This window comes from Malus sylvestris, chromosome 16 (genome assembly GCF_916048215.2).
Source record: "Malus sylvestris chromosome 16, drMalSylv7.2, whole genome shotgun sequence".
NCBI classification, from domain to species: domain Eukaryota; kingdom Viridiplantae; phylum Streptophyta; class Magnoliopsida; order Rosales; family Rosaceae; genus Malus; species Malus sylvestris.
In genome coordinates this window covers 4421129-4540918 of record NC_062275.1, presented here as the reverse complement: position 1 = coordinate 4540918, position 119790 = coordinate 4421129, and the positions used below count along the sequence as shown (strand labels likewise).

Genomic DNA, 119790 nt, shown 5'->3' with positions numbered 1-119790 from the left:
TAAGAGATCAATGAGCAAGCATTTCACATATCGTATTCGATCAGCGGCTGAAAGAGATGAAAGAGAGAGAGAACAGAGGGAGATGCGGACGAGGAGGATCGCGCCGATGGGGATGACGGAGGAGAGGTAGAGGTCGCGGCCCGCGGGACATGGTGACGGGCTCGACGAGGAGGAAGGCGAGGGAGGAGCAGATGGAGACGCAGACGAGGAGGATCGCGCCGATGGGGACGACGGAGGAGAGTCTGTGTGTGTGTGTGGGAGAACTGGAGAAGGGAGAAGGGAAGGAAGAATGATCGAGAACTCAGAAGAGAGAGAATGAAGGATGGAGAACTCAGAAGAGAGAGAATGAAGGATCGAGAAACTGAGCTCAGTTTCTGTGCGTGTATGGTGTAAGGGGGAATCTCGATCTCTGGACTCTGTGTGCGTGTGTGGTGGCGTGTGAGTGTGACTCACTCACTGACTCTGTGTGTGTGGTGGAATGTGAGAAAAAAAAAGAATCCAATGATCCAAATAATTCAAAACCTATCTCTAGCTCTCTGATCCAATGATCCAAATAACTTTTTGCAATTTCAGACCATGGACAGCAAATAATAGTGCTTTCACTGTAAGTCCGTGATATTCTTTCACATGCAAAACAGTGTGCCATTTTCTGTTATATTCTTTCACCTTATCAGATGTGGAGTATTTTCGTTTCTTCTTCTTCCCTTACCATTTTCAAAGCCATTCCAGATCCATTCCAAAGCTTGAACACAAAGGGTTCCATATTTAAGGTAAGTTTACAAACTTATATTTATATTATTGTTATTTATACAACAACAAATAAATTTGTGTGGACTCGTATGTTAATTTTTTAAAGTAATTAATACTTGCATGTTAATTTTTGTAAGTAATTAAGTAATGTTAACAATTACATGTTAATTTTTTAAGTAATTAAGTAATGTTAACAATCACCATGTTTTATATTAGGATTATTTTTTTATCAAATTGGATTATTATTCATTAATATTAGGTTTTTTTTTATTATCAAATTGGATTATTATTCATTAAATTGGATTATTATCAAATTGGATTATTCATTAAATTGGATTATTATTCAGCACCATGCTTTATATTAGGATTATTTTTTTATGAAATTGGATTATTATTCATTAAATTGGATTATTATTAAATTGGATTATTATGAAATTGGATTATTATTCATTAAATTGGATTATTATCAAATTGGATTATTATTCATCACCATGTTTTATATTAGGATTATTTTTTTATCAAATTGGATTATTATTCATTAAATTGGATTATTATGAAATTGGATTATTATTCATTAAATTGGATTGTTATCAAATTGGATTATTATTCATCACCATGTTTTATATTAGGATTAATTTTTTATGAAATTGGATTATTATTCATTAAATTGGATTATTATGAAATTGGATTATTATTCATTAAATTGGATTATTATCAAATTGGATTATTATTCATCACCATGTTTTATATTAGGATTATTTTTTTATCAAATTGGATTATTATTCATTAAATTGGATTATTATCAAATTTGATTATTATTCATCACCATGTTTTATTTAGGATTATTTTTTTATCAAATTGGATTATTATTCATTAATATTAGGTTTTATTATTCCATATTATTTTTTTAATTACTTAAATTTTTACAATCATTTTCTTTACTTCGTATTTAATTCTTCTGTAGAATAACTTTATTATTTAGGTTCTCTTATATAACCGTCATCACTACTATATTTTTTGGCCAAAAAATATTTGTCTAATTTTCATGAAAAATAAATGTAGGTACGTTTACGATGTCCAGTGGAGCTACTAAACGTGATCCAGCTTGGGAACATGGAGACCCAATAGACGGAAACAAACATGGCACAATTTGCAAATATTGTGGTCGGGTAATGAAGAGTGGCGGAGTGACACGACTTAAGTACCATCTTAGTGGATTAGATCCATCAAAAAATGTCCAACGATGCGATAATGTCCCCCTATAAGTGAAGGCATTCATTAGCACATTATTAAAAATTAAAAAACAGTAGAAGGAAAAGATAACACAGGGAATGGAAAATATTCGAGCTGGGCTACGGGGAGAAGTCTATGGCCAAGCGGTTGACAATGATGATGATGACGATGAGGACGAATGTGATGATGACATGGGACCTGAAGAACGACGCAATTTGAAACAAGCATTACGTGTCTCCAAACAGTCAGCATGGGAAAGAGAACACCTTCATAAAATTCCTAATAGAGCACAAGGTTCCGGGACAAGTGGTGGTGCACAAATGAGACGAGGAGGCAGTCTTAGATAATCACAACCAACACCACCAATAGCCCCAAGTTTATATAAGCCATCCAAAGCACGTCAAAAGAGTGTTTGGTGTTATTTCACTGGAGGGAATGGGGCGTCTAATTAGCAAGTTCTTTATCTATGAAAATGTCCTTGCTGCAAAGGCATCATCACATCATTTCAAAAATATGGTAGTGGGATGTCAACAGGCCGGTGTTGGAGTACAACCTCCCACTCCCTATGAGATAAGAAACAAATATTTGGATATGGAGTATAAAGACATTGGCGAGTATGTTAACAAGTTGAGGTCAAAGTGGGAAACTAATGGTTGCATAATCATGTGTGACGGATTGACCGGCCCGACCAGATTGTCTATCATAAACTTCATGGTACACTCAAAGGGAAAGACAATTTTTTTTAAGTCTGTTGACGCTTCAGACCATATAAAGAACTACAAGTATATTTACAAATTATTGAGGGATGTAATCATGGAGGTGGGAGAGCATAATGTTGTCCAAGTCGTGACCGACAACGGTTCTGCATTTGTCAAAGCTGGAAAAAAAAGTTAATGAAACATCATAATGTGTTTTGGACATCATGTGCAGCACATTGTATTGATCTCATGTTTGAGGCAATGGGGAAGAGAGAGAATGTTGCTACTGTGGTCAAAAGAGCTAGAACGATTACAAATTATATTTACAATCACGGTTGGTTGTTGGCAAAGATGCGTGAATTTTGCAAAGGAGAAATTATTCGTCCAGCTACTACTCGATTCGCCACCAACTATATTGCATTAGACAGCCTACTCAAGAAGAAAGTAGGGTTGAAGCAACTATTCACTAGTGACGATTGGGCCAACCATAATTTGAGCCGCTCAAATACAGGTCGTATGGTGGAAAGTATAGTGCTTGATCATGCTTTTTGGACTCAATCAGAACATGTGTGCCAAGTGTTTGAACCTCTTTACAAAGTTTTACAGATCGTTGACACATAAGTGTATCCTACTATGGGGGCAGTATATGAGTTGATGCGTGTAGTGAAGGATGAATTGGAAAGAAAACATGGTGCAAGGTGGGTCATAAAGATAATTGAAGACCGATGGTATAAAACATTATACCACGATTTGCATGCAGCAAGTATAAATTATGTCATAATTTGCAATTCATTTCTTTAGTTGCATAAGTATTATTTCTCTTATTAGAGTATGTGTTTCTTTGAACAGCATATTATTTGAATCCCCGATACCAATACAGACCCGGTGTTGGAGATGATGGTAACCTTATACGTGCTGTACATAATGTATACTCTAAATTAGACCCTGCATCACCAGCAGTTGGCCAATTTGGAAATGAGATACACAATTACTTAAATTATAATAATTACTTTGTTGGATTAAACTAACACGATTTATTGAATTCAGCTAACATGGTTTAAAGATGCAAGAAGAACTTTTGGAGAACCAACATCAGTTGCTGCTCGAACAAATATGTTTCCTAGTGAGTATAAACATATTTCACTATAAGTTTATAATATAATTTGTTGGAGTTATTAGGCTTATCAACATTGTTTTTCATTGTAGCTAAATGGTGGATCATGTATGGGACCGATGCACCAACTGTGAGAAAGTTAGCAATCAAAGTATTATCATAAACAGCTTCCTCATATTCTTGTGAAAGAAATTAGAGCACATTTGCACTCATACACACAAAGCAAAGAAATAAGTTGGCTCATAGTAGCTTGGAAAAATTAGTTTATTGCTACTACAACATGAAGCTTCAAATTCGAGATAAGGAAGCATAAATAGATCATGTCGACCGTGGTGACCCACTAGATGTGTTTGATATTGTTGGTGAAGATGATGATACAGAGGGTAACCAACTTTTTCAATGGATTAGACCTCTTCATTTAGATGATGATGAAGGCAACCCAGCTCCCAGAGTTGCTGAAGAAGCACGTAATGAAGGGATAAATGTAGAAAGAGTATTAGAGGAAGAGGTGGGATCTAGCAGCGCTGACTCTTTGGAAGAACTTTTGCGCCCAAGACCAAGAAACACTGGAATTCCACCTTCTTCCAATCCTACACAACCACAACATCGTGCTGATACTAATGATAGCTCTAGTACAAGATCAGGAGACTCACCTACCACCGGAGGTGGGAATGATGAAGGACATAGTGGAGCTGGAGGTAGTGGTGGTGGATATGGAAACTATTATGGACCACCTCCCGGATTTATGAGCCCCTTCATTGGTGAGGCAAACTTCACGCATGCAACACAGGATGATGACCATGGCAGTAGGCAGGCAGGACCAGGAATTGGTGCCATAGGGAAGGACTATACTCGTAGAGAAAGAGGCAAGGGGATTTTGTCAAGTCAAGAAGATGACTCGTTATCTAGAACTTCGGACTCTGTTGGAGTGGGAAGTAGTTACTATGGTAATACTCATAACCAACCATTTCCCTACCCTTCATATCTCATTCCTGTTGGGATGGAATCGAGCGACTCATGGAAACAATCCGAGACTCAATCTTCAAATGATTTTGCTTATGGACAATGTTAACCAATCTCCGATCCATATGGGTGGCATGTTAACAATTACATGCAAAACTATTTTGGGGATTTATCATTTGATAACTACTCTTCGCAATACACTCACTCTACACATAGAGATGATGAAGATAGTGAAAATTTTGAACCTCATAGGAACTCTATGTGGTACTAAGTCACTCATATATCTTACCATGCAATGTATAAAGTGTAAAATATTGTACTAATTCATTATATATAAATGATTATGGTGTGTTTAGACTTCTTTCATTAATTACTACATATTTTTTACACTCACAATGTTTGTCAGCTCGCTATATAATCAACTTGATAATGTTAAATCCATCATGCAATGCATTTCTTTCCAATTTTTTGTGATAAACTAATAGATAATTGACTAAATAAACATCCTACAAAGTTTCAATAAAAATTTCCAAGTTTTTCTTACAATTTCCGTGGTTTCCATGTAATTTTTATCGATATCGATATTATCCCGATATTTCCATCGATATTTCCGTGTTTTCGAACTATCGATATTTCCGATATTTTCTTCCTTGAGATGCTCTCACACATTTATGTGGACTCGTGTGACAATGTAATTGGCGATTAGCATGAGAAGATCTTAATTAGTCGTGTCCTCGGTATTATTCGCACCAACACCCCCCAAAAGAGGCGGTAAAACACTATATATAAGAAATTCTCAGAATTATATGTTCTTACTCAATAACATGAATTAGTTATAGTGCAACACATATTCTCTTACAGTAACGTTTTTCAAAAGAAGAGAAAACGTGTAGTCCATGTCGAAAAAAGGGTTGAAAATGGATGATGATGTACCAGGTGGTATTAATTTCTGCTCCATCAAAGTAGCAAAGTTGAAAAAGAAAAAGGGATTATAATTGTCATGTCACGCCCATAACTATTTTCATCATTCTAGAGATACCCACCATGTGCAAAAGATTTTTATTCCATTGCAATGATCAATTCCGGCAACAACAACAGGAATTGCTTACCAAAAAAAGCTTATGGCCTCAATCTATCCTTCGTTGTGGATACATTTCAAATTTAAAATGCAATATCGATTAAAGCAGTTTAGAGTATTACTTAATCTAATGAGAATCATAACTATTTCTCTGCATTATTTTGCTTGACATCAACATGTCTATATAAGGGGTAGATCCGTGATACTACTTGTTTTACATAACTTTTGACACGTATTTTTGTAAAGCTTACTTTGTAATGTATTTTAACGATTTGAATCGTTTATCTTTCAGAACATCATTCATATATTATCTTTGCAAAAAAAAAAAAATAGACAAAATCAAAACCATTAAGACATTCATTTGTAGTGAAAAAATTGAACGAATATGGTTCTACAAAGAAACTCTAAACCCTTAATCCAACGATCATGTGGTTTTAGATTTGGGTAAGTTTATGTAGACATAATATTCAAGGCAAGACCTAAAAGATTAAATAATTCGGATCATTGAAATATATTACAAAGTAGGGTCCACAAAACCGTGTATTAAAAGTTGTGTAAAAAAATTGATACCATGAATCTGTCTCATATATATACGTATATAATTAAGTGAAAAGTTTCTAGTTCATGATGTGAGCTAGCAAGCACAACAGGCATTGTCATTTGCTCCTTCCCTCCCTTCTTCCAACCATCCCCGCAGAAGAGTGCAAGTATTGAATATTCATCTAAGTTCTTGCATGCAAACATGAGATAATAATACGTGCTGCAGCCAAGGATGACTTGCCGTCATCAACCAACTTCTCCTCCTCTTCGATCGGTATAACTTTTTTTTTATTTTTAATTTTATTACTAGAGAGAATAGGATTTGAAACTATTACAAAAATTTAAGAAAGATGAGTGTTTCAAATCCGAAACGCATGGGTGGTATCTGAACACTCTAAACCGTTATAACTTATTATGATGCAAGAAAATTAGTCCAAAGCATAGGTTAGGATTTGTTTTGCTACGATCGTTAGCTCTAAAAGCGTGGATTGGTGGCAATTAGGAAGAGGTAGGTGTATTTCGAGCAGAGATAACCGGCAAGTTGTCCGTGGCTACATGTCTATCTCATGTTTGCATGTTAGATCTCTACGATGATAAACGAAACGGCGAGGGAAGAGGCCAAGATTGATCCAACATGCCATGGCTTAAGTAAGTTTTCTCGATCTGTTTCGCTAATCCTCGTGCGATCAGGGTTGTAATTATTTAATTAGTACCATACTTTGATTAAATAAGCTAACTAGCTGACGTGCTTTGTATTTGTTATAGCATTTTCGGTTTGGTGGATTTGGATCTAGGACTAGACTTGTTTCTCACACGATAGATCTAAGTTAGGCCAGTTAATTAAGGTAAGGTGAACGTCCCCCTACATCTAAGTTGGACTCACCCTTCCAACAAGTTAGAATAATTTAAAATACCGCTTTGTCACCAAAAAGAAAAAGAAATATACATGTTTGGAACATAAGCACCAAACCCACTAAAACAGTGACAACATTCTCCACAGCATTTCCAGATGACTTCATGATCCTAGCTCATTGGCCATTTTCCTAGTACCTGGACATGTCACCAGAATCTCTAGAAACCTATGTCCCAAGATTTCATGGTATTATCTGTTCATTGTTGGAGTTGGAGAAATGATCCTCATGGTTCAGAATAATATATACACAGCAAGTGCAGCAGGTAAAAATAAAATAACATATCTTGTAGCCTATCAGAGGTTTGCACATGGCATGCTTAGACAAACATAGGTTGCACTCCGACATGCACATTAGCATATATAAGCATGCCTTCCCCCGTTTCTCCAGAGCAGAACCACCCACTGTAGAGCTCAGCTTCAAAGAATATAGCTGAGAAAAAAACATGAAGGCAGGAGGAGGACCAGTTGTTAAGTTTACTGAAGCCTCGAAACCGATCCCGAAAATCAAGGCGAGCAGAGTACTCGCTGTTCTAGACTTCACTCTTCGAGTCGTTGCAGTCCTCGGAACATTAGCTAGTGCCATAGCTATGGGAACTAGCAGGGAAACACTTCCCTTCGCCACGCGGTTTATTCGCTTCAGGGCTCGGTACAAGGATCTTCCCACGTTAACGTAAGGATATTTTGTTATTGCGAAAATAATTGAAGGTACTATTTTCTTTTTTCCAAAGCGAAATTGCTCAAACTTTGTGATTCATGTCACATACAGGTTCTTTGTGATGACCAATTCAATCGTATGTGCCTACCTTGTGCTTTCCCTTCCTGTATCTATTGTCCATATCATCTGGACTGCAGCAGTAAACAGTAGGATCATCTTGATCATCTCGGACACGGTAAAAGACGTTGAATTCATTGATATAACTAATGGAAAGTTATTTCCGCACTCACCATTTCTCTTTTTTTTCACCGAAAATAGATATGCGGAAATCACTTTCTCTAACTAACTAATATTTAAGCTTACCTTGGCTTTTTATTCACTCAATCGTATAGCCTTTGTCAAATGGTAAATGCTACTTTGTTTAATAAGTAAATACAAATGTTGTGAAGGTGATGATGGGGCTTGTTACTGCCGGAGCTTCAGCAGCTACAGCCATAGTGTACCTGGCGCACTACGGGAACCCCAGCACCAACTGGTTCGCATTCTGTCAGCAGTTCAACAGCTTCTGTGGGCGCATTTCGGGGTCTCTCATTGGCTCCTTCATTGCCATAACTGTACTTCTACTGCTAATCATCATGTCATCGGTGGCAATTTCTCGACGCTGATGTGCTGCAAGCAACTGTTGGCGATGAATGCCATCTATTCGTGGGAATACAAATATATGGATTTGCAAGTGTGTTACGTACCTTGTGTAAATTTAATTAAACTGTAAACCATATTTTCAATATCTAATTACAATTTCTTTTGCACTAAATAAAACCAACACTCACCGCAATGAATCTAAGCACAAACAGATCTCCTAAAATTGCAGATTAATCAATCATACGCAGCCAAACATATTTGGTTAATTATGTCACCCCACCTACTACTAGGCCAACAGTGCGACCAGATCATCCTTTGATCCGAAGCAAACATAGTCCATCAAAATGCGGCACAACCAAAGCTGTCTGAGAGCTTGTGTTCATAGAGTAATGTTGTGTGATGGTTTCGTCCTCTAAATTGTAAATAGCCATATCACATGGTTCATTTCCCATGCTTTTTACCTAAATCCGGTTCACAAGAGATCCGTCTTCACCATCAAACACGCACTTGTAAACCTCGAATCCCATAGTTTGCACTGCAACCTCATCGACATAGAGGCATCTTTTACCCACGCATAAAATTGTTGTGCGGAAGCGTCAAATATGAAACCAATAAGTTACAACGGCAAAATATGACAAGACAAATAATTCAAAACACAAGGATTTATACTGGTTCGGCGTAAGCCTACGTCCAGTTCCGCGACGGCGAGGAAATTCCACTAATATCAAAAGGAGATTACAAATAGAGTTTTAACTCTCAAACCCAAATCCCACATACAATCAATAGCTCTCACTCAAACTAAGAAACAAATGGAGAATAAGAAACACATATCAAAATCCTTCTCTCCCAAAAGCTACACAAGTAGCACCAACATCTTTGATTGAGTGATTACTAACAAAATGAGATTATTACAAATGGTGGGAAGGAGCAGCTCATATTCAAATGGGAGAGCCGAATGCTCTCCCTGGTTTCTCTCATCTGCCGCTCCCCCCTCATCCAAAGGCATAACCAAATGCCTTAATATAAACAAAAGGCCCCGCCTTCTCTCTCTCCTCTTCTCTCTTTCGGCTGCACTCATCACACAAGGCCACATATTCTTTGCCTTTGTAAAAGTCACAAATCAAGGGCTAGACATCATAATGATGTCCTCCTTTTCCTTATTCTATTTTATTAGCCGAAAGTGAATGCCAAGTTGGCCACTAATTTGGCCACTATCCAACAATCTCCACCTTGGCCAAATTCCGAAAACATCACAGAGAATCGAATCAACAATCACCATAAGCACCCAAAGTACAAACTAAAGACAACAGGAACTAAATCAAATTCCCCAAAATTTTGGTACTCATAATGATCTCCACCTCGACTCAAATTGTACCAAAGCCAACAAAAGTAGACCATTTCTTTACTATATTCTCCAAATTTGCAAACCATAAGTGCCTTGATCAAAACAAAAGGTGATTCAAACGAAGAACTGAAATTCTTCAATATCACCGACAAAAGATCAAGCACACCATACCAAAGTTGGACACACAACGAACTCCACCTGCTCACAAACACCATGGTCTTAAATTGCACCAATAGACTCATTCACATAGCATGACACATTCTCCAAGTCAAAACTGATTACAAATTTGGCAACAAGGTCTCACATACCACATACAAAAAATATGCCCTTCACTCAAGTTTACCATCATCACATGAGCACCAACAGGACAACCAAAATTTCAAATTCAAATAATCAGCAGGAGATCCAAAACCATACCTCAACTAAAGTCTTCAAGAAAACTAATTGCAGATGATGGAGACCAACAGACCAAATAGCAGTGGCAAACAAATCCAACCAAATGTCCATAGACCAAAGTTAGAAAGCATATAACTTGCATTCTACAAGAGGGTTCCACACAAATGTTCCGCATTAGGTGTCTCCAAAATAGTGTGGTGTCTCACTATCCAAACTTGCAGAACTTAACAAATTGGCCCTCACAAACTCCTCCAATGTTTCCATCAACTTGCTCCAAAGGTAACTAGTGGGAGTGAAGAAAAACTTCTCTACCGTTGAAAAAATGCCAAAGAGAAGAAAACTTAACCCTTTTTTTTCAGCCAACAACATCATTTGTCATCATGATGTCCTTCTGCCAAAACAAATGCCGAAAGAAAAGGAACCAACATTTTCTTTTCAATTCTCAACAACTTCTACTTTTTCTCCTTCCCACTCAACTCGTCGACAACAGCCCACAAACACCGTCGGTGCAGCGATGACCAACGGAGAATCTACCAAAACAGTACACTACACTTGCAGCCGTCGAACACCAACACTTCAACAACATCGACAACAACATTGCAGCAGACACGTTGTTTCCGAAACCATTCTCCAATCTGCGAGCTCAGTGACTACAGCATAGTCCCTTACTATCCTTCTTCAACGCCACGCATTTTGCAGCCAAACTCTGCATCTCCAATTGACCAAATGCCAAAGTCATTCCTCCTGTCCAATTTTTTCAAAAAAAACATATTTCACTGTCATTCGAAGATTTCATAGACATACTAATACAAAACCTCAAGTCGAAACCCAGAGCTCTGATACCACTTGTTGTGCGGAAGCGTCAAATATGAAACCAATAAGTTACAACGGCAAAATATGACAAGACAAATAATCCAAAACACAAGGATTTATACTGGTTCGGCGTAAGCTTACGTCCAGTTCCGAGACGGCGAGGAAATTCCACTAATATTAAAAGGAGATTACATATAGAGTTTTAACTCTCAAACCCAAATCCCACATACAATCAATAGCTCTCACTCAAACTAAGAAACAAATGGAGAAGAAGAAACACATATCAAAATCCTTCTCTCCCAAAAGCTATACAAGTAGCACCAACATCTTTGATTGAGTGATTACTAACAAAATGAGATTATTACAAATGGTGGGAAGGAGCAGCTCATATTCAAATGGGAGAGCCGAATGCTCTCCCTGGTTTCTCTCATCTGCCGCTCCCCCCTCATCCAAAGGCATAACCAAATGCCTTAATATAAACAAAAGGCCCCGCCTTCTCTCTCTCCTCTTCTCTCTTTTGGCTGCACTCATCACACAAGACCACATATTATTTGCCTTTGTAAAAGCCACAAATCAAGGGCTAGACATCATAATGATGTCCCCCTTTTCCTTATTCTATTTTATTAGCCGAAAGTGAATGCCAAGTTGGCCACTAATTTGGCCACTATCCAACAAAAATCTTAGGACGTGCAATAGGTCAGTCACCCTTAACTGATTCCACAAGATATGCATAATGACAACACTTTCTGGGAAGTCGTTTTCAGGTGTGAGTAGCTTCAGTTCAGGCGGCAGTGAATGGTCAATTTACTGCTATCAACATCCAGTGACCAAACACTTCTCAACCAGTTAGTAGCTTAGAGTTGGCTTTTATAAAATATAACGTCAACAAATATGTTATGTGAAAGATTGAAGTAAGTCCAAAACCTCTGACCTGCTTTGAAGAAAGCCAACCTCCGAAAAGTGCTACAACCACATAATTATCCGGATTCATTGAGGGATCAGCTGATAATCTTATGGACGTGATATGGTAGGGTGTGTTATGTCCAGGGATACTTTTATTCAAGGGAGGGTGGAGAACGAGCTGCAGTTTTTTGTTGAAAGGGTTCCTGAGTGCTATAAACAGACCTTGGTCCGTTCGATCTTCAATTGTCGCCAGCCAACCGTGGCTAGAGGCACTGCCACAACACCTCTTTGTAAAAGGCACTTGTAACTGAATTTGTTGTGGATTCTTCCTTCATAAGTGCTGTATAATATTAGTCTACAGTGGTTGTCGTGGTGGGGGTTGGGGATCAAGAGCATGGGAAATACCTTGTGCCGCCTACTGCGTTGCAAGATTATAGAATTTGGAAACAGAATGGGATCAGCTTACTGACGTAATGATCATTGCAGCTTTTCGAATCACAATCGTCTATCCACGCCTTCAATAGAGGGAGATGAATGGAATCACTTGGTCTTCTGAAAGGTCCCTGTGTGCTATTAACAGACCTTCCTTTGTATGATCTACTTTGGCCAACTAAGCATATCCACAGCCACAACACCTCTTAGTCCTAAAAGGCACATGGAACTGAATATCGTCGTTGATTCTTCCATCGGAAATGCTGTATAGCGCTCTTTGGTGGTCGCTTGGGAGGTCAGTTTTCGGGATCAAGAGCATGGGAAGTACCTTATGCTACCGTTGCATTAAAACATTAGAATTTAGAAAGAGAAGACAGTTCCCTGCAAACGCAGCAAAACGAACATGGTCAACGGGTTCGAATAACTTATCCAGAATCGGAAAGAATAGTACTGCTCAAGCTAACTGCAGCTCTGCGCTTCTTATTCGATTTAAAACTCGACATGATCGTAGTGAAATTCTTAAAGTTCAATAGCATGATGAAGAGAAGAATGCTTTGATGAGAGTATGTATATATACAATTAAAACAGAAGACCAGTGAAATTACTTGTGGTGTTGTTCAATCTAAGGAACCGCCTTCTTACTCTTAGGCTGACCATTCTTACTGAGCTTGGATCCAAAAGAGATGGATCATGTACCAAGCAACCATTGAGTCATAACTCCGCAACTCGCCTTGAGCCGAATTAATCTCCAACACAACACACTGCATCAAGGTCTCATCGGTTCCTTGACGATCATCTGAAAGATACGCTTGACTAAGTTCTTTTGAGAGATTGATAGTTAGGTTAAGTCATGATGGTGGATGATGAGGAATGATGGTCGAAGTGGTGTCATGTTCTTTCCCGTTATTATGGCAAAGTGCAACGTTTTACAAATCTAATAACAAATCTACAAAAATAGCAATAATTCTTAATTGACAATACACTTGTAGTTCTGTACATCAAGGTCTCATCGGTTCCTTGACGATCATCTGAAAGATACGCTTGACTAAGTTCTTTTGAGAGATTGATAGTTAGGTTAAGTCATGATGGTGGATGATGAGGAATGATGGTCGAAGTGGTGTCATGTTCTTTCCCGTTATTATGGCAAAGTGCAACGTTTTACAAATCTAATAACAAATCTACAAAAATAGCAATAATTCTTAATTGACAATACACTTGTAGTTCTGTACATACCCAAACATATTTGGTTCAATCCAGTTACAAACAAAAGATGTCCAACCATCTTAAAACTAGGCCAACAGCGCAACCAAATCATCCAACGATTTCAATGTCTTCTCGTAGTATAAGTACGATTCATACACTTTTGGCGTTCGAACATAATAGTCAAGCTGCAAGTGCAACAAAAAATATAAGTACATTGTAATACACATCAAATTGAACGCCAATTAATGCATGATAATTGATACTATATACGCGTAACATCACTTGAGGAGAAACATACCTCTGCCATGTTATCCACCAATTCATTGGCCGTCTTAGCATACTCGTTCCGGCGACCTTCTGGCACCAAGGTTACGGCATTTTTCAAATCTTGGGATAGATAGGCCGACTTCAGACGGATGTAAAATATGACGTACCTCCAAGCCATGGCCTCCAACATGTCCCTCATGCTATGTAGCCCTTCAGCTGTTTGCCTTATCCTAGCAACGGCATCTTCGGGCGAAAGTCCGGGCTCGAAAAAACGTTCCCTTATAAACGAACGAACACCCCAATTTTCAGCTAGCCCGAGCGGGGTGGCAACCCCGTGTTGATGCGCCCCAAGTGCCAATGTAGTGGCCAAGAATGTTGTCACAATTTTTCTTCGACTCGCGGCGTTATTTTCTTGATCGTTTTCTCCTGGAAATGAGGCTCTGATTACCGGGAGTGAGATTTTGTGACGGAAATTTTGGGGTTTGGCGACGATGTGGGATTGGAGGAAGGTTGTGGTGGTGTTAGTGAGGCTGCTCATGGCTTCGGGGAAAATATGAACAAGTTCGATTTTCTCATGAATGTGTATGGTGGTGATGGGCTGATGAGGATTGTTGTCGATGTGGATTCCTTGGGCAGGTTTTTGTGGCTGACCGTGTTGCCCGTTAATCCGACATGGACCTTACCTGCTTGCCGCCACGTGGCCTTCATTATCTTGCGAAATTTATTTAATAAGAAAAGGTTTGGAGAAATCTTTATACGGTGGTTTTCACTCTCTCATTCCCTACTACCACACTCGTCTCTTCTTTGTTTTATTAATAAAAGAGGAGAAGTTATTTGGTCCGGTGGTCAGACCACGTGGTTGTTTGGTTAAAACACACGACCAAAAATTTGGAGAGGCTCGGGCCGTAATGCAAAGGATGGTGAGATGTATTTGTGTGTAGGTTGAAGCAAAACTTCTTGGTAATCGGTCAAAATTAGAAGAAAAATTTAAGCAGTGACTTTTACACTATATATGCGTAACCTGACAGTTTCTGACACGATATGAAAATAACGGATTTTAGGTCAACACGATAACTTATCGGGTCATTATCGGGTGACCCGTTAAGAACCCGTTAATAACGGGTTCTTAATGGGTATACACGCAGGTAACACGTGAATAACCCGTTTCAACTCATTAAGAAAAATTTTATTTTGATAATTTTAAAGTTTAATTACTAAAAGATTTATTATAAAATACAATAGCCATATTAATATATACAATATATTCTATATTACATATATAGTTTTGTATTATTATTCTATATAAGTTTTAAAAAAAAAGTTTTTGTCATTATTTATTTTTATTATGAGAGTTTCTTATTATCATTACTAGAATAAATTTTACTTAAAATGTTGTTGTTCAAAATTAAAATGAACTAATATAGTATTTGTATAGGCAAGAACTAAGAAAACATACATACACAAATGAAAAATGTGAAAGAATATATAAACACTCGTGATTCATCATTATTCCTCCACGATTAGATAATGGTTACATTTGCATTATCGTTTAGATTTTTAAAATCCTCCAAACCTTCATGAATAATGCTTTTTTATTTGAGGGCAAAATTAATAATAATTATTGTAGAAGTGTCAAAAATGTAAATAAAATATACAATCACTCATAGTGACAAACTTTACAACTTTCATGAAGAGGTCAGCTTTGAAATCCAACACTATAATTCATAAACCTTAAATTTATATTTAACCGTCAATTGTCATTTACACTTTATTCTTCTTACTGAATTTCATTTTTAAAATTTTCTTTTTTGAAAACATGATCATCTGGCAGATGTAAGAAAATGAATGGTTCAAATCTTTGATATCACGTTTCGATATTTACGGTTAACTGAAATATGAGTCAATGTCATATAGTTTGTAGAAACTTTATAAAATCAAGCAATATTTTTACTAACAGTAAAACTCTGAATATAATATCAACGATCCAAACCGTTCATCTTCCTGCATCCTCTAATATATCAAGTTTTCAAAAAAGAAAATCTGAAAAAACAAAATTTGATGAGAACAATGAAGCATAAATGTAAACAACAATCAACGGTTAAATTTTGATCTATGATTTATATGATTATAGTAGCGAATTTCGAAGTTAAGCTTTTCATGAAAGTTGTAAAGTTTGTCATTACGAGCATTTATATATTACTTTTATATTTTTTACATTTCTACATTAATTAAAAAACTATTAAAGATTTTAGGTAAGTGAAAATATACTTAAAAGAAAAATGCGTTTTTATGTTTTGGATGTAACAATATAGTATGTATATACTTATTTAGTATTATGTTTTTCATTTGATTATTTATTGGTTTAAAATATATTTTCCTTAACGGGTAACAGGTTGGGTCATATTACCTGTTAATATTATCGGGTCGATTTTAGGTCGGGTCATTTTACCCGTTTATTTTAACGGATGTTACATGACACAACCCGTTAAAACATCGGATATGATACGAAAACGATACGAACAAGGAAAACACGACACGAATGCCAGGTAATACACATCAAATTTAAGTAGTGACTTTTACACGATCAGTTGTCACCATTTTTCTTCGACTCGCGGCGTTATTTTCTTGATCGTCTTCTCCTGGAAATGAGGCTCTGATTACCGGGAAGTGAGACTTTGTGACGGAAATTTTGGGGGTTGGCGACGATGTGGGATTGGAGGAAGGTTGTGGTGGTGTTAGTGAAGCTGCTCATGGCTTTGGGGAAAATATGAACAAGTTCGAATTTTTCATGAATGTGTATGGTGGTGATGGGCTGATGAGGATTGTTGTCGATGTGGATTCCTTGGGCAGGTTTTTGTGGCTGACCGTGTTGCCCGTTAATCCGACATGGACCTTACCTGCTTGCCACCACGTGGCCTTCATTATCTTGCGAAATTTATTTAATAAAAAAAGGTTTGGAGAAATCTTGGGACGGTGATTTTCACTCTCTCATTCCTTACTACCACGCTCATCTCTTCTCTGTTTTATTAGTGAAAGAGGATAAATTATTTGGTCCGGTGGTCGGACCACGTGGTTGTTTGGTTAAAACTTGCGGCCAAAAATTTGGAGAGGGTCGGGGCCATAATGCAAAGGATGGTGAGATGTATTTGTGTGTAGGTTGAAGTATTAAGGTGACACGATCATTTATATTTTAAAACTTCTTGGTAATCGGTCAAAATTAGAAGAAAATTTTAAGTAGTGACTTTTACACTTTTGCTTTTTAATTATGCACTCTCTTCTTACTTTTATCTCTTCTTCTCTTTTGATCATTCAATCTCTAAGCTCAGGGGGAGGAGCATTGATAGAAAATTAGAGCGAAAATCACATTTCAAAATTTTTCCAAGTGTAACAGTCACACTACTATGTTGAGTCATTTATTCACATTACTATCATACTATGAGTAGATGACATATGGTTGGTTTGGGATTGTGGTGCTTTCAGAAAAAAAAAAACAGTTTATTAAAAGGGGTGTGATATTCACACACCCCATTTTACTTCTCACACACCTTTTTAATTTTCGGCTGTCAGATCGGATGAATTGAAGAAGATCAACGGACATAAATTATCAAGGGGTGTGTGGATAGCACACCCCTATTAAAAAATATGGAACATTAAATGTGTTTGGTAAAATAAAAAATTTTTTTTTTTTTTTTAAATGTTGTCAATGAAAGTAGAAAAACATAGAAAAGCAGAAGCAGAGTCTATCATGCTTCTAAAAAAGTGTTTTTTTTAATGAAATCTTCAAATGGCAAGTATACCCCAACATGTTTAACAAAATTACAATCTTTACCCCATATTATTGTCTTTGATAATTATTATATCACATTAAATACTATATTTTGTTTAGTCATTTAACATATTCAAAGCAATTTTTACCAAACACTCAAACATTGCTTCTTACAACTGTTTATTCTTACAGCATAGCAAAAATAATTTTTTTTAAAAACACAGCAATACCAAACTAACTCATAATCCGTAACACAAAGCATCGATGTAACTGTTGGGTCAGTTTTAGCTAACAATATAAAAAGCCCAAACCCTTTTCTGTTGCAAACGCCCAATTCTCTGTACACTTATGGTGAACAAAAAACCCAAAACCTTGAAATTATTTTGGCTTTTCCGTGCGTTTTGACTGGAAAATGGAGCCCTCTAGCGACCGTGTTTGACAAATTCAAAGGTTTCTTCGTGAACAAAGCTAACCAGAAGCGAATTTATTAAGTTGGCGGTGAGCTTTCAGTTGTTAGTCGGTTGCGCACAGAAAAGCATCTTACTTTTCTTCTCAACGAGCCAAAGAAATCGCCATCACCCTTCACCCATAAAAAATTTATCGAGAAAAATCGCAACAGAGGATCCTAATTTTCTCGGAAAATTCTCAAATGGGGAAGACCGGACTGTTTGATCTCGAAAAGCACTTTGCTTTCTATGGAGCTTACCACAGCAACCCGGTCAACATAGCGATTCATATGCTCTTCGTCTGGCCTATCCTCTTCACCGCTCTGCTCATCCTTTACTTCACGCCCTCGCTGCTCAGTTTTGGGGTTTCGGTGTTTGGTAACGACGTCGCTCTGCCTTTCAACGTCGGCCTGCTGTTGACTATAATCTATTCGGCGTTTTACATCTGTTTGGACGCAAAAGCTGGCTCCTTGGGTGCTCTGCTCTGCGTACTTTGCTGGGTTGGTAGCTGTTTCCTTGGAACCCTACTCGGATTTTCCATCTCTTGGAAGGTACGTCTGGAGTTGCTATTAATTTTTGTGAAAAAAATCTGGGTTTTGATTATTTTTTCAGATTTTTGTTTAAAGTTCAGTAATTTCTGCAGTTATTCTTAGTTTTTAACTTTTTATCAAGAAATCTGTTCTGGGCTTCGTTTATTATGTCAAATTATATATATATATATATATGTATATATATTATTTTTTCAGATTTTTGTTTAAACTTCAGTAAATTGATTGCTTCTTTACTTTTTAGCTATAAATTTGACCTCAGTAAACCCATTTTTCAGGTTGTTCTGGTGGCTCAGATAGTGTGTTGGACTGGACAATTTATCGGCCATGGAGTCTTTGAGGTGTTAAATCTTTATTTTTTTACCTAATTATATTTGTGACTTCATATCTTTCTTGTTGTATTTATACTCTTGAAACGTGATGTAATCTGCAGAAAAGGGCACCAGCTTTGTTGGACAATCTTGCACAAGCCTTTATCATGGCTCCCTTCTTTGTTCTGTTAGAGGTAATTTTTTGATGGATTTTTAACTTCTGAGGTAATTTCCTGATTTGGCAATCATAATTTGTGTGTTCTCTTGCTGCTTCAGGCTCTGCAGATCTTCTTCGGGTACGAACCGTACCCCGGGTTTCAAGCAATTGTTCAAGCAAAGATTGATGCTGAAATCAGTGAATGGCAAGAGAATAAGAAGAAACTGATCTCCTAATCTGTAACTGGATTTACTTTTACTGTAATATCTGGGTGTGGTTAAAAGCAGTACCAAAGCTTTTATCTGTAAACATGTGACTTGGAAGCCTTGAAATAAATATAGCACATGAGCTTTTGAGAAGGACATGCAAAGCTATATGTATCCAAAAAGTTATCTCTTTTGGCTCTTGCCTGTTTAAAAAGGTTTGATATATATTAGTAGACACTTAATCTGCTTTTAATTATCTTTGACACAGATGATTAGCGCCTGGCTACAGTAAGCTTCAAGCCGTGCACCATTGACAGAATTGTCATCATCCGGTACTGAACTGGATGCCCATGGACCAAAGTGAATGTGTAAAATCTGCACAGAATGGCCAGTGTCATCTTCATTTGGAGGTAAGCAGAGTCCTTTCCTAGGCATATTCTTGGTCCTGCCTGTAAATCCGAGGTAATCGAGTTTCTGTGTTAATGACCTTTAAATTTTGTGGATGTATACGGTTAAGATTGCTCAGTTATCTACCCTGAAATGTGGTGAACTTGAACGGCGATGCATTTTGGAAGAAACCCTCCTCCATCCATCTCTCAGGCTTAAACGAGGCAGCATCAGGTCCCCAATTGTACTCCATTCTTCCCATTGAGTAGGGAACCTAAGTCACCATTCCTCCTGCTTTGACTTTGGTTCCATCCGGTAGAACATCATCCTCCAAAATGCCTTTAGGATCCTGGCGCCATATAGATTACTTAGGGGGACTGCAGGGTACAGACGAAGCGTCTCTGTAATAACGGCAGGCAAATAATACAGTTTCCCCAGCAAGTCGTAACTCAGCAGTCCTGCAAATTGTGCGACTCTTCGATTAAAGGAGTCGAGGTCCTTCGTGTCATACGGGAGCAACAAAACCTTCTCTTCTCTTGCTTGATCTTCTTCAAAAGTTTTCATCTCGGAATAGAGCTTATCAGCTACATGGGGATGAGTCATTGCCATGTATATGGCCCATGAGAGAGTAGTTGCCGTTGTGTCCCGGCCAGCTATTACGACGTTGAGAACAACGTCTCTGAGGCTTTTGTCCGTTAAATTGCTTTCCGAATCTTCATCTAACTTGATGAATCTCGACAGTAAGGTACCGTTTGGTAGGTGGGACGGGACAGAACGGAATGGGTCGAGGCGTTCCGTCCCACGTTTGTTGCGCCTAAAACAGGTGGAACGCGCTGTTCCACGGGATGAATTTTGGGTGAATTTTCATTCCGCCTCACCCTCTGGAACGACTCGTTCCACATCCGTGGAACACAAAATTATAACATTTCCGTCTCCTTCTTTTTCCTCCTTGTTTCCATCCGAGGGCATCTTTGCTCCCTCTCCATTCCGTCCTGTCCCGTCCCGTCTACATACCAAACAATACCTAAGTCGTGCTTCATCTGATCACAAAATTAGGTTACGTTTCAGATTATGAATCTGTTTCCGTCGTACTGCAAAAAATTTATGTTTCGTGTTACCTTGTTTTCGGAACTCTGCTGAGATTCTTTGATCTCTGCTTTCCTTCTTTGAATAACAGAATATGTAAAGTTATCAATGGTTTGAATGCTCTTGTCAAGCAAGGCTTCTGATCCCACATTCAAATATCTCTTTATTCTCCACAGCGGATCGATGAATCGAAGCGTCACGATGATGTTTGCAGTGTCAAAGGCCTCGGTGAAGTGGTTGTCCGGCAGATTGGGAGCCAGAGTTCCAATTTCCACACCAAATCCCACCTTGCATATGGAGTCCAAAGTCATCCTCATCAGCAGTTCCTGCACAAAGAAAACATATTCAAGCTCCATGCCAGGGAAAAAGTTGGTTCATCGGATATTCATGAATATCCAACGAAGTAAAACCGTCTTGATCAAGACGGCAGACAATGTGGATGCCATAACGAATGTGTTTCCACCTGCATATCGACTTGTTGGCCTTGGAAAGACGCTCGGCTCAGAATCGAATGGAGCTTGAGGCTGTAATCTCTGAAGACCACAGTGCTGAAATCCCTCAAATTCTTCGATGCAAATTCAAAGCTCGCAGTCTTTCTCTGTTTCCTCCAAAGCTCTCCGTCCACATTGAAGATCCCATCTCCGAGCAGGACCTCCATGTACGAACGGTACACTTCACCCTTCAATTAACAAAACACGCCAAAGATCAACGCAAAATTAAACAAAAACAAGCACCAAATTAACGCGCTTAGTAACACCGCCGGAAAAAAAAATCACCTTAGGGTAGTTTGCAAAGTTGGTCTTTAGGACATGTTCTACATTTGCAGGATCTGCAATGTAAGTGTAAGTTGTGAATGGCATTGGGACGACGACGGAGTTTGACTCCGAGAGGTACTTGACGAGCCAATCGTGCATCCTGTCGTAGTCGGTGAACTGTTCGATCGCCGCTCCCACGAGAGGCCATGTTTTGGGGCCCTTTTTGTGCCTCTGGCTCCATCTGTGGATGATTATCCATGACAAAACCCTGCAGACCACCATGAAAACACCATCTTGGGAAGAAAAGGCTAACAAAATGTTACTTTCTTGATCTTCCATTTGATCAGAGGATGAAAAATAAAGGGAAGAAGGAGGAAGTTATTAATTAACTGCCTCACATAGAAGGCAATGTTGATTTTGTAATGGCAAAGATGAAGTAGTTAAAAGGTTAATTAGCTAATTAGCTAGTTAAGTGGTTGGGACTTGGGGATTAGTGAGAAATTAGCTATGGCTTTGTTAACGAACAATCTTTACATGCTCTCATGTTGATAAAGATAAAAGAAAGAGCTTCACCTCTTTTGCGTTCTTACCCTAATTCTTTCCAACATATTTTTTAATTTGATTATTATTAAAGCTTGCTGAAATTCATGACTTGAGGTTGAGGTGAGATAGGAGAAATTTACTATTAACTCATACGTTATTGTGGCGGTTTTTCAAACCGATCAAGTAATGTTTCATGTAAAAGCTACACCTCATGGTACATGTATCTCGTGATATCATGCTTGATTGGGTTGGTATATTGCTATAGTGGCGTTCAGTTATGATTCTTATGAATAAAAATTTTTTATAATAAAGAGTCGAGACTTCCTGATCACTGACTTAAAATTTTGGAGCACTAAATTTTTAAACATCCTAAATATCTCTCTCTTGAATGTTTCAAATATCTCAAATAATCCCAAATTTATAAACATTCTAAATATCTCTCTCTTGAATGTTTCAAATATCTCAAATATCTCAAACATCTCAAATATCTCTCTCTTGAATATCTTAAATATCTTAAATATCTCTCTCTTGAATATCTCGAATATCTCAAATATCTCAAATATCTCAAATATCTTGTTCTTGAACGTTTCAAATATCCCAAATTTATAAACATTCTAAATATCTTTGTGTCGAACGTTTCAAATATAGGAAAACTAATGAAAATGGTTTGCAAACTTTGAGTTTTAATAATAAGGACAAAATAAAGGGTAAAGTGAATAGTACCAGGATTGACTTTTTAGTATAAAAATATGATTTTTCGTTAAAGTAAACAGTACCGGATGTTTTTCCTTAAAATTCCTTCAAATATCCGAATCCATCAATTCCGCCACAAAAAGCCGGCGAGCATCTTAAACACAAAGACAAAATCCAAAATAGAAACCTGAAACGTCATCAGCAGCCCCATCAACATTTCATTTTCAAGTTTCAACCCATGCACGCGCGACAAACGCAGTCCTTAGTATGCGCCACCTCTAGTTACAATTCTACCCGGTTTATTTGACCGATCTTATCCACTGTCATGTGAGATTTTTTTAGTTTACAGACATTAACATATACGTCATATGTATGAATGGACAAATATCTATAGGTTATAGGTAACTGCAGTTATCCGTCCATTTAAATTTTACGGTTACGGTTATAGATAACCGTTTAAATAAATAAACGGTTATAGGTATAATCATTTACTCATAAAATTTAAATGGGTGGTTATGAGTATTAACCGCGGTTATAAACGGGTAACCGTTTACTCATTTATTTTATATATGTAAAATTAATACAAACCATATTCCCTATCGCACAAAACTTAGATCAATGTTATTGACTATAATGCATGATTTTTGTAGCTAATACAATATAGTTTTCCTTAACCACTTTAAATTTCATGGTCCATTATATATATATATATATATATTATGTTAACACCTTACATTTTGAGTTAAATAACCCAATAATACTGTCTTTTAATAATTTTTGTAACCCAATAATACTTAGCAAATTTTATATTACCTTCATTGTTAACAATTAAAAATATCATCAATAAACTATTATTTTAATTATTTGAATGGTATAAGGACTTGAAAAATTAAAATGCGGAAATGTATGATGAATATACCTATAACGGTGTTTAATTGTTAGAAAAAGAAAATTATGACAAATTTTTTTTTTAAAATTTTCAAGTTATTAAAAAAACACGTAGACGGGTGAAAAATGAGTAAATAGTAAAAAAGAAAGGATAAAAAGGTTAAAAAATGATAAATTCGTAAACGGTTACAGTTAAATGGGTACACGGTTATGAGTATGTGTATAACCGTTTAGGCAATTACCCAACGGGTAAACGGTTATACGGGTATGAGAATAAACGATTATGGATAAATAACCACGGTTATCCGCCCACCATAATCATTGCCCATCCCTAATCATATGTCATTATATAAGTAAATAAACACTTAGAAAAAAAAACAAACATTCCTCTATTTTAAAACAAAAACCGCAATCATAATTAAACAACATGATATAACTGGATTCGGTACCTAAAATAATTGGATGTTTTCATTGTCTTTTAGTCATGAAGGTAATAATAATATTTTTTTAGACACAATGTGGATAATATCGATGACACATTCTGTAATAGAGGTGCGTCGTACAACTGTATGACAAGACTCATGTACAACGACTGCTAACGATAATGTAATTAGTTTTATGTGAGTAAATATCATTTTTGAAAACAATCGTCTTTAACATGTTTTAATTTATATTTTATTTATACGCGCGTGCACGAAGGATAGTTACTTATAATGTAAATACACGGTGCTAGTTTTAGAATACGGGTAAAAAAAAAAATTACCCAAATCATCTTCTTTGTAAAATTTCAAATTAAACAACTCAAATCCATTTCATATTTGTTTAAACTAATTCAACCCCTCCTCTCACAACCCACCATTTTACAACATCCTAATTTCCCAACCTAATTTCCCATCTAAAACACCCCAAATTCAATTGTTAATTACGGTCCAAACCACGGTTGGTGGTTCAAAACGTTAGTCTGAGCCATCGCCTGGAATTTCCCGGAGTCCGTCGTGGTTTGGTAATTAGGCATTTCACCGAACTGAAACATTTGCGCGTGGCCAGCTCCTGCGCCGGCCAAGCTGCTCTGGAAATCGTATCCAGAATTATTGTCACCCAAAAGTTGGGACATCGGGCCCAAGTAGTCCATGTCCAGTAAACTAGTTATCGAACAAGTCCGTGGAAATTTCAACATCATTTGTTCCTCATTGGCTTTCGCTGTTTCTGGTGTTGTCATCTCAATTTTTTCATCTTCTTCCACTTTTGGATCCAAATAAGCTTTGCCCGGTTGCCGCTTTTTGTAGATCCTGCAGAGGACCCAATCATCCAGCTAAAATCCAACAAATACATAGCAATTGTCAGATTGCAGCCCAACTGTTTGATAAAATGCCTGAAAGAAATGTAATGTCACGAATTGGCAAAGCGGCTTACCCTCATGGACCCGAGTTGCTTGTTGGCCTGTTGTTTTCGAGTGTCGCCTAAGCGATATTCGTGCATAATCCAATCGGATTTGACCCCCTTCGGCGGTCTGCCCTGGTAAAACACTAGAGCTTTCTTCACCCCCACGTACTTGGACTCGCTGTAAATCGCCTTGTCTGTTCCCGTGGCTTTCCAATAACCCGACACGGTTGCCCGATTCGGGCGTATCCCGTTCGGGTACTTCCTGTCCCTAGGGGTAAAGAAGTACCATTCGTTTTCTCCAAACTCTGCCTTTTCTGCACAACATAAACAATCCCAGTTTGTAACCAATACAAAATTATGGTAAGCAAGGCTTCTTTCAAAGCCCGCTTTTGCCGAGAGGACCTTACTTAGCGCACGGGTTGCCACTATAGCGGTATCTCAAGCCAATCACGACTTTCTCGCATGGTGGGGAGCGTGATTGGGATCGGATACTATCATTGTGACATCCCGAGCGTGTAGGTAAGTCCTTCTTGGCTTTGGACGTCTTAATTACGAATTTACGCTACTAACCAGGCAATTCCCACGGATCAAACTTGTAAATATCAACTTCCGGGATGATGGACACAGGGCAGGGCCTTGAGGTGGCTTGGTATTTGAGGTAAAACATGATGAGTTCCTCATCAGTTGGGTGGAACCTAAAACCAGGAGGAAGTTGAGAGCTTTGTTTTGCCTCCATCTTCGGAGCTCTCTCAGAAAAAAATAAAATAAAAAAATAAAAAAACAAGAAAAATATTAAGAATTCTGAAAACTGTTTAGCTGCTGCTTGGATTAGGTTCTGGGGTTGCAGAAGTAGAGGGGAAACGAGGGCATTTGAAATGTTTGAACGGAGAGGGTTGCTCCTTTTATGGTTGATTTGTTTTGTCGTTTTGTGTGCGTCACGTGTTTTTGATTGGCTGATCCCTTGACTTCGACACCTAGAATGAAGTGGAAAGCGTACTCGCGCAAGTAACCAAACTCGCTTTTGATATTTTCCAATAATTCGGCTTTTGTCCAAGGTTCCTTGCACTTGTCACAAACTTTATCCGGATAGCATCATTCATTGGGAATATCCTTTGCAATTGTCCACTCTTTCACACTACATATGAACCCAAAAAAGGGGTGTTCTTGCCCTCCATGGTAGGTTCGAATCCTATCGGTTTCCTAATATAACAAATCAATCGTTTGACAAAAAAAAAAAACCCAAAAGATGAAGATTGCTAAGTACTCTTAATAAATGGTGTGAAAATTTTCAACGGAAAATTTGTAGTATCTTGACTATAGGCTACTTTCAACTTAAATCCAATAAAACAGTAGGAATAAGGACATGAAATGTTAGAAATACCACATTTTTTAATTATCTGTCTTGGCAAGCGATGTGTATATGCTATGTCAATTAATGAATATATCTGACTGGATGTCGGTTGTATGCATCACTTGATACATGAGATGGTACACCAATGTGACTTTGATGAGGTCTTCTGAGCATTACTCTTTTCATAAAGAATCCGATGTACATGTATTCATAATGTGTTACTCATATGTAAACTCAATTTTGATTTGGTCTTTCCATATTAATTTGAACACTAATATCGCTTTAGTAAAAAGAAAACTATTTTATTAAATAATAAAACAGACACGTAATTAGAGCCTATATAAAATGAAATTAAAATCTTTGAATTGTACAGATTTGTACACATTAAATCATTGAATATTTTTAAATAATAAGTCAAGAAAAATTAAACTCTTGTAACTATACGTTAACGTACGTGTATTACTTAATATTTGATATAATTTAGTAACTATTTAAAGGGTACTATTTGAATTGACATGCAATAACATATGTCTATAATACTAAGTCAAATTTACAAAAAATTAAATAAATAAATAATACGTTATTAACATGTATAGCAATTCACATATTTTATACGATTATTCATCAATGTTTAGACAAATATTATAACAGTAACCCTTTGGCATATATGAACTACCAGCCAAAATTACTAACAATAAACACATGTTTAAAACAATATTTTTCTCTTAATACATACGTAATTGACTACACTTCGAATACAAAACAATCAAATTTATTTTTTATTCTATTCAACATTATTCAGCTTCAAGTAAATCACAACAATGTGGAAAATTGAGAATTGAGAAAGTTAGGTGGAGAGCGAGTAGGTTGGTTATTCCTACTCGAGGAATTACGGGAGCGTAGAATAATGACTAGTCTACCAGGTAGGCTGGGATAGATAGCCTTTCCATTTACTGGAGCTGACGCGTGTCCTTTCCAAGATGGGTCCGGAAGGATAAGCACAACGATAAAAATTGTGGGCGGGTTTACTTGTGGTGCTTATCTTGCCATGTTATCGGTGGGGCCCATGCTGAAGACTGCAGTGGATGGGCGTTAGCCGTTTGATTCGATTATTATTTTTTAAATGTCACGTGTGCAGCATGTTTTTTGTTTTTTTTAATATTATCTAAGCTATATCAACTAAAATAAACTAAAATAAAAAATGTTAATGAGTATTTCAACGAAAAAAGATTCTCGTCGGATTCTATTTCTGAGGATCCGGGGAATTCCGTTATCATGATCGTTAATCGTATATCTTGCGGTCAGATTTCATTAGATATTAAAAATTTAAAATTAAATATAAATAATACTTAACGAAAATTAATTATATGATGTACAATAAACAGTGATGATCACGAAATACCCCGAATTCCAAACAAATAGATCCAGCGAGGATCCTTTTCCCATTTCAACGAGATAAACTAACAGTCTATATTTCGGCTGCCTACTTTGTACTCTACTGGGGCCCGTTCCCATTATAGCATGAACGGGAGTGCTAGGTGGCTTAACTTCATTGACGTTTGATATATATAATATATTAGTGTTTCTATAATTGGGATTAATAGTTACTATGAGAACTTGTTAATCCTAATCATGATTAGTTGGCATCATAATCCTCTTTGTATAATTTTTGTTTTGATAATATTAGAGCCAAATCATGTTTTATGAAAACCCAAACAGGGGTTTCATAAATCGAGAACAAAAAAAGGATAGGTGTATATACTCAATGGAAGATCAACAAATGGAGTTTGATGCATGTCAATTAAGATATTTTTGAAAATGACAGGTTAAGGATCCAAAATCGGTATTGTCCTTAACTTAAGAGTACTTCCAGTGCAGTAAAAGCCCCTGACAATAGGTAACTCAATATCTTTAAATGAACAGTAAATATCTGCACTGAATGGTAATTACCCGAGTAAATCTCCCCCCCCCTTAACTGAATATCCAGGCAATTCGTATTAAAATATTAGTATTTTTATGTTATAAATAATAAAAGATAACTTTATTTTTAATTTTGAATAATAATGAAAAATTAGTTGAAAGTATTTGAAAATATTGAAATATAGTGTAAAGTGGAAGAATATGGTTAGGTGTTTATAGAAATGAATTATAGTTTTTTTATTTATATTTTAATTAGTTTTTTTTATAAATTTTTTAATAATTTAAATTGTGGCTGACATCGAGATGACATCAGCCTTGCATCACATAGGCAGGGTGTTGAGCTAGGTGATTTTTGCCTAACTTCTTTATCGGGCTCACCTTGAACCCAATTACCCGAGTGAATTGGAGTGTTTTGAGGAGAGGGAGGAGTGGATTGAGTTACCTATTCCCAAGACAATAAACAACGATGAAGTTGCTCTAAGATGTTAGTTTCATTCCAAAAGGTTTGCAACAATCATTGCAAAAAAAAGTAACGTCGTATATACTGAGTTTTTGGCAATCTAATAATTATTAGTGAAGAGGATATGAAGAATTTAATCTCGAAACATCTTTACATTGAAAATATAAATACCAATAAAATAAGGGAATTGTTATTAGTATTCCAAAAATTTCATTCTACATTCTTCACAAGTCTATTTTTTTTATAATTATATAAAGTGTGGAGCGACAAATTAGAATTTTGGAGTGCTAATAATAATTTCCTAAAATACAAGCTACCTTGTAAATAACTTTAAATAAATTAAATTATGGCAGGGTACATATAATATAACATATAGTAAACGCTTGTGTTGTGGGTCCTAGAATCTTAGGGTTGATGAGGTAAGTTATGGCATGTGCATGGCATATGCAAATGAAACTGGAATAAAATATGTATTCATTTGTATAATTGGTCTTTTGATTAGTTTTCTTAGAGAATGGCTATCCAATAATTAAGATTATGTTAAGCTGTAGAAGTTATGGGAGATAGGTAATCCAAAAATCAAGATTATGTTAAGCATTTTGTAACACGTCAAGAGTAGTCATTCGACTTAGAGAATGATTAAGGTTCGCTCGTTTGCTCTAAATTTAAAAAGTTATCTTGAAGTATTTGAACTAGTAGTATTAATCACATTGACACTGTCACTTACGTAATAAATAACTATATACAAAAAAATAAAAATTTATGCAAACAATATTGAAAAAAGAAGAGTTCGGCTATAGAACTTCAAGTGCATGCATGTAGTAAATGCTTTTTTGAGGTTTTCTAATTTAAAAAAAAAAAAAAATGCAGTGAATTCTTTTTCTTAGAGAATGGCTATCCAATAATTAAGATTATGTTAAGCTCCAGAAGTTATGGGAGATAGGTTATCCAAAAATCAAGATTATGTTAAGCATTTTGTAACACGTCAAAAGTAGTCATTCGATTTAGAGAATGGCTAATATTTGCTCGCGTTTGCTCTAAATTAAAAATGTTATCTTGAAGTATTCCGACTAGTAGTATTAATCACATTGATACTATCACTTACGTAATAAATGACTATATACAATTTTTTTTATACAAACAATATTGAAACAAGAAGAGTTCGTCTATAGAACTTCAAGTGCATGCATGTAGTAAATGCTTTTTCGAGGTTTTCTATTTTTTTTTTATTTTTAAGAAAAAATTAGTGAATGTGTTTTAACTACTTGAGTGAGTTAAAATGGTCACTGAGATTGGTCATTGACATTGAAAATCGATAGAGTGGTCCATGAATTTGTCCACCATCTGTGAAAAATTTCCGTTAAATGTTTATAAGACAAAAATACTCTCAATTTAACAGAGATTTTTCACAAATGGATCAAAATGATTAAGGAAATACAAATTTGAAGACCACTTCTATCGATTTTCAATCTTGAGACTAAAATGAGGAGTTATGCCAATCTTATAAACTATTCTAGCTACAAACCTAAAGAAAACTTATTTCTGCACATTTTTATTATTCTTATTATGGATATGTCTATGTATATCTATTATATGATTTTATTTATTTATTTACATAAATAATTTTTTTTATGTGTAAAGATAGAAAAATGAAACATGGAAATGTTGCTACGAGAGAAATGAAGTGGTTGCCTAGAAGGGGTCAAATGACATTGTAGTCCTTGAAATTTTTCCAAATTTTCACTTTAGTCCAACCATAAAAAAAACATTTGAAGCCGGTCGAGAAATGAGAGACAAATGGGACCCAGAAATGAATGGCCCGCCCGCCTTCTCTTTCACCCGCCAGTAAGATGCCGAGTGCACGAAAAGCTCCATGGACCAAAGACACCGGAGTCCACCTCACACACATAGGTAGCATCGCGAAAAGATGAAAAGTTGAAAACTTTGTTGCGGAATGGCAAATTCCCAGCTCCAAAAGTTGCACGCAGAAAAGCAAAAATACAGAAAGTAAAACAACGGAAAAGCAAACCCTTTGCTTTTTGCTTTTTGCTTTTCTTTTTTCCGAATAATTATTTGGAGTCATCGTATTTTTGTTGTTAGATTTGGAGGAAGAAGAAGGAGAAGAAGAAAATAAACAGCTTGTCTCTGTAAGTTATCGCTTTTAACAATCAAAGCTTTCACATTTTGTCGAGAATACATATGGGTTTTTTGTTCTATGTTTTTTTCTTGTATTTTTTGGATTGATTGATTGAATTCCTTTTTTTTTTTTCCCTTTTCTGGGTTGTTTTTATCTTGGTTTTTCTTACTGATGTTTCGATTTTTCACCTTTTTAGGCTGTGATTGCGTGATTAATGTCGATAGTTAGGGTGAAATAGAGTGTTCCTGTAACATATTAAGAAAAAGTTTCCATTTTTATTGATTTTATTGTTGTTGTTGTTGTTCTCATGTGGATTTAGCCCCCTTTTTTAGAATCCCCAAATCCCCCTGTTTTGCTGATTATTTTTCTGATTTAGTAATTGGGTAACTTAATTAGGGTTAATTTAGGATGTAGCTTTGCTTGTGTTTTTTGGTCATCTTAATTTTCTACTTAATTTTATTCTCATTGTGTGTAATTTGATTTCGAAGTGTTTTGTTTTGTTTTGTTTTATGTTTTTTTTTTCTTCAGAATAATGGAGTCAAAAGCGAGGAGAAGAATTCCTACAGAGAATGGGGATACTGGTGAGGACTTGGTTCTTGCTACATTGATTGGGAATGGGGATGACCTCGGTCCTATTGTCCGGCACGCATTTGAGATGGGGAGGCCGGAATCACTCCTTCACCAGCTCAAGCATGTTGTGAAAAAGAAGGAAGTTGAAATTGAGGAGCTCTGCAAGACTCATTATGAGGAGTTCATTCTTGCAGTTGACGAGCTTCGTGGTGTGTTGGTGGACGCCGAGGAGCTGAAAAGCGAGCTCTCTAGCGATAATTTCAAGTTGCAGGAGGTTGGGAGTGCTTTGTTGATTAAACTGGAGGAGCTTCTTGAATCTTATTCAATAAAAAAGAATGTGACTGAAGCTATCAAAATGTCCAAGAACTGCGTACAGGTGTTGGAGCTCTGTGTCAAGTTTAATAAACACATATCTGAAGGACAGTTTTACCCAGCTTTGAAAACGTTGGATTTAATTGAGAAAAATTACTTGCAGAAAGTTCCCGTCAGGACACTAAGAATGGTTATAGAGAAGAGAATTCCGATCATTAAATTGCACATTGAGAAGAAAGTAACCAGTCAATTTAATGAATGGCTGGTTCACATAAGGAGTTCTGCAAAGGATATTGGACAAACAGCAATAGGCCATGCTGCATCAGTCCGTCAGAGGGATGAGGAAACACTCGAACGCCAAAGGAAAGCTGAGGAGCAGAATATTTCGGGTTTGGGACATTTCACATATACTTTAGATGTCGAAGAGATTGATGAAGAATCTATTTTGAAGGTTGACTTGACTCCTCTATACAGGGCATATCACATCCAAAGTTGCCTAGGAATCCAAGAGCAGTTTTGGGAATATTACTATAGAAATCGATTGTTGCAGCTTAATTCAGACTTGCAGATCTCTTCAGCACAGCCTTTTGTTGAATCCTACCAAACATTTTTGGCTCAAATTGCTGGATACTTCATAGTGGAGGATCGGGTATTGAGGACTGCTGGGGGCCTACTGTTAGCTGAGCGAGTTGAAACAATGTGGGACACAGCTATAGCGAAAATGAAATCTTTGTTAGAGGAGCAATTCTCCCATATGAATTCAGTAACCCACCTTCTCTTGGTGAAGGATTATGTGACTCTTCTTGGCTCTACTCTCAGACAATATGGGTATGAAGTGGGACCACTTCTTGAAACGCTTGACAAGAGCCGAGAGAAGTACCACGAGCTTCTTTTAGAAGAGTGTCGTCAACAAATTGCAAATGTTATTGCCAATGATACATATGAACAGATGGTCTTGAAAAAGGACACTGACTACGAAATTAATGTCCTGTCATTCAATCTACAGACATCAGATATAATACCGGCTTTTCCATACATTGCACCATTCTCCTCTGCAGTACCTGACACCTGTCGAATTGTCAGATCATTCATCAAAGGTTCTGTAGATTACTTGTCTCATGGGGCACATACTAGTTATTACGATGTTGTGAGGAAGTATTTGGACAAACTCTTGATAGATGTGTTAAATGAAGTGATACTCAATACAATTCATAGTGGTAACATTGGTGTCTCTCAAGCCATGCAGATTGCTGCAAACATATCTGTAGTTGAAAGAGCTTGTGACTATTTTCTTCGTCATGCAGCCCAACTTTGTGGGATCCCAATCCGTTCAGTTGAGAGGCCTCAAGCTAGTTTAACTGCTAAGGTGGTTCTAAAGACTTCAAGGGATGAAGCTTATCTTGCTTTGCTGAATCTGGTAAACACTAAGTTGGATGAGTTCATGGCACTTACAGAGAATATCGATTGGACTATGGAGGAAATGCCACAGAATGGAAATGAGTATATGAATGAAGTTGTTATTTACCTCGATACTCTTATGTCGACAGCACAACAAATTTTGCCTTTGGATGCTTTGTACAAGGTCGGTAGTGGGGCTTTCGATCACATTTCTAACACTATAGTGTCGACTCTTCTAAGTGATAGCGTCAAGAGGTTCACCGCTAATGCAGTTATGGGTATCAACAATGATTTGAAGAGCTTGGAGAATTTTGCAGACGAGAGGTTTCAGAGTACCGGCTTGAGCGAAATTTACAAAGAAGGTAGTTTTAGAGGTTGCTTGATAGAAGCACAACAACTGATAAACCTTTTGTCGAGCAGTCAGCCAGAGAACTTCATGAATCCTGTGATAAGGGAGAAGAACTACAATGCTCTGGATTATAAAAAGGTAGCTAGTATCTGTGAGAAATTGAAGGATTCTGCTGATGGTATTTTCGGGAGCCTTTCAAACAGGAATAACAAGCAAAGCGCTCGTAAGAAATCAATGGATGTGCTTAAGAAAAGATTGAAGGACTTCAACTGAGACTTTATAAATCTTTCTCCATTCTGCGTTTGAGCTCGGAGATTTGTTTTTCCCTTTGATTAATAACATAATTTTTCCCAGTGGTGTCTTTTGTTTCTGCTTAAAATGAATGGGATTTTCCTAATTTTTCTTGCTAGGTTATGTTCATATAATAACGTTCGCTTGTCCTAGTTAATTGAAAGTTAGTTTTGTTTTACATTAGAACGATGTTTCTACTTTCCCTCCAATGTTGTATGGGAAAAGAAATAGTGGCCTTGTTGTAGGTGCATTATGCAGTAGAGTTCTTTGTCATACAAAAATGTTATTGATTGCGAAAGCTGCTGCATTTCGGGTGTTTGGGAACCATGTTGCTGTGAATTTCAACATTGGCGTCTTGTTGGCTTTAATCTGTTCGGTGTTTCATGCCGGTTTGGATGCAAAAGCTGGCTCCATGGCTGCTCTGCTTTGTGTGATTTGCTGGGTTGCTGGCTGTTTACTTGCAACCCGCCTCGGGTTTTCCCTCTCTTGGAAGGTAACTTCTGGATTTCTTGCTTCCGTTTGAGGTAGTTTTGATGGATTTTAAACTTTGAAGTCATGTGAGCATTAGTTTTCTTTCGTTGCTTCAGACTCTGCAAAGCTTTCTTCGGCAATGAGCTGCAATCCCGGGTTCCATGCAATTGTTCAAGCAGGGGTTGATGCTGAAAGACGAGAAGAAGAAAAAAAACTGATCTCTTAGTCTGTAATTCCATCTGGTTATTGGAGGCATTTATTTAAGGATAAATTAGGTTCACATCGTTCTTTTTATTACGCCATTGATTAAAATCCTATTTATTTTCAATTTTTGATCAAGGTCCTTGGGTATTAATAACATAATTAATTATTTGAATAATAAAATATTTTTATTTTTAAATATATTCCTTTAGTGTTAAAAATGTTAAAATTAGTATATTTATATTTATGGCTAAATTTTTTATCATATATTTTTATTTTTAGTTTGTACCTATTCTTAATTTGTACCAATTTTCTTTTCATTTTTAATTTGTACCCATATTTTGTAAAGTTTTATTTGTGTTTGTGCTCATGTGTACACCATTACTTGACATTGTATATTTAATCAATGATAGAAAAATTACATATGGTATATTTATGTTTTATACTTAAACTTTGTATCATATATTTATATTTTAGTTTGTACCCACTTTTAATTTGCATTTTTTTTTTAAAATTTGTAGTATTTTCCTTTTAGTTTTATTTTGTACCTATGTATTAATTTCTTTTAGCGCCTATATTTTTTTTAAAATTCATTTGTACTCATAATTTTTTAATCTTTTATCTGTACCATTTTTTTAAAAGAAAAACTAATGAAAATGGCTTGAAAGCTTTGAGTTTTAATGATAAGGACAAAATAAAGGGTAAAGTGAATGATATCAGGTTTGACTTTTTAAAAAATGTGGTTTTTCGTTAAAGTGAACAGTATCGCAGGGTTTTTGTTAAAACTCTTTTTTTTAACACTATGGATACATTCTTTTGCTATTTATTATTTATTATTTTTACATAGTTTTTATCCATTTATTCAATCAAAATGTTTGAATTTTTTTATTGTAACCGTTTCTAATTGTATTATAATGAGGTATTTCAGATTTATAGGATTATAAATCTCATAAAATATCAAACAATTAATGTCAAAACTATAAAAATATAAATATTAATTGTAATATAATGAGGTGTACAAAGTCAAGGAACTTTGATCAAACTTTGAATATCATTAATGTTTTAGTCAAAGAATGTTAAGGATTAGGGATCACATCCAAAGTATCCATTTTTTTTTAGTTCAGCCGATAATTTCAAAACTTGAACAAATTCAACTACCACAAGGAAAGTGATTTTATGCACTTTTTAGCTTTTCACACACTCATCTTTATTTCTGATCATCGAATTAAATAAACGATATATAATCAATAGTCGGGACTAATAAGAATGTGTAAAAATTACTTTCCGTATGTGCAATTTTTCCCAAATTAAAATAAATTTCAAACCATGATAAAAGATGTACCGGGCCCATTTAGGGCTCTAAGGCCAGTTTATCTGGGCCCGTCCATTATTACAAGCCGACCCACCAAGGCCCAATCCAAGTATGGTCAAAAGTCAAAACCGCGAACCCTAACCCCGGATAAACGAAATAACAGAGTCTCGTCTTCCAGTCTTCGGAATAATCAGAGATTCAGGGTTTTCGTTTGCTCCATCACAGAAAGCTTCAATCGTTCGTCAGCCCCTCAGTAATCGTCGCCCCTAGGGTTTGTTTCATCTATTTATACTTTTAATTATTCGATTAATCATTTTTTTTTGAAAATTCATTACTCGTATTGGCCAGAATTTTCCGTACAGAATTCGAATTGGCGTATTTTTCTTGCAATTGATTAATTTGTTCAATTATTTTGAAATAGGGTTGCACTCTAAACGTCATGTATTCCAGAGGGAATAATGCGTACGGTCAACAGTCATATGGTGGTCAATCTGCATATGGCCAAAATGTAAGCCTATGCACTTCAATTGTTATATAATTTTCATTTATTTCATGGGATTGAATTTTTTTTACAGAATTTTTGTATTTATTCTTAGTGGGTGTGTTTTAAATTGTGATATTTTGTTTTCCCTTATAGGAAATTTTCGTTTCGCTTTGTTGTTTTAAGAATTTCCGTTAAGTTGTTTTGTTCTTCGTCCAATTGATTACATTCGGGTGTTTTTTGTAAGCATGCGGAAAGAGGGGGCTTTTTTGATCTTATTCTTATTTATTGTGATATTTGAAGCTGGGAGCTGCTTATTCTGGAAATCCAGTTGGAGCGACTGACGGGAGTTCGCAAATTCCATTGGTTTCGCGGCATACATCAATGTTAGGTGGTTCGGAGGAAGTTGATGCCTATAGACCTCTCCCTTCAGCTGCAGCTCATTATGGGGGACAGTACAGTTCTCTCTATGGTTCAGCTGCTTTGAGCACCGCAACTCAGGTTTGTGGATTTCTTCTATAACTCGTGTTTGTGTATTTGGAAATGTGAGCTTTATTTTTACGCTGATACATGTTGCAAAGAAGAATAGGCTACCTAGGAGTTCGTAACATTATGACCTGTCATATAACCTTTGTACTCCACAGTTATCTCCACGATAGTTTTCCTTTCTGTTCCCTTTCTGCTTTCCTTTTATTCTGATTCAACTTTAGGAAAGCATAAATCAAATTTTCATTTGTTTTAATATCTTCATAAAGTTGAAATTTAATACTGACAACACATCCAGTTTTTGAACCTGGTTTTTTTAATAAAATGATATTTTTTACACTAAGAGGTAGGGGATTTGGGTTAAGCCACACAATAGGCCTGCTGTAATAATTAGGTATCGAACTTGCCATTAACGGGAGTTGAACCTAAGACTTCCCACATACAAGTGGAGTGGAATAACAGAAGACCATAGGAAAGTGACTTGGGTAGTGTAATTTGCACGCCTACTGCTTTCCTAGTTTTTGTAAGCCTTCAATGCGTTAAATGTCCATTCGCTTTTTTCACATCCAGTTTTTGGTAAGCCTTATATGTCTTAAATGTGTACCCCGGTCCCTCAAAATCTTAAATTTTCTGCCTTTTTTTTCACTTAAATGTATTTTGGTGGTATTCGCACGGCTGGTTTCATGGAAATTGCTGTTTGAGTCATGTGGTAGTTCTCCCAACCAAGCTTACATTTGATTTGTGGAGAAGTGTTTGTTGAACCATCTGGTGCCTGATTTGGAGTTTTGTGCATAGGTTCCTTCAATGAGTACTAAAGCTTCTGGACCATCGGTTTTGGAAGGTCGTGGTGGCTATGCCTCAGCTAAAACAGATTCGCCAAAGTTCTCATCTGGTGACTATATCACATCTTCAAGTCATAGGTATGGTCATAAAGGGGATCAATTGTATGGTGAAAAGGCCCCTGAGTATCCAGCGATAGACAGAAGGCAATATGGTGAACGTCATAGTACTTATATAGGGATGGACTTGCAAGGTGAACCAACTAGTCGATATGCCGATTCCATTGGTTTTGGTCCTCAACATCAGGTTTTGCATTTTCATCTTTTAATTTAGAAAATTTGTTATTTTCTTTGTATCTCTTTGAATAAGTCATGATTTTTAGTTTTTTTGTTTCCACATCAAATTTTCAACAGTCCGAGATTTATGATCGCATTGATAAGGCGGTGCTGCTTCGGCAAGAACAATTGCTCAAATCTCAATCACTGCAGTCTGCTTCTCTTGATGGGAGTGCAAGGTACTTTTATCTGCTGATTTTGTGCTACATTTGTGATTGGAACTTGGTTTTCATTTCATGATCAGTTATTATCACTAGTAGTTTGTTTTCCTTCCCCATTAACTAATAGCAGAGGACGTCATTCTTCCTTTCTCAGTAACAAAATCATCTGAATCTTAATAATGAGTCTGTCCACAGCAATGCTAGATGGTGATATATTTCTAATTAGACTGAGTGGCAACACATTTCTGGCAGACAAGCTGATTATCTTGCAGCAAGGGGTGCCGCTAGTCGTCATCCCACTCAAGATCTTACTTCTTTTGGAGGAAGAATGGATGCTGACCCACGGAGTTTATCGATGCTTAGTGGTTCTTCATATGGCGGACAACCCGCTCCATCAATATTAGGGGCAGCTCCACGGAGAAATGCAGATGATCTCATGTTTTCACAAAGTTCCTCAAATCCTGGTTATGGAGTGAGCTTACCTCCTGGTAGGGACTATGCCACGGGAAAAGGGCTCCGTGGCCCATCACTTGAGTCAGATTATCCGAGCAGCTTGTCTCATGGTGGTCATCCACGAATTGATGAACGCAAGGATGACAGGGCTAGTTATCTTCAAGAATTTGAGCTAATGGAGGAGGCGCGCCGTCGGGAGCGTTTGCGTGAGAGAGAGAGAGACAGAGAAAGGGACAAGGATTGGGAACGCGAACGCGATCGCGAACGTGAACGAGAAAGAGAGCGTGAACGAGAACGTCTTTTGGAGCGGCGGGTGAAGGAGAGAGAGCGAGAGCGCAAGCGTGCACTTGAAACCAGGCGGGAACGAACTCCACCAAGAGTTTCTATTTCTAAGGATCGCCGCGGGTCCTCTTTGGCAAAGGAGAGGAAACCTTTACGAAGGGATTCCCCACATCATGAAGCTGTGCATAGGTGGATCTTGATGTTTTATTTTGCGTCCTGCTCTAGTTCTTGAAAATAGCTTCTTTGTCTCACAGCCTTTCTAACTAACCTGGTGTTCTGTTATGCTGAAGGCGTCATTCACCTGTTAAAGATAAAAGGAGAGATTATGCCTGCAAGGTAAAAGGACCACTGCAAGAGCTTAGCCATTCAATGATGTTGAAAATATATTCCTTTCAAATCTGCCTTTAGTCTTGTGTTTGGAATTGAGTTATTCAGTGGTTTCAATCGTGATGCTTCCTGTTATTTCTGTTCTGGATTCATTCTTAATTCCTGGGTATCCTTAACCCCTCTCTATTCTCTTCGATTTTGCTTCCTCTTTGTCTTTTGGCTCTATGTGCAAATGTTGTATTTCTGCCTTCCTAGGCTTATTGTTTATAGTTGGCTCCACCATGTTCTTTGGCACCTCTATCTTCTCACTACACCTTCTTTCTCCTGTCTGTGGGCTTGTTCTTGTACATTCCTCCTCATCCTGGAGACCATTGCTGATTCTGGAGTTTCTGGATTAATTTAATCCAGAGCTTGCACCAAATCATCTTATATAAGTTTTTGTGGATCTTAGATAAAGGTGAATAGTTTTCAGTTGCCGTAATAGCTGTTGCAAATGAAGAAGGTTACCTTCTACAACAAAAACCGATCGAACTCTGCAAACGAAATATACAGTTGTCTAAGAATTTTTAACATGTGGGCTGATCATTCAGTGTAAACTACAGGGTTTGTCTACAACCTGAAATGTCTTTACGGTTTCGATCATTTTGGTAACAATGTTATTTATTTGCAGGTTTACTCGACCAGTCTGATGGATGTAGAAAGGGATTATCTTTCCATAGATAAGCGATATCCCAGACTCTTTATACCCTCAGAGTTCTGCAAGGTATGTTTTCATTTCTCATTCATTGGTTATGGACACATAGTTAAGTACATACTTTAAGTGAGGTTTGTATTGTTTTAGGTTGTTGTGAACTGGCCAAGGGAGAACCTTCAACTGTCTATCCATACACCTGTCAGGTAATTTGCTTGTTGAAGCTGTGTCAGTTAATTAATTTTCTGGAGTTCTTATTCTGCTTTAGGATATATAATCCCGAAGTGTCTTAAAAAGAGGAACATTAATTTTTTATTTAAAGAAACTAGAAGGAATGAAAGTGTAATTGTACTACCTTGTTGAGTGGCACAGTTTTGAGCATGATTTTGTTGAAGAAGATGGTGCAGCTAAGCTGCCAGAGCCAGTCACTGAAATGTTGGTTGAAGTACCTGAAAAGTCAAGACGTGGAGATATAGTGTGGAATGCGAAGGTAAGCCACTAAAATGTTGGTTGAGTGAAATTGTAATTGTACCACCTTATTATTTTGTTTCTGCCATAGCAGTGATTGTTTTGCTTGAGCAGTATTTTCTGTTGTTTACTTTCTCCTTTCAGATTATCTTGATGAGCGGACTTAGCAGGAATGCTTTGGAAGAGCTGTCATCTGAAAGAGGTTCCGATGATCGCATATCTCACATCTGCAATATCCTTAGGTTTGCCGTTCTCAAAAAGGACCGTTCATGCATGGCAATTGGTGGTCCATGGAATCCTGCTGATGGTGGAGATCCATCAGTTGATGATAGTGCTTTGATTCAAACTGCCGTAAGGTGTGTGCTGTCTGTTATCTGTTATAAAGATACAGATTACAAAGAGTAGTAGTATTTTTTTATATTTGTTTGAATGAGTTTTTCTTTGCAGATATGGAAAGGATGTTGCTAAACTTGATCTGCAGAACTGCAAGCACTGGAATCGTTTTCTTGAGGTAATTTTTGCATGTAATGGTTATGATAGTTACCTAGTTTCCACTTGCAAGGCCTTTTAACTTTGCAGGTTTTTAGTTCATGACTAATTCGTCAGTTCCATCTGAAATTTGCAGATACACTATGACAGAATTGGTAATGATGGACTCTTTAGCCATAAAGAAGTGACTGTAATATTTGTCCCAGATTTGTCTGAATGTCTCCCTTCATTGGATTTATGGAGAGACCGCTGGCTTGCTCACAAGAAAGCTGTTGCAGAAAGAGAGCGTCAACTTTCTTTGAAAAGAGAGGTTTGTTGCTTCTATTGTTTGAAATTGCAGTTTCCCTGGATTTTGTATAGTTTTATTTTCGGTAAAATGGTTTGGGATATGTTTTCTTTGTTTCAGTATTTACTTATTTTAGCATTTATGACAAGCATGATGTAATCATGCTATCCTACAGTGGAACTATTTAAACATGGGTCCTACTGCTGATTAAGAAGATTTAGTAAAATTGTTTTGGGATTAACTACATGGAATCCTATATTTACCTGTAAACCCTGCTGCTGATCATTGGTACACACACATTTGAGAACTTGATGTCAAAGTACTTTTAAGAGCAAACTTGCCATGTTGTTAACCATTGGATGGAAAATAAGAAGTAAAATGATAGGATCAGAGGATGCAAGCTTATAGTAATGCTTTTATTAACTTTTGGGCTTTCATCCAACAGCATGGTCTTCTTGACCACTCTTTTTGACTGAAGCTCTTGAACACTCCATAAATGCTTTTCTAGTATCATATTGTCTCTTTTTATTTATTTTCCCAAAACATTTAACAACAGGATTTAGGATGACCAGCTTATTGTTTACTTGCTTTTTAACACTAGCATGTTTGTTCTTTCAGAGGTCACGGGACAAAGAAGGGCTGCAAGGTAAATGGAGTTTGTATTCTTGTTGTGTATGATGTTGCATTTTTTTGATTTGATGTTCATCAATAATCTAGTTTATCATCACACCTATGTTGGTTTTTGATTCAGACAAGGAAACGGAACCATCAAAACACAAAAAAGTTGAGAAAGACGATAAAAAGAAAGAGTCTGCATCCACTGGAGATGCAAAAGAAGTTAAGAAAATGGAGCAAGATGGTAATAATTTGAAAGGGAATGCATCTGAAGGAAAGAGTGATGTGAATGACAAGAAGCTTGAGAAAAAAGATGAGACTGGAGCAGACAAAGCCAAGATTGAGGATAAAAAGGAACACATAGAAATTGCCGAAGTTCAGACAACGGGAACTGTGAAGACTGGGAAGAAGAAGATTATAAAGAAGGTTGTCCGACAGAAGGTTGTTGGTAAGTCAACTAATGATAGTACAACCAAGCAGCCTGAAAGTCTCAGTGAAGGAGGAACGAAAGGTAATTCGGAGACTCCTGGTCCAGAGGAGGAACCTTCTGCTGATCCTGCAGCAGTGAAAACCTTTGTGAGGAAAAAAGTTATTAAAAAGGTTCCAGTGGCGAAGGCTGCTCAGAATGAGGATAATACTGGCCCAAAGGTCAAAGATGAGAAGGATGCCAGCTGCTCTGAGGAGAAAGCTGATCCACCGAGCGGTGTTACAAATACAAGTGGGAAAACAATTGTAAAGAAGAAAGTAATTAAGAGGGTACCTAAAAGAAAGGTCACTGGTGTTGAACTGAATGAAGGGGTTGCTAAGAGTACGAAAGATGGTGACGGGGATGAGAAAAATGTTGCTGGAGATGATAGTATGGGGAAGCAAACAGCAGATGTAGAAAAGCCAGCAAGCGATGCTGTAGAAACAGAAAAAAAGGTTGCTTCTAAACCAAAGGCTTCAAAAACACAAGTCAGTGACAAGCAAATTGATGCGGCCAATTCAGCTAAAGCTGATGCAAAGGATGTTAAGGAGGAAAAGAAAGATGAGAAGGCAGCTGGTGAGAATAGTGGCTCTGTGACTAAAGTGGAGACTGCGACAGACACGCAAAAAGCTCCTAAGAAAAAGTTGAAAGATGCGGAAAAATCAAAAGAGGAGAAGGAGAAAAAAGACCGAGATGGGAAAGATGATTCTAAAAGCAAATCAAATAAAGAGATGAAAGAGAGAAAGCCTGAAGAAACTCCTCGACACCCTGGATTTATCCTACAAACAAAGTGGAACAAGGATTCTAAAGTAGGTTTACTATAGCCTGAATAGTACAGTTTGTTTACTGTATGCATTACCTATATTTGCATGTTAACCTCATCTATTATTCGTTGCTCACTCTTTCTAATCGTGAGTTAATCTGGCAACAGCTTCGTTCGTCATCACTTTCACTTGATTTGCTATTGGACTATACCGACAAGGACATTGAAGAATCAAGTTTTGAGGTATGTTTTCTCATGGCATCTATTGGTCTTAATGTCTGCCTTAATTCTATGACCGACCTTTTGGATCCGTGTTCTCTTTGCTAATTTCTCATTATGCCTGTAGCAAAATAGAGCTAATTGTTCCTTCCTTTTCCCTCCTCCTTTTCAGCTTTCACTTTTTGGTGAAACGCTCTATGAAATGCTTCAATATCAGATGGGGTGTTGTCTTTTGACATTTCTACAGGTTGGTTTGACACAGTTAATCTGAGTACGGATATGATTTAATGTTTTTTCTTGGTGACGTTAGTATCCTCATTTATGTAGTTTGTTTTTTCAGAAGTTGCGCATAAAATTTGTGACCAAGAGAAACCAACGTAAGAGGCAAAGAGAAGTAGAAAAACTTGAGAAAGAAAATGACGAAAAATCAGCAGCTAAGCGCCCTAAAGTGAACGAGCAAGAAAATGATGAAAAATCACCTGCTCAGCACCCTAAAGTGAATGAACTCCCTGTGAAGAACCAGGCTGTTAAATCATCGGAAACGTTGAGTTCATCTGAGCCAGGTGGCGAGAAACAAGATGAAGGAAAAACAGTTCCCCAAGATAATAGCTCTGTTGATCATGTCGGTGAGGTGAAGATGGAGCCTACAGCAGATGAAGAAGAAGAAGAAGACCCAGAGGAAGATCCAGAAGAAGATGAAGAAATGGAGGATGCTAGTCCTCCACATCACTCCTCTAATGAGAACAGTGAAGAGGGGAAGAGCAATGTCGATCCAGTGACTGGAAATGAGAAGGATGAACTAAATGTCAAGGAACAAGATAACAAGAAGGCTGCAGAAACAAAGGCCAAGAACGAAGCAGATGCAGGTGAAAGAATAGAGGGGAAGGTGGATTCAGGTAAGAAAGAAACTCCCAAGGCAAAAGAGGTTGTTGACAAGGAACTATTGCAGGTATCTTCCGGAAGCTTTCTACCTTTATTATTATAGTTCGATTGTGAACAGTTGCGCTCCCTCGATCAATGCATTAATCCCATCCTTTTGCTTTTTATTCTTTTTCCATCTGAAACAGGCATTTAGGTTCTTTGACAGGAATCAAGTCGGCTACATCAGGGTAAGATGCAATCTTCAGTGCATATATTGTTTTGTGGTCTTATTAGAGAAAACTGATTTGTTTACCGAAAAATAAAAGCGAGAGAACTGAATTGTTTTGGTTACTTTTTCAGGTTGAAGATATGAGATTGATAATCCACAACTTGGGAAAATTCCTCTCCCACAGGGATGTCAAGGTGAGAATCATGTGAATTTCTTTACGTTTTTTGCCTCAGTTCTTTCTTCGTATTATTTCCGTTGACAGTCTAGTCATGCTTGGTTTCTCTGCATCAGGAACTTGTGCAGAGTGCATTATTAGAGAGCAACACCGGGAGGGACGACCACATTCTTTACAAAAAGCTCGTTCGGATGACCGACATTTGAGATTTTAAGCTATTTGGATTCCAAATTTCTTGTATTTTCCTTTGACGGCCACATTTTTTTACAGAGAGCTCGTTCAGATGACTGACATTTGCGGTTTTAAGCCATTTGGATTCCGAATTTTTTTTGTATATTTTCCTTTGACGATTTCTCACAAGGATAGGAGGGAATGAACTTAAAGATGGGGCTTTCAATGTTACAATTAAATTTGTTTCCCTTGCATTTTCTGAAGTTTTTGCATCCGAATTCAAATTCCCTCTTCGTTGTTTAGAGTAGTTCAAAATATCTACGTGTCAAAAAAAAAAAAAAACCTGCGTAATGTATTCCATTGGTTGAACGAAAAATCAGCTCATCAGTGGATTATTGGCTAATACAAGAAAATATAAACCTAGGCTATTAGTTAACAGCATTGGTTAAGGAATGCCTAAACCAACAAGGCTCTTCATTGCTTGCTTTTTCACTACTTTCCCGTACACCCCTCTTCCCAACTTCAAAGCTCCCTCCATCTCCAACATTCCTCCACCACCTCTCTTCAACTTCTCTGCCACCATCCTCAACACCCTCTCGTCGCTTCCCACCGCTTGCACGACGCTATCAACCACCGTTTCCATCGGTGGTATGCGTCTTCCCCACCCTTTTGCTGATTTCTCTGTGCCATAAACCTGAGAGCATGCATCCCAAAACGATGCTCTCAAGTACCCTTTCTCCCTTTCCTTCACGATCCACCTCCTCATGCCTTCCTCCAGCTTATAAACCGCAGCGCCGGCCTCCATTCTTCTTTCGAGACCCATCTCAATCTCTCTCACGTCTTCTCTAGAATACAGTTTCTTCTCGAACTTGCACCTCTTGCAGTTACATCTAAAACCCCATGTCTTGCAACTTTCGTTGCGCTTTTCCAACGGCGAAAGCACATCAAAATATGCGAATGTTATCTCCTCTCCGGCCTTGACATCTCTAGAAGCATGGACCATTACATAATCTCCTATATGCATACGTCTTGCATTCGGAACACATGAATGGTTGATGAATGAAGCCAGCACCCACAGCCCAACACCGTAGTAATCGCTGTTCTTCCCCAAAATCTTGGAAGAAATTCCACCCTCAACAAGTGAATTGACATCCAAGATGCTCAAAATCCTGCTCGCATCAAGCTCATTCTCATTATGGCAGCCGCCATTGTGCTCCGCCTCGGGCTTAAAGAGATCGATCTCAGGGACCTCAAGCTCATCCTCATCTTCTCCACTCGACAATGTACTAATCAAATCGCGGATTCTCGAACTTTTAGCCATGGAATCCATAACTTTTTCGGTGAAGTTCTTCCACATGAGCAATTGGGCATTCTCATCCAATTCTTGACCGGGCAAAATCCCCCTCTCTATGGCAACAGCTTTCGTAACCAACATCAAAGTTCCGACATCAATGTTCTTCGTCGCAAACAGTCCACGCCCTCTAATCTCTGATTTCTTGATCTGCACTGCACCAATGTACTCAGCCGGTTCCAGAGGCTTCCCGCGAAACCCGTTAACAACCCATTCAGAGAGATCAAAAGCTCCAGTTCTCGACATCAGCTCGAGCTTCTTGGACTTCTGCAAGTACCCATCGAGGTCCACCGAGCTCCCATTAGCCTGCGGGTCAAGCTGAGCTGTTCGAAAGCAGTCCAGCGCCATCGAATACCTGTTCAGATTCAGCAAGATTTTCCCTTTGCAGACAAGAGTCTTGAAATGGGCCCTCTCGATTTCCAATGCCCGATCGCAATCCCTCAAAGCTTCTGCAAAATCTCGGAGTCTGGATCGCGCTTCTGCACGGTTCGAGAGGGCTAGGCAGAGAGATTTTCGGAGCTTGGGGAGATGATCTGGGTCGGGGTTTTGAAGGGTGTTTGAGATGTGAGATCGACAGAGGGTGATGAAGTGAGAGTATGCTTGTACGGACTCCTGCCATTCTTCACGGAGGAGGAGCTCCGTGGCTTTGGATCGGAGCTGCTGCAATTGCTCTTCTGCCGCCGCCATTGCTAGCTGATCTTGCTGTTCGGTTTCTTCTCTCATCTCTGAATTTTCGATTCTGTTGGGGTTACTGAGGGTTTCGGTTCCCTATAGTTTTTGAATTTGGGATTACATGTAACGGTCACATTGCCTTTTTTCTTTTCTTTTTTTTTGATCCAACACATTGCCTTTTCTTTTTCTGCATTTTTTGTAACGTTAAACGGATATGTCGATCTTGACGAGGCCGTAAGATATGGCCAGTAAATAAAGCAGAACGACGTCGTGGAGATTATCACAGATATAGAATGTATAGATTCAATACGATAAATCTCTGAGTGCATACTGATAAATCTCTCACATGATGAACCTAATGTAGAGGATTCAATGGACCTAATTTAAAAGATTACGAAAAGATTTTAGAGAGACCAAAACGGAAAACAACGCATTGTGTACGAAATGAAGCCGATGCATTTTGCCAAGCTCTATAAATTTACCAAATGATTAGGGTGCTAAAGAATACATTGCAAATCTGTTTAGTAATTACTTTTTCAAAACGTACATTCCATCTCTTAGTTCTAACTTCTCTTCGGAGACTAGACCCGATAAGAAACTCTGTAGCTGCTGGAGAGTTTTGTCGTAAGGTGGATCCGCTATACAGAACATCTGCAGGAATGTGTGTGTGGAGATATATTAAAAACAGCTTTGCAGAAACTAAATATCGCGGGGAATGTTGAAATCATCCTTACCTTGAGAGTATTATGAATTCGATCTAATGCCATGCTTCCGAAGTTTGTGAGCATCCCCAAGATAAATTTCTGCAACAAACCAAATACCGTTTCAAAAGCTGGGAACAGAAAGGCATCATGCGTTTAACAGTTTACATACGCAAGATCAATACTCGACACAATTATCCAGCACTATCTGGAAAATAGTGTCATGAGCGGCAATTTTGCCCCCTTACCCTTGTATCTACAGATGACAATACATTACTGAAAGCAAGATTGGAAAATCTCGAAGACATCACATACCTCATACACAGTCATTTCCTTGCACAGTTGATCCTCTACCGAAGCCACAGAGCTCTCTCCCTCCTCATCACCAACTACAAGATCCTCAATGCTCCCATTGTTACCACCATTTTTACCGGTGTCAACCATGCCTTCCATTAGTGTAAACATGTGGTCTTCAGAGTCTGCACCGGGTGATTCTGCAAGAATTCCCTTTATAGGAAAAAAGAGACGAGTGCATGAGCCTTCTTCTTGACTTCCAAATCTCAAAACTTCAATTAATAACAGGTAAGGATCCATTTTAACTAACTGCTGGTGCTGAATCCAAAATTTCTAATACTCTTTATCTATTTATGTACTGAATGACGAGAAGCACATCGTGAAACATGAAAGTATTGAGTTTATCAAGCATACCTTGCTGATCCAGAAATTTATCCTGCGATTAAGTATGTCTACTGGAACCCCAATTGCAGCTGCAAGATCCTTAGAGGTCCAGCTGAAAGTAGACAATATAAATATAGCAAAAAATAGGTAACGAATAACAAAGTGTATTAAGATATTTCTGATGATACCTTGTCTGATCTTGAAATTGCATTATAATTGCTGCTTGTATGGGAGCAACCATGAATTGCACTGCCCTATTGTCGAATTGCAACTCCAACTAAAACAGCACCAACCACCATACGTGTTGTTAACGTAGATTAAGTGATTCAAGGGAATAAAGAAAAAGTAAGCAGGTCAAAAAACTCCTAATAGAAAGGGCTTGAGATGACATTGTGCAAGCACCGTACCTTGACAGTACCAAGACTTTTCTTCCATAATAGTTTACGGGGTGTCTTGATTTCATTAAACCTCTTTGCATAATCAGATAGTAGTTGGTCAACAGGCCCAGGTACATTGAGGGACTCATCCTGAAATTTATATAAAGATACTTCAAATTAGAAGCATGCAAATCCATGATCCAAGATCTTTTCCCTCTATCAAAAACTTCAACATAAATGATATTACCAGAGGAAACAATTCATTACCTGGATTTGAGGCCAGAAATTTGAAGAGATGATTGTAGCATCAAAATTATCCATGGACACCCCTTTATCTCCCAGATCAGTACCTAAGACATCCACCCCAAGTTAGCGGAATCAAATAAAATAACTGGTCTTCTCGTAATGCTGGAGAGAGAAGTCCCAAAGCCATCACTCATGGGGGAAACCTAAAATTTGAAAGATACCCATTTGAGATGGCTGACTTATGGTTGCTTTAATATTGCTGTTAGTCCTCTTAGAATCAATCAGATCATTCAGCATAATCTCGCATTTCTGCATGCTGCTCTCTCCAAAATGTATCTGAAGAATGATTACACATTAAAATAGACAGTATAAACACAAAATAAATAAATCCTAACTTCATCCAGTAGACCCAATTAAATAAAGAAACCACAAGTTTAAATAATAATTAAAAGAAGCACTTGCCTTGAGGAGCTCAAGAGTACGTATCTCTGTATCAATGTCATAATCAGATTTGTTGAGAAGCTTTTCAGCCAGCATAACACGGTACTCATTAACGAGTTGATCTTTTGAACCAATTATGCCAACAATCATCCCAAGTATATCAACCTTCCTTCGGTTCCTGCTACCCTTCAAGGGATCAGCTTCTACAGGGTCAGGCTCCCAGCTGAAATGGCAGAATCACTCAGAAATTACATCATCTATATACAGTAAGAGCCAAAATTCGAAAGCAACTAAATTACACTTCAATCTTCAACTATAGCCTTCGATGCACATACCGCAACGCATTTATCCATGCTTGCTTGTCATCAGTGTGGAAATCGTCATCAAGACCAGTGTTCTCTTGATTTTCTTCATCTCTGTTTAATTCTTCAAGAAGGCTATCCCCAGTGTTTCCAGACACATTTGAATTCCCACCAGTGCCATCTGTAAGCATGGTCACAATGCACTTTATGGTGTCTTTCCTTCCCCTCAAATAGTCCCTTATTGGTTCACCAACTGATTCGAGGAAAACACCTGCTGGATCTATAGTCCGGAGTGCTTTAATCGTGGAAACATATTGATGCAAAATGTCATTGGTTGAGGCACCTGCAGTAAGTAAACGATAACGCAGTGCAGTGATAAATGACTCAACGAGCTTAGAATGCTGTCCAGTGTATTCAAGACATTGTTTCAAATCTTCAATCGCAGGAGAGCTGCAAAACCGCAAAAAGACAAAAAGTGGTCATGGTAAGCCACAATACAGCTCGTACAAGTTACTGAATTCCCCCTCCTTAACCAGTTAAATATCATGGTGGATTTCAACAACTGGAAAGCAAGGGAACCCCATGTTAAGACAAGCACATACCTGTCAGGATAATCCACAATAATCTCAAATAACTTGGCTATTCTTAAATCTTGCAAAGTTTCATAAGCAAAATACTCAAGTCGCAACTGCCATCTAACAAGTCCTTCTGATGGAATGTCGATTCCAGGATAAAATGTATTAGGGCATGAAGCCAAAGGTGACTTGAAACCAGATGAAGCACTATCATAACTAACAGTGTCACCAAGATAAGCAAGAAGAGCATGCAAGAACTGAAGAGGCACGGCCTGCAAAATACACATTGGAAATGATAACAGAAAACTTTGCACTTTGAAAACATAAAGTAAAGCCTTAACGTATGATTAAACCATTAATGTGCGACATAATTGTGGCTTCACAACTCTACAACAAAATGGAAAGACAGCACAAGCACGCGAAAGCAACCTGTATCCACCGCTTAATGGACTCCAAAAAAGAAACCCGGTAATCATCACCAGCAAGATCATGAACTTTGGCCTGCCACTCAAACAAGACAATTAGAAGTTAGAAAGACAAATGAAATAAAAAGTAAAATGTAATAGACGAAAAAAACAGCAGAGACTGTGATCACCTTTAGAAACAAAAATATAGCAGAGGCATAGGCATCTTCAGCCATAGATGTAAACCCGAGACTTCTAAGATCGCGAACAACCTTCCCAATGTTGTTCACCAATTTATTGTTGTCCAAGAACCTGCCTTGGGGATAGCACTCATCAATCTCCATCTGTCCACTCCTGTATGAGACTTTGCATTTGTCATCCACATCCATATCATCTGCACCATCATCCTCATCGTGGTCACGCGGGAATTCCCCGCCCATTATAGTACTCAGTTCCTCCAACCTTCCCTTAAAATACCAGTGGAGTACCTCTAGAATTCAGAAAATTTGAGGCATAAAAAATTTGCAGTAATTGCAGAACCAAATTAGAAAAAGGGAAATGTAAATCGATCAAAGTCGAGATTTTTATGAACTTTTCGGTACCTGGAAAATGTCGAGGGAGAGTTGCCATAAGAACCGAAGACACTGATAACTGGTACTTAGCAAAAAGCTGCGCTCTATAATCATCAGAATCATGGCTTCCTTGGTTGTAAGACTGCAAAGCGTGAACCAGAATCAATAAGCACTTCTCCTGGTACTGCTTTTCCATTGCTATTTCTTCCAGAGCGTTGTAGAACACTTCCTCCTCGATCGAACCATCGCCGTCGTACGCCTCGAAATGCCGCCAAAATTTCAAGGCGCCATTTTTCTCGAAGGTTCGCTCGAGAGCGCCGAGGAAGTAGTCGCGGAGGAGGGACTCGAGCCCGTGCTTGCAGAGGCCGTGCACGTGAGATACGATCTGCTGACCGGCGGAGAGGTCGCCGGCGCCGGTCAGAAGGGTGTCTGTTGCGGCGCAGAAGCCGCTGTAGCTTTCGAGGATTTCGTTGATGGAGACCTCGCTGAGCTTGTCGAGAACCGCTAGGTTACACACTGATGAAATTGAATCCGCCATTGCAGATGCCGCGGAAGCTCGAAACTGGAAACCCTCCAATTTACACGCTGCAGAGAGTTCAAACTTCAGAGTTCAGATAGTAAATAAACGACATACAGAACACGCTGTCGTTTTTGAAAAGGGATGTCGTTTACAGCGATTAGATTATAGTAACTTTACTGATTCAATTTCCGAGCTTTTGCTCGTCGACGATGAAACAGAGCGAAGACCCCGGAGCGTACAGGAAGATATTACTGGCGTCGGTCTCGGCGATGGTGGCGGAGACGACAACGTTTCCGGTCGACCTGACGAAGACGAGGCTTCAGCTGCACGGCGAATCGGTGTCGGTTGGGTCAACCCGGAGTACGAACGCGTTCCGGGTCGCCTCGGAAATCGTGCGGGAGCAAGGTCCGGTGGGATTGTACAAGGGCTTGTCACCGGCGATTCTCAGACACCTCTTCTACACGCCGATTCGGATCGTCGGGTACGAGCAGCTCAGAAGCTCGCTGAAGAGCGACGGTGGGTCCCTCTCTCTCCCCGCCAAAGCTCTCTCCGGTGGAATCTCCGGCGTCGTTGCTCAGGTAACTTGCTTTCTTGTTGTGCTTAACATGTTGGGTTTTCAATTTTTTTTTGGAATTTATAATTTTGATAAGTTATCTGGATTTGGGAATTTGGAAAATTCATAAAATTATGTAAAGAAGCTTTTTGCAGTGGACAATTAAGAAAAATGAAAGCTTGCGACTTCACATACAAAAACCCTACTGAAAAGTACAAGCTTTTTCGACATGATTGTTCTAGCCGTGCGGTTCCTTGCCAATCAAATGGTGCAATAATTGTTTTGATTTCTGCATTTGCTTCGGAAGTAATGATATGCTTCTGTTTACTGCTAGTAGTGCAGTTGGTAGCTAGCCCTGCAGATCTTGTTAAGGTAAGGATGCAAGCAGACGGTCGGACGGTGGCCCAAGGTATGCAGCCTCGGTATTCGGGGTGTTTCGATGCTTTGAACAAGATTGTACGAGCAGAAGGCGTTGGGGGACTTTGGAAAGGGGTTTTCCCTAATGTCCAAAGAGCATTCTTGGTGAACATGGGAGAATTGGCCTGTTATGATCAGGCAAAACGTTTTGTGATCGAGAATCGGATTTCTGAAGACAACATATACGCTCACACTTTGGCGTCGATCATGTCAGGCCTTTCGGCAACTGCTTTGAGTTGTCCAGCTGACGTGGTAAAGACGAGAATGATGAATCAATCGAGGAGCAAGGAAGGGAAGATTATGTACAACAATTCGTATGATTGTCTGGTTAAGACTGTCAAAGTTGAAGGTTTAAGCGCACTGTGGAAAGGGTTCTTTCCTACGTGGGCAAGGCTCGGTCCTTGGCAATTCGTCTTCTGGGTCTCGTATGAGAAGTTTCGACAAATTGCAGGATTCTCTTCCTTCTGATGAGTCTTTCCATCCGCTCTCACCTTTCAGGCTTCCATTGATAATACTACTCCATGTCAATTGAAGCTTATACAGAGCCAGCAAGCCCTTACGATGGGATTATCGATTTCGTGAGTTTTCGTTCTTTCTTTCTTTCTCTTTTAAAATTGTTCTTCTTTTGTCAAGCATTCAAGATTATTGCCTTCATAATATGCAATGAAGAAAGATTCACTTTTCAGTGAAATTCTGTTGTGTTTTGGAATTTGTCCCCTCAATATGTCCCAAAGTATTTGAAACACAAAACAATACAAAACAAACTCAAAACAAAACAGAAGAAGAATCAATTAGCCCTTGAACATTTCTTCTTGCAGAGCAAGTTAGTTTTGCAGAGGCAAGTTGCAGTTCACCCATTAGATTATTCCGTAGGAATATTCAGTGCGAAAATATCGGCTGCACTTTTCGTATGATCTCCTCTTTCTTAAGCAACTCTACCCTTGGAACCCTTCTCCGAGGCAATCCACTATTCAATTCATCATGTGAACAGTAACTACCATAATGAACACTAACTGCATTTTGCATCTCCACCGTTGCACTTGAATAGCCCTGGCAATAGGCAATAAAATATTATTAATTTTGATTCTTTGACAAAATGCAACATCTTCAAGAGACGTCTAATTCGTACTTGCATCAGTAGTCATTATGTTGAAAAAAATTGGATTGAAACTTTGAGAGAAAGATAGGAATGTGATTGAAAGTAGTTGAGAATATATGAAATTGTGGTGTAAGATAGATGATAATGAGAAGATATTTATAGAAAAGTAGAAACATTTTTCAGTGAAATTCTGTTGTGTTTTGGAATTTGTCCCCTCAATATGTCCCAAAGTATTTGAAACACAAAACAATACAAAACAAACTCAAAACAAAACAGAAGAAGAATCAATTAGCCCTTGAACATTTCTTCTTGCAGAGCAAGTTAGTTTTGCAAAGGCAAGTTGCAGTTCACCCATTAGATTATTCCGTAGGAATATTCAGTGCGAAAATATCGGCTGCACTTTTCGTATGATCTCCTCTTTCTTAGAGCAGCTCCACCCTTGGAACCCTTGTCCCATGCAATCCATTATTCAATCCATCATGTGAACAGTAACTACCATAATGAACACTAACTGCATTTTGCATCTCCACCGTTGCACTTGAATAGCCCTGGCAATAGGCAATAAAATATTATTAATTTTGATTCTTTGACAAAATGCAACATCTTCAAGAGACGTCTAATTCGTACTTGCATCAGTAGTCATTATGTTGAAAAAAATTGGATTGAAACTTTGAGAGAAAGATAGGAATGTGATTGAAAGTAGTTGAGAATATATGAAATTGTGGTGTAAGATAGATGATAATGAGAAGGTATTTATAGAAAAGTAGAAACATTTTTTTTTTAATTTTCAGATATTTTTTTTCTGATTTTTTACAATTTTAAAAAAAAATTATTCAAATAATTAATCTCTACCGTTGGATTAAAAAAAATTGAATTCCAACACTCCAGATTGTGTCACGTGTCACAACGGTAACTTTTCTTAATTTTAAAACTTTTTTTTCTTTTTTTTTTAATTTATAAAGCAGATTAATATCAACCGTTGATCTTAGATCGAATGGTTAATATTAAATCAGCTTTGTTTTAATTACCGTTGGAAATCGGACGGCTCGTATTAAAGAGCCGTTGGGATTGAACAGACCGTGGGAAGCCACGTAGCTTCCCAACGGTCATTGCGCGCGGGTCATTCAATCTGAAAACGTGTTGGCTGACGTGTCCTCACGCATGCGTGAGGGGCACGCGCCTGATACAAAAAAAAATAAAAAATAAAAGGGTTGACGCCAGGCATGACGTCAGCCTGACGTCACACCCCTCGGGCTGAAGGATTGGCAATCCCTCACGGGCCTGGCCCTCAAGCTCCCCAACGTTGGAGCCGAACCCACCGGCCCTTAGGCCCTTTCCTCTCGCCTGTCCCCCGAGCAAGGTCCAATGGTGGACTTGCTCTTACAGTTATAGATAGATTAGTTATATGTTCAAAGCTTTACACCCTGTGATTAACTTTAGCTGCCATTTTTTATAAAGCCTAAGTAGGAGATGAAATCCTGTATCAAATTGGTAGTTATGGGCCGCAGGCTCAGGATGTGTACTGTTTGAACTGGACTGAACTCTCAGCCCACCAATGCCTAACTCAACTCTTGAAGCTTTCTGTAGAAGTATTATTTATTGGTTTTTTCAGTTAAAATGGTTCATGAGATTTGCATAATATATAACTTTGGTCTCTGAGATTGTCCACCATCAATTATTTTGGTCATTACGTTAAAAAACTCCATTAAGTTAAGGGTATAACACATAACTTTGGTCCCGGAGATTTGCATAACACATAATTTTGGTCCCTGAGATTTGCATAAGACATAACTTTGGTCCCTAAAATTGTCCATCATCCATCATTTTGGTTATTCCATTAAAAAGCTCAGGAACCACTTAACGGAGTTTTTTAATGGAATAACCAAAATAATGGATGGTAGACAATCTCAAGGACCACTTCTATTGATTTTAAATCTCAGGGACCAAAGTTATATGTTATGAAAATCTCAAGGACCATTTTGGCTAAAAAAACCTTATTTATTTGGTGAAATTCATCCGAATTCGTATGCTAGGTATACGTATTATTTTTCTGCATAACAAATCTTGCCTTTACTAAGGAATCAAAATATAAGTTAGCCCTTCATTAAAATGGTTATGTATCTCGTACTTGAACACCTTGGTATCATATCACTAAAGAGTATGTTTATCCCATATCTAAACAACCATGTATCGTTTTGGTTCGTGACCTTTATTCGTGTGTCATTTCAGTTAGGAAATGGTGCTCTTTATCGTATTTTTCTTTTGTCAAAGAGGGATAGTTTATCTTAGACTTGGACAAAACCCCAAGGCGTTGGTTTAGTTCGAACTCCTAAGGATGCATTCCTTGGGACAACCAGCTCTGCTTTGGCGTACCGTTTGATTCGGGGGCCAAAAGTATGTTGTTGCCGCACATGATACTAGGGAGGGGGATTATTGATTACCTTTCAGATTTCAAGTTATGATCCCATAAATATAAGGGAACTTTAACGAAAAGCACCCGGTACTGTTTACTTTAACGAAAAACCACATTTTTACACTAAAAAGTCAATCCTGGTACTATTCACTTTACCCTTTATTTTGTCCTTATCATTAAAACTCAAAGTTTTCAAGCCCTTTTCATTAGTTAATGATTTCAAGTTATGATCCCATTGATTCTTCAAACTAAACGAACTGAAAGGTTAGATAGATCATAGATGATGAAGCAAAAACAACCAACTTGTAGAACCACCACCATAAAACGTTGTGATTGCCAACTGCCAAAGTAAACATGTAATCTTTACCCAAAAAAAAAAAGGGAACTTCAACGAAAAGCTTCTGGTATTGTTTACTTCAACGAAAAACTGCATTTTTATACTAAAAAGTCAATCTTGATATTATTTATTTTATCCTTTATTTTGTTCTTATCGTTAAAACTTAAAGTTTTCAAGTCATTTTCATTAGTTTTCCTAAAAAAGAAGGTAAACATATAATGAGGAACAGAACCACCATTCATTACTCTGCTCACCTCACTCACCACAACAATTTTTACATGACTCATCACTTTTTTTCTTCTCACTCAAGTGCGCAGAAAAATAAAATAATGAGCGGAAATCATTTCCCATAATTTATAAAACCTCATCACCTCCAAGCTTATCCGCTAACGAATGATAAAACCTACTTTTGGAAAGAGACATCATACACGAGTAAAATCTTGGACCTATAAACATACATTTCATGCACTGTGGAGGCTGTACAACACTATACGCATGCACAAATTGACCCTACATACATTAAACGACATTCTGTTAATCGAAGCCGAGTACAATGGCTAGAGTGAAATAACGAATGATAAAACCTACTTTTTGGAAAGAGACATCATACACGAGTAAAATCTTGGACCTATAAACATACATTTCATGCACTGTGGAGGCTGTACAACACTATACGCCTGCACAAATTGACCCTACATACATTAAACGACATTCTGTTAATCGAAGCCGAGTACAATGGCTAGAGTGAAATAACGAATGATAAAACCTACTTTTTGGAAAGAGACATCATACACGAGTAAAATCTTGGACCTATAAACATACATTTCATGCACTGTGGAGGCTGTACAACACTATACGCCTGCACAAATTGACCCTACATACATTAAACGAGATTATGTTAATCGAAGCCGAATACAATGGCTACAGTGAAATACATCCGTTTTACAGAGTACATCTTTGTATCATACTAGTACACGTAGGAGGACTGCAAGCTTCCGACGACCTATGTTTGGATGAAGTTTTTCCAAATTCTAAGAGATTGAGGCCAAGTTAGTAAGGAACGGATCATAAAAATTAGATAGGAGGGATTAGAAAAGCCCTCTGTATATAAAAGGAATTACAAAGACACGCAAAAGAGATTAGCAAATGATTCATATGTGAAGGGATTGCTAACTTGACCTTAATCCTTTGGAACTTGGAAAACCCTCACCCCAAACATGTATAGCCTTAATTACTTAGCATATATTGTTACTTTAGAAATTTAGAATCATCACAAAAATGGGAGATGAGACTACCAAAATAGGTACATTAAGAACTTGATCACACATACTTGAAGACCTAATTAAGTTGTACGTGAAGTTGAAAATAATATCGGTGCAATTCGGATGAATAAGGACACGAGTCATTGAGTCCCAACAAATTACAGTGCCCCATATTTAAAGACATAAAAGGTGCCACAGAGACCAAGTTAGTTATTAGGTAGCATAGCAAGCAGTGTACTTATGTTTCCAGAAGATGGAGGTCGCCCTACATTCATACAAGTAGCGACAACGTTGCTTGCCCTTCATTCATACAAGTAGCGACATTAACGTTGCTTGGCACAGACATAAAACTAATGCGCAATTTATGTTGGGATAGTCTCCTTCTGTTGCCCACCCACCTTCCTCGATCCTCGCTAGGCAGTTGGTAGTTGGAAGGGATGTGATGGGGAGCTGCGAGGAGGGAGAAACAAAGGAGATTATATGAAAATGAAAATACTAATGGTGTATTTTGATAATAATTTTGGTGTTAGTTTTTATTCTTGTGTTCGAGATTGGAAGGAAGTATATAGGAGAAATGAGGGGTTATAGAAGAGCGGAGGAAGGATGGTGGAAGACAGTGATCAATCCAGGAATTGAACTTTTGCGGGTCCAGAGTTAAAACAATATAGAAACAAAGCGCGAAGCCCAAAAAAAACTTTGGTTATATTCATTAGGACATTTTGTCGAACACTTAGTAGGCTTATTGTTGTCAGTCAAACCATGTTGTACACATGTCAATAGATATCGATATATGCTAATGCAATCTGATGAGTGATATAGAGATGATTTTTAAGTACGGTCAACTCAACCTATCAAGGTATGCCTAGCAGGACTTACATCAAAACTTAGTAGGCATAAAAAAACCTATACAAACATTCGGAGAATCCTAAAAAACATTCACATATATATTTTTCGGACTTGGGGTAGTCGTAGAAGTTAGAACCACCTTGGTCCCAGTGTTCATCCGTTATTGATGGAAGAGATGTAAAAGAAATGTGAGGAAACATAGCATTTTATGTGAATATCTTCCACGTTCTTTCTGTCACCCTTCCTATATTTCATTCACACCTACAAAAGTTTTTTCTTCTTATATTTTCTATTTATTTCTAACTAAAATTTAAACATAACGTCCAAACAAAAAATAAAAGTTAAATATTAATTATTTTATGAAAACAAAATAATTACCAAATAGAACCTAAAATATTAAACTTCTCGACTCATTACCAGTTACTACTTTGGATTGCATGCTCCAATTCTAACAGCATTGTCTGTCATGTGCCTCAAGTGTCATGCCTCAAAGTTCTGTTTCTAACAAAGTAATGGTAATTAGAAACACACCAGTTCAGTTTGCAGATGATATGAAAATACACTATAGCTCGTATTCGATCCTCATCAATTCTCCTCTTCTAAATTAACAATTTAAATCACTGTCGTTTGTCAAAAAAAATAAAAATAAATAAATAACACCACTCTCAGACTCGCACTTTCATCGAATACACCAGTCCCAGTTCACACGGGCACTGCCGACACTGAATTATTTGTGTCTTCTTATTTATGAAAGAATTAATTAACTGTATTATGGATCCACCACAATTTTTGCTTTAAAGGGATCATAAATTAATTTAACTGTATGTTGATATACCCCACAACCCAGTATTTGGAAGCAATTTCTCAACTGCCAAAAGGGTGTGAAATAAATTATGTATTTAATTTAACTCAGACATATAATTAATTAATAGTGACTAAAGCCCTGTCGAAATTTTCAAAATCAACATACGGTTGAGGCCTTAGCCCAGGCACAATCTGGCGAAGGCAGTTCTGCGGCGCAAAAGAGCAGAACAGCCGTTATAGAGCCTCGTTGAAGAACACGAAGAAGACCTAATATTATTTTCCTAAAAAAAGTAGAGGACGACACCTAATATTCTTTTCCTAAAAAAGTACAGATGATACATAGTACTACATGAGAAGGGGATTAGTCTATGAAACTCCATGAATTTATAACACTTTAAAAATTTTCAAAATCTCAGTTGAATACAAGCCCCTAAAGCTTGAAGGTTCAAGCTAAAAAAAAAAACTATGATTTTATTGTTCTTATATACATTGATGTCAAATGCTGGAAAACTCACACAAATGCATAAGAAGACAATGTATTGTAGTTCGCTCAAAGTTAAGTTAGGCTCACGCTGCTATAGTTTTTGTTACACTATGATAATGTTGGTTACATTGTACAAGAGTTTGACAAAGGAGAGTCTAGGGTTACTATATGAGAATTCCTCAATATGATACCGACAATATACAAGTGATAGGGCCGGCACTGAGGGGTGCAAGTGGTGCTATCTCATAGGACCCCCAAATCGGAAGGGCTCCCAATTTTTCAATTTTGCATGCATTTACGTATATATAGTAGTATGTGTAAAATATTACAAATTTGAGTCTTAGCATAAGCGGAATTATTGCTTCTTTACATCGGCTTAGACCTTCTTTAACCCTAGGCTAAAACTCAAATTTCCACTTCTATTCCCCCCACCCCCCCCCCCCCCCAATACTCAACCTAACTCAATGCTAAAATATGGCCTAAAACCTAAAACTCAAATGGAAGCCAAATTTAGCCCATGATTAGTAGGGCTGGCCCACCATATATGTATATTTTATTTAGTTTTATATTTATAAATACATTGAATCTAACGATTAAAATCTAATTTAATGAAATTCAACGGTAAAAATAATCGGTCCAAATTTAAATCTAACGGCTAAAGTAATTAAAAAAATCTTTCATTTGTTTCATATTTTTGCATAGTGCTTAAACTTTAACGAGTTTCATGGTGTCGGTTAGTAATTTTTCAGTATTTGTCAAAATCTAAATATTTTTAGATTAAAATGTTCATAAAATTAAATTAGGATAGTCTACATAATTTTTTATTTTAAAAAAGTTACTTTAAGAAAAAAATTAGTCTAAATTCATTGTTTAATAATCTGGGGCTAAAATTTTAGGCCATAAGAGTTGGAGCAGAAAAGTTGTTTCTTGGTTAAAACCTAAATTTTCTGGGCTAAAAATAATTTCAATTTATATTTTTATTAAATGCATAAGCTTCCACAAAATAATATAAAAATTCCACACAATAACATGAAATTTGAACCCTGACGCTCTAAATAGTTAAGGAAAAACAATACACCATCTTTTCACTTGTTGATTTGTTAAATTTGTTTGTGCTATTAGAATTTATAGAAGCTCAATTGAAAACTAAAATTATTATTTTGAACAAAAAAAATTAAAAAAATTAAATTCTTAGTACTTTTTAGGGCCTCCAATTCACTTTCACACATGGCCCCTAAAGTCTCAGGGCCAGCTCTGACAAGTGATAGTGAAGAGTAGGATTCAAACTTCGAGTACAAGTGAAAATATTCTTAATCAATTGAGTTACAAGTCGCTGATGAACCAGATTATAAAATTGAAGAACTCAAAGTCATAAAAATTACAATGCACGTGAAAGTCGATTATTATGAAATTCATCACTACCAGTAATACTACAGTGATGATCAATGAATACGTCTCATATGATCTCACCAGCCATCTCATATTGCATGTCAAGAAATTAGATCAACCATGAATTCACTGTAAAGAAAGTTAATTTGATAACCAAATGGGAGGGCCGTATTTATATCTTGGGGGTGGTAATTTTATTACCCTGAACAGAAACTTTTTAACTACTTTACCACCATCTTCAATACCATTGCATTAATTAAGTACTATTTCTGAATTTCGGTAGGTTCTTATAATTTGTAAGAGAATGATAATGAGATTCTCTTAAAAGTGAGATTTTTTATGGACTCTATATCACTTTATGCTTTTGGTACAATATTTTATAATGTTGGTACGGAAATTGACAGTGTAAGATGGCGGAGAGTCCATAAAGAGTCACACTTTAAGAGAGTCACCTTGGTATTTCAAATTGTAATTAGAGTTGATTTTTTTTCTACATGCATGCAACGTGCTTATTATGATACTTAATCTTTACATAGTGCATACCGCTAGGGCGCTCGGTGTGGACCAATTCATATTTTGGTGAGATAGAAATAAGTGCATTCAAGGATTTCAATTTGTTTGTTTGGAAGTAAATGAATCACAGTTTGGTAAGTTTAAACATATATACGACAGCGCTCAAGTGCTAATCAGTTTAGTAAATATCATGCTAATCATTCGATTAGACATGTATGCTCTACAAAGTAATCTCATAATTATAATTGTGTATTTTCTTAAGTCATTATTCATAAATTATCCTTGACTAACAATACAACATAATGTATATACTATAATATTATGTTTAGCATCCCCAATCCCCAATGCTTGGAATGGTACATGAATGTAGATATGGTGTTGAGAATGAGTTTTGCATGTGCTTATAAGTAATTAGGCAACTCCTCATATTGTCAATTAGTTTTATGGTGGAACTCCAACTTTCTTCATGGTATCATGCAGGTTGTCCTGCATGTGAAGTCCAACGGCTACAAGTGCTCTACATCACACAATTTGTGTTGTCCATGTGCTATAGGATTGAAAATCTGCCACACGTGAGAGGGCGTGTTAAGAGTATTAATCCTACATCGGGAAAAAAGGGACCTTACATGTACTTATAAGTAATTTGGCTACTCCCCATATTGTCAACTAGTTTTATGGTGGAACTCTAACTTTCGAAAATAGCAATTTAGCTTATTTTGCACATTATTGGGGTGTTAACCTAATGGCCCATATATTAACATCTTCACAGCAATTACACTGTTTTTTACATTGATTTAGAAATTGTGGCATTCACACGATGTTCTACATTGTGTGAATTAATGGACTGGCCGTAGCATAAAGTTATGCATTTATCAGAATGCTAACAATATTTTAACTAAAATAATCTGAAGAACGTAGTACGTAGTGTATGCGTTGAGTATATATAGCTGGAAGCATTTACAGAACAAACGTACAATTGGTCGGGTAATAAACTCCGACTTCCCACCCCTGTTAAAATCTTAAATTTGAAGCAAAGGGTAAAAGCTCCCTCAACTATCAGCTCTAGCTCTATAACCTCGAGTTCACAAATTCACACTGGCCAGTAAGTCTGGCAATTAATTAGCAGACATGCATGCACAAAATAACAACAATATACAAGCAAACAGCCACAAGATTGCAATCATCGTGGTCTGTATGTGCCTGTCGATTATATTCACTGCTACAATGTACGATAATTTAGTTGGATTTGAAAGTATGCGTCATGAATTGGAAGAGCAATATTGCTTTAGCTAGCTCTGATACCCTTTGAAAATTAAATGCCCTCACAGTTTAAAAAACGTTTGTTTGTGCAAGTTTTTCAATTGAAAAAAAAAAATCAACATTTTGTGGGTTTAAGTACCAACGAGCGTAGGATTATAGCACGATTAAAACCCAACAAAGTAGCTTAGTTAGCTAAAAGCATTATCTCTTACGCCTGAATAGGGACGAAGCTAGAAATTTCTTCTAATGGGGACAACCTGAAAAACAACTAATTAACAAAACCTTTTATGGTATGCCTTATATCCAATATAATAATGGGGATGATTCCAAATGATGATATATCACAATCTCAATGTTATAGAAATTTTCATGATGTAATGCAAAGTGGCAAAGTAGAGAGAAAAATATAAATACATGAGAAGCAGGAGAGGGGTTTTTCTATTTGATGATGGAACAATAGCACTTTTGCTCATATAATATTTGATAGTAGATACATATATTTTCTTCAAATATAACAAGTGTACGTATATAATTGCAGTCTGCAACTTAACAATGAATTACTTGTGTGGAGCATCTGCCCCAATGAGCCTTCATTGGCTCCGTTCATGCGCTTGAGGTCCTGAGTTCTTATGCCCTCTCCCAAAATTGCTTGTATAAAAAAATACCAAAAAAATTTCTTGCAATAAAAAAGCCCTAAATATTATGTAAGGACATTCCTAAACTCAAATGCTAATATATACAAGTATATATTATATATATCGATTAATATACTGAATGATAAACTCAAATTTCACAACCGCATCCTTTATATTATAAGACAAAATACAAGTAGTCATCGCCGTGATAGATGTCTAAGAAATTTAATTAGTCAGTTTTATGATAAGTTTACGAGTAATTGTGATTAACTCCCACCATATCATTAAGATAAAAAAAGGTGTCGAGCGGGGAGCACGCAAGGATACAAATCGTATGAGTAATTGTACCATGCACAATCATATATGGGGTGCTAATGCTAATGAGAGTTAAATTGAAACCCCACCTACTATTTGAAGTGCAAAAACAAACCAGTGGATGGACGCCACATGTCCCCACATACTATTTAGTTCTTTATGTATCGTTTATGTATATATTGGCATCACCCTATCTGGTTTTCCAACATTTTTCTAGGCCAAATTAAGCTTTGAGAGATCATATATCCTTGCCTTACAGGCTTAGAGCTACCTAGCTAGCTAGGGTTTCAAATTAAATGGGGAGGTCTCCATGCTGCGAAAAGGTGGGTTTGAAAAAGGGACCGTGGACTCCAGAAGAAGACCAAAAGCTCTTGACTTACATCGAAGAGCATGGCCATGGAAGCTGGCGAGCTTTGCCAGCAAAAGCAGGTGATGTACAATAATCCTCCACACTAAACTTCATTAACTTGTCTTAAGAGTAAATAACAAAAGAAAAGGTTATAAGTCAGACATGCTTGCAGGAGATAATTCCTTTTTAATTTCATGCACGTCCGTGTTAATTTTGGGTGGTTTTGTGATGTAAAATAGGGCTCCAAAGATGTGGGAAGAGCTGTCGACTGAGGTGGACTAATTACCTGAGGCCCGATATCAAAAGAGGGAAGTTCAGTTTGCAAGAAGAGCAGACCATCATTCAGCTCCATGCTCTTCTCGGAAATAGGTAAATTTAACTTTAATATCTAATTTGTAGTTTATACAGTGATCATGACTAGATTAGATGTTATCATTCACTCCAACAGTACTGTAGTACTGAATCACGTATTCCGTCAGTACGCCTTTAAGTGTTGGTTCTTCCATATTTAGATATGGCCAGATAGAAGAGATCTATATCTTTCTATCGATAGATAGATATATTGAGAAATGGATATTGATCTGGTTTCAAGATCTATGAACAAGAGATCCCTAAATATCCATTTGAAAAAAGAGATGAATAGATAGGGCGGAGCCAGCTGAAGGAAAGAGCTATGATATATACAAGTAGAGTTTAAGTGCAGTGAGCTAATTACTATACGTTCTTCCCAAATGCTCACCTCTCTCTCTCTCTCTCTCTCTCTCTCTCCCCTCCAGTTTTATACATCGTTGAAACAATAGAACCCTAGCTAAGTGTGTATAGATACATGTGTTCGTGTATATATAGTACTAATATTCTCCTTTATCTTCTTCTTTATTAATTACTGATTCAGCTAATTATTTATATGTTAAGCCATGAAAAAGACAATTAGTATGTAATTTGTTAGATATGTACTCAATAATTACTTCACTGATCTCAGGTGGTCAGCTATAGCAACCCATTTGCCGAAGAGGACAGACAACGAGATCAAAAACTACTGGAACACACATCTCAAGAAGAGACTAACCAAGATGGGCATAGACCCGATGACTCACAAACCGAAGCACCACGAGGGTCTCGGCTCTGGCAGCGGCCTTGCGAGAGACACAGCCAACATAAGCCACATGGCTCAGTGGGAGAGCGCCAGGCTCGAAGCCGAGGCCAGACTGGGCAAGGAATCCAAGCTTGGCTTCACCAACGCTAACCCTCTCCAACACCACCTCATGATCAGCAGCTCCCCCAACCCTGCTCACCATGTAGTACACGTCAGCAAGGCCCCGCCGGCGCTTCCGTATCTGGATGTGCTGAAAGCATGGCAAGGGGCTTGGTCGTTGACTACAAAGTCAACAATTAGAGACAACGTTAACAGTATGGTGTTTTCAGGTGGTTCTATGACTGCCGTGGACGACCTTGAATCTCCGACGTCCACGTTGAACTTCCCGTACGTTAATAACGCGTTTAATCCTCCTCCTATGCAAAACATAAACAATATTGTTCCATGCGAGTCCGGGTTGTTGCAGGACAATGATAATGTTACCTATGGCTATACGGATGCTAGTGCTGCATGGTTTGCGCACAATTATAGGTCAGGTAGTATTGATGAGGAGGAGAATGTGATTGTGCCAACTGGGCTTTCAAGTATGATCATGGAGGATTTCACGGATGTTTTGGTTTACAACTCAGAGGATCATCAGCAGAACGCGTCTCTGGGAGGACATATCTCCGAAAATGGCGTCGGCGGCAATGGATGCGGCGGTGACGGGTTTGAAGAGAACAGGAGTTACTGGAACAGTTTACTCGATTTGGTTTATACTTCACCGTCTGGATCGCCTGTGTTTTGACTTTTTAGAGTCTAGGTAAGGTAACTGTTAGGGATCGGAGGGTTGATGATTAGCGACTAATATAATTAAGTGTAATAAGGAGTTGTTGCCTTTAGTTTTAAGTAACAAGTTATTTGATCAACCAGAAGATAACAATGTTCTATGAGTTTGTTTGTTGATTATGCAAGAAACAAAATCATTTACAACTTTATCATGTCATACTACAAAAATTATTTCGTGACTAGATAATGTATGTATGGATAACAAAAACTACATAATGTAGTGTTGTTCTTTTTAGGGTAATGCTAGAGAGACAAAATTTGCAAACTAAATTATGTGTCACCAATATGAATGAGCATGTTTATCAATACTTAAGTAATAATTCAATTATCAACTTGCATGTCATTTAGTTTATTAAATTTTATCTACAATTTTAGTCTCCCTAGCATTACCCCCCTTTTTAATGCCAAAAGTTTTGTAAACATGTTGGAGAAGATGGAAGCATTTGGACTTCAGCCTTCCCAAATCCAAAGTATATCATTGTGTTCCTTTCTCTAAATCCCTCGTCAAACCATCAGGTAAGAGTTAGGGGTGGTTTGGGAGTGAGGTGCTTAAAAAAAAGCACCCATGAAAAAAAGCTGTGAGGGTTTTAGGTGTTTGGTAAACTAAAAAAAAAGGGCTTATTTTGGAAGCTGCTGTGAGAATAAGCTGAAATCAAAGGAAAAAGCTGAAGCTGCTATTTGCAGCTTTGGAAAACTGGTTTTTTTCAAAGCACACGGAGCTACAGTGCTCCTTTAATGAAAAGACACACTATCAGATTGCTTTTTTTTTCCAAAAGCACTTTTACAAAAAAATTTACCAAACACTCTGCTGATTTATTTCACAGCCGTTTATTCTCACAGCACAGCCGCTTATTCTCACATCGATTTTTTTTCAAAGCACAGCAATACCAAACCAGCCCTTAGGCCCAACTTTAATTCACTACTTGGGGCGTGAACCTTTCTATCTATATTCGGGCTTGGACTGAAGACAACTTAAAAGATAGGCCTTGACCTTGGTGTGTGTGTGTATTAGTGTGTGTTTGTTTTTTTATTTTTTTATTTTTTTATCAAACGAGTTGTTAGATTAGATGTTAAATTAGAGAGTCAATAGAGTTCAAATCCAATCTGTAGTGCAAAGAGCAACATTCCTCTCCATCAATGTGATAAGGCTTGTGTGTGTGTGCGTGTGTTTTATAATTTATTATTATTTTTTTTTTTATCAAACAAGTTGTTAGATTATATGTTAAATTAGAGAGTTGATAGGGTTCAAATCCAATATGTAGTGCAAAGGGCAACATTCCTCTCCATCACTGTGATAGGGCTTGACCTTGGCATTTGAATATGTTGTGTTTGGATTTCAAATTTAGGAACTCCTTTGCAGAATCATGTCACTTACTTGGAACTGGATTCCTTTAGATTACAACTCACTACATTCAAAAGTATTTGAAAGAAAAAAATGGAGACAAACTTTCAATTGAGAAGGATTAGTCATGCAATTGAATAGGATAAGTTCATTCTTGATTAGTCCATCTAATTCAATATGAATATAAACGAGTTACCCAATTCATCCAATCCTAAGGGTACGTTTGAACCATAAAGTGTTTATCAGAAGTAGAATAAAAGTTTGATTAAAAATCCAAATATTCTCTAGAAAACCACTTTTAAATATTTTTAACGATTGATTTTTAATTATCTGAAAGCGTTATTAGCCCTTCTAAAAACAGGTCTAGACAAACTTAAAATTTAGTATAAACTTCATAGCTTATGCTCATTAAACCTATCCTTTATGTACCAATGATTTGGTTTGATTTAGTGCAAATAGCAGTCATATTCAAGGTGTGTGAACCTTGCAATTACAAACTCACAAACAATGATAAAAATCCACACCCAAATGAGAAACAACATATTCAAATTTCAATGAACACATACAAATCTCACAAATGGAAACCTGCCCATCTTCTAAACCTTCTAACATCACTCCCTTCTGAAACTGCCATCCCAATCCCACTCCTCCCCCCATCCCCAACACCTCTATAATACAACCTCCACTCATCTTCTTCCCCATCCATCTGAACCAAACATGGAGATCCAACCCCTTTGTTATCCCACCCACATTCCTCAGATGCCCCTAGTACCACCCCATCTCCAATCTTTGTCCAGTCCTTCAAACCATCTTTGGACACAGCCAATCCAATCCCCCTCCCTCCATCTGCACAAACACCTTCGTATGCCATCAAATAATCCCCATCTTTCTTGTTCCTCACCACACATGGATTCATTGCTCCCATCTCATCAAACCCTCCACTTCTTCCTCCCCCGATTATTTTCCCCAACTTTACCCACTTAATCCCATCCCTTGATCTTGCAATCCCAATTGAATAAACCCCATTTTCCAAATTAAATGAATGGTAATACATTCTAAGATCACCACTCTCATGATAAACAACATGAGGAGCTGCAACAAATGAAGAATCCCACTCTTCCTGCAGTCCCACATCGAAAAGCGCCCCGCTGTGATGCTCCCCTTCAATCCTTGCCCAATGCCTCCCATCCTGACTAATTGCCAGTCCAGGCAAAGACTTCAAAATCTTCCTGGCATTCGCACCATTCTTCATCCTTTCCGGGTTCTCCAAATCCAGTTCCAAATTGCGACGATCGGAAGAAATCTCTGCCTCCTCAGCGCTGTAGCCAGTGTAATAGAGCCAGTAAACAGCGCTGGAAGCTCTGACCTTTGAGCTGGACATGACCACCACCTCAGAGGGCCTAATGCTCTGGGTGTCAAACGCCCACCAATCTTTCCCGCAATTGATCACCGCTCCCACGTCCTGGCTCGACTGAACTGCTCCTCCGCCTCTTTCCCAATGAACCCCATTGCTCGAAACTGCTAACCCAATCGAATCCGAACCCTCCGAATTCGAACTGCCATAGTACCACATGTACCATCTCTCTTCCTCATCACCCAGAAACCTCTTCACAACTGGTGACCCGACTTCTGCGCTGTCCCACGAACCTTCCAAACCCAAATCGAATACCAATCCTTTGGTGACAGAAGAAGAAATTGATGGTGGTATAGGAGAAAAGATTGCATCTTTCCAAGAGGGTGTTGATGGGTTCGTGGGGTTTGAATCTAAATTGGGTTCAACGGTCGAATTTTGTGGGTTTTCGTTGTCGGTGGTGTCGGTGCCAGGCTTTGTGGAGCAGCGAGGGAGCAGAGGAATAGCTCTGTTTCTGGGGTTGGAGTTTGGGAGATAAAGAGAGTGAATTTTCGTGTTACAGTTAGGAATCGAAGAGGTTAAGGTAGTCGGGGTAGTAATTCTTTGGGTGACCGGAGTTCCTAGGAAGTTAACGGCTTTCATTGTTGTAGCAGAAGCTGCTGCGGCATCCATGGCTGCTCGCAGAAGAAGGAGCTCTGAGATATTATATTGGGTGATGTATCAGGTGTGACCAATCAAGTGATAACACGTTGCCAAAATTGAGAGGCTCTGAGTTCACAAGAGAGAGGGGAGACCTGGGTCAGAGAGAGGGTGAGGCAGAGAAGTTAGGTTTAAAGTTTAAGTACATAGAGTCGCAGACTCACAGTGAAAGTGTAAAGTGAAGAATCATCTTTATCTTTCAGAGATCTTCCTCACAGAAACATTGAAATTGAAGAAGTATAATTTCTTCTCAAGTCTAAAGAAGTCAGTACAAGATGTTGGCATCGGATAATTGTGACTGTTTAAATATAAGGAGAGAGGAGAATAGAGAAATTTGAAAGAGATGAAATCCTACTTCAAAAAGGTCGTACCCAGTGCACAAGGCTCCCGTTTTTACGCAGGGTCTGGGAGAGGTGAATGTCGGCTAGCCTTACCCCCATTTTATGGAGAGGCTGCTCCCAAGTCTCGAACCCGAGACCTACCGCTCATGGGCGAAGACACTTGCCATCGCACCAAGTGCGACCTCTTATAGGGGATGCTAGTTTGATCATTCTCTCTTATATGGTGACCAAGAAATATAAAATCTATGGTAACTCATTGTTAGATTTGATATCAATGATGACTAATAAATAAGGCTTGGTTTTATTGTTTTAATCTCAATAATTAATATCAAATCTAATAGTGCGTCCTTCTTATATAATGGAACTCATATATGTTCACAAATCCAATATTTATTAAATATATTTACATAAAAAGAAGTTCAAAAAAGCAAGATGTTCTTCCACCGTGGTTAAGGAAGGTATATCATGGAGCAATCTTTTTGACTCCTTTTCCGCAAGCATATCTCAAGGATCACTTTTTGTTTACATGATCACAACGATCGGTTCGAAACAACGAGCAAGGTGTTCTTCCAACTTTGATAAAAAAAAATTCCCCCAATCGATAAAATAATGTCACATTATACTATGTCACTTAATTTTTACTGAAAGACATTAATATTACTTAAGTATTTATGATACAAAAATGAACTAACATATTACTAAAAAAGAAATTCTCAATCGATATTGAATAATTGGATCAACCAGCTGATGAGACGAAAAGATGAAAGCTTTATTCTCTTGATAAATCATACATTTCTAACAAAGGCGTTGTCTATCCCAAATACTCTGAGGCCCACTACAATAAAACAAACAAAACATGGGCCCATTAACGAACAGAAACAGGGTCCTCTTATCAGGTCCAAACTAAAAGGGGCAAATTGTTAATATGTCACGAAATCGGAGGGTAAATTCCTAATCAATCACCTCTCTTTCTTTAGCCACCAAAAATCTCAAAGTACAGGCCGTCGCTTTGGCAGGCACCAAGGGAGAGCATATATCCTCAGTCACAGTTGAACTGAAACCCAAAACCCAGAAGAACACTCCGACCTCCAATCGGTGAGAATTAAGATTTAATTCGTTATATATATTTATGGGTTTTGTTAATTTGTATGTTAATTTTGGTTAAACAGTAATTTTCAGGGTAAATTAGTCGAAGACATGGGGAAGGACGCGAAGGGAGGAGGAAAGGGGAAGGGAAAGGTGGCGGGCGGCAGCGAAGACGGTGGCGCCAAAGGAAAGGGTAAATCCGGGAAGGCCGCGGACGGGCTCGGCACCTGCACTTATGTGAAAGCAAGGCACATACTTTGTGAGAAGCAAGGCAAAATCAACGAAGCCTACAAGAAGCTGCAGGACGGCTGGCTCGAAAACGGCGACAAAGTCCCTCCGCCGGAGTTCGCAAAACTAGCGGCGGAGTACTCCGAGTGCCCGTCGGGGAAGAAAGGCGGGGATCTTGGGTGGTTCCCTCGCGGGAAGATGGCAGGCCCTTTTCAGGATGTTGCTTTCGCTACTCCAATTGGGGCAACCAGTGCGCCCTTCAAATCAACGTATGTGTTTTCAAAGTTTCAATCTTTCTGTTTTTTATGTGCTACCCCTTTTGGCCGATTGGTTAGATTACTCCTGGATTAGGCTGGATTGGATTGGAATACATTGATTATAGGGAACTTTAACGAAAAACACCAGTACTGTTCACTTTAACGAAAAACCACATTCATTTACTCTTTATTTTGTCCTTATCATTCAAAACTCAAAGTTTTCAAGACCTTTTCATTAGTTTTTCTTTGATTATAGGCTTATAGCCAATAATCCCATGTTTTAGGCCACATCAGATTGCTTGTTGATTGAGGTTGGCTGCACTTCTTATCACTCATTTCATATTTATCAATATCTAAGATGTTATAGTATTGGAAAATATGCACAAATAGAACTGTTCGCAATTCATAAAACAAAAATGAAACCTTTTCACTCATCGGCACTAAACATGCAACGAAACACGTTTTAGTGTCCCTTTATTGCCCGTTCGACTGTCGATCTAGTGTTCCATTGCCAGTATGAGCCTTGCCCAATCCCTTCATTTTGCTTTTGGATTAGATGCTTTAAGATGCCATAATGTTTGAACTGTGATATTATACATGTGCCGAGTTTAGCGACACGGTTGGCTCATATTTCGTTCTTGTTTGGATACTTGTGCAGGCATGGTTACCACATTATCTTGTGCGAAGGCAGAAAGAATTAAGTAAAGACCTTTGGTTTTCTGATGGAGCAGGTCTGCAGCTTTGGCCATATGTATGAGTTTTCTAGTTATGCTGCTTTGATGTTGTGGGCGTTATGTTTAACGAGTGATGAATGCTTACTCTCTCTCTCTCTCTCTCTCTCTCTCTCTCTCTCTCTCTCTCTCTCTCTCTCTCTCTCTCTCTCTCTCTCTCTCTCTCTCTGTGAGCATCTTTGTTTAATAATATTGATATATTTTTCCATCAAGGCGAACGAAGAATTCCAGTTTAGTTATATGATTGAGAAACATGTTTATGGTAACTTTCTTTTTGGTAGAATTGCTAGTAAAAGAACTCCGTTGTGATGCCGAACAGAAAAACATGTTTATGGTAACATTGATCGATTTTCAATACGCAGAAGTTTAATAAAGTCGGGGAGCATTGAAAACCATGTCCTAATAGGAGCTATGAATTTGCCAATTTATGACGTAAGTATGATCATGCTTGCGATTGGGTTAGTAATTTGGACAAGGATTGTTTGCCCTTTCACTTTCCGTGCCCTTTTATTTGTGTGGTCACTGTTAAGCCACGTCAACATTTTATATTACTATTCATTTTTGTCTTATTATCTTTATAAAAAAACAATATAAAATGTTGACGTAGTTTAACCGGGATCACACAAAACAGGAGGGGGCAGACAATGGTTGTCCAAGTAATTTTCCTCCAGTTGTACTATCTAGACTGTAGTTTGATACGCACTCACAGATTCGCCGAGGATTTTCTTTGATATTTTTTTCAAAAGAAAGGGACCTGAAGGAAAAAATTGACTATATCAACAATCGTGTACAAATAAATTACTATCTCGCATTACATTTAAGAAAAACAACTACAACTGATCATGAGATTCGTGACTATCAACTAGCTTGAGTCCCCAGCTCATATCCTCACAATGCCTCACATGAGGCACAAGTGCGCCCGTATCTACTCCTTTCTTCGCCTTGCAGTCATAAAACGGTGGAGCATGGAAGCACGGCTCCATCGACATAACTTGACCGCAAGGTGGATCCGGCGTCATCTTATTCTCCGGCTTGTACAGGATCCACGGTTTAAGACCTCCAAGACCTTGAGCCACGTACCCAAAAGTCGACCATGCGCTTGTGACCAGCACATCACACAAACTAAGCAGGTACATTTCAGCCCAAGCTTTTTGGTCGTGCAGATTCTTATCCGTCTGCTGATGCCCTTCGTGACTTGGCTGGAAAACCCCGATTGTGTCCCCATTCACAGTCGGATGTTCCCAGTACATGTTCCTCACATCCTCAGAATACCCTGAGGTCAAAGAAGTAATTAAAACCGACTTCAGTTTCGGCTTCCCTGGTGAAGATGTGACGATTGGTTTCTTCCTTTCCACCCGAGGCAGCAATTTCTCCTTGAAAGCACATGCATAGATTTGGTTCATCACATGCCGAAGAGGGCTAGGCCCTGCCTCGAAAGTTCGAACTTGAATCCCAATCCTCTCATCTGCCCTTGCCAAGTAAGCTTGGTAGTACCTTGTGATCAATCCCCATACATGATTTGAAGGGTGGAAAAGATACCTACCCAAGTGGTGGAAAACAGTTTCCTTTTCGGGGAAAAGCTTTTCGAGTTCTTGCTCGAAAGATGGCATCAAGAAAAGCGAGGGAACAAAGTAGTTATCTGTTCTCATAAACAGCCAAGGAACTTTCTCGATCAGACTTTGTTCATCATCGCAGAAAAAGAGCTTATCTTGTTCATCATAATCATGGGCCAGATGAAGATACAAAAATGATGGCGAAGCGTTTGCGATCTTGTTATTCTCCGATTTCAAAATATTCCCGTAGCAATGAGGGGATTTCTGATCAAATGCATTGAATCGGTCTTTAACAGGGAAGTCATCAGGCAACAGCCATGAGTTTTCAGGGAAGGGCTCGCAGAAGAGGTCGGCCATGTCCTTTCCGGGGTCGACAAGAAGGACTCTGTTTGTGAGCAGGGCATAGAGGAAAGCAGAAGATATGGTCAGTATCTTGTTCCCCAAGCCACTGTACGATATCCAAACCACATACTTGCACTCTTCTGAACTGTCAACGCCAGTGCTAGGGCTACCGGACTTGAGCTGTTCTAGGGTTTTGTTGTAGGATTTGGTGTGGGGTCCACACTTCTTGTGCAGATCTTCATAACTTCTCAGTCTGGAGAGAAGATGAGAAGATGGTTTGTGGGGTGAAATTTTTCTGTATAAATTGGATTGATATCTGCTCAAGCAAGAGGCTTCATCAAATCCAGGAACAATTAGTCCATCATGTAGCTTGTCTTTGGGCATGTGGGTATGATCTGAGAAACCATCTTCTGTAAAATCAGACCCAAATAATTAGAAAGATCAGATTTTGATCGTAGTCCAATACCACACCAGAACCAAATTACCAATCATGCATGCAGAAAAGCTAAAATTGGGAATTCAACGTATGAAGTTCATTGTTGTACTTCCCTGCGTTTTTCTCGGTAACCAAACAAAAAGTAAGGCTGTTTGAACAGTATCGAATCTTGAATATGTTACCTGAGCTGGACGACGATGATGCGTCATTTGTTACAAGTCTTTCGATAATTCTGGCGTCAGCAAAGCTTTTGATGCGATCGGGAGATGGGTTTCTAAGAACGAGAGAGAGGGTGACGAGAACCGGGAGGGAGACCAAAAGAGCAGCCAATATCTTGGTCAAATTCATCGGACTAATCAGCCTGGATTTCGACGGGGCGACCCGAGCGGCGGAGACAAGTTTGTTACGACCTGCGGGGTTCGGTTGAGGTGAAAGTCGCCTCCTGCTGTTGGATTCTCTCAGATCCATTCATAAATTATGATATCTCGATTGGATTCGAGCATGCCATGGTTATCTCTCAAGGTTTATTTTTCATTAAATGAGTGCAGATACGCAGAGAGAGAGAGAGAGGGAGGTGGACTGGGATTCTGGGAAGTGGGAAGAGTCTCTGTAATTGTTTCGGGTTGGTGGTTAAGGTCGTAGAAATGAGCGGGTTTCGTTTTCGTTTCGTCTTCAACAGTCCAAACGTGGCAGCCGGATACGGGGGGTTGTTTTGGTTGAAATTTATTATTATTATTTAATACAAGTTGAACTTTCTTAATGTGACCAAGAAAAGTAAGTTTACGCCAAATATTTAACAAAAACTAAAGTCTACCGATAATGGAACTAATTACGTGAGGCCATCGAAATATGGACACCGGGTTAGGGACAATAACAGGTTAGTCATTGTCCTTGATAAATCGGAATTTAGAGAATGGAAAATTTCGAACTCGAGACGGAACGGAAGGTAAAAACACAACAATTTATCCGATAAGATATTGGACTACATACAATAATGTAGAACTGATCCAACTAGTTATAAGCACATGCAAAGAAATTTTATTTTCTAAATGCATGTTTCATACTCTCAACAATATTTTTAACAATTGAATTTAAATTCTTCGATACCACAAAGTCTCTCATCCCTAAAAGACTTGTACTTCAAGTGTTCAATTGATAATAACATTCAACTATGCAGAGCGTCATCATCTGTAGAAATATGTAATCTCAATGATTATTTAAAAAAAAAATATTAAAAAAAAAGACTATATAACAAGTCTTCTAGAATATGATCGTCAGGAATATGGGCTTCTCTAAGACCTTCGTATGGTCAAAGAACGCGATGAAGCTCCGTGCGCAGCCGGACGAAACACGTGTTCTTGGAATCTTGAGGTAACTTTAATTTATACGATTCTTGATGGAAACTTTGACTGTTTCGCATCAGACAGCTACGAACCGATCATTAGATTCATGACCATCAACTATCTTAAGTCCCCATACCACATCCTCACAGTGTCGCACATCACGCACAATTGCAGTTGGAAAAATAGTGTCTAATTGTTATAATAAATCACATAGAAAATCAAGAAACAATTCATACAATTATATATTATAATAATGCATGTACATGAGTAATCAATGTTAAATGAACATGTGTTGACCCTAAAAACTACCAAGCCTACGTGGCGCGCAGGCCGAGTAATCTATAAGCTAACTACGTCCTTTGGTGAATGCAGGGCGTGCCAACTCGTCGGCCGAGCTCTGCCAAGAAGTAAATTGGTTGATGTTGCGTTGGGTGCGCGGCTGACTTATGCGTCTTGCGATTGCGGCCGAGAAAGGAACACGTCTCGGCCTCTTGGGTTCTCGAACCTGAAGACAAGGTTACTATTCTTACAAAGTTCACGAATCGCCGTCGTCGGATTCGGTCACAGTGATGTTATTCGTCAAAGTAAACTCACGCCGAATCGACACCAAAGTGTAGGGGCACAAATACTCAAAGCGAATATAAGTCTTAACAGTGCACGTGGTTCGACCGTCTAAATGCCGAACTCTAAATCCCACTTGAGAGCATCCAATCATAAAATAACTCGGCGTGCAATGCGCCGAGCTCAGTAAACTGTAACACCTCACTTCGCCGAGAAAGCTAATGAGATGACCTCAATCAATAAGGATTCGGAAATCCTTCTCGACCGAGACTTGGATAGGTAACCAACCGTCCTCGCCGCAGTGCTGTTGATGCCAACAGAAAATGCTGCGAGATCGACTGATTCTACGGCGACAGAGCTATCTATGCCGACTTAAGATATCACCGGTTGCTTTCACAGTGCTGTTGATGCCAACGGAAGATGTGTCAGCGAAAAGAGAAAACAAAATCTCAAAGTTGTTGAGAGAGTTTGCGCAGGGCAGTTGTGTGTTGAATTGGAGGCTTTATTTGTTGCACAACCTCCTCTATTTATAGCACTGGATACCTTTAAAGTCGAGTCAAAACCCTACTCGGAGTAGGTCTTCTTCTCCTGATCAAACACCAACTCGACCAGTCCTATTTTCACTATAACTGTGAACCTCGTCCTTAATTGAGCCAGATTCGCTTTCGGGTTATTAATCCTGCCGAGACTCCTTATTGCACCAAGCCTCGACTTGTCTTGCGTCATGACCTAGCCGTCCTAGGTTTGGAGGCCCACGTACTGAACGATCCATGGCACCCTTGTCGCAAGGCCTTCCGGGCCGAGAATGATTCTATACTTGGCCCAAACTAATATTTTGGGCCCAAACAACATGATATAATGAATTAGAAAAACCTAGAAAATACGATCGAGTCAAGTGTTGGACACTTTGTACAAGTTTACGCTTCACTACGGTGCTCATGGTTGATCGGCGCATGTCTCAAAGATACGACGATCATGTCCTTGTAATAGTAGCACTCCAAATCACAAGGCTCCATGAATTACGATTGTGTTGAAAACTCTCTCATATGGACTAAATGTGACTCTCTAATATTTAGTACTCTATGTATGATTATGTAAAACAATAAAAGTTCTTTTGGTGATACAGAGGGCTTCCTATTTATAGAATATGAGATACATTTTTGAAAAACGTGTGACTATTCATTTAAGTAGACATATCTTTTTACCAAAAACTCCACTTCAAATTATCATTCAATTAATAAATTTAATATAATAATAATATTATTAAATTTTCCACCCATATCAACTTCTTTCTTTGCCTTGCAGTCATAAAATGGGGATCATGAAAGCAAAGGCTCCTTTGACCTGACCGGACCGCAAGCGGATCCGGGGTCGTCCGATTCTCCGGCTTGTACAGAATCCATGGTTTCAGATTTCCAATACCTTGAGCCACGTACCCGAAAGTTGACCGTGCACTTGTTACCAACACTTCACACAGACTGAGCAGATACATCTCTGCCCAAGCTTTCCGGTCGTGTAGAGTCTCATCCGTATGCTGTTGCTCTTCATGGCTAGGTTGGAAAACCCCTATTATGTCCCCGTTCACAGTTGGATTTTCCCAGTACATGTTCCTCACATTCTCAGAGTACCCTGAGGTCAAAGAAGTAAATAAAACCGACTTCTGTTTCGGCATCCCTGATGGAGCTGCGTCGATTATTGGTTTCTTCCTTTCTACCAGAGGCAGCAGTTTCTCCTTGAAAACACACGCATAAATTTGGTTCATAACATGCGGAAAGGGACTAGGCCCCGGCTCGAAAGTTCGAACTTGAATCCCAATCCTCTCATCTGCCTTTGCTAAGTAAGCTTGGTAGTACCTTGTGATCATCCCCCACACATGATTTGAAGGGTGGAAAAGATACCTACCAAGCTTTTCGAGTTCTTGCTCAAAAGAGGGCATCAAGAAAAGCGAGGGAACAAAGTAGTTATCTGTTCTCATAATCGGCCAAGGAACTTTCTCGATCAGACTTTGTTCTTCATCGCAGAAAAAGAGCTTATCTTGATCACCATAATCATGAGCCAGATGAAGATACAACAATGATGGTGAAGCGTTCGCGATCTTGTTGTTCTCCGATTTCAAAATGTTCCCGTAGCAATGAGGAGATTTCTGATCAAATCGATCTTTAACAGGGAAGTCATTAGGCAACAGCCATGAATTTTCAGGGAAGGGCTCATAGAAGAGGTCAGCCATGTCCGTTCCAGGGTCGACAAGAAGAACTCTGTTAGTGAGAGGGCATAGAGGAAGGCGGAGGACTTGGTCAGTATCTTGTTCCCCGAGCCACTGTAAGATATCCAAACCACATACTTGCACTCTGCTGAACTATCAGCGCTAGTGCTGCTAGGGTTACTGCTGGACTTGAGTTGTTCTAAGGTTTTGTTGTAGGGTTTGGTGTGGGGCCCACATTTCTTGTGGAGATGTTCATAACTTCTCAGTCTGGAGAGGAGATGAGAAGATGGATTTGGGGTGAAATTTTCTGTGTAAATTGGATTGGTATCTGCTCAAGCAAGACGCTTCATCAAATCCAGGAGCAATTAGTCCATCTTGTAGCTTATCTTCGGGCATGTGGGTATGGTTAGAAAAATCATAATCTGCACATAGCAATTGAAGATAGTAAGAAAGTGAGAGGCATATATATAAAATTGAGGCCTAAGTAAGGTTTAGAGTTTGGTTATGACACGCCCCGACCCTGATATTACCCGAATACCAGGATAGGCACGTGCTAGCCGACACCCGAGGGTGACGAAAGCCATTAATTGATACAAAAGCTAGAAATAAGAAATAAATACGGGTTATGAATTAAAAAAAAACAATGAATTAACAATTTAGGAACGTGTTCAGAGCATACAGCTAAACCTAGTCACTAACAAAAATTAAGATAAGATTGAATGAACAAAGGAGTGGGTCCTACCTTGAGAGGACTCGAAGATGCCGCTGCGGAAGTACCTTAATGTCGGGATTCTATGCCTCGTTTCTAAGACCTGAATGGGGGCGCAAAACAAAGGTGAGTGGACCAAGTTTATATACATACGTAGTACGAAAACAGTTATGAACATACTAACCCCCACAGTTTAATTATGAAAACTACTAGAATAATAAGTGATAAGCTTTTCAGAAACCTTTAGCATGCCATAAAACAATTCATATATCTTTCTGCAAATCAATCTCAGAAAATCATATCAAAAATTATCTCAGCAATCATATCAGGAAGCATAATACAAGTTGTGCTGCTAGTGAGTGCACTGAATAATAATACTCCCGGCCCAATGCCTGCACCTCAGTCTCTGTGCCCGTAGCCAGAGATATCTCCCTCCCGGCCCAATGCCTGTCTCCGTGTCCCTCAGCCTTTCGCTAGGGATTATTTCTCCCGGCCTCAATGCCAACACCAGATCCTCGCCCCAGGCGGCATAGTGTTCACTAGGTACGCACAAAACATAATTCATCTCTAAAATACAACTTCGTAGCATAAATTCATCGATCCTCTATACTACGAAGAGGTGTTCGACAATCATTTGAAACACATTCTTAGCATCCTATCGTCATCAATCAGATAGTCTACCAGAATGAGGGTTCTATAGAAAATACAATATAATGAAAATAGTTCAAAATATATATATAATCAATCATCATCAAATTATCATGCTTCCTGTAAAGTATTCCTCAAATCAATCAATCTGTAAGGCATGCTATTTATATATGCAATTCTATAAATAAAACATGCAATTTTTGAAGGTGGTCCACTCACAGATACTTCGAAGCAGCAGAATTGTGCGGAAAAAGATTAAGGAAGTCTCCACTAGCAACTTCACCTAAGCACGAAAATGTACAATTTAGTAAACTACCCAAAAGATAGAATTTTAGGGAATGGAAATGGGTCTTGGGTTTGGATCCGGATTAAGGTTTAAGTTTAAGTTAAATAACGTTAGGACCTATTCGGTTTTGGGTCCTAAGGGTTTAGGGTAAAAGGGTGGTTTGGGCTCGGGCCCAAACCTACATACACACACACTCACACCTACACACACACTCACACACGGACACACATACATATACTTACACACCAGCACACACACACACACTCCCACGCATGCGCGCACACACTTGCATATACATATACATATATGAACACACACACACACACACACACGGTATGCATAAGCATGCACTGCACACACATATTTGCATAATATATAAATACATATATAAACACGCGCACACACACAGCATGCATTAGCATGCGCTGCACCCACACATGCACACATATATATATATATATATATATATATATATATATATATATATATACATATATAAACACACACACACACACGCACAGTATACTTGCACACACACACATGCATATATATATATGGGATACTTTGGATGCGGTCCCTAATCCTTAACATTCTTTGATTAAAACCTTAATGGTATTCAAAGTTTGATCAAAGTCCCTTGACTTTGTACACCTCATTATATTACAATTAATATTAATATTTTTACAGTTTTGACATTAATTGTTTGATATTTTATGAGATTTATAATCCTATAAATTTAAAATCCCTCATTATAATACTATTATAAACGGTTACAATAAAAAAATTCAAACATTTTGATTGAATAAATGGATAAAAACTACGTAAAAATAAGAAATAATAAATGGAAAAAGAATGTATCCATAGTGTTAAAAAAATTGGTACATTTTACAAAAAAATTGGTACATTTCACATATAACAAAGTGGTACATTAATAAAGAAGAATGGGTACATTATAAATAAATTAGGGTACATATAAAAGATTAAAAAATTATGAGTACAAATGAATTTTTAAAAAATATAGGCACTAAAAGAAATTAATACATGGGTACAAATTTAAAAAAAAATGTTGCAAATTAAAAGTGGGTACAAACTAAATATATAAATATATGATACAAAGTTTAGGCATAAAACATAAGTATACCATATGTAATTTTTCTATCATTGATTAAATATACAATGTCACGTGACGGTATATACATGGGTACAAACACAAATAAAACTTTAAAAAATATGGGCACAAAAAGAAACTAATATATGGGTACAAATTAAAAATAGGTACAAACTAACAATAAAAATATATGATAAAAATTTTAACCATAAATATAAATATACTAATTTTAACATTTTTATTTAAAAACAAAAATATTTTATTATTCAAATAATTAATGATGTTATTAATACCCAAGGACCTTGATCAAAAATTGAAAATGAATAGGATTTTAATCAATGAAATAGTAAAAAGAAGGATGTGAACCTAATTTCTCCTATATATATATACATATGTAAACACACACACGCACAGCATACTTGCACACACACACACAGTTCACGCACACACACCCACACACCTGCACCACGTACACACTGCACAAACACACACTCACGAACTCGCCGGAGTTCGTCGTCGGAACCGGACATGCATGCACAAGGGATGGCAAGGGTTAGGGCTTGAATAAAGGGTTCTAAAACTTCACAAATATACCTAAGAACTCACCTAGACGCACTGCAGCAGGTTTTGGGAAGAGATGGACCTCGAACTCGTCGGAGTTCATCGTCAGAGCTAGATTATTGACACAGAGAAAAACTGAGATCAAAACCCTTGAGTTTTGTCATAAAACCAACAAGCATAACCCAGAAATTTGAAGAAGGAACACAATCTTTACCTAGGTTCGAGTTTTAGAGCTTTGAAGCTCTCGGCTTCAATGGTAGAAAAACCCACGGTGCTCAGATGGCGCATGCAAGGGTACCATTGAGTTCGTTAGGTCTCAAGGATTCCAAATATATGGTTTTTGGGGTTTGATTTGTGAAGGAAATGAGGTGAAAGTTAGAGAGAAGCTCTCGGAGCTTAGAGAGTGAGAAAGAGAGAGAAGAAACCGAAAGAAAGAGAGCTGTGAGATTCTGAGATGTGTTTCGGGCAGAGATGAAAGGAAAGAGGGATCTGAGAGCTGCCACATGGCAGTTTAAGATCAATAGCCTTTCTAGATCAAGGGTTAGGATTAAAAGAGAATAAGGGACTAAATTGATAGGTAACAAATATATTCTAGGGGGAAAATAGAAATAGGATGAAAATATGGGGGTGGGGTTTAACAGGTTAAGGCTTAATAGTAAAAATTCCCCCTGAATTATCAAGAAAGTATCACTTTACCCCCTACATTTGCAACCTAATAACCTACTTCCTTGTCTCTTAACCGTAAACTTCGTTCACTGTCCATTTTTGCTCTATGATATCGACATAGCATGGATGACATTTTTGTTAAAGGAGCAGAAATCACTCAATCTGTACAAGGTGGATAGCAGGAATGTAGCATGTGGATGCACATTCCTGGACAGTTTGGACAGCAGCATGAGGATACTATAATCCTTGTCAGAAAGGGTTTGCACATGGTGGATGCACAACATGGACGTGTCAGTTACATCATGGGCAGCAAGGATGCCCATTCCCTTTTACATTTAATTATTGCATGCGTGATTGCATTGTATGTATATATATATGTTAGCTGTTTTAGTTTAAGCAAGATTGAATAATAAGAGCATTCTTTAAATTCCAACTTCATATGGTATCAGAGCACCTTCCTGGTGCCTGAAACACTTCCGCCCAATCTCGTTATTCATCATGAGTAACGAAGAAACTCCTAAACACAAACCACAACTCACAACAACAATGGACATCACTGATCCATTCTACATCCATCACTCGGATCACCCGAGTCTACACCTTGTTTCCAAACCACTAGATGGTGACAATTATTCCACATGGAGTCGTGCAATGACAATCAGCCTCAGCGCCAAGAACAAGCTCGGTTTTGTGGATGGTTCGATAGAAGCCCCGCCAAAAACCGACGCCAAATATTTCCTTTGGAAACGGTGCAATGATATGGTTCTCTCGTGGGTCGTTAGTTCTGTTGGTAATGATTTGATGAGCAGCGTCCTATACACGGATTCACCTTCTGAGATATGGGAGGATTTGAAGGAACGTTTCTCGCAAGGAAATGTTTCTCGCATTTTTCAAATTAAAAGAGAGATCATTGAATATCGACAGCGTCAACGGTCCATATCGGCATACTATACTAAACTCAAAGGACTTTGGGATGAACTAGCGTCCTACAATACAATTCCAGCCTGCACATGTGGAACGATGAAAGCGATCAATGAAAGAGAACAACAGGAACAAGTTATTCAATTCCTCATGGGACTGGATGACTCTTATTCGGCTGTTCGTGGACAAATCCTCTTAATGCAGCCACTACCAAACATTCGTAAGGTACATTCTTTGACTTTACAAGAAGAAAAACAAAGAGAGGTGGCAGAAGGTGGTGAAAGTAACACTACACATGCCATGCACGTATCCAAGACCACCTGGAATAGGTCTCGCAAGCCGAACAATGGTGGCAAGACAAACACTGGTAAGGATTTTCATTGTACTTACTGTGATGGAAATACTCATACAGTTGATTACTGTTTCTATCTTCATGGCTTTCCTCCTGGCCACAAGTTTCACGGGAAGGACGTAAAGCCTCTAAACAAAACCAGGCGCGCAGCAGCCAATAATGCCCACAAAGAAGAAGCCAAGTCAAGCACTACCAAAGAACCTGTTGACTTGAAATTCACAGTGGACGAGATCAACCAAATCAAAGCTATTCTTCGTGGTGATAGTAAAAACCAGGTTTTTGCTAATACAGCAGGTATACCTAATGCACGATGCTATTCTTTTTCCACAAGCAATCCAGATTCTTGGATTATTGACAGTGGTGCTACAGATCACATCTCTTCTTCTTTCAATTTAAACGACAAAAGGAGCCCACATTCTTCCTCCGTCAATCTACCAAATGGGTCACAAGCACAAATTTCTTGTCTTGGTTCAATCAAAATCACTCCAAATTTAGACCTAAAAGATGTTCTTTGTGTCCCTGGTTTTCGAGTTAACCTGATGTCAGTTAGCAAAGCTACTCGGGAATTAAATTGTTTGATCATTTTCTTCCCCACTTTTTGTCTCTTACAGGATTTGGCAACGAAGAAGATGATTGGATTGGGGAAGGAGCGTGATGGCCTGTATTACCTAGTCTCAGTCCAAGAAGACTTCTCCCTTCGACAGAATAAGCTTGGGGTTGTTGCTGCTTCTGCATCCGAACCATCCAACGTCTGGCACCAACGCCTTGGACATCTTTCCACTGGTCCAGCCCGTGTTTTATCTAGTTCAATCCCTGATATTTCTTTTAATTTTGATTCTCATTGTGATGTCTGTCCAGTAGCCAAACAAACAAGGTTACCTTTTCCCTTAAGTTCTACTTCTAGTCTACAACCTTTCGAGTTAATACATTGTGATATTTGGGGTCCGCATCGTTTGCCCTCTTCATCAGGTGCTAGATACTTCTTAACTATTGTTGACGATTACTCCCGATTTACTTGGCTTTTTCTCATGAATTTAAAATCTGAAACACAAGAGAAAATCAAGCTGTTTTTTGCTTATGTCAACACTCAATTTCAGCGTCAAGTTAAACAAGTACGCACTGATAATGGCGCAGAATTCCTATCCCTGCGTTCATTCTTTGCCAACTCAGGAACTGTTTTCCAACATACTTGTCCACACACACCGCAACAAAATGGGGTGGTGGAGCGTAAACATCGGCACCTCCTTAATGTAGGTCGTGCACTTCGTTTTCAAGCAAATCTTCCCCTCAAATTTTGGGGAGAAAGTCTTCTCACTGCCACTTATCTCATCAATCGCACACCCACCATCGTTTTATCAAAAAAAAACACCCTATGAAATGCTCAACAAACGCCCATCCACTTATATGCACTTACGGGTTTTTGGGTGTCTTTGCTATGCTACACACACCTCCCCTAAGCACAAGTTTGATGTCAGGGCTCACAAATGTCTCTTTGTTGGTTATCCTTCTGGACAAAAGGGGTATCGTCTCTACAATCTCCACACTCATCAATTTTTTACTAGTCGTGATGTGGTTTTTCATGAACACATCTTTCCTTTTGCTCATCATCCTCCCGACACCCAACCTGATGAAGTTGTGCCCGTCGTCCCTCTTCCTCTCACCGACACCATCTCAGATTCTTCCATTTTTTCACAAGAATCCTCCTCTTCCACCATCTCTAGTCCAACCGTTTTTCTTCCTTCACCTGTGTCGCCACAATCACCTGTGTCGCCCCCATCCCCTCTTCCTTCTCCACGTCCAGTCCACTCTATCTCACCACCACCTGCCCTTGGTCGCGGCCTCCGCCCCAAGCAACCTTCTGTCTTATTGAAGGATTATGACTGTTCACAGGTCACCACGTCGCCTTCCAAGTCCACGTCATCTTCGCGGTCAGGTACTCACTATCCACTCTCTCATTATCTCTCTTCTTCTCATTTATCACCATCTCACCAAGTGTTTATCAATACCATCACTCGTAGCGTCGAACCTACTTCTTTTGCCCAGGCCCACCTTGATCCTCATTGGCAAGCTGCCATGCAGTCTGAACTTGCTGCACTTGAACAAAACCATACCTGGACACTCACTTCCCTGCCTCCTGGAAAACGTGCTATCGGCAGCAAGTGGGTTTACAAGATCAAACATCGCTCTGATGGCTCCATAGAGCGCTATAAAGCGCGTTTGGTTGCCAAAGGTTACTCGCAAATTGAAGGCCTCGACTATTCTGACACATTTGCACCGGTGGCCAAACTTACCACTGTTCGTTGTTTATTAGCCGTGGCAGCTCAACGCCACTGGCCCCTCCACCAGCTCGATGTCCAGAATGCTTTTCTCCATGGTGATTTGGACGAAGAAGTTTTCATGTCTCCACCACCTGGACTTCGTCGACAGGGGGAGAACTTGGTTTGTCGACTCCATAAATCCCTCTATGGCTTGAAGCAGGCTTCCCGCCAATGGTTTTCAAAATTTTCTCAAGCCATTCAACTCGTGGGGTTCAAACAATCAACTGCAGACTACTCATTGTTCACCTGCACTACTGCGCATTCCATTACAGTGGTTCTCATCTATGTTGATGACATGATCATTACAGGGAACAATCATGAGGCTATTCAACGTTTAAAACAATCCCTTCATCATCAGTTTCGCATTAAGGACCTCGGACCTCTCAAATATTTTCTTGGGATCGAAGTGGCTCGTTCACAACAAGGCATTTCTATCTCACAAAGGAAATATATTTTGGACATACTAGATGATGCTGGACTATTAGGGGCATGTCCGGTGGATTTTCCCATGGAACAAGATTTGAAGTTGAGGCCAACGGATGGTGAGTTATTGAAGGATCCAACCAGATATAGAAGGATCGTGGGACGACTCATTTACCTCACCATAACAAGGCCAGATATCACATTTTCAGTCAACAACCTTAGCCAGTTCATGAACCAACCACGCAAGCCTCATCTTGAAGCTGCTATACGAGTCTTGAAATACCTCAAAGGGACTCCAGGACAAGGTCTATTCTTTCCATCTACAGATGCATTACAATTGAGTGGTTACTGTGATGCTTCATGGGCATCATGTCTAACGACTAGAAGGTCCGTGACAGGTTATTGTGTGTTTTTGGGAAAATCACTCATCTCCTGGAAGACTAAAAAACAACATACGGTTTCACGATCGTCTGCAGAGGCAGAATATAGATCAATGGCTGCAATCACTTGTGAACTTACATGGCTTCGTTATCTGTTACAAGATTTACAGGTCTCTCATGCAGCTCCAGCTCATGTTTACTGTGACAATAAGGCAGCTTTACACATTGCAGCTAATCCAGTATTCCACGAGCGAACTAAACATATCGAATTAGATTGTCACTTGGTCCGAGAAAAGTTACATTCAGGAATGATTGCAACAAGGTTCACACCTTCAAAGCATCAGTTGGCCGACATATTTACAAAAGCGTTAGGAAAGGCAACGTTTCATTCTCTTCTCAGCAAGTTGGGCATCCAAAACATTCATGCTCCAACTTGAGGGGGAGTGTTAAAGGAGCAGAAATCACTCAATCTGTACAAGGTGGATAGCAGGAATGTAGCATGTGGATGCACATTCCTGGACAGTTTGGACAGCAGCATGAGGATACTATAATCCTTGTCAGAAAGGGTTTGCACATGGTGGATGCACAACATGGACGTGTCAGTTACATCATGGGCAGCAAGGATGCCCATTCCCTTTTACATTTAATTATTGCATGCGTGATTGCATTGTATGTATATATATATGTTAGCTGTTTTAGTTTAAGCAAGATTGAATAATAAGAGCATTCTTTAACGCAAGTCGAGCAGCCTTAATCAAAAGTTAACGAGAAATATATACATTCAGTAAAAGTCCAGTAAAAGCAAAGTGATACCCAATAATTAAAAAGATCAAATCTTGACACCCAAATTACTAATCTTGCATGCAGGAAATACTGTCCTTGCATTTTTCTCTACATCCAAACAATGAAACAAATAGTAAGAAATTATCAATTATGTTGCTCTGTTTCGATGAGGTGTCATTTGGAACGGGCATCAGGGAAGCCGTTGATTCGATCGGGAGGCGGGTTTCGAAGAACGATTTAGAGGGTGACGAAAAACAGGAGAGAGACCACGACAATACCTTGGTCAAAGTCATCGGAGTAATCTACCTGAATTTCGATAAGAGAGAGAGAGAGAGAGAGAGAGAGAGAGAGAGAGAGAGGGAGAGAGAGAGAGAGATGTGGAGTGTGGGGGTGTGGAAGTGGGAAAACGCTCCCTCTGTTTCGGAGTTGGTGGATATTATAAAGTGATAGAAATGAACGGGGTTTCGTTCGGTCTTTAACAGTCCAAACGCGGCAGGCAAATTTCGTATAAATATAATGAATGTGGTCCATTTATGCCAAATATGTAACAAAACATGACACTTCTTACTTAACTCTAAATGTTGGTTTAGTAGAAAGCAAGTAAAGGTATGAAATTTTCAATTTGAGTTATATTCTTCGGGACATTGTCTCTGCTTTGGTAAACCGTTTGTTTGGGAGAAAAGGTAGGAAAATAGTAATGCCATAGAGAAATACACAGGAAAATCCTTAATTATTTTCATCTCAAATAAGCAATAAATCATAGCGAAATGGCTCCCTTCTTATATTGGATATTCATGCAACAAAAACAAAACATGGGTCATCTACGGTATGAGAAATTTTTCAATGTAATGAGAATACGGTCTGGTATACCAAATGTTATAATACAATTGGTTGGAATTTGCCTTGACCTTGGTATTTAGATATGTTGTGTTTGGATTTCAAATTTAGAAAATTCTTGTGAAGGTCCATTTTGGAAGGGCCCTTCCACAAAATTTGGAACTTAAATCACATAAGATCAACCTCTCTCGAGAAAACTCTATGTGGAAACGAAACCTAGCAACCTTTACTTGCGCCGCTGGCCATTGCTCGGGCTTAGGCTGACGGCCCCCTCTCCTTTTCTCTCCCTTCCCCCCTTCTCCCTCCCACGGCCACCTCCTCCTCCGACTGGTTTTTTCTGGTTTTATTTTCTTTTTCTTCTGAAACTGCCAATCCAATCCCAGTCCTCTCCCCATCCCCAACACCTCTATAAACTTGTAGTCTTGTAGATAGGAACAAACGGGAAACTTCGCGATAAAGCTGGTCAGTTTCGAATGGTTTTGAAACATATCCATCCATTCCGCACTTTGTGCATTCCTCATGGGTAGACTGAATTACATCAGCAGTCATGCCCAGAATGGGTACATGCCATGCTTGAATACCTTTATAATCCTTCACATAAACTTTGCCATCTTGAATACGGTTGCTGATATTGCGTTCCATATCACGTATTCTCCTTGTAGCTTCAAACCTGTGGGGAAAGAAATGATACGTATAAATGTAGTGACCAAATTTATCCAAAAAGGGCCAAGTATACAACCGAAAGAGAGATTTTATGAGTTAACTACACATGGCTACCTTCTATATAAGATGACTTGCAAAAACTGAACTTGCTAAGAAACCTCGCGCTTTAAATATTATTTTTAGATCTTAAGTTTTCTGACATTTCAGCAAGGTTTTCAAAACTGAAAGCTTTCTAAAGTTCAAAACTAAAAGCATCACTCACCCATCCATCTCTGGCATCTGGATATCCATGAAGCAGGCATCAAAATGGTGGGGCGGCTTAAGCAGTAAGATTGCCCTTTTACCATTGTCTGCACATTCCACCCATGCCCCATGCTTTTCCAAATCATCGGCAGCTACTCTGAGTTTCGCATTATCATCATCTATAATAAGAATTCTTCTGCAGAACAGAAGGTCGCGGAGAGACAAACTTGGGAGCTCCCCATTCCGGAGATTTGCCTTACCAGCTCCCATGGCTCTTTGCAGTGAGGCAGCAAGCATGCTTGCCATGAGAGGCTTCATGATGACAGTTGGGGTAGGGACACCTGAAGTTGCAGACCTTATTCTGCATGAGGTAATAGAGTTGGTAAGAATGAACAGGTTCGGAGGAACCTGTCCATCAATTTTCCTTAAATTACGGACAAAGAGAGCCGAAGTTCCCGAATCTTTATCCCAGACTTCCTGTTCGACAAGGACCATATTGATAGTTGTACTCCCACAGTTTATGCTAGATAAACCCTCATACAAATCAGAAACTACTACAACACGAATTCCAAGCCGTTGTATATGGTATCTTGACATCTTGGCCCTAACAGGTCTTTGGTCCACTACTAATGCTGTCATGCCATTAAATTCTGAGGATGCAGCATTTGACTGGCTGCTGATTTGCTGGATCGTTAACTCATTTGAACTGGAGCTGGCATTGGTGAAAACAGCAGTAAATGTACATGTGGAACCAATCTTCGGAATGGTAACAAACCCAAGTTCCCCTTTCACGAGGCTAACCGAACGCTGGCTTATCCGTATCCTCGTTTCAATTCCTCTATCTATATGTCCCAAATCCGTAGAAGGTGAGAAAACAAGATGTTGGGCTTCTAGAGGGAGGATTCCAACTCCTGTGTCCTCAACAGATACAATAATATGGATGAGGTCAGGTGACAATGAAAAACCGCTTGCAGATCCATTTTGGCCGAAACACCTAAATCCTCCCCAACTGCGGCGTCTATCTGCAACGGGGGAACCACTCAAAGTGTTCTTCGGTGATGATTCAGTCTCAACATCTATTGAGCCGATCAGCTCCTCGACAAGATGAACCGTGACAAAGATGTGTCCTTTCTCTGTGAACTGTAAATAAAATAGACATTGTCATTGCCATTTATACAGAACGCAGTGGCTTAAATGGATTTAAATTCCCGTATTTAACAAAGCCTCATATACATATATGAATACCTACAGATATCCAGGGGTAAATTTATCCACTCTCATCATTTTACTCTCTTTAACAAAAAGTTGAGAACCCACTAGACACTTACTTTGATTGAATTCCACATGAGATTGGTGATAACCTTCCGAAACCTTCTGAGATCACCAATAAGCATATCAGGAACCTGATCTGAGACGTATACCGCCCACTGCTCTTCCCAAAAATTTGGTCATGCAAATTTCAAAAGTTCAGTTATTGGACAATGAAAACTTATAGCAGAGAACCACACATAAAACAGTGCAAGATGAGTTTTGTTCTAGGGAAGTGGCGGGGGTGGAAATGTTATTTACCTCTACTTTTTCTTGATACTCCGTCTTAAAGCAGGACAAAACATCATCCAGAATAGGTCGCAGATAAAAACGCACTGCCTCAAGCTTCGGGTCCAGGAGTCCAATTGCAAGTGATTCCAGGAATCCATTTGCAAGTGAGACTACACGTCTTCCACAACTCAGGGCAGTTTGGATATAATCTAGTTGAGTATCATCCAGGTTTGTGTCCATTAGCATTTTTGACATTCCTGAAAAGGAACAGGATTGTCAAAGTTCAGCAAGCTTTCTTTTGGCTGTAGTTTTGCTCTAAAATCTTCAGCAATGTAGGTACATGATTTTAACCAAATAACAGCACCAGTCTCGCGAACTCACCTCGGACATGATTCATTGGGGTTCTGATCCCGTGAAAAACAGTTGCAAGAAACTGCAGAGGATTAAGATCTGATTAGGCACAAGCATAGTTCAATTCCCAACAAAATTTCCCTGCATTAACTAAAGTCAGAAAGTACCTCAAAATCGGCAATATCAGCTGCCTCGGCCTGTTTCTTGGGCTCCATCATCTTATGGAAATCATCCTCCACTTTGGCAATCCTGTTTACAGTTGCATGGAAAATGTAGCCAACAAGCAATGCAATTGTGAGGATCCTAATAGAAGTCGTAATGGCCAACCACGGCCATGGTGGCTTATGTTTGAACCTGCATAACGAAGAAACTCAGCTTCTGAATACAGTTCTACAAGAATTTCTAGATGCCTAGGTCCCTCAGAAACAGTGTGATCACAATAAGTAAGACAAACTTAACATTTCCTAGTCTAGTCCCATTACCAAAGACCATGGAGAGGCCTATAGAACATAGAAGCTCAACCCTAAAAGTATAAGGCACAAGACTTAGTGGTTACCTGCACCGCATCTCATGGTTCCTTAAGGGATCTCCAAAACTTAAGGAGCTGATGTGAGGCAATCCATCATCTGACACATTTGAACCATACATCCTGATTGGATGCGACTGATTGGTTGTGTCATACACGTTCACAAGGATGGTTTGCTTGCTAGCGAATTGTTGAAGTAACTTCTCCACTAGTGACTCAATATGAAAGACTCCACCAAGATACCTGGTTGGCAGAAACAACAGGATTAAAAAACTTAATCTAAAGTATAACCACTCTGAATATTATGATTCCAGCAAAGCAATTCTGTCTGCTGATATCCCTTCAAGGCCTTGATGATACCATAAAGGAACGTGGACATGCTTTTTATCGGCGGAAGACTTGTATTATGCTTTTAATAACATGTTCTCATTCAAAGAAAGCATACCCAACAGTCGCTTGAATTCTTTCATTTGGAGTTGCATTTGAGGACAGATTTCTTTTGTAGACAGCAAATGTCAGTATTACTCCAAGTCTGTTTGTTTTAAGCAGCCGAAAAGGAGCAGTTAGAACCCCCTTTCCCGATTCTCTTGCACGCAACACGTTTTGTCGATCTTCCTGTTGAAACGCAAATCAGGAAACCAAATTTTTCTAGATAGCATGAGACAATGTTAAGAGCTTTCTAATTTTCTAATATAAAGGTACCATCATCTAAATTTTGGATACATCAGGACTGCTAACTAAAAGTAAAAGATCCTAGACAACCACTAATTAACATGCTGCTTAATTAAGATAATAGAATTCGACTGGATCTACCAGTATAGTTGATAACTGAAATGTGACAAGTTGACGAAATAAACTAGATAAGGAAATACCTTCCCGGACAGCACATCAAAAGAGATGACATGTCTAATGGTATCCTGTGCAAAGATAACAGGAGCATATTCTTCCTGAACTACTGGGGCATGGTCATTCTTATGAACCTGGTTTTGTTCCTGGGTATCCATTCTCTTGATACTCCAGCCCTGCTGCTTCTCAAATTCTTCTTTTTCCGAGTGGAGCACCCTTACAGCATATGCCACGCCACTTGTGAGGGGTCTCTCGAAAGCAGTTCTTTCAATGTACCGCGCAAAAGTTTTCTGCAGCTTCCGAAAGTTAGGATGTTCTATCAACTAGATAACTAGCATCATAGCTACAGAAAGCTCAGATCTGAATTTCTGAAACTAAAGTAAGCTAAACGTATCAAATTAACGCCGGTTGAGAAACCGCTACAAACTTCTTCGAATTTAACGCTTTCAAGCAAAGCCCCACGTGAACAAAATGCATCAACTAGCAGAAGAGTACTAATTAACAGACAGACAGATAGGTAGGTACTAGGTACTCGTTAAGTACCCTCAATAAATATCAATATGAGTGACATAGAACACCAATGCTAAGGGGAGGGAACATTTTTGCTCAACACCCTCCTATAAGCCGAACTCAATCACGACTCGCCGGCGGCAGCGACCTCAACCACCTCACCTCCTTGCCGCCGTCCAACCTCTTCTCTCCAGCCTCTCTTTCTTCTTCCCCCGTCCTCTCTCTGGCCGCTGACTGAGAGAGTCAGACCCACCCCTCTCTCGACATACATATATATATATATATATATATATATATATATATATATATATTGAAGTGCAGTCGAATCGGATATGTTGAGTTCATGATTCTGCTATCTGTGTTTCTATTTGTGCCAACAATGGTACTGGAAAATTTTGAAAAAAGAAGAAGCTTTCTTGATGTTGTGTATAATGCGTTGCGAAATCATATTTTTGTCTAGTGGGCTAATTTTGGTGAAATATGTTGCCGGATGTCGCCCTCGAAACTTAATTTGGCTTCTTGTTATTAGACAATCCTGTTTATACACAACAATTCAGTATAAATTGAAGTGCAGAAGAAGGGACGCACAAATTTTGACTTGGGGGAGGAGAAAGGACTCACAACTTTTTTTAATATTAAATTTTTTTTTCTTTCCTCATTAAGTTTTAAGTTTTAAGAGATTGTTAAATATGTTTAAAAAAAAAATTAGTATCCGATCTCTAATTATTAATGTTTATTAAATAAAATCTTATTAGTTTTTAAATTTTAATTGAAGTTTCTAGTATTAATGTGATAATGAATTTATATGTTTATTACATAATTTTTTTTAAATAAAAATCAGTAATTGATTTAGGGTTTTAATACTCACACCTCTATTAAACTTCTAATTAATTTTCAATTCAAACATTTCCAAAAAAAAAAAAAAATTAGAATAAGTTTGTACCCATTAGTTTTTTATAAAAAGATTCTCAATTTTTTAATCTGAAATGTACCTATTCATATAATTTTTAATTTTTTAATCTTAAATATACCCATTCTTAAATATATCAATTTGTTATATGTAAAATGTACCTTTTTTTAATATAAAATGTACTCAATTTTTCAATATAAAATTCATTCAAATTTTTTAATCAATTTTTAAACTTATATGGGAACATTCTTTTTCATTGATTTGAGAATGTATATATGTCAAGTTTAATCGAAGAAATTTACATATGTTATTTGTCACAGCCCGTTCCAAAATATTACATTCGTGGCTGTGAATGGACGAAATTGCCCTTAAGAAATACTAAGTATGTGAAGCTCAAGTTGTTAATTATCTAGGTTCCTAAGTTTTGAAAATAAAATGGAATTTATTAAGGATGGAACTTAGATTTTTAGGTTAAAATTTTGTGGTTTGGAGTTGGGGATTGGAAAAGGACCACGAGGGATCCCCACATCCCTCAATCCTCTCCCTATTTTCTGCATACTGTCTCTCTCTCTTCCCTCACGACTCTCTCACTCTCTCTGTCACTCTTCTTCTCCGTTCGAACAAACCAACCACAAAACAACCCTAAACTTCTACCAATGACGGAGTTAAGACCACCATCAAACTCCTGGAACCTCCACGATCACGATGGTATCCATTTCAGGTAAGTTTTGCTTCGGAAAAACCCTAGTTTCAAAGTTCCCGTGAAGAGCACTGTTCATGAACTTCGAATTAGCTTTGTTTTAGGTGAAACCAAACTCACAGTGAGCTTTAGGAAGTCACAAGGAAGCTCGGAGTGCTTCGTTGGCATGGATTGGACGTCGGGATCACGAGTTGTAAGTTTGGCCGATTTCTTGAATTTTTGAGAAGTTTGATCTCGTAGTTTTTAGGCCCTAAAACTAGTCCAACGTGAAAGTAGATGTTTAGGGCTTCAAATGGGTGTAAAATTCGAGAAATTTGGATGAAAAACGAAGGAGAATAGTGGATTTGAAATATTCCCCAGTTTCCGGTGACCGGAGTCCGGCGAGGGACAATCGGAGAAGAAGAAGGAATATTCCGTTATTTTTAACGGCATATTCCTAACGGCAGTAACGGTATCTGGTTAAGTTAACGGAATATTCCGGGATTTTAACGGAATATTCCTGACGGCGTCAATTGACACCGTCAGTGTGCACGACACGTGGCCGCGCGTGGGGGCGCGTAGGTCCGTGCCACGTCAGGCGCGTGGGGGCGCGTGAGACCTCCAAAAATTATTTTAAAAATATGGGGATGATATGGAGGTTGTGTAGGTCACGGTGGTATATTCATATACCCAATTTGAGCAATATATGAGGAGTTATTAACTAAGATTTGGGTTAGGCGTTAAATAACGTCAAATTGGTTACTTTTGTATAGGTGAGGTTTATGCGGGCATCGGGCATGGCCAAGGGATGCTCAGGGACTTACGAGACGTCGATGTAATCTGTGAGTGGGCAGTTTTGTTTTCCGTATACATATACTTGCCGTTTTCCCAGAAATTGAAAATGCATGAAATTATGATTTAAATGAAAATGTATAAAAGTATATGAGATATATTAGTTGAAATGCCATGCATAGAAGTATGCGAAAAGTATATAGAATTATATGAAAAACGTGAATCGAATTGCCATGCATGAAAGGATATGAATTGATATATGATGCATATGTATGAATTGGTGCGGCGGACGCACAGGTGAGTATTTAAATACTGTTATGATGATGTTGATATATATTGAGCTCAAATCCTGCACCATGGTTTAGTGCTTATAGTATTCACCGCATCGCACGCTCGCCTTGGATCCAAGTAGATGCTGGTCGCACAGTCCACGCGGAGTGGGTGCGACGGGCCAGTCGAAGAGTGTTAGTGAGATTTCGACTGGTGGGTGACCTTAGATTATGTGCACAGATGATTGATGAGAAAGCACTAGAGCGTAACTTGTGTGCAGAAGGCTGGACAGGTCACAGAGGTGACTCCGGCAGAGTGAGAGTGATAGATTTTGAGCTCTAGGTTCAACCGTGCAGGGCTATTAGAGGGCCTCCGGTTGATTACTTTCTTGCACCTGATATGATTATTGTTGATGCATCCATACTTAACTGTTGATTTTAGACATGGCATGGCATAACTGATATGAAAAATGTTGAAAAAGTGAATTGAAGTTTTGAGAATATATATGTATATTTATATTTTACATTTCTGGGAAAGTATACAGGTTTTACGGAGAGGGGTTACAACGTTTTGAGAAATGTTTGGATTTGGAAAAGAATTGTTTTACTGACCCACTCAATTTTGGTTTTGCGCCCCTCCAGGTTCAGGAATCACAAAGGTGTGGTGACTACGAGGAATTCGACGGTGTTCTGACAGATTGGACAAAATTAGGACTCACCTTCGGGTGTATCAACTTATAAATTGTATCTTTAAAGCTTCCGTACTGTGCAAATGGTTACGTCACTCTCACGTGACGGCCAGCATGCCCTCCTTCGGGACGGGGTGTGTCAGTTGGTATCAGAGCATGGTTGCAATCTTGGACATCTTGAGAAGTTCTAGTGAATTCTGTCAGAACTACACCGCTTCGTAGCAAGCCACTTAGTTAGAGGAATTTAGTCTCCCTAATATAGCGGTTTAGGGAAAACTATTATTATGGTGATTCAGTCTATTATAAAAAGGGACATTTTAAGACGGGTTATGAGTTGAATTTGAATCACCTTATGAAATGATGAACCTGAGGGAACGAAGTGACGGTTTAACCGTTTGGAAAAGAAGTTTCGGATTATGCAAGTCAAAGGAAATTTCCTTCTGACAAGGGGTCGAGACGACTACCTGGTTTTGGTTATGAATTTGTATCCTGGTGGAAATAGGAGTATGATTTGTTGTCACCGGAGGAACAGTCGATTGAGAATTGTTTAAGGACTTGTTTAAGGAAAAGTTTATCCCTCCGGCATTTATCGATGGTAGTAAACAAGAGTTTACAATTATGAGACAAGGAAGGTGATGATCGAGGGATATTATAGAAAGTTTTCAGAATTGCCTCGTTCCATCCAGATATTACTGTTAATTTGGTTGAGGTGTTATGTTGTTTTAAGCTGGGTGGCAAAAAGGGAAGTGGTATTTTGGGTGACCACTATCCATTATACTTCTTACCAGGAATATACGAGATGTTGTTGAGCCTTGAGGACTCTGAGAACATGATCAACGAGAGTAAAGAGGAATAAGAAAAGAATGGGAATCAAAAGAAGACGATAAAGTTAATGATTCGTCATATCAAGGATATAGAAAGATTCAGAGCTTCGAAAGAAGTGAAGCTAGAGTTAATTCTTCCAGCTGAGGTTTTAATGTCACTGGTCAGAGTAAAAGTGATGGATATACTGGTAATCCCAGATATTTGAGACAATGTGTCTCGAGTAAAGGAAATGTACTTTGTGCAACAGGTACAAAATTAACACTTTGTGAAGTGTGAAATTAATGACTGTGTTTATGTGAACAGAGGGGACACATAATTGTGAATCGTCCCTAGAATCAGTTGTACCCAACAGTTTTCTATGACATCGTAGTATCGATTCAGCATGTTTATGGACTTAGTAGTTTGGTCGGATTGACCGTGAGTACATAGAGATTTGATGAGTTATATGTTCAGCTGTACAGACCATGAGAAGTGGATTCGACTGACACATGAGAAATTGGTGAGTTATAGGCTCGGCCGTACCGACCACGCGGAGTGGATCCGGCCGACGTATTATTGAGATGAGAGTTGAATCAGCCGTATTGGTCATTCTAGTTGACTTCGGCTGATATATTTCTTATTATGTATGTTATTACCTAGAGAGTAGTAAATAAATGTAGTTGAGACGAGTGTATGTATTTTGCATTGAGTGACAAAATAATAATGTTATATCTTTGAGAGTGGTTGCCTACTTATCGAGACAACGATGATTTATCAGTATTGCGGGCTGCAGACCGTAATATTAATAACTCATTCGTGGATTCGTTAAGCAAGCAACCCGGTAGATTATTTTATGTTAGTATTGTACTTATTCAGAATGCTTAGTAGTAATAGAGTATGAATTGTGTCGGTTAAATTATTTCCATTAGATTGGTTGGTTATAATTGTGACTAGATGGATTGTTACGGGAAACCAGTCATTTTCCATCGATCTGGATGATCAGAGGTTACCTTAATGAGTGGGCATGCAAAGTGAAGTGAGTTCAGCCATTATTTATGCTGTGAAAGCAAAGAGATTGTTTTGAAAGGCTGCCCAAAAATACTTAGCTCATGTGGTGCTAAATGATATTGTTTGGAGTAGTGTGAATAATGTCGAAAGGGTTAGATTTTTCTTGATGTCTTCCCTGAAAGTATATCTGGATTGTCTTCAGGCAGAGATATGAGGTTCATTATTGAATTGTTGCCAGGTATAAATTTATGTTAAAGATTGGTTCATGATGAGTTAAGGGAATTGGAAATTCAGTTTGTTGATGCACAAAACCGGATGGTCTTGGTACAACGTAAATCCGACCGTGAATTTGCAAGTAATGTAAATAACACAAGATATATCGTGGTTCACCCCAAGGTTTGGGTTACGTCCACACTGATTGTATTTTATTTCTCTGAAGAGGGAGAGAGAGCTTAGGGGATGTGAGGAGCTTTGAGAGGGGGTGAGAGGCTTCAGAAATGGCCTCTGATGGTGAGAATGAGCCTCCCCCCAATTGTGAGGGTGAGGGGTCCTTTTATAGAATAAGGACTCATCACTTATTACATATTTGCCCCTTCCTTTATCCCATAATTACATTTAAGTCCCCCGAGTATTTGTACGAGATCTAAATACGAGGCCCTAAATATGGTATAAACAGTAGTCCCCTAAGTCTTCAGTCAAGAGAGTCTTTTGGCTGGAGACTTGAAATTCAGTCCATGTGTGGGCCGAAGTAACTAGATGTCGTCTTGAACTGGTGCTTGATATGAGACGGTGCCTAATCTGAAATGATGCTCAACTAGAAGTAGCACCTGTTGCGAGGCCGCTCTGCTTGTGGCTTATATTGCCTTGGTTGGCTCGGCTTGTGGTGTTGAAGGTGAGGGAGTCCCTTTTATAGAATAAGGGCTCGTTCCTCAATACATAAATGATGGGCTAGAGTTGATGCTCGCGGCGAGGCGGTTGCTCAGCTGGCGGCGTTTCTCTCTAATGAAGGTGAGGGAGTCCCTTTTATAGAATAAGGGCTCGCTCCTTAATACATAAATAATGGGCTAAGTCCCCCAAATATTTTTCATGAGGCCCAATTGAGGCCCAATATATGGTACATAATGTAGTCCCCCAAGTCTTCGGTCAATAGAGTCTGTTGGCTGGAGACTTCAAATTGAATCCATGTATGGGCCGAAGTGGCGGTTGTTCGGAGGCGGTATTTGTATACCCTGCACTGAAGCTTTGTAGGTGAAGCTTTGCAAGTGAAGCTTTGAAGCTAGAGCTCTGTAAATGAAGCTTTCGAAGCTGGAGCTTTTGTAAATGAAGCTTTTGAATCTAGAGCTCTGTAAATGAAGTCTTTGAAGCTAGAGCTCTTGTAAATGAAGCTTTTGAAGCTAGAGCTCTTGTAAATGAAGTCTTTGAAGCTAGAGCTCTGTAAATGAAGTCTTTGAAGCTAGAGCTCTGTAAATGAAGTCTTTGAAGCTGATTGACATGAGTGATGCTCATGAATGTTTATGTTGATTGACATGAGTGATGCTCATGGATGTTAACATGAGTGATGCTCATGAATGTTAACATGAGTGATGCTCATGAATGTTTATGTATGATTGATATGAGGGATGCTCATGAATGTTTATGTATGATTGACATGAGTAATGTTCATGTATGATTTGAAGTACTGGACGTACTTTTGATCGTCTGGTTGGAGCTATTTTGGGCTTATGGGCCTTCGCTCCTCCACAACATGTCAGCCCATTTGTTTTGGGCTTTTCCTTTTTTTTTTTTTTTTTTTTTTTTTTTTTTTTTGACCCTCTGATGGGGTTTATACATATTAAACTCTGATGGGGTTTATACAGATGTCTCCGAAAGATAATAAAAATAAATTACATCATTCGGGTGAGGTGTTTATTCCTTGCTTTTGCAGTGTTTTTCTGCTGCCCTCTCTCTGTGTCTGGCAGACATAAAGAATCATAATAATACAAAAAATCTTTTGCTTTTCTCTTTTCCTTTTGCTTTTGTTTCTGTTTTTCTCCAGACATCCATTTTCTTTTTCTTTTGCCGTGTCTTCCACTTCTTTGTGGAATTGTTTACAATTCCACTAACACCCTTTTTCTTTCTTTATTCCTTTCCTCCATTTTCTTCTTCTTTTGTCGTGCCCTCCATTTCTTTGTGGACTTGTTTACAATTCCACTAACACTTTTTTCTTTCTTTATTCCTTTCCTCCATTTTCTTCTTCTTTTTGGGTTTTGTAGAGAGATAGAGAGAGAGGAGGTGGTGGTTTGGAAATGATGGCTGCGAACGTGATGTTGCAATTGACAGCAAAAATCTTGGTTTCGCCGCCGACGTAGCAGAGCCGGTTGTCTTGCAGGCAAGGGAGGAACCTTCCGCCGTAGCTGCACATGAACTTGGCCTTGTAATTTTGGGTCTCTCTCTTTCATGCATGCAACCACTCCTGTTCAGCCTCCCATTGAGCTTAACCACAATCTTTCCAGCTCTATGGTCATCACCATACTCAAAATCTGGTTTCCCCAGGAGGCCCACTTCCACACTAATATTTGAAGAATAAGTATAATAATAAAAATTATTAAAACAATCTTGCTTTAAGAAAGTGTGGCCAGCATCTTGTAGTAAAAGAAGACTTATCTTCTGTGGTTTGGATAGTGGGATTGTGGGCTGGCAGATAGTGGGATAGTGTCTAACAAGCAAAGTTGATGTCGTTGATGCTTTGTCGGTGCTGCCAAGTTGATGCTCTGTCGGTATTTCATGATTTCGTGCTGCTGGTCTTTTTTAGAGCGTGCATGGCCATGTCGGCCGCTGGTAGTGATGGCGGTGGCGGTGCTCTGTTCTTTCTTCATGGTTTCTTTGTAGAAGATGAGGTGGTGGTGTTGTCGATGGAACGGTAAATGGAGTCGAGAAGGGAGGAAGAGAAAGATGTGTTGAGGAGCAGCAGCAGTTGGGGCTGCAGCTTCGGCAACACCTGGGGCAGCGATGGAAACTGCATCGCCAAAGCCAGCATTCAGGACAAGATCCTCGATGTTTCTCTTCCCATAAAGTTTGGCGAAGAGGCCAGGCCAGTAAGACTTATCAGGGACATTGGCAGCTTTCACCAAGGTTGCAATTTTCTCGGCAGTGACGGGGATGCCTTCGTCTTGGAGGAAGGAAGCTTCTGGAGACACTGCACCGTAATCGCGGGGAAGTTGTCGGTGAACTGGATGTACTCCGACAAGATCATCTTACCTCGGGCCACGAAGCTGTAGATGAACGATTCCTGAGTCATTGTCGAGTTGGCGAGTGAGTTCGCTCGGAGGTGTGGAAACAGCGGTAGCAGACAAAATTCAAAGCTCTGGTTGGTCTTTGTTTCTTTGTTATCATGGCGATTTTTCACATTTAATGAGCTGATTTGTTTCTTTCTTTGTTTTTGGTTTCTGTGTGTGACTGGCTGACAAAGGAAGAGAGAGGTGGTTGGAGGTCTGCGACATTTTTTTTTTTTTTGAAAAAGCTCAAAGAGTGAGGTTTTTGGGTTCTGCAAATTTTGCAGATTCACCGTGGAGGTTGTGAAGTTTTCACGATGGTGAGATGAAAAAATGAAAGAGAACCGACATAGCTTTTTGTGTCGTTTCCCACAGACGGCGCCAAATGTTGATGCACAAAACCGGATGGTCTTGGTACAACGTAAATCCGACCGTGAATCTGCAAGTAATGTAAATAACACAAGATATATCGTGGTTCACCCCAAGGTTTGGGTTACGTCCACACTGATTGTATTTTATTTCTCTGAAGAGGGAGAGAGAGCTTAGGGGATGTGAGGAGCTTTGAGAGGGGGTGAGAGGCTTCAGAAATGGCCTCTGATGGTGAGAATGAGCCTCCCCCCAATTGTGAGGGTGAGGGGTCCTTTTATAGAATAAGGACTCCTCACTTATTACATATTTGCCCATTCCTTTATCCCATAATTACATTTAAGTCCCCCGAGTATTTGTACGAGATCTAAATACGAGGCCCTAAATATGGTATAAACACAGTTGAAAGAATTGGTTGATAAAAGTTTTATTCAACCTAGTACAACACTTTTGAGGAGCCCCAGTTTGTTGGTGAGGAAGAAAATGGATCTTGAGACTGTTCATTGATTATAGACAATGGAGTCGGGTAACGATTGAGAACCGTTATCCATGGTGATGTACTGATGTTTATTTAACCAGCTCAGAAGTAATTGCGAAGATTCAAAGATTGAATTGAGATCTGGTTACTACCAATTGAATATTATAAGTGACGTTGATCATAAGATGGTTTTCTGGACTTGTTATGGTCCTTATGAAGTTTGGTGTTGCTATGTGGATACTCATGCTGTTTTATGAGTTGATGGATGAAGTATTCCAATAATGCCTTGATAAATTGATATCATTTTCATTGAAGATATTCTGGCATATTCTGAGCCAGAGCAGAGCATGTAAACGTATTAAGTCGATGAAGCAAAGATTGAGAGAACGTTGGTTGTATGCTAAGTTTAGCAAATGCGAATGTTGGATGAATCAAGTGGCATTCTGAGATTGGTTATATCTGCTTAAGGTATTCAAATGAATTCTTAAAAGGTAGCAGAAATTGAGGAATTGGAACAACCACGAGCTGTAATTGAGATTCGGAATTTCTTAACTTACCAGGCTATTTTTGATGGTTGTGAAAGAGTTTTTAGTCATTGCTTTGTCATTGACGAGACTGTTGAGAAAAGAGGTTATGTATGAGTGGGAAGGAAATTGTGAGCAAAGGATTCAACAACTGAAGTATTTCCTCACTCATGCACGTATTTTGGTATTCCCAAAGAATAGTGGTAATCATAAATTTTTAGTGATGTTTCTTGAATGGTATTGGAGGCATGTTGATGCAAATGTTAGGGTGATTGCATACGTTTCACGATAAAAGGAACCTCATGAGATGAATTACCCTACGAGTGACTTGGAAGTCATGATTACCATTCTTGCTGTGAAGTTATGAAGGCATTATATTTGGTAAGAATGCAAGATTTTTACGAATCCAAAAAGTCTTCAATATCCATTACTCGGAAGGATTTTGATCTGAGGTAGCGAAGGTAAATTGAATTGTTTAATGTATATGATTGTACGACCAGGGTGATCGTAAAATTGTTCTAGCTGATACACTTGGTGAAAAGATTGCAGTAAGATTAATGTCTGGCACGTTGCCAAGAGTATCATCTTGTGGATTGAAAACCAACGGAAGAAAAATTAAGAATGGAAGATCGAGAATAAGTTATACTTGTTAATTTTCAAGTTAGGCCTGTTTGGTAAGGTCGTACTCGAGACTCAAATGGTTAACGAAGAAATTTAAGAATCAACCAAGGCAGAGAAAGAAAGGAAAAAGAATGAGTACATGATTCGTGAATCAAATGGTATGTGGATATAAGAAAACAAAAAGTATGTGCCTAATGCTAAGGATTTAAAGTAAGTAATTTTGGACGAAGTACACTGTTCAGCTTCTGCAATATTCCGAAAGTAATAAGGTTTATCATACCATTCGACAGTTTTATTTGGTCAGCAGATTGAGGCAGAAAGAGATAAACCTTTGGATTGAGATAACTATTTTCTGTTTCGCAGTGGAAATGGAAAGATATTACTTTGGATTATGTGTACAAGTTTCCTTGTACATAGGATGGTTATGATCGAATTTGAAGTGATAGTTGGTCAATGTACCAAGTTAGTACAATTACTCCAGTGCTGAGTAATAACTTTTTCCCAGATAGAGCAACGGTACTTATTTGTTTTATGGAAAGAGAATTGGATTACGGAACTGCTGAGTTTCTTAAGTATGTTGGGTGCGCAGTTTCCGAAATAACGCCATAAGGTCCATGAAATGTGTCATGTGTGTCGATTTTTGCGGATTTGTGGATGGAATGTTTCTGGGTAAAGAAAGATTCCATCACGAAAGAGTTTTAGTAGACCCTGAGACTATGGATGAGTCTCCTCAAAGTATTCAGGTGATTAAGTTAACCTGAAGTAACCAGGAATGGCAAAAGAGATCAACAGATGGATATGCCACTAATCGAGTGTGTAAGGTAAATGGTTTGATATTTTTGGAATTTCACCATGAACAGAAATAGTAAGATTCAGAAAGGAAGATAAGATAAGACTTAAACACAACGGTCCGTTTTGATCACTAAGGGAATCGACGAAGTTGCATACAAGTTTGTGATGCCTTCAGAATTGGCTAAGGCACATAATGTATTTTGGGTTCGATACGTTGTCACTAGGTGGCAGATTCGTCACATGAGATTCTGGTGCAACTATTGAGAATTAAATTGGATTCGACTTGATAAGGAACCAAGGACGACTTTGGATTGGAAAAAGAAGGTCCTGAAAAGTAAGACAGAGTAAGTGGTAAAAGCTTTGTGAAGGAAATCATTCAGTAGAAAATTATGTTGGAGAAAGAGAATCGGATGAGAGAGATTTACCCGAAGCGATTGTTGGAGTATGGTTGATTTAGTTGGTTGCTGGAATTTCGGGGACGAAATTCTATAAGGAGGGGAGATTGTCACAGCCCGTTCCAAAATATTACATTCGTGGCTGTGAATGGACGAAATTGCCCTTAAGAAATACTAAGTATGTGAAGCTCAAGTTGTTAATTATCTAGGTTCCTAAGTTTTGAAAATAAAATGGAATTTATTAAGGATGGAACTTAGATTTTTAGGTTAAAATTTTGTGGTTTGGAGTTGGGGATTGGAAAAGGACCACGAGGGATCCCCACATCCCTCAATCCTCTCCCTATTTTCTGCATATTGTCTCTCTCTCTTCCCTCACGACTCTCTCACTCTCTCTGTCACTCTTCTTCTCCGTTCGAACAAACCAACCACAAAACAACCCTAAACTTCTACCAACGACGGAGTTAAGACCACCATCAAACTCCTGGAACCTCCACGATCACGATGGTATCCATTTCAGGTAAGTTTTGCTTCGGAAAAACCCTAGTTTCAAAGTTCCCGTGAAGAGCACTGTTCATGAACTTCGAATTGGCTTTGTTTTAGGTGAAACCAAACTCACAGTGAGCTTTAGGAAATCACAAGGAAGCTCGGAGTGCTTCGTTGGCATGGATTGGACGTCGAGATCACGAGTTGTAAGTTTGGCCGATTTCTTGAATTTTTGAGAAGTTTGATCTCGTAGTTTTTAGGCCCTAAAACTAGTCCAACGTGAAAGTAGATGTTTAGGGCTTCAAATGGGTGTAAAATTCGAGAAATTTGGATGAAAAACGAAGGAGAATAGTGGATTTGAAATATTCCCCAGTTTCCGGTGACCGGAGTCCGGCGAGGGACAACCGGAGAAGAAGAAGGAATATTCCGTTATTTTTAACGGCATATTCCTAACGGCAGTAACGGTATCCGGTTAAGTTAACGGAATATTCCGGGATTTTAACGGAATATTCCTGACGGCGTCAATTGACACCGTCAGTGTGCACGACACGTGGCCGCGCGTGGGGGCGCGTAGGTCCGTGCCACGTCAGGCGCGTGGGGGCGCGTGAGACCTCCAAAAATTATTTTAAAAATATGGGGATGATCCGGAGGTTGTGTAGGTCACGGTGGTATATTCATATACCCAATTTGAGCAATATATGAGGAGTTATTAACTAAGATTTGGGTTAGGCGTTAAATAACGTCAAATTGGTTACTTTTGTATAGGTGAGGTTTATGCGGGCATCGGGCATGGCCAAGGGATGCTCAGGGACTTACGAGACGTCGATGTAATCTGTGAGTGGGCAGTTTTGTTTTCCGTATACATATACTTGCCGTTTTCCCAGAAATTGAAAATGCATGAAATTATGATTTAAATGAAAATGTATAAAAGTATATGAGATATATTAGTTGAAATGCCATGCATAGAAGTATGCGAAAAGTATATAGAATTATATGAAAAACGTGAATCGAATTGCCATGCATGAAAGGATATGAATTGATATATGATGCATATGTATGAATTGGTGCGGCGGACGCACAGGTGAGTATCAGGTGAGTATTTAAATACTGTTATGATGATGTTGATATATATTGAGCTCAAATCCTGCACCATGGTTTAGTGCTTATAGTATTCACCGCATCGCACGCTCGCCTTGGATCCAAGTAGATGCTGGTCGCACAGTCCACGCGGAGTGGGTGCGACGGGCCAGTCGAAGAGTGTTAGTGAGATTTCGACTGGTGGGTGACCTTAGATTATGTGCACAGATGATTGATGAGAAAGCACTAGAGCGTAACTTGTGTGCAGAAGGCCGGACAGGTCACAGAGGTGACTCCGGCAGAGTGAGAGTGATAGATTTTGAGCTCTAGGTTCAACCGTGCAGGGCTATTAGAGGGCCTCCGGTTGATTACTTTCTTGCACCTGATATGATTATTGTTGATGCATCCATACTTAACTGTTGATTTTAGACATGGCATGGCATAACTGATATGAAAAATGTTGAAAAAGTGAATTGAAGTTTTGAGAATATATATGTATATTTATATTTTACATTTCTGGGAAAGTATACAGGTTTTACGGAGAGGGGTTACAACGTTTTGAGAAATGTTTGGATTTGGAAAAGAATTGTTTTACTGACCCACTCAATTTTGGTTTTGCGCCCCTCCAGGTTCAGGAATCACAAAGGTGTGGTGACTACGAGGAATTCGACGGTGTTCTGACAGATTGGACAAAATTAGGACTCACCTTCGGGTGTATCAACTTATAAATTGTATCTTTAAAGCTTCCGTACTGTGCAAATGGTTACGTCACTCTCACGTGACGGCCAGCATGCCCTCCTTCGGGACGGGGTGTGTCATTATTAAGCCTAATATCTTTTCTGTTCCTGTGTTTTTGAAGAATGTACCCATAGTTTGGTACAATAATTTTTTTGTTTGTTTGTTAATTTTGATGAATATACCTATATATGTATATATGTATGTTTATATATACACAATATAATATAGAGTATAATTTATATTTTATTATTTTTAATCCCATAAATTATGGATTTTATTTAAAATCTCATTAATATAAACAAATACAAATTTTAATTTTTAATTTTTAATTTAAAAACTATAGTAACTTACATTATTACATTAATATCAGGAACTTCGATAAAAAACTAAAAACAGACAATGTTGCAATAAAAAAATATTGATAGTTAGAGATTGCTTCTAAAGTATCCCTTCAAAAAAAGACTAGTGGTAGACTTAGAAATGGGTGGTGACCATCCACCAAAGTTAATAGTGGTGAGAAAAAAATACCCTACTAAAGAGATCTTCTCAAAAATAAAATTTTTCATAAACTTTCTGTCAACTAATATTTTTTGTATAATATTGAAATGAAAATTGATATTAACTGTGAGGTGATAAAGAGTTTTTAAAAAATCTTAGTTTAACAATCTACTTTAGCATTTCTTTACATCAAAGGCACCGCCGACAAACACCAATTCCAACATATTTACCGTCCTAAAAAAAAAAAAAAATATATATATATATATATATACATATACATATACCATCCTAAAATTGCTCAACTTCGACAGATGATAACTTGAGGTATTCATCAATTTCCCCCCTGAACTTGTGACTATTGGCCAATTTCCCCCCTCAACTTTAATATTGGCCAATTTTCCCCCTCAACTCTCATAATTAGTCAATTTCCCCCCTCAACTTTAATTTGGCCAATTCCCCCCCTCAACTCTCATAATTAGTCAATTTACACCCTATTGTTAATTTTTTTTTAATTTTCCATCTATTTTTTTTTTCTTTCAATCTTTCTAATAACTTTCAACAAAGTACTAAAATTAACATAAACTCACCTACATAATATAGGGTAAAATGTACAAAAACATAATATAATTAGTATGTGATATGGGTTGATTATAAGAAAAAGTTATGAATCGGGTTTAAAGCATGTAGAAGAAGAAATAATAATCCTAAACTCATGGATTAGACATATTTCAATAAAATGAGTTATTCTTAATAAGGAGTCGAAAATTATGAATTGACTAGCCATTTTTGTACTAAAGCTCGATTCTCCGCAATTTACTTGAACTTAGCTTTCACTTTTATAAAGAAAATTGTATTCACATACAAAAATGTACACATCAATCCTTTTCGTTATCAATTTTGTATAGTAAAAAATCAAATAAAATTACTCCATACTGATTTATTATGACTAATAATATTATATATGATAAATTGCAAAATTCTAAATTTTAATCTATTTGTAATAGGATAAAGACATACGAAAATGATTAACATACATCTTATTTAGTTTCTTACACACACTTGTTTAATTATGATCAAATTAAAAAATTAACAGTAGGGTGCAAATTGACTAATTATGAGAGTTGAGGGGGGAAATTGGCAAAATTAAAGTTGAGGGGGGAAATTGACTAATTATGAGAGTTAAGGGGGGAAATTGGCCAAAATTAAAGTTGAGGGGGGAAATTGACCAATAGTCACAAGTTTAGGGAGGAAATTGATGAATACCTCTGATAACTTTACCTAATCGATGGCCAAAGGTTGCTTTCCGTCGTGGAATGTCGAGATCAGCATCGACATGGCCTGAATGTGGTTCATGCTGACATTAAATTGATCCTGCAACATCCTCGCCCTCTCATCACACATCCTTGCAAGAGTCTCCTTCCTCTTCTCACTGGCCTGTGAGCTGATGAACGGGAAGATCCAGAGGTTCACAATTGTCCACCCAACCACCCACGAAAACACAAGCTTCCTCCACCACGTTTTTCGGACTCTCTTCAGCCCGATATACTGGTAGTAATGTTGGCGGATCTTGTTGATGTTCAGTGGGATTTTCTCCCACCATTTGAGGCACATATTGGCATCTTCACCAAGCAAACCTGGCTTGGTGTCTGTCACAATCCCATCAGTGAGGTACCAGTTCAGGGAAATTACAGATACAATGGAGCAACATAGCTTCCAAAGCAGCAGCCCCACCTTCAAACCGAACCCAAATACAGGGAAGAAACTCATCCACCACAGCATTAAACCAAGCAAGTTGACCAAGACATTGCCAAGAGTTGAAATTTATATTTGCTAGCAGAAAAAACACTGTTTATATGTGAGAGAGTACTGTTCACAAACAGTGAAATGGCTCATTTGGCCCTGCTTGGTTTGTATAATTTCATTTTTGCCTGGGTTAATCTTCCACACCGTTCCATGATCCATCCATAAGAATATTTTATCAGTTTCATTCATACCTCCTCGACCGCTTCATTCTTCATTGCGAATCGAAACCAAAAACTGCTCATCTAAATTTTCTCAGAGCTTCATTTGTTCCTCCTCCACTGCTTCATTCTTGCTCCACCGCCAATCGAAAGCTAAAATTGTTCATCCAAATCAATTTCAGTTCACTCAAATCCCTAGAACCCTAAAACTCAAATTTCTCCAGATCGTCCTGATATTGAAGGGCAAACCCAAAACCCAGATCCCTAACTCAATCAAGATGTTCACCGACTCTTCAACTTGCCTTCTCGAACAAAACATCCAGGTTTTTTTTTTCATTTTACCCATCTCAGATTCAGGGCCGGTCCTGAGTTTTTGAGTGTCCAATCCAAAAACTTAAAATGTGTTTTTTTTTTTAAATCTATATCATCACCATTTTAATGGTCTTGAGACTCATCACCAGCATTTTCCTCTAAATCATTACCATTTTCATGGTCTTACTCATCACCAACATTTTCTTTTAAATCACCACCATTTTTATAGTCATGAGACTCGTCATTAACATCTTTCTTCACATAACCACTAATTTCATGATCATGAGACTCCCCAACAATATTTTGTGACTCTTCACCAACTTATTTTCTCTTAAATTTTTAACCGACTAATTCTTTGTAGAGAAAAATTTATTAAGAGATTCTCCTAAACTTTTGGCAATTTCGTTATCTTTTGCTTTTTTTTTTCATTTCATATTGCCAGAGAGTTGTTTCCTAAAAGACATGATTTCGATAATTTATTTGCAAAAATTACCTACACATATTATAACAAAAATTCTTATCAAAATTATCATTCCAACACATATTATATATTATAAAAAACACTAACACATAGTCTAACATATAAAAATTGATAAAATTGAACCTAAAAATTGGGTTTGAAATGAAATGAAATAATTCAATTAATCAAGAATTCAATTCATCAACAACAATTATATACATCAATTATCATATAATTCTATGTCACTTGCAAAGTTTTATTTTAAATTATAAATTAATAATTCAAATTTTAAAAATTAATTTACCTAAAAACTCAAAATTATTGCTGGTGAGTGAATGCACTTGCAGCCAAATTCCAATGCCCAATGGTGAATGGCGATATCACGCTGAGCTGAGGAGGAGGGACCTCCTGTCTGGTCGCACACATCAGCTTGCAATTGAGTCAGGGTGGCAAGGCAGGGCAGTGGGGGAAGTGGGGAACAATAAATCACTCACTTAGTCCAATGAAATTGAGTATGGAGAGAAAAGAAAAGGAAGTCAAGGTGGGATGGCAGGGTAGTGGGGAACAAAGCGGGGTGGGGAATCGGGAAATGGTGGATTTATTTGTTGGAAGTTAGGGTTCATTGGGGATCGAGTGGTTCTTGTTATGATATATATTTTTTTTTTTTTTGGTGTCCAAAACCGGGGCCATTTTTTCATCTTTTGTCATACTTGTGCTTTGGTCATAATTTTTGGCATTGAGCCTAGGCCCGGCCTGCTCAGATTTAATCTTTGAGATTTTCCGAATTATTGAGTTTTCGATTTTGTGTGTACAGTTAAGAATTTGGATTAATTATATGATGATTTAAATTATCCTTAATTGCTTGGGGATTGGGAGGTGGGAGGGGGGAAGGAGCAGAGATAAGCAGGGCAGAAGGGGGCGGAAGACGGAGGAAAGAAAGGGGGAGAGAAACAGGTAAAGATATGAGCTTTAGCTACTGCATGTAGATTCAGCTTTCCTTTGCATTTGAGTGAGTTGGAAACAGAGTAGAACAGTGAGAGAGAGAGAGAGGACGATGTTGGGATTTTGGTAAAGATTTGAGCTCACAGCAAAACCCAGCAGCATGTAGATTGAATTGAGCTGGAAACTGAGTGGAAAAATGTTAGAGAGAGGATTGTGTTTGGGTTTTTGGCATGGCGGTTGAGGGTAGGATATGAAGTTTTTTTTTTTTTTTTTTTTGGTCAAAGAATATGGAGTGTTTATACGCGGTCCTCCGGTTGGAGCCATATTTTGGAGACTTCTGTGGACTTTAGTCATACTTTTATAACCTGACAGAACCAAGAAACGATAAGGACTCTTTTCCTGTGTGTTTTGTGTGTGTTATTTGACAACTAAAATAATAAAAACTAATTTTTTTTTTTGGTGTGAACAAAGCATTATCTAACTTCATTGCAACATGCATGACTGCAATTATCAAACATGAAATGGTTTTTGATGGCCTTCCATGTCCTCCCTTGCTTTGAGTTTTTCAGGGCCTAGCTGCTGCCTCTCTTGCCTTATGAAAAATGAGAATAACTTTACAAAGATGTAATTCCGTTTTTTGATGAAACTTTCTAAACTACTTTAAATGTATATTTGTTGTTTTTAGAAATGATATTTTTCTATTTAACTCGACTTACTATGCATCATAGACTATTACATCAGCACAATGGATCTCTTTGTTCCAACCTTTCTCCATGTTCAGCTACTAAGGTTTTTGAATTTGTCAATATAAGTTGGAGGGCTGTACACCTCATTTGCTTTGTGGTAATTTTAGTTCTCATGCGTCTTTGTCATTTTGACAATCTTATTATGGATGTATAGTTATTTGATTTGTGGCTTTTGTTTAGCATGTGGTGAATTCTTAGTGTGTGTGGTTTGTCTTAATGAATAAGTACATCCTATATGAGGGAAAAACACTAAGATCCCACACATTATCAATAACATAAGGTGGAATATTAAAAGTTATAGAAGGGTTGCCTATTTTTTATTTTTTATGTTTCAGTTTGCTCTCAATTAAGTTGTCAATGTTATTTTCTTTCGACCAATGTGTGTGTGTGTTTTTTTAATAGTATACGTACATAAAAAAAACCTCCAAACCTTCATTGAAAATTGTTGTGACGGAGTCACTGAGCTGCTCAAGCTCCTCTCCTCCTCCAACAAAACATCCAGGTATTTTTTTTCATTTTACCCATCTCAGATTTAATCTTTGAGATTTTCCGAATTATTGAGCTTTCGATTTTATGTTTACAGTTGAGAATTTAGATTAATTATATGATGATTTAAATTATCCTTAATTGCTTGGGGTTTGGGGGGTTGGGAGGGGGGAAGGAGCATAGAGAAGCAGGACAGAAGGGGGCGGAAGACAAAGGAAAGAAAGGGGGAGAGAAACGGGCTGGGTTCGTTTGCTTGGGTTTTTGTTTGGATTTGTGGAATCACCATTAATGAATATATATGCAATCAGATATAGATATAAGTTCAATATATATATATATACACACACACATATATATATATATATATATATATATGTAATCTGGCCATTGAAAGGATCTTAGAATGAGAAAGTGATCAAGTGTGCTTCCGAAATTCTGTGTCATGGAAGATAATCCTAAGATTCAACAATTTTTAAACATTTTTACAATTTTTTGGTAAAGGCTGAATTCAAAATGTTAATAAGAAAGATAACATGCTGACATCTGTTGGAGATTTTGTCACCAGGTAAAAAAAAAGTTTGTGTCTTTTCTCAAACAACTTATTTCATGTTCTAACTGGAAGTTATGAATCATTTTATTGTTTGCCAATATAAAGAGTCGGATTGTCAAATCATGAGATATTTGACATTTTATGTTAAATTGAATTAAGAGCACACTTTTATATACAATTTCATTTATCTTTATTCAATCTAACACTATAGTCCTATTAGTAGAGAAAACTGTTCTTGTTCTGGTCAAGTATATATTATTTTAGGACCAATAAATTTATACTATTTAAATTCAATAAATCTATAATACATTGGCTTAAGCATTGTTATTAACAGCACTAGAAAACCGTCTTTCTGCATTCTTCTGTGTTTCATGCATAATTACAACATGATTTCATAATACATAATTACAACATCACTCACTGTCTCCGAATTCCAAATTTAGGTAAGAACAATGACAAATGACTGAAAAGCATGATGTTTTCAAAATTATTTGGTTGGTAGTTCTACTCAGTGATTCAAATCGAAGGACTCCAATTGCCATTTATCCTTCTATTAATAACGAGGAACCCGTGGAAACCATGATGATGGCCCTTCTGGGGAAAATTGTGCCCCCCAACCCATATGGCAAAATCAGGTGGCTTGAGAGTGTTTTACAGATAGAATATTGTAATTGAATCATCATTTAATTTATAGTTTAACAAAAATATGTAGGAAGGGTTAATAACCAAAGTTTAAGAGAGAAATACTATTTGTCCTTGATAGTAGTTATATGCACGTAGTGTTGTGAAATAAATATTATGTGTTTGTAGTAGATTTTTTGTAAAAGTGATTTTGGAAAGAAAAAAACAGTGTTATAGTGTTTGGTAAACTTTTATGTAAAACAGTTGTGACTGTGTAAAATGACCAAAAGGATATAATATTAGATGTACCATTATATTAATTTCCTTAACAAATAAATGATAGGAAATATAATACAATAATTATCTAATATAACTTATTTTATTTATTTATAATTTTTTATTTTAATCTCTCTTTAGAATTCTAAAAGTATCAAACTCTTTGTTTCTAATCTAACATATCTTCTCCATCATTTTCACCGTCTGATTCTCATGCAACATCTCCTCCCTCAATTTCTCTGTCCTCACTTCCATTTTCTCCATCACCACCTCCACAACCGCCACCCAGTCGCCACAACTGCCTCAATTTCTCTCATGGGTTTCTTTCATTTTACCATTTTGCCATAAAAGATTTAAGATTTAAGATTTAAGCTTGAAGGTTTGAAGGGAGTGTTGAATTGTGGCCAAGTGGCCAACTCAGCATTACCTTAGCAAAAGAAAAAAGGGCCAAATTACTAGATATCTTTTGGCTAATAAAAAAAAAAGAAAAAAGGGAGACATCAATTATGTTGTTCCTTGCTTTGTGATGATGGCAATTATGATGTTGGAGAAAATTTGTTTTTTTATTTGGCCTATGAAAAGCCACGGCTGAGGGTTTTAATTAGAAGCAATTGCTGCTTTTGATTAAGGGTTGTAAGGCAGCCATAGAGTAGAAAAACGCAGCAGAAAATAGAGAGAAAAAAACAGAGGTGCTGCAGCCCCATTTTGAAGAGAAGAAAGAAAGGTGATTTTCTTTCTTTGTTGGTACTCACTCAATCAAAGTTGTATTTGTGTATTAGCTTTGAGCTTTGTATAGAGAGAAAATTATTCACTATATTTCCCTATCTATTTGTTTCTTTGGTGAGTAAGAGTTATTGGGTGTATTGGGGTTTTGGGTTGTGAGATTGCCAACACTTTGTAAACTCCCATTTGGTTGATAGTGGATTATTGAGTGAGCTCCTACTACTCCGAGGACGTACTCCAGTTACACTGACTGTTGAGGAACCTCGTTAAAATCTTGGTGTCTTTTATATTTTGTTCTTGCATTCCATTTGATATATTTCCTGTGGGTTAGCTTGAGTTGGTTCCAATTGGTTTGGTGATGTCATAGCACAACAATTGGCATCAGAGCACTGGTTGCTCTTAGGTACTGTCTAGTTGCCAAAGATGTCAGACGGGCAACATGAGAATCCTTTTGGAAGCAGCTCCGGGTTTGCAAGAACTACGGTACAAAATGCAAAGTTCGAAGTGGAAAAGTTTGATGGCACAAACAACTTCGGGATGTGGCAATGTGAGGTCAAAGATGTGTTGGCTCAACAAGATCTACTTGCCGCTTTGGGAGAGAAGCCGGAAGCTATGTCGAAGCCAGAATGGGAGAAATTAAATTTGTGGGCTTGCTCTTCAATTCGGTTGTGCCTTGCAAAAACTCAAAAGTATTTTGTGATGCGGGAGACAGTAGCAAGTGTGTTGTGGCAAAAATTGGAAGACAAGTATATGACAAAGAGTGCAGAGAACCGGCTACACTTGAAGAAAAAACTCTACCGTTTCCAATACAAAGAAGGTACAAAAATGATTAGACACCTTGATGCTTTTAATAAGTTGATTGCCGACTTGTTAAATTTAGATGAGGATATTAAGGATGAAGATAAAGCCTTAATATTGTTGAATTCCTTGCCGGACTCTTATGAGCATTTTGTTACCACTATTATGCATGGTAAAGAAACTGTGAAATTTGAAGATATGTCAAATGCCTTAATGAATTATGAAATGAGGCATAAAGATAAAAATCATGATAGTACGTCTGAAGCTTTATTTGTTAGAGGTGGATCATCTGAGAGGAGGTCATATTCTAGTAGGAAAAAATCACTCTCGACCTAGAGGAAACTCTAAAGGTAGAAAAACCTTGGAAAAGGATGAATGTGCATTTTGTCATAATAAGGGCCATTGGAAGAAAGATTGTCCTAAGTTGAAGACCAAAGGAAAAGAAAGTTCTGAAGCCAATGTTGCTGAGGTTGAAACAGATTTTTTTTATTTTGCTTTAACCACTTCCTCATCATTTGATTGTGCAACTAAGTGGGTGTTGGATACGGGTTGTACTCATCATATGACTTCCACAAGGATTGTTTTTTCAAGCTTGAAAGAGTTTGATGGTGGTGTTGTGTTCATGGGAGATAACAATCCTAGCACAACAAAAGGGATTGGTACAGTTCGTTTGAAGTTGCATGATGGCATGGTTAAAGAGTTGACAGGTGTTCGGTATGTACCGAATTTGAAGAAAAATCTTATTTCTTTGGGAACTTTAGAATCCAAAGGCTTCAGGTTTCATTCAGATGGGCAGACATTGAAAGTTACCTATGGTGCACTTGTTGTGATGAAAGCTCCTCGATGTGGTCATTTGTATTTATTGCAAGGAAGCACTATGACAGGTGAAGCATCTGTAGTCTCAGAAAATATGGGCACATCCGATTCTGATACTACTAGACTGTGGCATATGAGATTAGGCCATGCCGGTGAGATAGCTCTACAAGGGCTTGTGAAAAAAAATCTTCTAAAAGGTGCCACGACTTGTAAGCTTGATTTCTGCAAGCATTGTGTCTTAGGAAAGCAAACTAGAGTGAAGTTTGGTACTGCAGTACATCAGACGAATGGTATTCTTGATTATGTGCATTCGGATGTTTGGGGTCCTACAAAGACTCATTCTTTGAGTGGTAGACATTGGTTCGTGACCTTTGTTGATGATTATTCAAGAAAGTCTTGGGTCTACACTATGAAGCATAAGAGTGAGGTGTTGAGCATTTTCTTGGGTTGGAAGAAAATGGTTGAGAACCAGACTAGAAGAAAGATTAAGATTTTGAGATCGGATAATGGTGGTGAATACACATCCGACCCTTTCTTTAAAGTTTGCAAAGAGGAAGGGATTGTGAGACATTTTAGTGTCCGGGGAACTCCACAACAAAATGGAGTTGCAGAAAGATTGAATCGAACCTTGCTTGAGAAGGTTAGATGTATGTTGTCTCAATCGGGTTTAAGCAAGTCATTTTGGGCAGAGACAGTTAATTATGCATGTCACATCATCAACCGTTTACCCTCAGCTGTTGTTCAGGGTAAGACACCAATAGAGGTATGGACTGGAAAACCTTCTTCTGATTATGACTATATTCGTATTTTTGGTTCACCTGCTTATTTTCATGTGACTGAAAATAAACTTGATCCTAGAGCCAAAAATGCTATCTTTCTTTGTTTTAGTAGTGGTGTCAAAGGTTACAGGTTGTGGTGCCCAGAGATGAAAAAACTTGTAATCAGCAGAGATGTGACATTTGATGAAGAAAGTATGTACAAAGGCTCTGAGAAGAATGTGAAAGATATCCAACAGGTGAAGCTTGAGAAAGTTGCCTCTGATACTTCAAATCTTATTTCCGCTGATGTCGAAGCCACTACAAGTGAAGAAGTTAGAGACCATGAGGATGTTGAAGAGCAAGTTTCACCTCAAGAGTCTATTGCCAAGAATAAAGGAAAGAGGAAAGAGAAAAATTACCAAGCCAGCTCGGTATAGTGACTATGTTTCTTTTGCTCTTCCTATTATCACTGATGAGATTCCATCCAATTTTGAGGAAGCTATTGAGAGTGGGGAGAAGGAGAGGTGGTGCAATGCCATAGGTGATGAATTCTCTCTTGAAGAACAAGACTTGGGAGTTAGCTAAATTGCCTAAGGGCAAGAAAGCTATCGGTTGCAAATGGGTGTATGCCAAGAAGGAAGATGCTGATGAGAAAAGCAATGTGAGATTCAAAGCAAGATTAGTTGCTAAAGGGTATGCACAAAAGGAGGGCATTGACTACAATGAAATCTTTTCTCCGGTTGTGAAGCACTCCTCAATTCGCATTATGTTAGCTTTTGTTGCACAATATGATCTTGAGCTTGTGCAACTTGATGTGAAAACAACTATCCTACATGGTGATTTGAATGAAGAGATTTATATGTGTCAACCGGATGGGTATATAGTGAAAGGGAAGGAGAATTTGTTTTGCAAATTGAAGAAATCACTTTATGGCTTGAAGCAATCTCCAAGGCAATGATATTTGAGGTTTGATAAATTTATGAGAGGCGAAAATTATTCTAGAAACCAATATGATCATTGTGTGTACTTCAAGAAGTTGCAAGATGGGTCTTTCATTTATTTGTTGATATATGTTAATGATATGTTGATTGCCTCAAAGAATGTTGAAGAGATTGAAAAATTGAAGAAGCAAATGAAGAATGAGTTTGAGATGAAGGATCTTGGTGAAGCGAAGAAGATCCTTGGCATGGAGATCATTAGAGATAGAGCGAAGGGTTTGGTCAGTTTGAATCAAAGACAATACATTGAGAAGTTGATTCGGAAGTTTGGAGTTCATGATTCAACCAAACCGGTTAGTACCCATTTGGCTCTTCATTTTAAATTGAGTTCTCTACAATGTCCTAAAACTGATAAAGAGAAACTGCAAATGAAAAATATACCATATGCAAATTTGGTTGGTAGTTTGATGTATGCAATGGTATGCTCTAGACCGGATATTACTCATGCAGTTGGCATGGTGAGTCGATATATGCATAATCCAGGTAAAGAGCATTGGCAAGCAACTAAGTGGATATTGAGGTATCTCCATGGTACTCGAGATGTTGGTTTATACTTTGAGAGAGTTGATTCTGGTATTGGTCATTTTGCAGTTGGTTATGTTGATTCAGATTATGCAGGTGATCTGGATGGAAGGAAGTCTACTACAGGCTATGTATTTACTATGGCTAAAGGACCAGTTTGTTGGAGGTCCATTTTGCAGTCGTCTGTTGCTTTGTCTACTACAGAGGCTGAATACATGGCAGTTGCTGAAGCTATAAAGGAGGCCATTTGGATACATGGACTAATTAGAGATTTGGGGGTTGATCAGAAACAGGTGGAGGTACATTGTAATAGTCAAAGTGCCATTTATTTGGCTAAGTATCAGGTTCATCATGCGAGGACCAAGCACATAGATGTGCACTATCACTTTGTTCGTGAAGTCGTTGGTGAATGAGAGATTATTCTCCAGAAGATTCCAACTAAAGACAACCCCGCTGATATGTTGACTAAGGTTGTTGGTGTAGCCAAGTTTGTTCACTGTTTGAACTTGGCTCACATTATGCCTATATAAAGAAGGCGTTGAGCAGTAGGAGTTTTGGAGCATTTGGCTCGGCATAAGTTGTTCTCTTGCTAGTGTTTGGGAGTGATTTTTTGGGTCAATTGTGTTGGTTGGCTTATCATGGCGTTTTTGGAACTTGGCCAAGGTAGAGATTGTTGAATTGTGGCCAAGTGGCCAACTCAGCATTACCTTTCGGCTATTAAACAAAGCAAAAGAAAAAAGGGCCAAATTACTAGATATCTTTTAGCTAATAAAAAAAAAGAAAAAAAAGGGAGACATCAATTATGTTGTTCCTTGCTTTGTGATGATGGCAATTATGATGTTGGAGAAAATTTGTTTTTTTATTTGGCCTATGAAAAGCCACAGCTGAGGGTTTTAATTAGAAGCAATTGCTGCTTTTGATTAACGGTTGTAAGGTAACCATACAGCAGAAAAACGCAGCAGAAAATAGAGAGCAAAAAACAGAGGTGCTGCAGCCCCATTTTGAAGAGAAGAAAGAAAGGTGATTTTCTTTTTTTGTTGGTACTCACTCAATCAAAGTTGTATTTATGTATTAGCTTTGAGATTTGTATAGAGAGGAAATTATTCATTATATTTCCCTCTCTATTTGTTTCTTTGGTGAGTGAGAGTTATTGGGTGTATTGAGGTTTTGGGTTGTGAGATTGTCAATACTTTGTAAACTCCCATTTGGTTGATAGTGGATTATTGAGTGAGTTCATACTGCTC

The 119790-nt window shown here is 38.3% G+C and overlaps 15 protein-coding genes and 3 pseudogenes across 23 annotated transcripts; 9 read left to right on the top strand and 9 right to left on the bottom strand.

Annotated features, from left to right (window-relative positions):
* The first annotated feature begins 6543 nt into the window (after positions 1–6543).
* On the top strand, positions 6544–8763 carry LOC126607289 (casparian strip membrane protein 1-like). The gene is made up of 3 exons (XM_050274833.1): positions 6544–7959; positions 8056–8179; positions 8394–8763. Exons 1-3 carry the CDS (start codon positions 7733–7735, stop codon positions 8607–8609), a joined length of 567 nt encoding a protein of 188 aa, XP_050130790.1. The 5' UTR covers positions 6544–7732; the 3' UTR covers positions 8610–8763.
* Positions 8764–9248: 485 nt separating this feature from the next.
* Positions 9249–16720, bottom strand: LOC126607287 (photosynthetic NDH subunit of lumenal location 2, chloroplastic-like). Of its 8 annotated transcripts, XR_007617545.1 has the most exons (5): positions 13977–14547; positions 13709–13863; positions 13081–13271; positions 12072–12856; positions 9249–11071 (listed from the first exon to the last, which is right to left on the bottom strand). XR_007617545.1 is itself a non-coding variant. In XM_050274831.1 (3 exons), the coding sequence occupies exons 1-3, from the start codon at positions 16695–16697 to the stop codon at positions 13765–13767; spliced, it is 606 nt and encodes a 201-aa protein (XP_050130788.1). In that variant the 5' UTR covers positions 16698–16720; the 3' UTR covers positions 13655–13764. The 8 variants fall into 8 exon arrangements, 2 of the variants coding, with proteins under 2 accessions (XP_050130788.1, XP_050130787.1); XR_007617547.1 differs by lacking the exon at positions 12072–12856 and having other exon boundaries at positions 13118–13271; XR_007617543.1 differs by lacking the exon at positions 9249–11071 and having other exon boundaries at positions 11297–12856.
* Positions 16721–18088: 1368 nt separating this feature from the next.
* LOC126607288 (2-hydroxy-palmitic acid dioxygenase mpo1-like) lies at positions 18089–19535 on the top strand. Its single transcript, XM_050274832.1, has 4 exons — positions 18089–18708; positions 18984–19046; positions 19139–19210; positions 19293–19535. Exons 1-4 carry the CDS (start codon positions 18361–18363, stop codon positions 19407–19409), a joined length of 600 nt encoding a protein of 199 aa, XP_050130789.1. The 5' UTR covers positions 18089–18360; the 3' UTR covers positions 19410–19535.
* A 359-nt stretch (positions 19536–19894) lies between these two features.
* Positions 19895–21538, bottom strand: LOC126607811 (cytochrome P450 704B1-like; annotated as a pseudogene).
* Positions 21539–24464: 2926 nt separating this feature from the next.
* LOC126607293 (NAC domain-containing protein 1-like) lies at positions 24465–26002 on the bottom strand. Its single transcript, XM_050274838.1, has 3 exons — positions 25685–26002; positions 25145–25428; positions 24465–25043 (listed from the first exon to the last, which is right to left on the bottom strand). Exons 1-3 carry the CDS (start codon positions 25848–25850, stop codon positions 24654–24656), a joined length of 840 nt encoding a protein of 279 aa, XP_050130795.1. The 5' UTR covers positions 25851–26002; the 3' UTR covers positions 24465–24653.
* A 4774-nt stretch (positions 26003–30776) lies between these two features.
* On the top strand, positions 30777–33964 carry LOC126607272 (exocyst complex component SEC15A-like). The gene is made up of 2 exons (XM_050274807.1): positions 30777–30992; positions 31511–33964. The coding sequence occupies exon 2, from the start codon at positions 31515–31517 to the stop codon at positions 33882–33884; it is 2370 nt and encodes a 789-aa protein (XP_050130764.1). The 5' UTR covers positions 30777–30992; positions 31511–31514; the 3' UTR covers positions 33885–33964.
* Positions 33965–34110: 146 nt separating this feature from the next.
* LOC126607295 (uncharacterized) lies at positions 34111–34653 on the top strand (annotated as a pseudogene).
* Positions 34654–36017: 1364 nt separating this feature from the next.
* On the top strand, positions 36018–44878 carry LOC126607270 (protein SHORT ROOT IN SALT MEDIUM 1). The gene is made up of 21 exons (XM_050274805.1): positions 36018–36157; positions 36308–36394; positions 36671–36868; positions 37649–37939; positions 38047–38147; positions 38382–39053; positions 39155–39200; positions 39862–39954; positions 40033–40088; positions 40255–40372; positions 40495–40706; positions 40798–40861; positions 40976–41149; positions 41744–41771; positions 41877–43015; positions 43138–43212; positions 43361–43435; positions 43529–44137; positions 44256–44297; positions 44410–44472; positions 44570–44878. The coding sequence occupies exons 2-21, from the start codon at positions 36326–36328 to the stop codon at positions 44657–44659; spliced, it is 4215 nt and encodes a 1404-aa protein (XP_050130762.1). The 5' UTR covers positions 36018–36157; positions 36308–36325; the 3' UTR covers positions 44660–44878.
* Positions 44879–44988: 110 nt separating this feature from the next.
* Positions 44989–46924, bottom strand: LOC126607276 (methyltransferase FGSG_00040). Its single transcript, XM_050274809.1, has one exon. The coding sequence runs from the start codon at positions 46696–46698 to the stop codon at positions 45070–45072; it is 1629 nt and encodes a 542-aa protein (XP_050130766.1). The 5' UTR covers positions 46699–46924; the 3' UTR covers positions 44989–45069.
* A 156-nt stretch (positions 46925–47080) lies between these two features.
* Positions 47081–51776, bottom strand: LOC126607271 (anaphase-promoting complex subunit 2). The gene is made up of 15 exons (XM_050274806.1): positions 51641–51776; positions 50974–51528; positions 50563–50861; positions 50397–50468; positions 49995–50239; positions 49426–49842; positions 49112–49313; positions 48871–48985; positions 48671–48753; positions 48434–48553; positions 48215–48303; positions 48057–48138; positions 47664–47855; positions 47382–47450; positions 47081–47298 (listed from the first exon to the last, which is right to left on the bottom strand). Exons 2-15 carry the CDS (start codon positions 51479–51481, stop codon positions 47176–47178), a joined length of 2616 nt encoding a protein of 871 aa, XP_050130763.1. The 5' UTR covers positions 51482–51528; positions 51641–51776; the 3' UTR covers positions 47081–47175.
* Positions 51673–53124, top strand: LOC126607283 (mitochondrial uncoupling protein 3). The gene is made up of 2 exons (XM_050274822.1): positions 51673–52041; positions 52359–53124. The coding sequence occupies exons 1-2, from the start codon at positions 51673–51675 to the stop codon at positions 52899–52901; spliced, it is 912 nt and encodes a 303-aa protein (XP_050130779.1). The 3' UTR covers positions 52902–53124.
* A 10868-nt stretch (positions 53125–63992) lies between these two features.
* LOC126607281 (transcription factor MYB16-like) lies at positions 63993–66239 on the top strand. The gene is made up of 3 exons (XM_050274821.1): positions 63993–64219; positions 64379–64508; positions 65119–66239. Exons 1-3 carry the CDS (start codon positions 64087–64089, stop codon positions 66017–66019), a joined length of 1164 nt encoding a protein of 387 aa, XP_050130778.1. The 5' UTR covers positions 63993–64086; the 3' UTR covers positions 66020–66239.
* A 1583-nt stretch (positions 66240–67822) lies between these two features.
* Positions 67823–69601, bottom strand: LOC126607277 (uncharacterized). The gene has a single exon (XM_050274811.1). The coding sequence runs from the start codon at positions 69423–69425 to the stop codon at positions 67974–67976; it is 1452 nt and encodes a 483-aa protein (XP_050130768.1). The 5' UTR covers positions 69426–69601; the 3' UTR covers positions 67823–67973.
* A 1125-nt stretch (positions 69602–70726) lies between these two features.
* Positions 70727–72361, top strand: LOC126607294 (uncharacterized). Of its 2 annotated transcripts, none has more exons than XM_050274839.1 (3): positions 70727–70888; positions 70963–71376; positions 72023–72361. In XM_050274839.1, the coding sequence occupies exons 2-3, from the start codon at positions 70991–70993 to the stop codon at positions 72063–72065; spliced, it is 429 nt and encodes a 142-aa protein (XP_050130796.1). In that variant the 5' UTR covers positions 70727–70888; positions 70963–70990; the 3' UTR covers positions 72066–72361. The 2 variants fall into 2 exon arrangements, with proteins under 2 accessions (XP_050130796.1, XP_050130797.1); XM_050274840.1 differs by having other exon boundaries at positions 70731–70888; positions 70973–71376.
* Positions 72362–72850: 489 nt separating this feature from the next.
* LOC126607274 (galactoside 2-alpha-L-fucosyltransferase-like) lies at positions 72851–75101 on the bottom strand. The gene is made up of 2 exons (XM_050274808.1): positions 74609–75101; positions 72851–74400 (listed from the first exon to the last, which is right to left on the bottom strand). Exons 1-2 carry the CDS (start codon positions 74892–74894, stop codon positions 72926–72928), a joined length of 1761 nt encoding a protein of 586 aa, XP_050130765.1. The 5' UTR covers positions 74895–75101; the 3' UTR covers positions 72851–72925.
* A 744-nt stretch (positions 75102–75845) lies between these two features.
* On the bottom strand, positions 75846–80101 carry LOC126607810 (galactoside 2-alpha-L-fucosyltransferase-like; annotated as a pseudogene).
* Positions 80102–83704: 3603 nt separating this feature from the next.
* Positions 83705–84468, top strand: LOC126606425 (uncharacterized). Its single transcript, XM_050273816.1, has 2 exons — positions 83705–84078; positions 84396–84468. The coding sequence occupies exons 1-2, from the start codon at positions 83733–83735 to the stop codon at positions 84437–84439; spliced, it is 390 nt and encodes a 129-aa protein (XP_050129773.1). The 5' UTR covers positions 83705–83732; the 3' UTR covers positions 84440–84468.
* A 3980-nt stretch (positions 84469–88448) lies between these two features.
* Positions 88449–109367, bottom strand: LOC126608694 (histidine kinase 3-like). The gene is made up of 10 exons (XM_050276668.1): positions 108856–109367; positions 92720–92983; positions 92293–92462; positions 91878–92090; positions 91489–91675; positions 91352–91403; positions 91001–91227; positions 90760–90858; positions 89451–90571; positions 88449–89195 (listed from the first exon to the last, which is right to left on the bottom strand). Exons 2-10 carry the CDS (start codon positions 92849–92851, stop codon positions 88781–88783), a joined length of 2616 nt encoding a protein of 871 aa, XP_050132625.1. The 5' UTR covers positions 92852–92983; positions 108856–109367; the 3' UTR covers positions 88449–88780.
* Positions 109368–119790: the final 10423 nt, after the last annotated feature.

Coding starts and splice junctions, on each gene's coding strand:
- LOC126606425 (XM_050273816.1), top strand. CDS start 83,733: ATGCACGTATCCAAGACCACCTGGAATAGGTCTCGCAAGCCGAACAAT. Junction 84,079..84,395: donor GGTTTTTGCTAATACAGCAG/GTATACCTAATG, acceptor TGTCTCTTACAG/GATTTGGCAACGAAGAAGAT.
- LOC126607289 (XM_050274833.1), top strand. CDS start 7,733: ATGAAGGCAGGAGGAGGACCAGTTGTTAAGTTTACTGAAGCCTCGAAA. Junction 7,960..8,055: donor AAGGATCTTCCCACGTTAAC/GTAAGGATATTT, acceptor TGTCACATACAG/GTTCTTTGTGATGACCAATT. Junction 8,180..8,393: donor TCTTGATCATCTCGGACACG/GTAAAAGACGTT, acceptor AATGTTGTGAAG/GTGATGATGGGGCTTGTTAC.
- LOC126607283 (XM_050274822.1), top strand. CDS start 51,673: ATGAAACAGAGCGAAGACCCCGGAGCGTACAGGAAGATATTACTGGCG. Junction 52,042..52,358: donor TCTCCGGCGTCGTTGCTCAG/GTAACTTGCTTT, acceptor CTAGTAGTGCAG/TTGGTAGCTAGCCCTGCAGA.
- LOC126607274 (XM_050274808.1), bottom strand. CDS start 74,894: ATGGATCTGAGAGAATCCAACAGCAGGAGGCGACTTTCACCTCAACCG. Junction 74,401..74,608: donor ATCATCGTCGTCCAGCTCAG/GTAACATATTCA, acceptor CTGATTTTACAG/AAGATGGTTTCTCAGATCAT.
- LOC126607294 (XM_050274839.1), top strand. CDS start 70,991: ATGGGGAAGGACGCGAAGGGAGGAGGAAAGGGGAAGGGAAAGGTGGCG. Junction 71,377..72,022: donor AGTGCGCCCTTCAAATCAAC/GTATGTGTTTTC, acceptor ATACTTGTGCAG/GCATGGTTACCACATTATCT.
- LOC126607287 (XM_050274831.1), bottom strand. CDS start 16,697: ATGAGCAGCTTCACTAACACCACCACAAC. Junction 14,455..16,668: donor TTCACTAACACCACCACAAC/CTTCCTCCAATC, acceptor CACCACCACAAC/CTTCCTCCAATCCCACATCG. Junction 13,864..13,976: donor TGGTGGATAACATGGCAGAG/GTATGTTTCTCC, acceptor TTGCACTTGCAG/CTTGACTATTATGTTCGAAC.
- LOC126607293 (XM_050274838.1), bottom strand. CDS start 25,850: ATGGAGGCAAAACAAAGCTCTCAACTTCCTCCTGGTTTTAGGTTCCAC. Junction 25,429..25,684: donor TGATCCGTGGGAATTGCCTG/GTTAGTAGCGTA, acceptor TATGTTGTGCAG/AAAAGGCAGAGTTTGGAGAA. Junction 25,044..25,144: donor AGCAACTCGGGTCCATGAGG/GTAAGCCGCTTT, acceptor GTTGGATTTTAG/CTGGATGATTGGGTCCTCTG.
- LOC126607288 (XM_050274832.1), top strand. CDS start 18,361: ATGGGGAAGACCGGACTGTTTGATCTCGAAAAGCACTTTGCTTTCTAT. Junction 19,047..19,138: donor TCGGCCATGGAGTCTTTGAG/GTGTTAAATCTT, acceptor TGTAATCTGCAG/AAAAGGGCACCAGCTTTGTT. Junction 19,211..19,292: donor CCTTCTTTGTTCTGTTAGAG/GTAATTTTTTGA, acceptor TTGCTGCTTCAG/GCTCTGCAGATCTTCTTCGG.
- LOC126607270 (XM_050274805.1), top strand. CDS start 36,326: ATGTATTCCAGAGGGAATAATGCGTACGGTCAACAGTCATATGGTGGT. Junction 40,373..40,494: donor ATATAGTGTGGAATGCGAAG/GTAAGCCACTAA, acceptor TTCTCCTTTCAG/ATTATCTTGATGAGCGGACT. Junction 41,150..41,743: donor AACTTTCTTTGAAAAGAGAG/GTTTGTTGCTTC, acceptor TTGTTCTTTCAG/AGGTCACGGGACAAAGAAGG.
- LOC126608694 (XM_050276668.1), bottom strand. CDS start 92,851: ATGGATACCCAGGAACAAAACCAGGTTCATAAGAATGACCATGCCCCA. Junction 92,463..92,719: donor TTGATGTGCTGTCCGGGAAG/GTATTTCCTTAT, acceptor GCGTTTCAACAG/GAAGATCGACAAAACGTGTT. Junction 91,228..91,351: donor CCCAATGAATCATGTCCGAG/GTGAGTTCGCGA, acceptor GTTCCTTTTCAG/GAATGTCAAAAATGCTAATG.
- LOC126607281 (XM_050274821.1), top strand. CDS start 64,087: ATGGGGAGGTCTCCATGCTGCGAAAAGGTGGGTTTGAAAAAGGGACCG. Junction 64,220..64,378: donor AGCTTTGCCAGCAAAAGCAG/GTGATGTACAAT, acceptor GATGTAAAATAG/GGCTCCAAAGATGTGGGAAG. Junction 64,509..65,118: donor CATGCTCTTCTCGGAAATAG/GTAAATTTAACT, acceptor CACTGATCTCAG/GTGGTCAGCTATAGCAACCC.
- LOC126607271 (XM_050274806.1), bottom strand. CDS start 51,481: ATGGCGGATTCAATTTCATCAGTGTGTAACCTAGCGGTTCTCGACAAG. Junction 50,469..50,562: donor CTATATTTTTGTTTCTAAAG/GTGATCACAGTC, acceptor TTTGAGTGGCAG/GCCAAAGTTCATGATCTTGC. Junction 48,754..48,870: donor AAGTCAGCCATCTCAAATGG/GTATCTTTCAAA, acceptor TGGATGTCTTAG/GTACTGATCTGGGAGATAAA.
- LOC126607272 (XM_050274807.1), top strand. CDS start 31,515: ATGGAGTCAAAAGCGAGGAGAAGAATTCCTACAGAGAATGGGGATACT.
- LOC126607276 (XM_050274809.1), bottom strand. CDS start 46,698: ATGAGAGAAGAAACCGAACAGCAAGATCAGCTAGCAATGGCGGCGGCA.
- LOC126607277 (XM_050274811.1), bottom strand. CDS start 69,425: ATGGATGCCGCAGCAGCTTCTGCTACAACAATGAAAGCCGTTAACTTC.